Consider the following 144,179-nt stretch of genomic DNA (forward strand, 5'->3'; position numbering starts at 1 on the left):
CACATTCCAAGCCTCTTCTTCCCTCCATTTGCCAAACCCCTTGTCACACCCATGAAACAACTCTATCTTCACTGCAGTTCCTTTGGGGGTTGGTTGACCCCAAAATAGCCTGACTGAATTCATTCACACAAATACACAAATGGTTGCTGGTTCCCTGAAGCTCACCAACTCCCTCAATGGCACAGAGGCATTTTAAAAGGAAGATGTTTGCTAACTCCAAGGAATCTCCGATTTCAGGCAGTTCAGCAAAGTAGACAATTCAAGACAAATACCAGCTTTGTCCAGGGGTACAACTCAGAAAAGTCCCCGAATATAAACTTCACACATGCCCCCTCAATGTCCCCATTTCTAATCCATAAATTCTAAAATTGCTTCAGAGGGTTTATTTTTTTCTTTTTTAACAATAGTGCCCACGGTGGCAACAGCCATGGTGGGTCACTGGTAAACCTGAAAACATCTTCAACACTTTCATTAGCTTCATGTAGGACACAAAACAGAAATATACCAATTACATGTGACTAAGAGTAAGAAAAATATACAACTATATTTAAAACACTTAAATTAACAAGATAGTACTTTTCCATTCTAACAAAGTATCATACACTCAGTTTAAACAAGAGTTAATACACAGACACACTTTTCCAAAATACCATATGCTAGTTGAAAATGAGTGACCGTGAGATTTTTCCAAGAGGTTTCTAATTAGCAAAATGTGTACAGTTTTGAAGACCTGTCCATTCTTTTCTGGAAGATAGTCACTGAACAGGTTAAAATGCAAACTGATGTCTCTCTCATAAACCTAAGTATGCTTGCTTCATTTTTCTGAATGAGACTTTGGCTGTCAGCAAGTCTTATAGCTTCTTTTCCCTTAAAGACAATAATATACAACATCAACAATGACACCCCTCACAAATAACCATAAACTTCTTTCTGTGTAGTAAGCCCTATCTAAATGTTTTCATGTGTTTCTGTACTAACTGAGAGCTACACTGATTGTTATGCAAACGGAGTTAAACAAGTGTAACAGGCCTACATTTATACCTCTGCTTTCAAAGAACATCAGATGCTGCCCACATGTTATTTCAAGGTCAAGGCTGCTACAGGTACACATGTGGTTTATATAGCTTGAAAAATCGGAACAAAACTGTTTTCTCTACTGGCTTTTTCAGGTGAAGAGGCTGGACCAAAACCCAACACATCTGTGTCAGCGGCCGCCAATTGTAGTTCCACCCTCAAAACGAACAATGGCCCAGTTCTCTGTAATGATCATACCATTCCTAGCCAAGGCTCTGCTTTAGAGAGTGTGTCTCTGTGTTCTGACTCTTAAGGAAGCAAAAAAAAAAAAAAGTGGGGGCAGGGGGCAGACTCTCCCCATTTCTCTCCTTTGGCCGCCACAAGTCAGCATCTGATCTAAGATTCTCTGGATTTATTCCCACCCAATGACTTCAAAATTCCAAGAAGTGCAATATACAACTTTCCCTAAAAAAAGACTCACTAAATTGCAAAAGATCGCTACATAATACTGTGGATGAAAATCAGAACAAGATTGCCAACGGAGGAAACAAGGCACTTGGTAGCAGTAGTCCGGGAGGCCCCAGGGAGAGCACGGGGCTCAGTGAGTCAACAGTTTCAGGCGAGTCAACCAGCTGACCAGCAGGGACGGTTCTGGAGACGAGGACTTGGCGGCCGAGGAGCCGGCTTTCTTTTTGGTCCCTTCTTCCGGGAACGGAATCGTGGCGCTGCTGTGGAGATCCGAACTAATGTAGCACCTGCTGCCTCGGATGTAGTCTGCCCCTCTGACCAGCTGCCTCTCGGTCGCGGGCCTTGAGAAGCGGTACGTGGGCGAGGAGCTTTCTTCGAGGATGGGAGGGATACGCTCGTTACTGAAATACCGGCAGAGGGCATCCTCACCTGTTATCGGATAAAGCCCACAAGCGGTCCATTAAAATACCCATCATCCGCACACCCGCTGCTCAGACTTGCCCTGCTTCTGAACGAGGCACCACACCCTGCCTTCCACTCAGGGATGGGCTACCAGGTCCCCCAGGCGGCCGGCAGGGCTTTGAGAAAGCAGAAATGGAAGACATCCACACTTCAGGCTGCTTTTCTATCTGAGAGGTAACACGGGGGCAGAGAAGAATCAGCAAGCCTGCCCTTTTTAATCAGTGTAGGATTTTCATAATTTCACTTGAAATCAAAAAGCAAAGAAAACCTTGTAATGCTGTCACTCCTTCCACATCTGTGCTTGTTCAGTGCCTGCAACCCTGGAACACCGGCCCTTGGAACCACGGTTCTTACCCAGGAGCATCCCTCAGGGGCATTCAGGAAGGTGGGGTGCCTTTACTTGTCACCCTGACTACAGGGCAGGCACTCTCCACCTTTAATGGGTGGGGTTCAAAGATTCTACTGCTCTGCAAGGCTTGGGACATTTCTGGAGAAGGAAGAATGATCCTACCCTAAAAGTCAGGCCCCTGGGATGGGGAGCAGGGTGGGGGAGGTAAGAAAGAGAAATGTAAAATACAGGGCACCCTGGCAGCCTTCTTTTGATCAAGAAATTCCACTTCTAAAAATATACGAAGACTGGGACTTCCCTGGTAGTCCAGTGGTTAAGACTCTGCTCTTCCACTGCAGGGGTCACAGGTTCAATCCTTAGTTGGGGAACTAAGATCCCACATGCAGTGAGGTTTGGCAAAAAAAAAAAAAAAGCATAGGAAGATCTATGTACAAGGTGTTTCTTGAAACATTATTTACAATTGAGAGGGAAAAACAGAAATAACCTAAATGTCCAACCATAGCAGACTGAATAAGTGGTTCGGATGGTAAAGAATCTGCCTGCAGTGCAGGAGACGCAAGTTCGATCCCTGCGTCAGGAGGATCCCCTGGAGAGGGAACTGGTAACCCACTCCAGTATTCTTGCCTGGGAAATCCCATGGACAGAGGAGACTGGTGGGCTACAGTCCATGGAGTCATAGAAGAGTTGCACAGGACCTTGCAAATAAACCAGCACCATTGCCATAAGACAGATGACTAACGCAACTATTACAAAAAATGCACGTGTTCCTATTACATAGTATTTCTGAACATCTATCTATTCCATTCTGCATATTTTTCCTAAGTGTATAATATGTAAATATAGGGACAATTAGAAGACATACAAAACACTCAGATTGATTATTTCTAGGTTGGGGAAGCAGATTACAGATAAGTTTTCTTATATTTTCTATTTGTTTTGCTTTTGTAATCAAAGGGGGAAAAAGTTACTTTTAAAAAGTGCCCATTTCAAGAAGTCCTGTTTTGTAGGAGTCTATTCATATGAAATGCCTTGAGTAGGTAAATCAAGACACAGAAAGTAGATTTTTGGTTGCCAGGAGCTGAAGGAGGTGGGAATGAGGAGTGACTGCTTACAGGGTTTTCTTGTTGAGGTGACAGAATATTCTGGAATTATTACACCTCTATGAATATACTGAAACCCACTGAACTGTACATTTTAACAGGGTGAGCTTTATGGTATGTGAGTTGTATCTCCAAAAAAAGGTAGTGTTTTGTTTTGTTTTTTTCCTGAAGTGTCCATTATTTTATGCAGATAACTTTCCTTCTAAAATGATAATACCAGGAAAATGTGGAAAGTGGGACAGAGGTCAAGTATCTTTCCGTTTTCCCAACCTCACACTCTCCACCCCTACACCCTGTATCTCAAATATTAAAAGACTACATCTGGGGCTTCAAAGGCTAAAAAGACTGGCAACGAGGCTGTGGCCATTTCAGATATAAACAAAGGACTGCCCTGCCCCCTGCTGTCTGCTGCACAGATTTTTCACATCAGCTAAGGGTGTCTTGGACCTTAGATGGCGTCTTCTCCCTTTTTCCAATTTAGTATCATCCAGGCGATTCAGCTACTTAGGTGACAAACTTTACTAAGTCCCAGGGAAATGTCAGGGGTTGAGAACTTTGGCAGTTGAGGCACCAGAATTTATACCTTCTTCCTTTTACTATCTAAGACCTACTGCTGTCTAACTTTTCAACAGCTCTCTGTTTCAGCCCTGCAAAATCAATGTTAGGATGTCTTGACAATGAAATGTAATCTGGGTCAACATTTACCTCAAGACAAGCATCATCATCATCAGTAACTTTGATTAGAGAGTAAATTAAACACAAGTTTCTTTTCCAATAGTAATTATTCTCTAATACAAGGACGGGGAAGAAAAAAAGCTACGCCTGTCCATCAAAAATCAGACTCCAATAATGAAAAGCTCAAAACTGAGGATGGGATTGTTTAATGAAGAAGGTACTTCTACTTGCTTAGAAATTGGACCATCGACGTCTACAGCCTGTATAAAGCACAGGATACTAATTAGGAGATTTACAAGCACTAACTAGGATTCACTGACTCAATGGACATGAGACCATGAAGGACAGGGAAGCCTGGCATGCTGCTGTCCGTGGGGTTGCAGAGAGTCAGACATGACTGCACGACTGAACAACACAGACATAGGTAGAACCTTAGAGGCCCTCAGCAGCCCTGATGTTGTAGATGTGATGAATTTTTGTGGTCATTGAGCACACTTAGGAAGAGGCCCGAGAAGAAGGCCTGGGCTTTACGTTTGGTGCTTTTCCGTTTGCTTAAACTTACTTTTTCTCCCATGACCTCGAGGTCTAGCAAAAGGGTCCACGATGCCCATCCAGCTCGCATCTGCAGGCATCGACAGAGGCCGGGGCTTGCCTTCAAAGGGGAAGAAAAGGGAGAAGTTGAGAGTTTCTGGACTTCAGAGAACCTTTTATTTAGAACTAGACCATCCCCCACCCCAATACCACACTCCCTGCAGTGTAAGCAAAACCTACTTTAAAATAAGGAAAAAGTGTTTTAAAGCGTTGGGTTTCCTCAGCATGCCATGAGGACAGAGGTGTGCTGAACTTGAGTCTGTGGGTCCCTGGAGCAAAGCAACTGCAAGTTGAAATGCAGGCACTGAAAGTTAAAACTGTAACATGATCTCACCCCACTGGGCTTGGATGCCAGGCGGCGTGATGACTCAACCAGCCTTGGCTTTGGAGAGATGAATAAAGGTCTCATACTTAGAATTTCATTGAGGTTTATGTTTTCCTCAGATTACCCCTCAAGTCTGCCAAATTCATCCAACAGTTCCAAAAAAGGAAGGGGGAGGGGAGGAGAAACGAACACCCAGCAGCGTACCGTAAGATGGCGTTTTCTCTCTCATTTTTGCGGGCAGGATATTGGTTTCCACGGAATAGCCAGGCAGCTGATCAGAATCCGCGATGGTGAATCTCCGTCTCCGGCTTTCCTGGTCCAGGAAGGAATTGGGGGACTCGGAACCCTTAGGACCAGGCTGTGGCTGTTTACATTTACTGAATCCATAAACAGAACCCCCATTCTCTTCCCTGCAGGATGGAAGGCAATAATTAAGTTGCTTACAAAGATCCTCTCAAACAAAAGAATTATAAGAGACGTACTATTGCCAGCACACGGAAGACAACTTAAATTCTCCTTTTCCTCTGGAGGAAAAAGCAATACTTTTTCAAGCACAGCTGCTCCTCAAATACATAGAGTTCCTAATTAAATAAAAGTAAATATCATGATCCTACTAAATAAGGGGAAATGAGACTTTTTCATATATACAGTTTAAAGGATACAAATATACCTTTGGAAAGCTAGCTTTGGTTTCCCTGTACACCTATCCTATAGTAGAACTGAATCTACTTACTACAGACACTACTACAGACACACTACGTTTTTTCTCATGCCAAGATTAGTATCTTTGCCAAGATCAAGCAAAGAAGACACCTGAAGTATAATGGCAGTTGTTAGATTTGAAAATGATGTCAAAAAATACAAAGGGGCCTTACAGTGACCAATGGAAACTGCCTATTTGCTGAACTAAGTACAGAAACCAGCAAAAATTGGACCACCACCTGCAACTTAATTCTTTCTGAATGTCAGCTTATACTAAGACTTATAAAATTAATTTTAGTTGAGTCCAGGTTACCAGCTGGTTAACTTTTTGCATTTAGTAAATTCCGTTAGGGGATCATTGCAAAACTACTAAGTCCAAACAGTCTAAAGATCAGCCTGGCCTACTGGTATTCCCAGTGAGTCTGCTACCTTTACCTCCCCCCTCCACTGCCTCCATGAATCTGTCTCCTTCTGTACTTTTAAACCTGGCATATAGCATCCCCATTCGCAACGCTTTCCATGCTCACCACTTGTTCTCTGTGACCATTTGCATGTTTCATTCCTAATAAAATATACTTTATTAATGGTGTCTTTCTGTATGGATGTGTCCCCACATGTCTTCCTCCAAATACATTAAGAGCCCCAGTTCCCATTTGCCCTTACTATGTGCATACTCTTTTTCTTGCCATGGCTCTTGTGACCCCTTCACTGAGACTCAGGCAAGAATATTCAGGATTGGGGGTGTCGGGGGTGATCCTCCCTACAGTTTCTGATAGGACAGTCTACATGCTGGTCATCAGTGAAACCCTCTGCTTTCCACATGCAGAAGCAACAAACAGCTCCTTATAGTTTTAAACACACTTAAGATCCCAAAACCACAGGAGCTCTGGCCTGTGAATACGGGGAAGGGTCTTATCTACCAGCCTGAATGCCCTGATCACTGAGGTCACTGCTCCACCTGCTGTAATAAGTTCTGAGCAAACCAAGACTCAAGGAGGAAGAAAACGATGTTACTTTTTTTGTGTGCCCAGGAAAGAAACACAGTGGATGCAAAGAGGTCAGCTTAAAACAAAAACAAATGAAAAACTCCAATATAAAGTGAAACATCACTACAAGTTCAGTTCAAACTTTTATCTTATGAAATATTACAGCATGATTACGAATTTCTCAATTTATTCTTGAACAGTTGACTAAGACACTGGCAGTTCTCTAGGGGCAAGAATTACATCTGTTTTGCATAAGACGGTAAATCAGGCCCAACTCTCAGGAAATGTATGTTGAATAAATAAGCCAGATTCTCTAGTTTTACTAGCATATGTAAATATGTCAGATGGTATAAATAAGCCTGTATTTCATACCTCAATCACCCCCTATATAACATCTAGCATGACCATCCTCACTTCACCATAAACATTTTAACTAGCCATTAAGAAAGCAATGATCTTTAAGAATTCATAATAGATATATACACATAAACACATATGGATGCACAAATACAGCCCATTCACACCTGTTTTCACGTTTTTTAACTCCTATGAAGAACACGTATCTAAGATAAAACTAACTTTGATCTCGCAGAAATATTTATTATCTTCCTCCCCAGAGATAAGTTTACCATGTAGTTAATGAAACCTCAGCTTCGGGGAACCCCCAAATAACCCATTCCACTGCCCAGTGAAGAACGAAAATGACATGACCCCAGAGCACATGCTTTAAGGAGCCCCCTCCTCCTCATCAAACTGTCTGGCTTCAAGGTCCATAAACCTGTATCTATCCCTACATTTCCCCGTTAAGAATTACACTTCCTTCCCCCAGTTTTACTGAGATATAATTGACATATAATGTCGTATTCATTTCAGATGTGCAATGTAATGATTTATATATATACTGCAAAATGATCACAACAATAAGCTTAGGTAACATCCATCACCCCACACAGTGACTAATTCCTTCCTTCTCCTGATAAGAACTTTTGAGATCTAGTCCCTTTGCAACTTTGAATATACACAACACGGTATTGTTAACAACAGTCACCACGCTGTTGACCCCAACGCCCATTCCCAGGACTCAGTCTGGAACTGGAAGTCTGTAATTTTCTGAACCCCTTCACGCATTCCTGACCCCCACACAGTGGATTCGAGCCCCAGCCTCCTCTTGAGATGCTCGTGGTCTTCCCACCACCAGCAGCATCCCCAGGCCCAGGAGACGAGCACACCAAGAAAATGGGCACGGACTTACCGGGGGGAGTAGGGAACAGCTGGTGGAGGAGGAATATAAAGATCCAGGATGGCTGGCTTCTCCTTCTTCAGCGAGGCATCCATCGTGCTGTCCGGGGACTGGGTGGTTGTGGTGGGAGGCGAGGTCTGAAAGGGAGCAAGTGTAAAAGCGTGGAGGTTAACTCAGAGATCGTTCTCTGCAAAACCAACCCCAGCCTCTGGGTAAACAGGGCCCCGGATTATTTGCATGTTTGCAGCGACTAGCAACATTCAACATATGTTCTTCTTTGAGACACTCACAATGTCTTTGTTTTTTAATATGGTTGATTTACAACGTTGTCTTAGTTTCAGGTGGACAGCAAAGTGATTCAGTTATACACATGTATATATGTGTAACTGAATATTTTTTTTTTGGCTGCTTTTCCATTATAGGCTATTACAAGATATTGAATGTCACTCCCTGTGCTACACAGTAGGTCCTTGTCAGTTATTTTATGTATATTAGTGTGTATATGTTTAATCCCAAGTTACTAATTTATCCCTCCTGCCCTTCCCCCTTTGGTGACCATAAATTCATTTTCTGCCTGTGAGTTTATGTTCTGTAAATAAGTTCATCTGTATCATTTTTTAGACTCCAGGTTTAAGTGATATCCTATGATATGTGTCTGACTTACTTCACTGAGTATGATCATCTCTAGGTCCATCCACGTTGCTACAAATGACATTAGTTTATTCTTTTCTATGACTAATATTCCATGGTATGTATAAACCATTTACCAAGAGTTTTGAAAGGCTAGATGCATTGTGAGAATCAGAGACCTGGGAGTCAGGTGACCAGGAGGTTAGAATTCTAGCTCTGAGCAAAGCACCTAAACTCCCAATCCCCAGCTTCCTCCTCTGAAAAGCAATCATATTGACTGCCTCTCCTGGAGGGCTGCAGTGAGGACAGAATGAGTTAGCTCACACTAATGACTAACAGCATGGCCACTAACTAGGAGTGTGGCCTCAGAACTCAGACTCTGGGTGCAATCCTGGCTATACCTCGGATTCACTGTGTGTCTCCAGGCAAATCACGCAACTTCTCTGTGCCTTATCTACAGAATGGGAATAAACGGGAACAAGCATAAAACTCCCATGGACAGAGGAGACTGGCAGGCTACAGTCCACAGGGTCACAAAGAGTCGGACACGACTCAGTGACAGTGTGCACGCGCGTACACACACACACACACACACACGACTCAGTGACAGTGTGCACGCGCGTACACACACACACACACACACACACGACTCAGTGACAGTGTGCACGCGCGTACACACACACACACACACACACACACTAGCAACACCAGCTGTGAGAATTAAGTGAAGTTACACAAGTAACGGGCTCAGCACAGGCTCATCACATAGTAAATACACAACCTTATGCTGTTTGAGTATTCACGAGCTAATTTTTTAAATTTAAAATATGCATGGCCTTATTTTAATCATATGATTGGTCTCACGGTACCTATTTATTTTTAAATCTGTGAGACCTTCAATCCTATCTCTCCTATAGTCTAACAGCGACAATCAGCCCTTTCTGGTTGGTAAAAGAACAGTGAGAAGGACATGGCAACCCACTCCAAAATTTTTGCCTGGGAAATCCATGGACAGAGGAGCCTGACGGGCTACAGTTCATGAAGTTACAAAGAGTCGGACAGGACTTAGCAACTAAACAACAATAACAAAAGGAACAGCAGCAAGGAAATCTGAGTCAAGGCACGAAGATATCTGGGGAAGGCCAGGGGGAAGCATCATGTGAGGACTGTGCTCGGCCCTGGGGAGACAGAAACACTAAAGCCCTGTCTGGCCCAGGTGGTGACTGCTGGAGACCCTCCCGGAAGTGAGAGTGTGAAATGGAGTCTGAGGCTTGGCAGCATGGGAGCAGCAGTGCTCACAGAGCGACGGCCCCATCTGGGGGAGGATGCTGAGGCTCAGGGAAACAGACTCCCTAAGCATATCTATGTCGGTACCTAAGACACAGCCTGTGAGCTCTCTGCACCAAGGAATGGATCCACTTCTCAGCCTGACCATCTTGAACAACATCTGAAGACACATGGCCCGGGAGCCAGGCTCTCCACAAAGAGAAGTAGAAGGAAACTGGGGCATTTCCACAGAGCAGGTATTTCCCTAAACTCCAACACTGATCGTTACTTCTAAATCAATAACCTTCATTTACCAGGGTGGTGGCCTAAAAACAGAGCGATGAATACCTTTCTAGTAACAACATTAATGATATGGACGAGAACTAGAGATGCTCCCTCCCAGCAGAGGTGGGCACCCAGGCATATAGGCCCCTGAAGACCAGGGGTCAAAGCCCAGGATGGGGGCTGAGAAAGTGTACGGAGTACTGGTCTACCAGAGTTCTTGTTCTGAGAAAATCCTGGACTCAGCGCCAGGATACCAAGCTGAGAAACGGCCTCTGAATTTTGTTTTTGGCTGCATCAAGTCTTAGCCGAGGCACAAGGGATCTTTGCTGCAGTGTGCGGGCTTCTCTCTAGTTGTGCTCACAGACACACAGGCTCCAGAGTGTGTGGGTTCTGTACTTTGTGATACATAGGCTCTTGAGTTGGGAGAAGGAAATGGCAATCCACTCTGGTATTCTTGCCTGGGAAATCCCACGGACAGAGGGGCCCAGGGGGCTATGGTCCATGGGGTTCCAAAAAGTTAGACATGACTTAGCGATTAAACTGGAGAAGGAAATGGCAAAACACTCCAGTATTTTTGCCTGGAGAATCCTGTAGGCAGAGGAGCCTGGTGGGCTGCCATCGATGGGGTCGCACAAAGTCGGACACGACTGAAGCAACTTAGCAGCAGCAGCAGCAGGCTCTTGAGTTGGGGGCTTGATTTTCCCGTGGCATGTGGGATCTTAGTTCCCCAACCAGGGATCAAACCCGGGTCCCCTGTGTTGGAAGGCAGATTCTCAACCCCTGGACCACCAGGGAAGTCCCCAGCCTCTGCATTTTGATGGCTCTTCTCTAGCTGGGTTGGAAGTGAAGCTACATGTTTCATTCCTCACCTTCACCTCTTCCCCCAAACTGCACAGTGAGTGGAACTTGACAGGAAGGTAGACAAAGGAAAAAGGAAGCATGTCCCTTTTTAAGTGAATTTCCAGAGGTCAAGGAACTAACTCTAGCCTATACTTAAAAATAATGTTCACTTTCCTTCTGAACACATCCACCTAATTTTTCCTCTGTCATTTCAAACTCAGTGATGATCAGAAGACCTGCCATCTCTGCCTCCTAGATGTTTCTCTTCTGACTGTCTGATTTCTGTCACTGGTATCACCAGGCAAGGTCACTGCCACATTTCACATCTGCTTCTCACTTTCCCTGTCTGCCGACCCCTAACCCAAAGACTTTTCTAAAGGTCACTATGAATAATTAGAATTGAGATTTAGAAATACTACTTGTCTGAGGTCTCACAGCTAAGATGAGGCAGAGATTGGATCTGAATGCAAGGAGCTCAGTTCTGGAGCCCCTTCCTCTGCTCTGTGAATCCTCTTGATACTTCTTCCAAAAGATCTCTTGAGTTAGTCTTTCACAGAATCGCCCCTGTCCCAGCCTCACCCAGAACCCGGGAGGCTCAGTGGTAAAGAGCTTCCTATCAGTGCAGGAGATGAAAGTTCAATTCCTGGGTCAGGAAGAAACCTGGAGAAGGAGATTGTAACACCCTCCGGTATTCTGGAGAAGGCGATGGCACCCCACTCCAGTACTCTGGCCTGGAAAATCCCATGGACGGAGGAGCCTGGTAGGCTGCAGTCCATGGGGTCGCGAAGAGTAGGACACGACTGAGCTACTTCACTTTCACTTTCCACTTTGATGCACTGGAGAAGGAAATGGCAACCCACTCCAGTGTTCTTGCCTGGAGAATCCCAGGGACAGGGGAGCCTGGTGGGCTGCCGTCTATGGGGTCGCACAGAGTCGGACACGACTGAAGCGACTTAGCGGTAGCAGCCAGTATTCTTGCTTGGGAAATCCATGGACAGAGGAGCCTGGTGGGCTACAGTCCACGGGGGTCACAAAAGAGTCAGACATGACTTAGTGACTGAAAAACAAAAACAAAAGGCATGTAATACCTCCCACCTGCTGTTTCAAGTTTAGATAGTGTCATGGGCTAAACTGTGTCCCCTGAACCCCCAGTAGCTCAGAATGTGACTGTACTTGCAGTCTTTAAAGATATGCTTAATTTAAAGTAAGGTCACATGAGTGGGCCCTAATCCAGTCTGACTGGTATCCCTGTAAGAAGAAGTGATTAGGACACAGACATACAGAGCAAGCTCCAATACTCTGGCCACTCAATGCGAAGAGCCAACTCATTGGAAATGATCCTGATGCTGGGAAAGACTGAGGGCAGGAGGAGAAGGGGGCAACAGAGGATGAGCTGGTTGGATGGCATCATCGACTCAATGGACATGAGTTTGAGCCAACTCTGGGAGACAGTAAAGGACAGGGAAGCCTGGAGTGCTGTAGTCCATGGGGTCGCAAAGAGTCAGGCATGACTTAGCGACTGAACAATAATAACATACAGAGCAAAGACCACGTGAAGACACAAGGAGAAGATGGCCATCTGCAAGTCAAGGAAAGAGACATCACAGGAAGCAAACCTTGCTCTCAGAGTGCCAGCCCCCAGACTTCTGAAGGAATACACTTTCATTTCAGTGACCTAGTCGCTGATACTTTGTTATGACAGCCCTAGCAAACCAACCCAGACATTAGTGTAAAAACCAACTGTCAACCTGTTGACATTACCTGCGGGATGAGGTCCGTGCTCCTTAGCCTAGAACTCTATACCTACCTGTCCAGCACAGCCCGCTGGTCCAGCTCTCTCTCCCACCCTCTGCCTGAGAGTCTGGTCTACTTATTCGTGCCAGAGAGCTGCAATGTTCACCCAGAGACCCTCTGGTTAGCCAGTGAACCCAGCTGCTGCGAGCACCTATTGCTAACAGCTCACGGTCACCCCCTGCTCCGTAGAATTGCCCTCAGCCAACAGCAGACATCCCTGAGTACAGCCGCCAGAACCTGTGTTGTGTGGTCACACCTGGGTAACAGCCCGAGACTAGACTCCACCTGAGACAGAACCTTGCAGTCTGCCTCCCTCCCTCCCTGCCAAGTTTTACGGGAAGTACATGCCCTAAATCATTTCACAAGAATGTCTGCCACACTCTCTGCCTCCAGGAAATCCTACTTGGGCACCACCTGCCCTGACGGCAGTGTATCCTCCCTTGGTGGCTGTATGAACAGCGTTCATCTACTCCAAGAGCCTCCCATCTGCCTACGAAATCCCACCGAGTTTTCCAGGCTCCCACCTCCTCGGTAAGAGGTGCTTTCGCTCACCTGTCCATGCCCACCGCCCCTTCCTCAGAACCCAACATTCACCCCCCTGCACCAAGGAGCTGGCAGAACTGGCTGGCGGGAAGCTCTCCATCAACTATCGATGGTAAAGTCAGACCTCTTCTGTGTTAAGTAACATATTCTGAGAATTCCAGAAGTATTGAAAAATGGTGCCCTGTATACTGAGTGATGCAAACAGAACAACAGGGAAGGCTGGCGTGCTGCAGTCCATGGGGTTGCAAAGAGTCAGACACAACTGAGCAACTGAACTGAACCGAAGCAAACAGAAGCTGCTGGAGTGTGATTGATATGTTCCCTTTTTATTTAAGAAGTGGCTTTAATTATGTGCCCCTCCTGGCTCCACTGTCCACATCCTGTTCTTTATTTTCATGGGTCCCCCGCCCCCCTAAGGTATACACGCAGACAGATTTCCAGTGCTCTGTGCATCACGAAACATCCATCAATAGCGTAGATGGACAATAAAATCACAGAGAGTTACACATAAGTGGCAATCTCAATCTTATAAAAGAGTTTTAAAGTGTGCTGCTTTTCTTTCATGGTTTGGAAATTAAACACAAAGAACCGATGATATAAGGAGAGTGTTGGTGGGGTGCATGTCCACCAAGTGTAAGCAGTAAGGAGTGTATTGTCTGCAGAGAATTCAAATAATAAAACTAAAAGCCAGCATGCTTTTTATTATCATCCAAGACTACTAAATCTAAACAAAGGTGGGTTGGTCTCACAGTCCCTACGCCTGCCTTGATAAACGGCTGTTGAGGACTCTACCCCAGGCGGTCTCTCTCAGATCAGTGTTCAAACTGGATTCCTTTATGGGAGTGTGTGGTTGAAACGAGCGAGGAGAAGGGCCAGAAGGAACCATCTGCAGTGATGACAGACACTCGCCGCAAGTGGCTACCCAGCACCTGAAATGTGGCTGGTGAGACAGAGGAACTGAAGCTTTCATTTTAATTACTGAAACAGTCACAGGTGGCTAGTGGCTGCCATATTAGTCAGCGCAAATCCAGCAAGTCTGTTCTCATGTAAGTAGAATTATTGGATGGGCTTCCCAGGTGGCGCAGTGGTAAAGAATCTACTTGCCAATGCAGGAGATGAGGGTTCGGTCCCTGGGTCAGAAGATCCCCTGGAGTAGAAAATGGCAACCTGCTCCAGTATTCCTGCCTGGGAAATCCAATTGACAGAGAAGACTGGCAGGTTACAGTCTATGGAGTCGCAAAGAGCTGGACATGACTGAGCGACTGAGCACCTGTACGTACGGGATTACAGAGTAACCATCCGTACACAGATAATCCACACACTCCCGGAAACTATCAAACTGTAATCTTTTCTTTTAGACAACTCAGATATTATACATTGTTCCTGCACCAAAGTCAAAGGAAGGCTTTCAACCAATAACAGTACCTGCACCAGGGGCGGCTTCCACCGTAGGTTTTTCAGGGGGGCAGGAGTGAAGTGGAAGGAACTCGTGGGGCGCTTCTTAAGCAGTAACACAACTCCAGTAGGATTCTCTCTCAACTTTCTCACCAGATTTTTCAGCTGCCATCCCACCTTCAAAGAAAGACAATGAGGAGAGGGGACTTACTCATGAATAATGAAAACTCAAGCCTATTTGAGTTCAAGGAATTCAAATTTCCTTGAATTCATCTCAAGGAAATCAGCTATGAGCAAATAGGCAGATACAAATCTGTTCATTCTAGCACTGCTTAAAATTATGGAAAGCTGGATATAGACTGCAAGCTTTTAAAATGCAAGCAAAATGGTTTAGAAGTCCTAGAAGGGGAAGATTAAGTCTGAAGCTTCAACGAACAAACTCACCACAGTTTGCTGATTAACCTGAATGACTTCATCACCAGCATGAATCTTCTGAGATCTGTCTGCAGGAGACTGTTAGACACAAACAGAGAGAGACCTGTCTCATTCTTTAAGCCTCCTATTTCTTTCTGCTTCTATTTCATCTCCCTTCTTTCTTCTACACAAAACAAGCAATGGGAGTACAATTTTCTCAAGAACGGTTACACAGTGTGCTTGAGTTTCCTGAAACTACACAGCCTGCAGAACTTGGCATGTGAATACGCGTGTTATCTCCAGTGGTTTGTTACGACAGGTAATCTGTCAGTAGGAACAGCCAAGATTCATCTAACCTACCATCCAGAGTGGGACACCCTGTCCACAAAACAGGCTGATCAAAGCCACTGATTCATCTAAAAAGTACCTTCCTTATATTCCTGTCAAAATTAATCTTGTAAAAGCTGACCAACTGCTTAACATGTAAAGATGGTCACTGTAACTCTCTCATATAAATGGTTTTTATGTGATTATTAAAACTAAATCTTTCTTTTACTCAAACTTCTTGCACGTTATCATCACACTGCTAAAATAAAAAGATAGTTAAAACAGAAGATATTTAGAGAAAATTTAATTTTTTTTTGTCTTCAGGTTGAATTCTAAATGGATGTGTTTTCACAGTATCAAAACAAAATCCAGACTTTGCATGCTTCAAACAATAGTTTGCTACAAACTTGCAAATGTCTGTATAGATATATATACATCAACATATGTGTTCAGTTCAGTTCAGTCGCTCAGTGGTGTCTGACTCTTTGCAACCCTATGAATCTCAGCACACCAGGCCTCCCTGTCCATCACCAACTCCCAGAGTTCACTCAAACTCACGTCCATCGAGTCAGTGATGCCATCCAGTCATCTCATCCTCTGTCGTCCCCTTCTCCTCCTGCCCCCAATCCCTCCCAGCATCAGGCTCTTTTCCAGTGAGTCAACTCTTCGCATGAGGTGGCCAAAGTATTGGAGTTTCAGCCTCAACATCATTCCTTCCAATGAACACCCAGGACTGGTCTCCTTTAGGATGGACTGGTTGGAGCTCCTTGCAGTCCAAGGGACTCTCAAGAGTCTTCTCCAACACCACAGTTCAGAAGCATCAATTCTTCAGCACTCAGCTTTCTTCACAGTCCAACTCTCACATTCATACATGACCACGGGAAAAACCATAGCCTTGACTAGACGGACTTTGGTTGGCAAAGTAATGTCTCTGCTTTTTAACCTGCTATCCAGGTTGGTCATAACTTTCCTTCCAAGGAGTAAGCATCTTTTAATTTCATGGCTACAATCACCATATGCAGTGATTTTGGAGCGCCAAAAAATAAAGTCTGACACTGTTTGCACTGTTTCCCCATCTATTTCCCATGAAGTGACGGGACCAGATGCCATGATCTTTGTTTTCTGAATGTTGAGTTCAAGCCAACCTTTTCACTCTCCTCTTTCACTTTCATCAAGAGGCTTTTGAGTTCCTCTTCACTTTCTGCTATAAGGGTGGTGTCATCTGCATATCTGAGGTTATTGATATTTCTCCTGGCAATCTTGATTCCAGCCTGTGCTCCAGCCCAGCATTCCTCGTGATGTACTCTGCATAGAAGTTAAATAAGCAGGGTGACAATATACAGCCTTGATGTACTCCTTTTCCTATTTGGAACCAGTCTGTTGTTCCATGTACAGTTCTAACTGTTGCTTCCTGAACTGCATACAGGTTTCTCAAGAGGCAGGTCAGGTGGTCTGCTATTCCCATCTCTTTCAGAATTTTCCACAGTTTATTGTGATCCACACAGTCAAAGGCTTTGGCATAGTCAATGAAGCAGAAATAGATGTTTTTCTGGAACTCTCTTGCTTTCTCCATGATCCAGCGGATGTTGGCAATTTGATCTCTGGTGCCTCTGCCTTTTCTAAAACCTGCTTGAACATCTGGAAGTTCACGGTTCATGTACTGCTGAAGCCTGGCTTGGAGAACTTTGAGCATGACTTTACTAGCGTGTGAGATGAGTGCAATTGTGGGGTAGTTTGAGCATTCTTTGGCATTGCCTTTCTTTGGGATTGGAATGAAGACTGACCTTTTCCAGTCCTGTGGCCACTGCTGAGTTTTCCAAATTTGCTAGCATAGTGAGTGCAGCACTTTCACAGCATCATCTTTCAGGATTTGAAATAGCTCAACTAGAATTCCATCACCTCCACTAGCTTTGTTCTTTCTGATGCTAAGGCCCACTTGACTTCACATTCCAAGATGTCTGGCTCTAGGTCAGTGATCACACCATCGTGATTATCTTGATCGTGAAGATCTTTTTTGTACAGTTCTTCTGTGTATTCTTGCCATCTCTTAATATTTTCTGCTTCTGTTAGGTCCACACCATTTCTGTCCTTTATCGAGCCCATCTTTGCATGAAATGTTGCCTTGGTATCTCTAATTTTCTTGAAGAGATCTCTTGTCTTTCCTATTCTGTTGCTTTCCTCTATTTCTTTGCATTGATCGCTGAAGAAGGGTTTCTTATCTCTCCTTGCTATTCTTTGGAACTCTGCATTCAAATGGGTATATCTTTCCTTTTCTCCTTTGCTTTTCGCTTCTCTTCTTTTCACAGCTATTTGTAAGGCCTCCTCAGACAGCCATTTTGCTTTTTTGCATTTCTTTTCCATAGGGATGGACTTGGTCCCTGTCTCCTGTACAATATCACGAACCTCTGTCCAGAGTTCATCAGGCACTCTATCAGATCTCATTAGGCTTATTTTATTGAGTGTTGAGGAAATTGACATTCAGTGGTAAATAACTCAGTTATGGACACACAGTAAGTGAAAGATGCAGAATATAACTTTATGCTTATTAGGTGGTTTTTAACATGAAAGTAATACCTTAAAAATTTTCCCCTGATAAATTGTAACTATAGGTAGAAGTATTATTTACACTTAAAGGGAACCTGTGCCATAATTTCTTCTCAACTTTTTTTCTCTCATTAATACATTTTACAGACTAAACATTTTGACAAAGAATTTGAAAAGTATTTTAGGATAAGTGTAATGTCTAATCCTACCGAGAAATATAGGTTTATTATCATTATTTAATTGCAAAAACAATTAATTCATGGAATAAAATAAAACAGAATTATGCAAAAAAAAAGATACTTGATATGATCAAAAGAGAAGGAAAGAATGAAACTTTGATTTCAAATTCTAATCAACTGTTATCGAAGCCAGAATGTTTTATTTTGTGACTTATATAACTGAATCTTCACACAATTTACAACCATCCTTTATAAATAGCACCTTTGAACACAGCGACGGCGGGAGCAACTAAACTCAAGACACCCTTGCTGAGCTTTCTCACCCCGCTGTTGTGATAGGCTCAACAAGAAATGAGCAAGGGAAAAAAAAATGAGCGAGTAGCATTAAACTGTAGAAACAATCTCTTGGATTCACCTGGGCCAACACAAGGCACAGGTAACTATGCCAGCTACTTTTGAAAACATTTAACTTTCCACCATAACTACCAGCTGTGCCTCACCTGTGAGACCAGCATCGTGGGTACCACAGGGAGATGGTCTGTCTCCAATCCCCTGCTCCTGAGGCACTTCTTAAACAAACAAATGTGCCAATGCTCCTTTCTTGCCCCTGGTGTCAGATGTCGAACCCATGGTTGCAGGTCAACTTTGGCAAGCCTGATCATAATCAGTCCAGTTCCAATTAATCTTCCCGGGCTGGGGAGTCATCTAAAGTAAGCTTCACTTTCTAAAAGATAGCCTTGAAGCCAGAAAGTCCCTGTTTACAGATAAGCAATCTTGGAAAAATAAAAAAGTCCCAGTGTCCTGAACTGACTTCCATTCCCAAGGATCTTCACATATTCATTTCTCCAATGTCCTACCGAGTGATTAAGCATTGTGCTTGGCAGAACACTGGTAAAGAGAGAGCCTGATACCAAAATTCCTCCTTGGGCAGTCACTCTTGATGATCTTCACCATGTGCTGGACTACTGAAAAATGATGCTTGATCTGGCCTACTGCAGAAAAGTGATGCCCTGGAGAAGAATGTATCCATTCTTCAGAGGCTCATCTGTTTCCCAGCTCATGTCAGGGGTAGGGAAGAGGAGTAGGGCTAAGATCCCATCAAGACTTCTCTCAAGGTCTTGAGCAACATCAAAAAAAGAAGATAGAGAATCACTAGATCCTGTTTGTCTGATCTTGGAATGATCCTGACTTCTCAGGTAACCTCAAAAAAAAAAAAAAAGGGACTAAAGGCCTGAGATGACCTGCTGGCATCACGTCAACTGGAGTCCAAGATAGAGGAGTGTGGAGACAATTCACATGAGAAAGAAGTTGGTGAATTCTGTCCAGTCTAACCCTCCAACAGTAGGCTTTTATAAAAACATTCTGACTCTAAAGTCATAACAACCTTCAGTGATACACAGAAAGCTGTTCTGGAGCTGGCATTTTCTACTGGCATTTAACATTTAAGTGTAAAATATCCAGCATTAAGTATAAAATATTTAGATCAAGTCCTTGAGAAGTGGGCTCTTACCTAACTTCCCACTGTCATCGACAAGAATTACAGAATACGTAGCATGTTCCAGACAATGAACATAAGGTGACTGCAAGAATGAGGGATATTTTCCAGCAGATTAGCAGACGAAATAAGACCAGTTTCCCCTTCTTTGACCTTGAACAAGAAGGAAACCATCTCTCTCAAGGATGACTTAGGTACCATCTTGTGTGGAAGCAGTAGGACCGACCACATCCAGGTAAATCCTGACTCTCTCACCCAGTCCTAAGAGTCTGGGAGGAATTCTCCAGAATGTATCAGTTGACATTTGATTTGATTCAAAGGCGGTTTTCTTTAGCTTACAGTGTGTAGGGGGAAGCAGGTCAGGGATGATGTAGACAGTGAAAGGAAGTAATATTAGAGTGTTCTATATGTGTTTACCCAAGATTGAAATTGGTTCAAAGACCTGATTGAGTCTGGAACTGCACAGGTCTGGGTTGTTAATGCAATCACCAAATTACTAGATGCAAAACTTCAACTGTTTAAAAGCTAAAATAGGATTTTCCTGGTGGCGCAGCAAATAAAAATCTGCCTGCCAATACAAGGGACATGGGTGCGATTCCTGGTCTGGGAAGATTCCACCGCTAAGCCCAAGTGCTACAACTACTGAAGCCGGCATGCCGAGAGCCCCGCTCTGCAACAAGAGAAGCCAGCGAACTGAGAAGCCGGGGCAGCCAGTGAAGAGTAGCCCCGCTCACCACAACTAGAGAAAGCCCGTGCAACGCAGCAAAGACCCAGTGCAGCCAAAAATAGAATAAATAAACGTGAAAACTGAAATAACGTTCACCATCCCTCTGAATCTATCCAACTTGAGAACAATGTACCGAGTGGTACATGAGTATGTACGTGTCACGGTGCAGCTGAATACACACAGTCTCTGATAAGGATAAGGGAGGAACATTTGTTGTGATTTTTTTTTTTTTTTTTTTTTTGCACTGCCCTCAGCCTCAAAGGAGAGGATCCTGTGCCATTTTTGCCTCTCGGGTGCCATGGTATAAAAATTCCCCGTGGTCTGAGTGCTCTCACTCTAGCTCAACAAACAATGCTTAAAGACACTACCAGCTTCCACCCATTTGTCTGCCAGAACCACACAACTTATTTGTAATTCACTGAATGCCTTAGGCAGTGTCATTTTCTTACTTATTATAAAAAGCAAATGTGTCACAAACCCTCATCAAAGATCATGCCATTTTATTTTATCAACAGACCTAGCAGCTGAAGCTCAAACTTCAACACATATTTCCACCAGATCAGAAAAGTATTTCACTGGGGCTCAGTGGTAAAGAATCTGCCTGCCAGGGCAGGAGACCCAGGTTCAATCCCGAGGTCAGGAAGATCCCATGGAGACAGAAACGGCAACCCACTCCAGTATTCTTGCCTGGAGAATCCCATGGACAGAGGAGCCTAGGGGGCTACAGTCCATGGGTTCGCAGAGAGTCCGACATGACTCAGTGACTAAAACAACGACAAAGAAAAGTAGTCACCAAGTTTCTTGTGTCTTGAATTACATCCTCTTGTCTTATTTGATTAAATAGCAATTAATCCCATAGACACACGCTACTTTTACACAGATGCAGAGAAGTTTTTCAGACATTTCAAGCTCTGTATCAACGTCATTCAAAAGCTAGCCGTATTGTAGGTTGCATAAAGAAAGCATTCAATTAGCTCTGCTTTTCACAAATTCAAAAATGTTTGAGGGACTAAGGAAAAACCTTTTATGTAGCAGAATTTTCTAAAGGATGATAACAGAGTACAAGTTCCTCACAACAGAAATGGCCCTGCTTTTTCTATTCAAATGATTAAAGGGGGAATAAAACTAAATTTCAGTATCATGCAAATATTATGAACTACAGCTCTATAAAAAGAAACTTCGTCATGCAAAAACCCGAAAATAGTTGCTCTGGTGACACATATAAATTCCACTTTTTAAAAAAACACTATATTTAACACATATGGTCACCAATTCCAGCTCTTATAAGAATGATTCTCAACAATGAAGAGATCACTGCTTTTGTATTTATGGGTTAACACTTCCAAGAGCGCAAAAAAAATAACACAGGATGGCAAAAGCTGGGCAAGGTGTGTAAATGAGCGCAATAAAGGACAATTTAAATAATACATTGATGCCAGCTGGTGATGAGCGGCACACTAGCAACAGAAATAAACAAAATAGGCGCCCACACTCCCTACAGAAAATAGAACGACATACACAGGTTTAAATGAAAAGAATAGGGACACCGTCAAATCTGCGTGAAGGTACGATAGCTTTCACATTAAATGGATATGCACTTACATTTTCTGTGGTCCCAGTAATCACGTGCAATCCATCATAGGTCGATTTGATGTACATACCCTAGAGTGAGTCACAAACATATTAACTCATTACTCCAATGTTTAGAAACAGAGCCACAGTGAGACTTAGACTTAACAAAAGGTTAAAGGCAGTCATTTCTGAACACCCCTCATTCTTCAGTCTCCTGAAACCCTGTAAAACAAGATCCAAAGAGCGGTGAAGGGGAACGAACCGAATACTGGTGAAAGAAATCAGAAACGAGATCTCTTTGATATTATAATTTGTGAACCAGGCACACAGAATTTTGCTCTATGTCTGAGGACTCAGAAGGAACGTTCTTAGATCTGCTGAATGAATGAGGCAGTTCAAACAAGGCCGGGCCTCTCCCGACCATCTCTCTGTGTAGTGACACAACATATCCACTTAATTTGGTCTCAGCAGTCACTGCAGGGTGACTCATTCAAGCCACGAACAACCAAACCAGGATGTAAGAGCAGAGACTGCTCAGGAACACAATATAAGAAATGAATTAGAAACAGGCATTCCTGCATTTTAAGGGAGGCATAAATATTAATACACTCCATCCTCAAATGCCCAATGGGCAAACTCAGAGGTGAATGCATAGCCTGGAAGAAATGTCTCTGCAGTCTGAGGCACTATGTATTATTTTTAAAAATGTTTATTAAACTTTTATAAGATGGGGAAAGAGCGAAAGGTAGAGAGAGCAAAGAGTAGTTGCTCACCCTGGTACCAATGCTGTAACAACACAGAACCTCCTCAGAAGTCATTTTGACCGTGAACTTGCCCTGCTCAGCAATCCACAGACCTCTGGGGATGAGTATCTCATCCAACACTGACCCCTTCATGCTTCTGCCCAGGCTCTCTGTTCCTACTACTTTCACCATCAGAGTAATCAGCTTCTCCCTCCACATGGTATTCCTCTTCACGGTGCTTTGCTTGGGTAACTTCACCATTTGGAACGGCAACTCCATTTCTGCCCACTCGGGCACGTCTCCACTTCAGTATGTGGATAAGCCCACCTCCAGGAAGGCTTCCATGTTTACTTCAGTATAAGCCATCATTTACTTTGAACTGGAGCGGTCTCACTATGTACATTTCTCCTTACCGAGAATCTGGACCTAGGTGCTGATCTAGGTATCTACCTGTAGGTACTCTCGGGGCCTGTTATTACAGAGCTCATACATTACGTCTAAAACATTTCTGAACTTTTTTAAAAGAATCATTTCTTTCAACCTGTCTCTTCTCACATAAAGCCTAAATGCTAATAGAGACTTCACGGCAGATGTTGTTTCCTACCCAGAGACCATCTTTCCTTTGTGGAAATGTGCTCTATCTCCTTGTATTGCTAAGACCTAAAAATAAAACTGTGAAGACGATTCTTCAAGATACGAGTTTACAGTTTTAAAACTGTATTTATTTTTATACTTTGAAGACGCTTTGATATAAAACATATCAACAGTTCAAGACGGCAAATTCTTAACTACACAATGGAAATCAGTCTAATTCTACTATTCAGAATTCTAGTGAAAGCAATATGGAATTATTGTTTTTTAAAAAAAAACACAGCAACTTTAATAAAACGATGATGCTATCCGAAAATAAACAGATGCTGTTAGAAGTCTTACCAAACCTTCCCCAGGTTTAATGTTTGGTAGGTGAACTTCTTCCAGACACGCACACTGGCTCATTACAGGATCCGTGGTAGATCGGATGGTCTTGTCACAGATGCCATTTAAAACCTTGACCTAGAGTTGGAGAGGCAAATAGAGACGGTCAATCATTAACCAAGTTTATCTCCGACTGAATTTTTTTTTTTTAAATGCACTTCTGATCATCCTTAGCTCTGGTCATAACACTGTGATAAAACCACCCAGTGAACACGTGGCACGTGGCTTCCATATTTGCAATGTGTAGAATAGCGCCATTATTCCAGCTTTGCTTTAAAAGTGCAGCTTTTAGATTAACTTATTTACAGCCACTGAAGTGCACAGGCTGGGCGGAAACCCCCTTTCAGCAGCTAAAGAGAACCACATATTCCCAGCCACCTCTGTGGTTTTTTAAGAATGGCTCACATTCTCTGCATGCCAAATACTGACAACATAAAAAAATCATCATTTTGTCCTGCACCTTTTTTTAAAAAATGCGTTTCACATTTTAAAATAGTTTTCGGGACTTCCCTGGTGGTCCACTGATTAAGACTCTGTGCTTCCAATGTGGGGGCTGTGGGTTCGATCCCTGGTCAGGAACTAAGATCCCACTGGAGTGGTACAGCCAAAATATTAAATAAGTAAATAAGTAAAATTAAAGCTGTTTTCATTTTAGAGAAAAAATAAGCAGAAATTACAGAGTTGCATCTGTTTTCTTTTCCATCTCAACAGTTTCTAACACAAATTATTATAATGGTTAATAAGAAGATACTATTAACATCTTGCATTAGTATGGTACATTTGTTACAACTGGTCAACCAATAGTGACACATTATTGTTAACTAAGTTCCATAGTTTACATTAGAATTCACTCTTTAGGGTGTACAGTTCTACAGGTTTTGATAAATGCACAATGTCGTATATTCACCATCACAGTGTCATAGAGAATAGCTTCACTGCCCTAAAAATTCCCTCAGTTCCACCCATCTATCTGTCCCTCCTCCCCAACTACGAACTCCTAGCAATTACTGATCTTTTTATTTTCTCCATAGTTTTGCTTTTTCCAAAATCTCATACGGTTAGAGTGATATAGTATATCGATTTTGGATTTTCAGACTGGTTTCTTTCACTTAGTCATATGCATTTGAGGGCCCTCCATATCTTCTCATGGCTTGATAGCTCATTTCTTTTTATTGCTGAATAACATTCCATTGTCTGGATGCACCAGGTTGTTTATCCAGTCACATACTGAAGGACACCTTGGCTACCTCCTAGTTTGGGCAGTTATGATTAAAGTGGCTATAATATTCCATGCTGTGAGAGTTGGACTGTGAAGAAAGTTGATCCCCGAAGAATTGATGCTTTTGAACTGTGGTGCTGGAGAAGACTCTTGAGAGTCCCTTGGACTGCAAGGAGATTCAACCAGTCCATTCTAAAGGAGATCAGTCCTGGATGTTCATTGGAAGGACTGATGCTAAAGCTGAAACTCCAATACTTTGGCCACCTCATGCGAAGAGTTGATTCACTGGAAAAGACTGATGCTGGGAGGGATTGGGGGCAGGAGGAGAAGGGGACGACAGAGAATGAGATGGCTGGATAGCATCACCGACTCGATGGACATGAGTTTGAGTGAACTCCGGGAGTTGGTGATGGACAGGGAGGCCTGGCGTGCTGTGATTCACGGGGTCACAAAGAGTCAGACACGACTGAGTGACTAAACTGAACTGAACTGAATATTCCATGCAGCTTTTGGTGAATATAAGTTTCTTTCATTTGGGTAAACAACTAGGTGGATAACTGCTGGTTTGCAGGGTAAGAGTATGTTTAGTTTTGTAAGGAAACAAACTGCCACAACGTCTTCCAGTGTGGCTGCACCATTTTGCATTCCCACCAGCAATGAACAGAAGTTCCTACTGCTCTACACTTGGTGTCATCATGTGTTAGACTTTAGATATCCTATCGAGTGTGTAGTGGTACCTCATTGTTATTTTAATTTGAAATTCCTTAATGAAATATGATGCTGAATATTGTTTCATATACTCACCTGCCAACTGTTTATCTTTTATCGTGAGGTGTTTGTTCGGATCTTTCACCTGCTTTTTAATTAGGTTGTTTGCTTTCTTATTACTGAGTTTTTAAGAGTTCTTTGTGCATTTTGAATATAAGTTCTTTATCTGACATGTGTTCTCCCAGTCTGTACCTTGTCTTTTCGTTCTCTTAACAGTGCATTGATGGAGCAGAGATATTAATTTTAATGTAGTCTACCTTACCCACTTTTCTCTCACAGATCACACTTTTTTATTTTTTCACTCCTGAGTTTCCCAGTGGACTCAAGCATCCAGATGTGCTCTCTAGCTGGGATTGGCTCCATCCTTCATTAGTAAAAAGAATCAACAAGTTGATCTAGCCACAATCCAAGGCATTCTTTTTTTTTTTTTTCAAGCAGACTATTCTAATCTTATTTGCTTTTATTTATTTATTCATTTATTTATATTTTGGTTGTGCTGAGTCTTTGCTGCTGCATGAGCTGGCCCTTTCTCTAGTTGCAGTGAGAGGGGGCCGCTCTCTAGTCTCATTGCGAAGGCTTCTAATTGTGATTTCTCTTGTTGCAGAGCATGGGCTCTGGGGTATGCGGGCTTCAGTACTTGCAGCGCATGGGCTCAGCAGTTTCCGTTTCTGGACTCTAGAGCACAGGCTCAGTAGTGTGGTGTGTGGGCTTACTTGCTCTGTGGCATGTGGAATCTTCTCGGATAAGTGATAGATCCCAAATCCCCTGTGTTGCCAAGTGGATTCTTATTCACTGCGCCACCAGGGAAGCCCATGGATCACACTTTTCACGTCATATCTAAAAACTCATCGTCAAACCCAAGGTCAGCAAGCTTTTCTCCTGTTATTTCTAGGCATTTTATAGTTTCGCATTTTACATTTAGGTCTGTGAGCTTTACAAGGACACTCACATTCTCTGAACACCAAACACTGACCAGATAAAATTACTGTAGAGACATGAGGATCCCTACTAAGTGGTCTCCGTGTAGAAATCATAGTGGCTACGTGTGGTTATTTCTCCCAATCCCAGATTCATCTAACCTTTCAAAATTAAACAACCAAAGAAATCAGGAAATTCTAAAGAGTGATTTTTTTCTTCTAAGGGGGAAGAATCCAAGAAGTGACACTTTTTGCATGCCTCCAATGTGTTTAACCTCCCTATTTATGGAAAATATATTTATAGCGGTTTCATTGCAAAATTCCTCAACATCAGTAGGAGGAAGGCCTTATCAAAAGAGCACAGGCTGGCTTATGTCAAAAGGAGGAAGTGATGATGAATAGTTACAAAATGCTCTCTAAACAGTCACAGTACATCCCCCTTCCATCATAAGATTTTTGCCAAGATTTTTTTTTAATTAAAAAAAAAGTGAAATTTGCACATCAGTTTAACCCTGAGAGCTGAGAGTTAGCTATCTAAATATACCTTGAAGAAGTGTTGGGGGGAGCAAAACAGAGACCCCAGTATACCCAATTTAGTTGGTCTTATTGTTAAATAACTTGTATTCTTGCCTTTCTACCTAAATTAAGAGATTCATATCCCAAAAGTCAGTATTTCCAAGCATATCCTGAAATACCTAGCCACAATACATTTATTTAATTAATGAGATTCCCACTGTTTTGGGAAAAGAAATTTTATAGTAACTTTTAGAAGGTGTACTTACTACAGCCAAAACTTTATCCTCCATTTCTGCTACAAGGCAATCCTAAAAGAAGAAAGAAGAAAATTAAAGCTATAAGAGATAAAAACTTTCAGATATAATTGGCTTAGCTTGCTACCTATTTCCTGGGACCCAAGGAGGTCCCTGACACACACACCCCCGACCCTGCAGCCTGCAGTCCTGGACTACAAGGATGAGAAGATATCGAAAAGAGGGCAGACATTAGACTCCTCCTAAGACTCTACTGTCTCCAGATCCAGGATACTAATCATCTAAGGAACCCATCTGACCAATTATTTAATCAGAAAGCCTACAGAAATCACCTAAACTCTACCCACTGTCCACACTGTACAGAGAGTAGGAAGCCAGAAGTCAGAGTCCAAGAAAAGTTGATAATGGTTCTCAAACCTGACCCCAGGCTGAGCTAGCACTGTGCCAACAAGCCAGGAGTCTTTAGTTCTGGGCCTGCCCATAAGAATAGCTTTCAAATAATGGTTTGAGTAAACTTAGCCACAAAGTTTATTTTAAGCACCACTGAGATATTTCAGTCCTTAACGGATGAAAGGGGTTCAACAAAACGTTCATTAACACACTGCCAAAAAAGTGGTCTTGAAGTATGCTATTGATGACATTAAATAAATGGGCCAGGATGCAAAGCATTGTTTACTCAGCTTAAGAACAAAAGACTCAGAACCCTATGAACCCAGTTAGCTGATTATAGGAATCACCATTGTCCTGACTGAAAGCAGCCAAAGTGAAACTGACAATGTGAAACTCTCAGTTAACCTTCTAGAACAGTATCTACAGCAGAAGAGTTCAAGCTACACAGCACTGTGCATTCCAAAGAAGAGGGAGACCAATTAGACTCCTGAGAGTTTATCTGGCACCACTGCCCGCCAGTGCAGGAGACAAGAGATGGTGGTTCACTCCCTAGGTCCGGATGATCCCCTGGAGAAGGAAATGGCAACCCACTCCAGTATTCTTGCCCCATGGACAGGGGAGCCTGGCAGGTTACAGTCCATGGAGTTGCAAAGAGTCAGACACAACTAAAGCAGTTTAGCACACAGCATGCACTAAGTATAATCCCAAACTGGGGCACCCTAAGGAAAATTCAAAGTATTTCACGTACAGGAAGGATACTCATCAACTCTGTTGGAATGATCAAAGATTTTTGCTTCAGTCAAAATGTCATTTTAGGTCATTTTTTCTGCCACTGGGGATAGGGGTTAAAATGTATGGCGTTCTACCCTATGATTTTATAATCAGATTTTAGTGCTTTCTGAAAAATTTTTTAAATTTTCTCTACTAGATAAAAATGTGGGAAATAACAGTCACTCTACTGCTCCCAAAATTTACACTGACTCTCAGGCAAAGAGCAGCCTAGTGAGAAAATACTTTAAAAAAGAAATTTAGGAGTATGTTTTTGCACATGTGAGTCTGATGTAAATTCAAACTCCAGGAGCAACTTCTGAAAAATATGAGTGATGACAGCCCAAAAAAGTACTTTTCCTCCTCCATCTTGTGCATGAAACTAAACCATCAAATACCATGACGACCCCTCCCCTAATTCAAACCAGCTGAAGGACAGAAGTGTTAAGTAAATGTCAACTTGAGCAAAACAGAATATTTATAAGTTCTTGCTCCGGAAATAAAACTAATGGTTTGTGTCTATGATTTTTCATTTTGTATATGTGTGTGCGCAGTCGTGTCTGACTCTTTGCGACTCTATTGACTGTAGCCCACCAGGCTCTTCTGTCCCTGGGATTCTCCAGTCAAGAACACTGGAGTGGGTAGCTTCTTGAGGGGATCTTCCCGACCCAGGGATCGAACCCGCAAGTCTTACATCTCCTGCGCTGGCAGGCGGGTTCTTTACCACAAGCACCACGTGGGTAGCCCAGCATTACAAATCCCCAAATAACAGGAGGACTGTCATTCTGGTGAGGCAGAGAGCTCCTCTCCATACACTGGGGCCCAGACGTCAAGGTGCATGTGTGACCTCGTGGCTCCTCACACTTGATTCTTTGATGGAACCAAGGAGCCACTAAGAAAGAAAACGGACTCCTTGCGGTGATGGAGACAAGTTGGGTGAGGGGTGCTCCTGCCTTCCTGAACTATCCAAGGCAGTGTGTGAAAGGGCGCGCTTTTTACCTTCCGCCCTCATGAACGTGGGTTCCCACACCCATTCCTACCGGGAGGAAGCAGCTGCAGGCCTGACTTCATGCTGTTTGGCCTGAAGGCAACAGAATGGAAAAAAGAAGCGCTGGAACCAAGTCAGGCCCTCGGGCTCCGACAGCAGGGCTGAGGTCTGTCACATCCCTTGGTCACGTGGATGAGCCGAACCCCAGTCAAGGACAGCATCCGCTCCCCTCCCTCCTTATTCTCCCTTCTTACTTACTGAAGAGCCTTGGAAGATGGGTTTAGCCTCTCCACTACTGAGCCTCCTCCTCTGCAAAGCCAGGAGGAGAACAGCTACCTCAGAGAACTGTTGAGAATTAAATGTGCTAACACACATCAAGCAGGTAGTCCACAGCGGAGACTCAACCAATAAATGGCCCCCTAAATGGTCCCCTGGCTCTCCCTTCTCTGGGAATGGTCCCTCTCTCCTTCTCCGTTTCCTGGGCTCTCTAGGACTTCCCCGGAGGCTCACATGGTAAAGCGTCTGCCTACAATGCGGGAGACCCAGGTTCAATCCCTGGGTTGTGAAGATCTCCTGGAGAAGGAAATGGCAACCCACTCCAGTATTCTTGAAAATCCTATGGATGGAGGAGCCTGGTGGGCTACAGTCCATGGGGTCACAGAGAGTCGGACAGGACTGAGCAACTTCACTTTCTAGGGCTCATTCCCCCCATTTCGTTCCACACTGGGACCCAGCGTCTGCCACTGCCGTCTTGTCCCTCGCCAGCACAGCACGTTTTCATGTCATCGCAAAGAGGAGAGAATGAAGTCAGAGGTCAGAAGGCCTTCCCACCACAGGAGGCTTCCCCTGAAATACAGCCTGAAAACTGGATGGAAGGTCTATCCGTGGACTCAGGTGGGGCGGCTGGGGACTCCAGCCCAAGCAGGCTCAAAAGAAGTGTGCAACAGAACTGAATCACTTTGCTGCACACCTGAAACTAACATGACATGATAAATCAACTGCACTTCAATTAAAAAAAGAAGAGGAAAAAATTAATGAATACACACACAAAAGAAGTGTGCCGTTTCCTTGCAGGGGGAAACAAACAACAACTCTCTATCCTTCCAATCAGGAGAGACACACATGGTCATCAGAGGGAAGAATGCAGAGAAAGTTACAAGAAAGACGTCAGGAAAGGGGCAGCATGTGGAACAGAGGAACAAGAAAAGGGACAAACAAACGCCTCTCTTCACAGACGGAACAGCAAAATAAAGACTCCAGGAGAACGTGCTCCTTGTCACTAGAAATAATAGGTACCTAGATTTTACTCCTTCAATTCCCCACAAAAAAAAAAAGCAATAAATGGAAAAGGCAGGCTTCTTCCTAAAGAGTCAAAAGATTCTCTGCCAAGAAGCTCTGAGAAAAACTGCACGTCCCCCAGTTGTGAGAGGGTGTGAAATCCCTGGCAAGGTGAGCCTTGCGGCTGCCATGACACCTCCCAAAGAAAAAGACAGTCCACACATCCTTCAACTGTGCATGCAAATTTTACCACTTGCCAAAGCACCTATGCGCTCTAATCTCTACAGAAAACACATGTTCCTCACGAACTTAACATGTTTTTTTTCAACCCAAGTTCATAAAATGGCATTCCCATATATATTTTATACATTTCCAGTCTTAATCCATAACAATTATTCAAATTTAAATAAGCTAGAAAATACCAGAAATACTAACGTATGTGTTAACTTCGTCTCCTTCTTAAGCCAACAAGTTTGGTTCCAGAAAACTGGTACCAGAAAAGACTTTTATATTTCCTACTATAGGTTATTATTTCTTGAGTAGGCACTGTGCTTTTCATATATCTTCTTTAATCTTCATAATCTTTTTGAGGTAGGTTTACTATGTTTTAAATATTTTATATTTCTCTTCTAGATCCATTCTTACATGAATAAATAAACATGATCACATACATGCTTTTTTGTAAATGACAAAATGTTTTCTTTTCTTTAGCTTGACTCATACATTCTCTCCCCACTTTTCTCCCTGCCAAAGTAAACCCAACTTTTCTTTCAAATTTCCCACTGTATTTAGATATTTCTTTGTATATAGGTTTTCAGATGTGTCTGTGTATTACAAATACACATATATTTTAAAATGTGTCTTCATATTACACTTTCTTCCTCCTTTTTTCTTATTCCACAATAAATTGTAGAAATTGAAGCAAATCATCTGCTAAGGTAATTGTTAGTATTCCCAATTAACAGATGGGAAAATTGAGGCTCATAAGTTTTAAGTGAATTGTCCAAAGTCCCAGGGCATTTGAACCTGCAGCTGTCTGTCTCTGAAGCATATGCTCAATGAGTACCAATGGGAAAACAAAAAATAAACACAAAAACAATACCTCTTATGTTCCTTAAATCTGGGTTAAATTTTCCCTGATAAGAAGTAAATTCTCATCAGCTTATTTGTCAAAAGCATTATTTCATTCATTTCAACACACATTTAGAAAGCACCAATAATCATAGACCAAGCGGCACATGGCCCCAGTAAACAAGGGCAAACGCGATGAGTGGGTACCTTTCTGAACAGGATCTGTACCCCTGGGGCACCCTCCACCAGAAATGCCAGGACGTGATGGCTACATAATGAATACAGCAAGACTGGTATCAGACTTTTTGTCAAAATTACTTTATACACCATAAAGAAAGAGCTGAAACTCAGCATCTCTCTATTGCTCTGGGCACTTTTCTAAAAACATGGCCTCAAAAGCATATGATGAAGTCACACATGCCTGAAGTTCAAGGGCCTCTCAGGACTGACCTGAAACAACAGCCAAACTTCACTCTTCATGTTCCAGGAACAGACTGAAAGCACATGGCTTTTCAGAACTGCATCTATTTTATGGCATGGTTAGAACTGAGGAAAGGATGTTCTTTACTCTGCCAAATCAGCAGTGGAAACAAACGTGCAATCTCAGAATATTTGAACCAAGTGGGACATGAAAAAAGAACAAGCTCTTCCTTATATTTTTATGGCTTCAATTCAATTCAAGAATAATTTTACAAGAGTCTGCTACGTGCCAGTTAATATCTTCCTGGCCTTCACTAAGATTTGAAAGTCTGCCCAATGAGTGGTGCATGAAACTGATGTGTCACTTCCAAATCAGAACATCTGTCAGTGTGAAAATCACCCAGGTTCTCTGTCCCTCTGTCTTGGGGAAAAACAACATGAGATTCTGTCAGCCTACATCCTGAAGTGAGGAGAGCTGAAGCAGATCTCCCAGCTGACCCATCTACACGTAGATAATCCAGGAATAAGTTGCTGAGGTTTGAGGAATGTTTATTACTGCATCATCACTGAGCTCATCCTGACTGGTAAATCCAACTACCAGTCGTCAAAACGAAAAGAAAATTAAGAAGCAGAGACAATAACATACCCAGAACAAAGATTATGGTGAAGTGCAGTTACTCCAGAATTTCTATTTTTTTTTAATTTAGTGTTCTAACTTTTTAGAGAAAGCACAGTATTATTAGGTCAACTATTTGAAACAAAAGAAGGCAATCTTTATAACACATCTAATTTAAAGTCTTTCATCTCTCCCTAGCTCTGACGCGGCAGTGGGGGGCGGGGGTGGAGAAGGAGAGAAAGACAGACCGGTACTTCATACCTGAATGTAAATCCTTTGAAGAAAAGGGAAAAGGAAAAAACTTTTAGAAAACAACAGTGATGCACTGACCTTCTGGACTGTAGTGGTCAGGTCCAAGCAAAGCTGAATAATTTTATTCTTCGTCACTGAGAAATCAGTGATCCCTGTAAATGGAGCCCTAGAAAGCAATAAAAATTCTCTTTAAGAAAAAAAAGAAAGTGAAGATGCTGAAGCCACCAGGATCCCACACTGTGTATTAACAAGCACAATATACAACAAGTCAGTTTAAATTGTTATGTAAGTTTCCTCTTAAGTAACACACAAAATAGGAATCTGAATAGAAAAGAGACAGAGAAGTTCTAGATTAAAACACAACCAAAAATGAGCCAAGGGAATGAACATCCCTTCAAAAGTCAACGAACAGCCTTCATGTAACCAGATAATCAGTAATGTTTGACCTCAGTAAAGCACAAGTCTTCTCTAAGCTGAGGTTAATCTGTTCCTGCTATTCACCTTCTCTAGAACTTCCAAAGGGACCCTAAAATGGACCACTGACCCCGAACTCCTCAACTATGGCAAGGGCAATGGTTCATTTTCCTCAGGTAAAGTACAGACTTCCATGTGTCTCAGACCTCCTTTCATAGAACAGTAAAGCACACCCATCACTTACCTGTCTAGCCAAGCTAACAAGGCCTTGGCAGCACCTATGAGCTCCACTACAGAAGTCAGGAACTCATTGGGGGGCTTGTGGGAGGTGTTCCCATCATAAGTTGGACTTTTCCTCCTGCTACTTATATAATTCTGCAAATTGTGGGAGGATGCTCGTAGTTTCAAAACCAAGTTCTTCATATTGTCAGTTTCAAGGCCATAATTCTGGAAAACAAAATCAAAGGGAAAAATTCAAAACAATCAACAATGTCCAAACTCGCACAATAACTCAAAACCCACTGAGTCACTTGAACAATTCCTATGTCAGACAAAACCCTATATGATTTACCCACAGTATTGATCTTACCCACATGAGCCACACCAACCTTCCCTCCATTCCTTCCATAGCCTACTCTTGCCTCAGGGACTTTATTCTCGATAGTTTCTCTTCCCAAAATGCTTCTCCCACAAATTTTGGCATAGACAACTCTTTCTTATCACTTTCATCTTGTGTGTTCAGTTGCTTAGTCATGTCCAATTCTTTGTAACCCCATGGACTGTAGCCCGCCAGGTTCCTCTATCCATGGGATTCCCAGGCAAGAAAACTGGAGTGAGTTGTCATTTCCTTCTCCAGGGAATCTTCCAGACCCAGAGATCAAACCTAATCTCCCAAGCATCTCCTGCACTGCAGGCGAATTCTTTACCACTGAGTCACCAGGGAAGGCCATTTACATCCTAATTAGCCCAGATATGCCCTCCTCTTCAAAGCTTTCAGGACCATCCAGAGCAGGTTCTCAACTCGGACCCTACTGACATTTAAAATCTAATAATTCTGTTTGGATAGACTAAGATGGGATTCCTATAGCCATAGAATGTTTAGCTGGCTTCCACTTGTTAAAATCAGTAGTATCCCTTCCCCATTTGTGACAAACAAAAATGTCTCCAGACATTGCCAAGTTCCTCCTGAGGTCACTCTCTAGTCCATCACCTCCCCATCATCTCTGGACCACCTTGCTCGCTGTCTTCCTCACTCAGATGCATGGTCCGCCAGAGCTCAGCTCTGCATACATCCCTCAGAATTGCACTTCCAGGACAGCGCACGTAAAGCAGTCATTGAACAGATAAATTTCCATCAAATGAAATTCACGCAGAAACAGAGCAGCACTGTCTAAACACCAGTTCACCTGAAAGGTCATTTCTGTCCCGTGAACTTCTAATCTCTGTTCTTTTTGAACAATGTTCAACCTATGTGGGTGCTTTTAAAAAATTCATTTGATATGACACTATTGCCCTAGACCACTCCTTTCCCTGCAAGGAGATCAAACCAGTCCATCCTAAAGGAATCAACCCTGACTATTCATTGGAAGGACTGTCGCTGAAACTGAAGCTCCAATACTTTGGGCCATATGATGCAAAGAAACAACTCATTGGAATCTGATGCTGGGAAAGATCGAAGGCAAAAGGAGAAGGGCACGGCAGAGAATGAGATGGTTGGATGGCATCACCGACTCGATGGACATGAATCTGAGCAAACTCCTGGAGACAGTAATGGACAGGAAAGCCTGGCATGCTGTAGTCCATGGAGTCGCAAAGAATCGGATAAGACTTAGTGACTGAACAACTCCCTTCCAGATAAAGAACAAATCCCAAGAAACAACATGAAATTTCAGACAACTTTAGGGGGAGGGATGAACTTCAGTATTCCATGTACATGTCCTAAATTGGTGTTCCATCACTTTTTAACAAAAATAAATAAATATCTCTGGGGTATATTAAACTATGTCAATAGCATCCCAAAGCAAGAATGTGGTACCATGTAAAATTTGGTCATAATATATGGCCAACACTATTGAACATGTTATGCCAGAAACTGGGCTAAGTACTTGGCAAACATTATCACAGGCAAACAGCTTATGAAGGTGGAAGTGGTATTATCTATATTCTGCAGGTAAGCAGACTGTGGCACAGGGACGTTAAATAAATTCTCCAAAGTTCCACAGCTAATCCGTGGAGGCAGTAGATCTAACCAAGGCAATCTGCATCAAGCGGTACAAGCTCTGCATCCCAAAGCCATATAACCCCCCTTCCACAACCCCTGTCCAAGAAAGGGCAAAGTGATGAGACAGAAAACAGGATGGATACTGGGCAAGGAAAAAGAAGAGTGGCCAGTCATCCTGGATCCAGCCCAAACTTAACCCCTCTAAGTTCTCCCCTGACCCGTGCTCCATTCCCTCTGCTGTGTTAGAAGCTTCCTTCACCGGCTGCAGCCATCCGGAACCTCACCCTTCTGGAACCTCACCCTTCTGGAAGGCCAGCAGACTTTCTTTGGATCTAATCACTGCTTTTTGTCCCCACTGCATCTAGCCTGTCCCTTGGCCCCTCCTCTGTTACAGCCTTCATTTCTTTTTTATTTCCTTTTTTAAATTATGAAAGCATGATGACATTTACAGGAGACTTGGAAAACACAGAACAAAGTTACATATAGTTCCTCTATATATTATGATTGTATTTTAAATAGTAAAATAAGATTTTTTTAGTTGGAGTTTCAATTTCAAACTCAAAAATTAATAGAACGAATATACAGAAAAGTAGAAGGATATAGTAGAGCTGAAAGGCACCATGAACCAATTCAACATAATTAAGATTTATACAGTTTTCACACAACAGTAGGATACAAATTCTATTCTAGTTCCCATAGGCTATAAACCAGCAGACAGACACTGGAACATATCCAGGGACATAAAACAAGGTACAAAAATTTCATGGTCTAAAGGTATCGAAATTATACAGGCTTTTTCTCTTACAGCCCCCATTTCTAATGTCTCAGGGAAGGGTGAGCAATGTCCCCAAGTCAAGATACATAAAGTATAAATATACCAGGGAGTCTGTGAGAACGTTTTCTTTTGGCAAAATGAACAATGGTAAATAGTAACAATAACAACAAAAGACAATACCCTGAATGAAAACATTTCTAACTTTAATTAGATTTTATGTGAAGTTTAAATTCATGTGGCATCTTATTTCTCAGTAAAATTTTTTAAAAAAATTTTAATTTAGATAGAGAGGATTCCCTGGTGGTCCAGTAATTAGGACTACATGCTCCCACTATAGGGGGAGCATGGGCTCAATCCCAGGTCAAGGAACTAAGATAAGATTCTGCATGCCACACAGCGCAGCCAAAAAAAAATAAAAGAATTTAGATAGGAAAAAATTAAGAACAAATATAAAGACAAAAACTCTTCAGCTGCATTAACTGAAAACTCTTTGCAAGTTTTTACAAAAATCTGAATTTCATACCAAAAATGAGTCTTTTGTATCAACAGGAATGTTCCATCTAAACCTTACATTCACCCATTGTTTTTTTTCACTGTCATTTTCTGGAAACCAAAACATGGCATTGTCCTTTAATAGAGAAGACAGAAATAAAAAGATGGATTTTCACCATGGCTTTTTAAATTCAGAGAATCAAAGACACAACTGGATGGATAAACAGCCGCTTGACGCAGCCTGTTTGAAGGACTTGTGACTATGATTAAAAGGAACTGTCCCCTTATTCAGTTAATCACTCAGCCTGCCAACTTATGGCAGAAGTTCTGAACTAAGAGCAGGAAGCTCAGCTTTCTATAGCCGGTGTCACCATGAATTACTTGGAACTTTTATTACTGTACAGCATTTATTTCTTTAATTCAAAGAGGATTAAATGCACTTTAGTGTTACAGGAAATTTTAAACCTCAATCTTCTACAAAGCAACCACTTTTAATATTAAAATAAAGGAGGAATGTAGCTTGTTAACTGGTTCTTTTCATTTCCACTAAGATGAAATTTTTTTTCATTTCCCACAAATCATGGGACTAGAAGGATGAACAGATGTAGCTATGACAGATTACAATTCTGTTTTTAAGGTACGTTAGAGATTTTAATAGGCTTTATTAAGGTGCACTTTATGATCCATAATATTTACTAATCTTAATGCATAACACAGTCACTTTTAACAAATGTATGTTGTCACATAAGCACCATCACAATGACAATTATAGAACACTTGCGTCACCCTCAAGCATCCTTCATACCACTTCACAGTCACTTTCCCTAACCCCTCGTCCCCAACAACTTCTGATATTCTTCCTGTCACTATAGTTTTGCTTTTTCCACATAGATTATGATTTTAAGAAGCAGTAAAGAAGGAACAAAGGAAGAAAGGAAAATTCCTTCCCCTTCCACCCCATTCCACAATAAGAAAACAAGAAACTGATTATATTAGTTCCAAAGAACTACTATAGAAACATAATCAGGAAAGGATTATTGACTTAAGTGCCCCACAATGAAAGAGAGTAAATGAATAATTTCCCAGACCAGATTTGATCATTTTCACTAATCTTTTCCCTAACGTCTGTCTCCTTCAGAAACTGCTGAATTGAAGATAAGGTATCAAGAAGGTACAAACTAAGAAATGAAATGAATCTCCAAAAATGTAGACATGAACTAAAAACTTTCCACCAAGATCCCACTCATTAGAAGTTAGCTATCAGGGGTCATTTCATGGTCTGGCCAAAGAAACAATAGATGAGATGGGGAAGGAGGCAGTCCGCTCTTCTGGTGTCATTAATTGCACACATTTTAGCTAAGGGCAAATCTTATACATCTCTGCTAATTTCTTTTCCCATTCATAAGCAAGACCAAGGTAAACACAAATGGCCAGAGAAGATTCCTCTTCTTGCATGATTTCTCCCACAAAAAGGATAATATTTGGTGCGCGGGGGTGGGGGGGGCAGGCGGTAATTCTCTGGTGGTCCAGTGGTTAAGAATCCGCTTTGCAATGCAGAGGATGTGGGTTCAATCCCTGGTTGGGGAACTAGCCTCCCACATGTCTCAGAGCAATTAATTAAGCCCACTCGCCACAACTAGAGTCCATGCACCCCAGTGAAAGATCCCACATGACACAAGGATCCTGCATGCCGCAACTAAGACCCCACACACCAAATAAATGAACACATATTGAAACTTCAAAAAATTGTTTTAAACTGTTTTGCTGAATGGTAAATGATGAATAATGGGTCATCTCTGGGGTACACAAGTGCACAGAAGCACCCTGGGCAGGTAGACACATCACAGGTATTTCGTTTTAAGCACATATGGAGATGGCATCACTTGATACGTGTATGAATTCCAACTCTGTTCACTTTCCTCTGCCTACTCCAACCTTAAAAATACATCTGTTCCTCTCTTGGTCTCCAGGAAACTAGGGTCTGGTTGATCCGGCAAAGAAAATGGGTTTTACACTTAGAGAATGAGATGGCTGGATGGCATCACCGACTCTGTGGACATGAGTTTGAGTGTACTCCGGGAGTTGGTGATGGACAGGGAGGCCTGGCGTGTTGTGATTCATGGGGTCGCGGAGAGTCGGACACGACTGAGTGACTGAACTGAACTGAACTAGTACCTTTTTACTCTCCATCCCACCCTAGAGACGAATGCTGTCCAACAGAACCTTCTGCAATGATGAAAATGTTCTCTGAGCACTTGGAATGTAGCTGTGCGACTGTGGAACTGAACTTTACTCTTTCATTTTAATTCATTTCCATTTAAACGGTCACAGGTAGCAGCTACTGGAAAAAAGCAGTTCTACAGCCTGTCCCAGTCACCCCCTGCCCCAGACAGAGGGAGAAAAACCGGATTCTACTCAGTCCTGAAAAGTGGTCTTGGTTCTGCCTTAGAAAACAAGTCTCTCTCCTAAGCCACTCTAGCCAGCCAAGGCCACTGTTCCCAAAAGGGAGTGCTCCTTGTTCTGTATCCAGAACCAGAACCAGTGGCCCATCTGCTCGCTGGTGTCAGGATTTTAATAGCGGTTCCTTATTTTAGGTTCCTATAGATTCTATCTGCCCTTTTCTTTCCAAAACTTTCCAGTGGTTTTGTTTTTTCCTCCCTCTCTTGCTTCTAATTCTACTCATTTCCTGTCCATCATAAAATCAACATCCACTAAACTGTTTACATAGAAATGTCTCTCATAATAGCAGGGACAACTGCAAATACATATTAACCGTCCAGGGGATGGACTGTTCGAGGCAAAGAAGTTATTTAAATATACACTTATTAAATATATACTTGTTTAAATATACAAAGATCTGTATGGTGTAAATGGATTAAACATGGTATTGATATAATAAACAGATGAATTATAATAAGAATATTTTAAAAAGAGATTATAGCCAGGCTAAAGATATTTAACTGAATGCTCGAAAACCCTCCCCGACTCAAAAAAGGCACATTCATTTAAGACCCTTCCATGACCCTCCTGTCAAATGCATTCACTGGCACTCTGCTACACGAAACATGCCCAGAAAGAGTCTGAGGTCAAAACTTTGTCTACAAAGGAAATTAGAAGGAAATTGTAGGAGATAAAACACAGCTTTAGGTTCTGGCATTTCTCCAGCTTTGTTCACTTTAGTCTAATATTTTAAGAGGTAAAGAAGGGAGGGGAAGCAGAGAGGCAGCTGTTATGTTAATTATCCCGCTTGACATCCACAACATGCCTGCAGTCCATCCTTCCTCCTCCCCTTCCATCTTGTGGATTTCAAAGTAATCTACCTGCCCTCCAAGCCCTACCGCAAAGCCAAAGAGATGATCTGAAACAGCAGAAAAAGACCAAAAAGCAATGTTCCCAGAAAGCGCAACACGAGTAAACTCAAACATGTCTTACTGTATGAAACACGCAAGTTTTAATCATAAACAGGACTAGGACATCTTCTGGGCAGCCCAAAACACTTAGGTGTCAGTACACAGCTAAATGCTGGTTCTGCTGCCTTACTCCGCGAGGCAGGGAGGAAGTTTCCCCGACCCTGAACTCCCGCCCCCATCAATCTGACCTCTCTTTGCCCAGATACACATGATCCTGTGTGACGGGCAGCTGTGTCTAAAAGCTCGCACCAGGCTCTAGAGAAGCAAACTGGCACGCTGGTAGGGAGGATAGACACCCTGATCGAGCTGCTCAGTGCTGTCCTAGGGCCGTGGCAGCTTCCAAAACCAAGCCAGAAGGCCATGTAGCAGCTGGACCCATCCAGGAAGAACGAGGCTACTTTCCCCAGGGATTGAAGTCAAAGACAATCTCCCTGCTACTCCTGACGCAGCCCCATGCATGAAGCCCCCAAGGTGTGAGGACCGCAGGGGGCCCCACCTTGGGGTCAATTGACTCCCTGATTGATGGATGCTGGACGGGTCTCCAGCTGAAGGAGGGAGGCTGGGGCCCATCTCCTACTGAGGCTCCGAACGGGAAATTGATCACCCCTGTCCCATATGCCCTCAGCAAAAACCTCCTCACTCTGCTGCTACAGAGTGTAGGCTTTCACATCTAGGGGAGTGTCACTGCACAAATGGGGAAAACAGACACCACGGTCTCCCTGGAGGTCACAGAGCCAAGAGTGCAACAGAGCCTGGATTAAAATGCAAAACCCTGCCTCCCAGGCCAGCGCTCACACCACTTGGCCATAGCGTGTCCCTGGTGGCAGTTCATTCATCAACCACAATTTCCCCCGTTACTTTCCTAAACAAGAGTAGGGCATCTCAGAGGAGAAGACAAGGCTGTGTCCATTTTAAGAAGAACATGCACAATGCAGCAAGTGTTATGTAATCAACGGGGCGCAGACCGCCAATGGCAAGCAGTCGGGAGCACATTTTTTCCCACCATTCTCGGTGATGTAATTGTATATGCCCTTGGCTCCGGTTCACAGCAGAGCAGTCTGAATGCTGCCGACTTTGTCCAAAGCAAGACAGTTAAGGAAACGGCATCCTTTGCATGGCACCACAATTGACGTGGATCTCACCCTATGCCAACCTGTTTATAAACACAATGCCCTTGGAGGTGGTTTTAGCCCACAACTAAAAGAGCTATCAGTGCTCCCCACACCACAGATGCAGTGAAGAGTCAGAACCTGGCCAGATTTAACTCACTCAGGTTCAAGCCAAAACTCAAGTCAACTGCGAAATATAACTAAGTTCACATTTTATTTTCCCCATCCAGCTGCCATTTCATAGGCTGAATATTTCAAGCACCAGCATCAGTTATTAAACTATCACAAATATCTGTAAAATATAAAAATGACTTTTACGTAACAAAAACAGACCAAAAAAATCAAAACCCATTTGTCATTTCAATGGAGAAGATGACATGTTCATTCAGGACCATCTTCATCGTTTTATTCTTTATAAAAGGAAAATAAAATGAATACAGAATTTTTTCCATAAAAGGAAAACTTTTTCTGTAAAGGCCAAGAGAGCAAATATTTTCAGCTTTAAGGGGGTACACTGTCCCTGAAACAACTACCCAACTCTGCCACACTAACATAAAAGTCGTCACGGATAACACTTAAATGAATGGGCATGGCTGTGTTCCAATAAAACTTTATTTACAAAAATAGACAGCAGGCCAGACTGTAGGTGCAGACTATTGTTTACCAGCTCTTCCTAGAAAATTATTTCTTTTCTTCCCTTCTGATATTATCTTCAGCTCATGCTCTACTTCAGTGGATCATTGAGAAAATGATGACAAGCAAGACAACAAAATCAAGGAGATTTGAAAGGTGAGGTTCTTAAAAAACCATCATCACAGTACAGGTCACCTTTTCCTGAACTAACCAGGGCACAGAGAAGGTCGACAGCCTCCAGCACAAGTTCCTGGTGTCCAATGCGTGTGACACCCAGCTCCTCTAGATCCTGGTGGGAAATCTGTAGCAGCTGCTCTCCGTTAATCTTCTCTCGTTCAAACTTGTGGACATACTGCTGAAGGCAATCATCTAACCCTGCCAAGAAAGCAAAAGAGTCCATTATTGTCATTTTGTTCCCTTACTCCAAAAAATGTCCACGTTTAAGTCAACCTCAGGAATCACTAATTATGCTCCACTATTTGACGGTCCACACAATCAAGTGTGTTCTCGTCTTCTTAAACGAGTTTTAAATCTAAATTTTAAATTTAAATCACAGCTTAAATTTTCAGATGGATCCCACAATTTTGACAGCTATCTTTCCATTCCCTTTCGGCTAGAAGAATAAACACTAACCCCTGGTGGTTTGAAATGCTAGTTATCTGTTCTACACATACATTTGTCTGTTGGCTAAGCAGTCTTTCTCTGGAACATCAGCCCTCTCCCAGCCCACGTGATTCCAGCGGACATGCCAATGAAGATGCTCTGCCACAGTGATTGGCCACACTATTCTATCCACCAGCCAGTGATAGGTTCAGGGATGAACATGTGATTCAAGCAGAACCAATCAAAATCTCCCCTGATATTTGATATGTGAACAAAGGAAGACAAAGTCTCCTTCTCCTTTTCCAATTAGAAGTCATAAAGATACAGTCTTAGGGATTCTGGGAGTCATGTTTCTGATTTGTTTTTTTAAATAAATCCATTTGAGACAAAGAAGATGACCCTGTAATATCCTACGTGTCCCTGGATCTAATCCTGTTTAAAGATACTTCTAACCCCAGAATATTTTTACTTACATCAAAATAAATTCCCGTTTTAAATAAGTATTGAATTTTTGTCCCTTGCTACTGAAAAGTTCTGATAAATACAGAATCCAGAGGAGACAGTATCAGGAGTAGAGCCAGACAAAGACAATGTTCAATGGGTTCGCTTATGGGAATTTTTCCAGGTCAAACATTACTGCCAACAGTGCTGTATTTTAATATTCTTATACAATGATTAAAATAGGTAAGCCTAATAGAGCTTGGGATTCTTTATTCCTGTATAGAGAACTCTCTGGTCAACATGTTTTAATGGTTTTACTAGAAGATTTCACACTAAATCAGTTTATCTATTTAAGCCTAAGAATAAAAGCCACCTGAGTGTTTTAAAAGAATAGATTTATATAAATTCAATCCCACACAAAGGATGAAAACTCAATTTAACTAGAACAAAGTATGTGGAAGGCATGCTGCTGTCCCCTCCCCACCTAAACACACAAACACGCACACACACACACTTTATTTACCCCTCCCGAAAGCTCTCTATGTGGGTATTCTGAACCAGGAAAGTAGACATAGGTCTGGCATTTACTTTTGGAAATACTAGAGTCCATGGATCTCAAAATCTAAAGTCCATTTAGCACTCAAAATGTGTTAAGTGATATCTCTGCCCCACTATTTTGAAAGTTTTGAAAGTGGCAAAAACTTTCACCATTTGCCTCCTGATAAGATGTAGAAAGAGAAACAGAGTCCTAATAACCATTTGGGACTATCAAATACCTAAAGAAGAGATTAAGAAAAATTAATTTTATGGTAACAAATAACTAGTCAGCACTAATCCACCCTCCCTGAAGAAACATCTGTCTAACAGAGGGGTTCTGTCACACAGCAGCGAGGTTGTGGCAACTATATAAACCCACCTCCACTTTGATGGCCTCGAGCCACAGGTGGCCTCCATCGCATGTGAGTCAAGCAGGCAGTGGAGGCCACACCAGCCAGCAGATATGGAGGGTAACCATCCAGGGTATCCAGGGCGGTCTGCAAGGGGGCAGAGTCTATCTGCAGGACACAACAGTGGTAGTCCAAGAGACAAGGAGAGTCTCCTTACAACTCTATTCCCATTTCATGGATGACTCAATCAAGGCAGGTGGAAGTTCTGTAACTTGTCCACAGTAACACAGTTACATAGCTGGTACAATGCCAAGAGAACAATTTTGTTGGCCATTTTCTTCAGCCCAATATAGAAGAAAAGAGCTCAAATTCAAATCAAGGTTTGTTAACACAAGCCCCGATCCTTTTGCATTCTACCCAGCAAACATGGAACTATAAAAATTCCTCTCCAAGCTTGCTCCTAAATAAGGAGTAAAGTCTAATTACAGCTATTACAACAGAATCATGGAAACCTAGGGGTCCTGAGAAGGTACTTCACATTTCATTGACCCCCAAAACTGGGAAAGTACAAACAAAAGACTAATCACTGTGAATTTTACCCTAAATTACTTAGCCAGTTTTAAGCCAGATTGATACAATATCTTCCACTCTCCCCTCCTTCAGAGTGTTCTCTGTCCTTGCCTGCTCTTAAGCTTTAAAAGGAATTTTTGGTCTAATTTGTCATAAATGTTTAGGACAATTATATTAAACAATTAAACCCTGTTACAGCTGAATCAATCTTCCCAAGATACATATGTTGAAGTTCTAATCGGCAGTACCTCAGAACATTACTGAATTTGGAGGTAATGTTTTTAAAGAGTTGATTAAGTCAAACAAGGTCATATGGGTGACCCAATATGAAGGAGGAAATGGAAACCGACTCCAGTATTCTTGCCTGGAAAATCCCACGAACAGAGGAGCCTGGTGGGCTACAGTTCAAGAGGCACAAAGAGTCGGACACGACGGAGTGACTGAGCACACTAACCCAGTACGACCGATGTTCTTACGAGAGAAGCAGACACACACACCCAGAGAAGAGCACGTGAGGACATACAGGGGGAGGGCTCTACAAGCCAGGAAGAGAGGCCTCAGAAGAAACCATCTCTGCGAATACTACGATCTCAGACTTCTGGCTTCTAGAATTTGGAGACATTAAATTCCTGTTGTTTCAGCCACGCAGTCTGTGGGGCTTTGTTACGACAGCTCTAACAAACCAACACAAACCTAACAACACTTCATGTTCATCCACATGTGATAAACTTTTCCCTAAAATAAACAAGGCCCAATGACCAACAGAATTACGATTCATGTTTACCGTGCCAAGCAAGTTCTTTGCTCAAAATACGAGAAGAAAACCGGCTCACATTACTTCTCATGTGCAGAATAAACTAGTCCATTACATTTAAAGTGAAGGACCCATGCACCCTAGGTGTCCATAAAACTTCATCCTTTAATAATAAGTAGAAATAAAGATGAGGCCAGATTTCTCTTTTAACTGTGAAAAGTTCCACTGAAGAAACAGGATTTCAGAAATAGCTTCAGAGCATTAAGGAAATATTTTGGATACAAAGAAGAAGGCTAATATGGGAGATATAAAGATGTTTCTGGATAGGACGAGAAAGAAGTGAAGAAAACAGCAGAACATTTGCCTGTGAAAGGTCCAGAATCTCCTTGAGGATTCAGAGGACTAGAAATGATTTGACCTCAGCTAATCAAAAGATCCCCAAGATGTAGTAGAATTACCAAGTAGAAACACCACGTGGTTACCTACCCAAATACAGAATCTAGAGCGCTTGAGAGTCCCTTGGACTGCAAGGAGATCCAACCAGTCCATTCTAAAGGAGATCAGTCCTGGGTGTTCATTGGAAGGACTGATGCTAAAGCTGAAACTCCAATACTTTGGCCACCTCATGCGAAGAGCTGACTCACTGGAAAAGACTCTGATGCTGGGAGGGATTGAGGGCAGGAGGAGAAGGGGACAACAGAGAATGAGATGGCTGGATGTCATCACCAACTCGATGGAGGTGGGTTTGAGTGAACTCCGGGAGTTGGTGATGGACAGGGAGGCCTGGCATGCTGTGATTCATGGGGTCACAAAGAGTTGGACACAACTGAGCAACTGAACTGAACTGAAAGACTCCCCACTGTGGAAGTAATCTAAATGCCCATCAAAAGACAAATGGATAAAGATATGATACATGCACATACACACACAAACACACACACACAATGGAATATTACTCAGCCATAAAAAAGAATGAAATAATGTCATTTGCAGCAACATGGATGAACTTAGAGATACTAAGTGAAGTAAGTCAGACAAATAAATGATATCACTTATATGTGGAATCAAAAAAAAATGATACAATGAACTTTGAAACAGACTCATGAAGAAAACAAACTTATAGTTACCAAAGGGGAAGGGATAAATTAAGAATTTGGGATTAATAGCTACACAGTACTATAAATAAATAACCAAGAAGGACCTACTGTATAGCACAGGGAACTATATTCAATATCTTATAATAACTTACAATGGAAAAGACTCTGGAAAGGAATAGAAATATACATATATATGTATAACTGAATCACTTTCCTGTACACTCGAGACTAACACACCATTGTAAATCAACTATACTTCAATAAAAAATTTTAAAAATAAAAAGACTTTCCCCTCAAGGGACACATATATTGAATATGCTATGTTTTAAATAGTACTGTCTCCAGTTTTATTATTCCAATACACCATGGCCTATTGTTCAGTTATCCTATTGTTTAGAATACAATTAAACATTCATAAACAGCCAAATCAAACTAGTATGCCATCCCAGAAAATTGGGGAAAATCCCCAATTTAAAATAAACCGGTTTTAGAATTTGTAACACACCTTGCACTTTAACTTGTCAAATGTATCTATTTACCAGTTCTTTGCTTCAAGGAACTTACAGAAAGTCTAGCAGGGCTGAGAGAAAGACATAATTACACAAAATTAGATTAAAGACATTCCATTTATACAAATTAAATTAAACACACAATTCAATGTGAAAAGAACCACCAAGGAAAAGGATAGGGTTCCCACAGAATGGACGCTGCAGGGAGAGACACCCAGACTCCCTCCCCTATCCTTAAACCTGAAAATAATCCTACACTCTCAAAGAAATCCCAAAGGCAAAAAGGAAGAAAACAAACATCTCATGATTTTTAAAAATACTATTCTCCAATTTATATCAGAAAGCCAAGAGGGCAGCGGTTAAGAGCCTGAGTCCAATCTCTGTCCACTTCCTGCTAACTGGGTACCTGGGGCAAGTTAGCCGGTTAGCTCACTTGTAAAAGAGATAATAACACTACCTACCACCCAACTCTATCCTTCTGGAATAACTGTTCTTTGTCACCCCCTTTTGTCAAGGTCTGTTGGCCTTAATTTTAAAGCTAGTTGATACAAGTGCTTTAGGTACAGCAGTCCAAGTTTCGGCAGTAACACCATGTTAGAAACACAGGGTGCACTAAATTTTAGCTCATTTAAAGGATTGAGGAATACGTTTTGCTTTATCAGACAAGCCCTTGACCCACTGGCCTTTCTTAATGAGTCAAAAGAACTACCAGTGTCTCTAAGAAGGAGAAATGGAGGTGATTCTGTTGCTGACCACGGTGTTTGGCCTCCTTAATCAATAGAAATTGATAAGAGATCAGACAAGAAATGCAGGAAAGGCTTTATTGGGGCCCCTGTTGCAGCAAGGGGAGCAAAAACAGGTAATAGGTCCCCTGCTCCCTCCCCAAGGCGGGCAAGCTGGTTCCTTATATGGAGTGAGGGTAGGGGCAGGTCCAAGGGTGGTTTGGAGGGGAGGCTTAGGTGGTGCCCACCACTTTGGTGCTGCTGTGTGCTGGGGGCAAGTGCAATACTCTGTTTTGCTCCCAGCTCTTCAGAAGTGGCAGATGGGAGTTTTTGGTCTTTCTGTATCTTATTGTTCATAACTTGCCCCAATGGGGCATGCACATGGTTATTTTTGTCCCTTATCGTTTCTTTGTATTTTGTTGCTCCAGGAGATGTTTGTCCAAGCACTGCAGCAAAGGGTCCCCAGTCCCAGCCTGTCTCAGCCCCAGGGACAGCCTGAGACAAAAGGGCACAGCCAGCCTTTGCACCTGCCGAGGCCTCTGATGGAAGCCCAGCTCCTCCCTCTCAACGGGGAAGAAGCCAGTTTCCTCCCAAGCCACCCTCTTTCCCCCCTTTCAGAATATCCTGTATTCAATTTGGGCCATGACTTCCCTTTCTCGCCTCAAGATCTTCTGTCTTCCCCTACTGATCTGAAAAGGATGAAAAGCATAATGAACTGTACACTGAAGGTAACACAAGCATAAGCTAACTGTTACAAGGGGTGACCTGATGCTTTTAATCTAATAATGACCAAATCTAAGAGAAATACAGTATCACATCCCATGTTAAAGAATAATCACACATTAAACAGGTATTTGCTTTGTGATTTTTTAAAAAAATCTTTCTTACCCCTTTCAGTTCAGTTCAGTCACTCAGTCGTGTCCAACTCTCCGCGACCCCATGAATCGCAGCACGCCAGGCCTCCCTGTCCATCACCAACTCCCGGAGTACACTCAAATTCATGTCCACAGAGTCGGTGATGCCATCCAGCCATCTCATTCTCTGTCGTCCCCTTCTCCTCCTGCCCCAAACCTTTCCCAGCATCAGAGTCTTTTCCAGTGAGTCAACTCGTCGCATGAGGTGGCCAAAGTACTGCAGTTTCAGCCTTACCCCTTTAGAAATGCCTATTTCTTATATTGGGGCTTCCCAGGTGGTACTAGTGGTAAAGAATCCACCTGCCAATGCGGGAGACGAGGGTTCCATCCCTGCGTCAGGAAGATGCCCTGGAGGATGGCATGGTAACCCACTCCAGATTTTAAGCCTGGAGAAGTCCCATGGACAGAGGAGCCTGATGGGCTACAGTCCATAGGGTCACAAAGAGTTGGATACGAATGAAGCAACTCAGCACATTTCTTATACTGAAGGCAAAAGGAGAAGGAGGCGGGAAAGGATGAGGTGGTTAGATAGCATCAGTGACTCAATGGACATGAATCTGAGCCAACTCCAGGAGATAGTGGAGGACGGAGGGGCTGGCGTGCTGCAGTCCATGTGGCCACAGAGAGTCGGACACAACTTAGCAACTGGACAATAAATTTCTATATTAGGTTTCATAATATGCACGCTAGTCCAGTAGAATGTGTACATTACTTGTAGTTAAGTGACCATGTATTGTTGATGTGTGACCTGGGAAAGCACCATCAAAAATATGAAAGCTACAGGGGCTTTCCAGGAGGGCCCGCGGTGCTTTCACTGCAGGGGGCACAGGTCAATTCCTGGCTGGAGAACCTAAGACCCTGCATGCTGTCCATTGCGATAAAAAAGAAAAAACAAAAAATCTGAAAGCTACAGAGCTCTACAATAATGACTCCCAAATTCTTTTAACTAATCTAAAACCCAACACAATTCACCTGAACTCATCTTTCTCATCAAGCCTGTCTCCCCCACTTTCATCATTTTGGTCAATGACTCCAAGACTTACAGAGTTGTCCAAGCTAGAAAGTGGGAGCCAGGCCCCTCCTCCTCCTCCAGATTCTTCATCCCCAGGACTTCCAGTCTTCAGGCCTTTGAGTTCTCGCCATCTCAATGTTGAGTGCCCCTCCACTGGAGCCCCTCCATCTTATCTTATGTCACAGCTGCTTTGGTTTCTGCACTCATCTAGAAACTGGTTGCCACGTGCATTCCCTTCTTCCCCTTAGGTCAGCCTCCACAATCCCACCTGAGCAAAAACCACCCTCTGCTTAACAGATCCAAATCCGTGAGCTTAGCAGGGCATTCCAAGACTTTCAGGAACTGTCCTCTTCCAAACACCCCTACAACCCCACTTTTCTATAACGTTCCTCCTTCTGCTGATGATGGAGAAAATACCCTGAGTTTCTCTGAAAGGAACAAACGTGTAACTCAAAGACTGGCAAATAAAACTGATGGGCAAAATCCAGCCCACTGCCCACTTTGGGAGGTAAAGTTTCATGGGAACACAGCCACGCTCCTTTGTTTACATACTGTCTCTGGCTGCTTTCAAGATAGAATAACAGAACTGAGCAGTTGAGACAGAAACCAAATGCCTCCAAGGCCTAAAATGTTTACTATCTGGCCCTTGACAGAAAAGGTGCGCCCATCCTTGGGATAACCAACAGCCGCAACGAGTAGTTCAGAGGGATGATAAACCTGCCAACTGGGAATGAGACAAGACTGGGAATGAGGCGACTCTGATTCTTTTCTTTTTGTACTTTGAGAAGAATCACCTGATATAATTACACCAAATTAAAAAGCAGGAAAAAAAATATTATCTCCCTTCCTCTCACCCCAAAAAAGTCCTGAACATGTTTTAGGAGACACTTTACAATTTTTTTAAAAATAATTTTATTTTTATTCATTTATCTGGCTGCACCAGATCTTAGTTGTGGCACGGGAAATCTTCAGTCTTCACTGCAGTGTATGGGATCTAGCTCCCTGACCTAGAAATCAGGAACCCCTGCATTGAGAGCATGAAGTATTAACCACTGGACCACCAGGGAAGTCCAGACCTCTTACAATTTCTATCCACTTTATATACAACAAAATTCACCCCTTTCCAGTTTACAAGTCAATGAATTTTGACAAATACAGCCATGTCATGATACCTCAATCACGATGTGAACATTTCTATCACCCCAAACAGTTGTCTTGGGCCCTTCTGCTGGGCCAGTTCTTTCTCCGTGGCCCCTGGTAACCAATGCCTTGCTTTCTAATGAAGGGAACCTGATTTCTCAGCCTGGCTTTGGTCCCGGTCCTGCGATGCACAACACTAGCAAAATCACTTATTTCCAGTTCTTGAGCCCCTCGTGTGAACTAACAGACTTCCATTAAGACTGACACCCACTTTTTACTCACTTTTTTACCCACTGACACACACTTTTTACTCACTTCTTTGACTTTCTCAGTCATCCTACCAGGCTTCTGGTTAAATATAATTTGAAGAAAGAGGACCAGAGCTAAACATAATGTCTGAAAAGAACTCTCAGGGGTGGGAGGGAGGTTCAAGTAGAAAGGGATATATGTATACATATGGCTGATTCACCGTGTCGTACAGCAGAAACCAATACAACATTGTAAACCAATTATCCTCCAATTAAAAATAAACTAAAAAAAACAATAAATTTTTAAAAAATCTCTCTCAGTACTTTTCAGATCTAAAAGTCTACACTTCTCCACTTAGTACTGATACCTCTACTTAAGTTGCAGAGTATAAAGAAGGAAATAAATTGCTCAGAAACTGGAATCCCAAACCTCCTTAAAGCCAAAGACAATCATCAAAATGAATGAATCTGGTCTTGAGAAAAACTCCATCAGGGCTTCTGCCCTCATTAGAGCTGTGAGTATACGAAGTCATGCCCAAGGCTGTTGCCGCCTTGGAAACAAAAACTGTTTGAAACCCAAACACATCCAAAGATGCAGCCACAGGGATACTAGAAGCTCAACTGCAAAACAACAAAGTCTCTCCACTATGTTCATGGGATGGAGCAGCTTATTTTGAGGAGGAGGGCCACTCTGCTGACTATCTGGGGTGGGGAGGAGGTGGGCAGGTACCTAGCTGAAAAAATAGAAATACTGAAGACAAAATAAAAGTCTATGCTTTTCTGTTTACAATAGCTAGGGCATGGAAGCAACCTAGATGTCCATCGGCAGACAAATGGATAAGAAAGTTGTGGTACATATACACAATGGAATATTACTCAGCTATCAAAAAGAACGCATTTGAGTCAGTCCTAATGAGGGGGATAAAACTGGAGCCTATTATACAGAGTGAAGTAAGTCAGTAAGAAAAACACCAGTACAGTATACTAATGCACATATATGGAATTTAGAAAGATGGTAACGAAGACCCTATATGCAAGACAGCAAAAGAGACACAGATGTAAAGAACAGACTTTTGGACTCTGTTGGAACTCTTGGACTTCTCTGTGGGAGAAGGCGAGGGTGTGATGATTTGAGAGAATAGCATTGAAACATGTATACTACAGTATGAAACAGATCACCCGTTCAAGTTCAATGCATGAAACAGGGCACTCAAAGCCAGTGCACTGGGACAACCCAGAGGCAGTCTGTGCTTTTAAATATTTAGGAGAGGCTGGTCCACACATCATGGAAGAGCTGCAAAAGAATGTAGCTTTGGTGTCTTAGGGAGAAGCAACTAAAATAAGTACTTTGTTTCTAAAGCAAACTCAACTTTCTTGCTAGTAACCAACGTTTTCTAAGACTTACATCACTCTGAGGACATCAGAAGATGGAACCAAAAAGCCAGCCAACTCCCTCGGTTTTACTATATACATGGAGGATTTATGACTGAAACAAAACTTGGAAATAGCAAATATATCCATGCTAGGATAATTTAAGAAAGTGAAAATAGGAGTTCAAGGATTCAAGTTACCCAGAAAACAACAGTCAGATGAGCTGCCCTCATTTGAGGTTTATGAACTAGGAAGGAATGCAACTCAACTGAAGATTTTCACCAGGAAACTCTGGCTTCCAAGATGCAGGTCTGGCAACTCCTCCCCTGCCCCAACCCCTACACAGACTCTGCACAACTTCTGATGCTATGAAAGGGCAGCCTGCTATGCCCCCAGCATCCTGAGTCCAGTCTCAAAGGGGAGACCAGACTGGGGATAGGGGAAAGTTACTGTTGTCTGAAACCATCATTTCGGGAAGGTCTTTATACTGCTCTAAATCACTGAAAAAGCACTGACATGCGAATCAGAATCAACCAAAGAACTGATGGTCTACAGGGATGATGAAAATCCAGAATATAATAACAGCTCTGATGGCTCAGCATTGCAATCCCCTTCCCTTGTCCCCAACCCCCAAAAGTATGACAAACTTGAAAGATAGCACCGAGGGCAGGGAAGAAATTCAACAGTGATGCAGAAGTCTGCAACTGTGTGTTTATGAACACATACATATAACCGCTGTTACTAAATAAAGATGGCAAGCCAAGTTCTCAGATGCTAAAAACAAAAACAAAATTGTGAAGATGAACACAAAGCAAGCCACAATCCTCTGGGGTAAAAGAAATGTGAACTTTCCAAGGCTGGTGTTGTAATTCAGTAACCAAACCACTGTATCCAATTCTGGAACCGTGGACCAAGAGGGGAGGGAAGGGGACACCACGTGAACGATGAGAAAAGAATTTACTGTCCTTTGCCCAGTAATCATACTCTCCACCACCCCCAGCACGTTTATTTTTCCAAAACTATAAATTAGATTCGGTCTAAAAACCAAACATTGGTTAAAAACCATTGTCACTGGCAAGCTTACGCTAAACCCAGGGAGGAGTTAACCAGTTTCCTGGGCGCACAGCAAGTTTAAGTTCATGGAACTACAGACGACCCCCTCCGGAGTGTGGACCAGGTGGTGGCCACAGTAGCAACCTGGAAGCTTCACGCACTGCTTGAGTGTCAGTACCGCCCAGGAGCAAGTTCCACCATGAGGAGATGACACAATCACCTCTGGTTTGCCTGAGTCCATTGAGATTTCCGTGAAAAAACTATTGTCTATCCAACCCTCTGGGCTTCCCAGGTGGTGCAGTGGTAAAGTAATCTGCCCGCCAATGCAGGAGACACAGGAGACATGGGTTCGATCCCTGGTTCAGGAAGATCCCCCGGAGGAGGAAATGGCAACCCACTCCAGTATTCTTGCCTGGAGAGTCCCATGGACAGAGGAGCCTGGTGGACTACAGCCCATAGGGCCGCAAAGAATTGGACCCGGCTGAGCAACTGAGCACATGGACACACACATACACACACTCACACTCACACACACACGAGCCATGTGAAAGAGCAGTACTGAAGCCTGTATGAGATTGGAAGACCTGAAGGTTTGGTTACCCTCCAGAGTTTTTGGCCTCCTTAATCAACAGAAACTGATCAGAGGCCAGGCAAGAAATTCAGGCAAGGCTTTATCAGGCCCCCCTGAGAACGAGCAACAGGGTGAGGCTAGGGGTGTGTCCAGGGGTCAGGCTGGAAGGATGACAGGTGGCTTGACCATCCCTTAGGTGGTGTTGAGGGCGGGGGACATGTGCAGTATCTCCTTTTGTCCCTGACCGCCTACTTTCACTCTGGGCTCTTCAAAAGGGGCAGTTGGGTTTCTTGGTCTCTTTGTATCTTCTTGTCCATAATTTGGCCCAGTTGCTCAAGCATGTAGTTATTTTTAGTCCCAGACAGTTTCTTTGTATTTTGTGCTGGACGAGAGGTGTATCCAGATGCAAACACTGCAGCAAGGGGTCCCAGGTCCCAGCCTGTCTCAGTTTGATGCAAGAAGCTAACGATATCAGCGGCTGATGATATAAACAGCTGATGAAAGGGATGTTCACATGCAAGGAGAGTGAAGAAAGGCCCGCACAGCTGCGAAGTTGGTGACAGATGCCTAGGACAATGGAGCAGGTCTGTCAGGCAGCATCAATCTTTTTTTAATTTTTTTAATAACAGCTTTATTGAACTATGAAGTGCAGAACCTACAATTCACCTACAATTCACCTATTTAGAGTGTACAATTCAATGAGTTCTGGTATATTCTGCAACCATAATCACAACCAAATTTACATTTTCAATCCTACCCCCCAAAAAAAAAAACTCAGGACCCCTAAAGTAGCCACTGCCCATTTCACCACCCCACCCCCACCAGGAGGCCAAATGAACCTACTTTCTGTCTCTCTGGGTCTGCCTGGCTATGTCACATAATGGAGTCTAGACACTGCACATAAATCAGGTCATATATGTTTTTTGGTAATTGACGCCTTTCACGTAGACTAACATTCTCAAGACTCACTAAAACCTTCTCAACACACAGTTTAAATGTTACTCCCTTGCTCCAAGTCCTGCTGGCTCCAGGGCACCTGGGGTAAAGCCCGGAGCCAGCAAAGTCCAGACTGGGCTGTCGGGTCCTGCCCGCCTCTCCAACTTCATGTCCTGTCACGTCCTCCCCAGACCACCATGCTCTACACGGAGGATATCTGGTCCTTTCCACCTCAACACCTGCCGCCATGATGCTCCTTTAACCTGGAATGCTGATTCCTCCTCACCCCTCATCTCAGTTCAGGTATCAGAACCCAGAAGACTCTGAGGGAAAGGAGCCCCATCACCACTGTTCATCACTGCATGTCCTGTTCGCTTCCTTCCTAGGACTTAGCGAGCCTGTGAGCATCTCTGTGTTCATTAGTCTGCATTTGCCTCTCTCTCTAAAACACAGGGCCCGGGCATGCCTCTGTTGATGACCCACCTCAGATACTGGCTGGATAAAAGAGAAAAAAAGAAAAGAAATCCTGGCTGAGGTTGAAGACCCCAACTCCGAAGGGGTGACTGGTGAAGGCGGTAGGACCCCACCTCCCTCCATCTGCCATACTCCTCAGAGGGACCCCGTCTGGTTCTCATCTCCTCATCCTTCTTTCTGGAACCCCCTCAGACCACAGCTGTGGATATTCCTGATATTCCTGATGGCAAAACCCATATAGAAGGTCCTACCCACTCCAGTACTCTTGCCTGGAGAATCCCAGGGACAGCAGAGCCTGGTGGGCTGCCATCTATGGGGTTGCACAGAGTCGGACACGACTGAAGCGACTCAGCAGCAGCAGCAGCCCTTGCAGCTGTGGTGTGGCAGAGGAAGAATCTTCTGGGTTCTTTCACACAAAATCCCCACAAGTTTTCCATAATCGTGGCTTGGGGAAATGTCCATTCTGTTTTCCTGAAGGATTAAAGTGACACTTTCTCCTTATTCTCCAGAAAAATCCCAATTTTTACTACTCTCTGGTAAAACATGAAATGTCCCACGTCCTGTGCTACTGAGTGACACTGATCTCGTAAGTCGTCAGCTTGCAAAGTCACTTTTATGTCATGCAGAGTGAAGAGCATGCAGGCCTGTGGCTCCAGTTCTTAGGAGCTGTGTGACCTCAGGCAGATCATGTCACCCATCCTTCAGCGTGCAAAGGCAGGGGCTGGAAAGCTGACCCTATGGTCAGAAAAGCACTACATTTCTATGAATCTGTAGTCTTTTGTTTTTGTCCTCAGTGCATGGCTTACAGGATCTTAGTTCCCCAACCCGGGATTAAACCCAAGCCCACAGCAATGTAAACACCAAGTTCTAACCACTGAACTTCCAGAGAATCCCCATACAATTCTGTAATCTTGGGGCTTTCCTGGTGGCTCAGACAGTGAGGAATCTGCCTGCAGTGCAGAGGACCCAGGTTTGATCCCTGGGTCAGGAAGATCCCTTGGAGAAGGTAGTGGCAACCCATTCCAGTATTCTTGCCTGGAGAATCCCATGGACAGAGGAGCCTGGCAGGCTAAACTACATGGAGTCCCATGGATCTTAGGTCACCAGCTTCTTCTTTCCATCCTCAAATTAGTAAAACACCACCATCATCCAACCCCCTGTTAAAAGAAAAGGCAAGGACTCAAATACCAAAGCCAGTCAGTCAGTCAGTTCGGTCGCTCAGTCGTGTCCGACTGTTTGTGACCCCATGGACTGCAGCACGCCAGGCCTCCCTGTCCATCACCAACTCCCAGAGTTTGCGCAAATTCATGTCCATTGAGTTGGTGATGCCATACAACCATATCATCCTCTGTCGTCCCCTTCTCCTCCTGCCTTCAATCTTTCCCAGCATCAGGGTCTTTTCAAAGGAGTCAGCTCTTTGCATCAGGTGGCCAGAGTACTGGAGTTTCAGCTTCAACATCAGTCCTTCCAATGAACATTCAGGACTGATTTCCTTTAAGATGGACTGGTTGGACCTCCTTGCTGTCCAAGGGACTCTCAAGAGTCTTCTCCAACACCACAGTTCAAAAGCATCAATTCTTCAGTGCTCAACTTTCTTTATAGTCCAACTCTTGCATCCATACATGGCTACTGGGAAAACCATAGCCTTGACTAGATGGAATATTACTCAACCATAAAAAAGAACAAAATAATGCCATTTACAGCAACATGGATGGATGTAGCAAATGTCACACTAAGTGAAGTAAATCAGACAGAGCAACACAAATATCGTATGATATCACTTAAAGTGATGCAGAGCACCGGGCTGAGGCCCCTGTGCTTGCTACACAGCAACTTCCCGTCACCCATTATTTTACATATGAAAATGTGTATGTTTCAGCGCTACTCTCTCCGTCCCCCACTGTGTCCAAAGTCCGCTGTCTATGTCTGCTTCTCTATTCCTGCCCTGCACGTAGGTTCATCAGCACCACTTTTCTAGATTCCACCGTGACACCCTAGAGCAGTGGGGTGGGGTGGGGGGTGGGGGGAAGGTTCAAGAAGAGGGGGACATACAGATACTTAAGGCTGATTCACACTGTTGTACGGCAGAAGCCAACACAATAAGGTAAAGCAATTATTCTCCAATTAAAAATAATTTTTTAAGTGATACAAATGAACTGATTTACAAAACAGAAATAGACTCACGGACATAAAAATCAAATTTACAGTTACCGAGGGGGCAAGGCGGGTGGGGAGGGATAAATTAGTTCAGGATTAACAGATACACAAAACTATGTATAAAACAGATAAACAGCAAAGACCTACTGTATAGCATAGAGAACTATATTCAGTTTCTTGTAATAACCAATCATGGGAAAGAATTTGAAAAAGAATAGGAGTATATTTATATATGTATAACCGAATCATTCTCTGCACACCTGAAACTGACACAACATCGTAAATTGACTATACTCCAATTTAAAAAATCAGCCAAGCAAACCACAGGGGCAGGGAGCAGGGGGAGCCTGTGTATGTTGCGCTTTCTAAGCAGAGAACAGCTCACTTCACTGGGCTCCTGTATGGACTTGCATCTACCACAGAAACAAAACAAAAAGAAGCACCTGCCCTCCAGAAGCACGGGCAAGCATGAGCAAGGATGGTGCAAAAACTGGGGAATAGCACAAAACTGGAGGGCTCTACCGCAGTCTAGGACCCAGGCTCTGCTCTCAGGGCAAAACTGGAGAACTTCCAGGAAGAAGCCCCAGTGGGGGAAGAAGAGGAAGAGGGAGAAAGATGTCTTGAGCTGTTGTCCTGCACTTGTATTTTCTTACACCAAGAAAATATAGGGGTGCTGCTCTGTGAACAAGGGTTAACTGTAAAGAGAACAAGCAGGACAGGGAGGCATGCAGGCAGGTTCAGTGAGTTCCCTCCATACAAACGAGTTCCACTCTTAAGAGCACATTCGTAAGCCCAACAGAGTTAGCCTAGGAATCCAACTTAACACTATCATGTCTACACAGTACTGCACTGTAACAGGTTTATAGTACTTTTCACCTAAATAATACATAAGGAACCAACAACCAGAAAAAAATAAAGACGACATTTTTAATCTTACAGTCCAGCACCCTGAAGAGAACAGCAGTTCAGCACAACAGCTGGCATACAGGGGCTGGCATGGAGTGAACAGGCAAGAAGAGTTACTGCCCAGAGGAGAGACAGGAGGCGGGAGGTGGTAGAGCGGAAGGATGGTCAGCGACGGACAGCAAGTTGCATTTCACTCATGCCTGGCAGTGATGGCATAGGTCCTGGTTCCCTGCTGGATTCAATTCTATCCACCCCCTTGAAAACACGATCAGGTGATGTCTGGGTAGCCCTGTACTCTATCCAGTCACCGCTGTCATGGTTGTACTGTACAATAAAGTACACAAAAGCACAACCACCTGCAGAGGATGTACACGTGTGACTGTTTGCCAGACACGTGACCTAACTTACACGACTGAACATGCAAATGCACGTTCGCATCTTTGACAGTTTGCAACTTGAAGGTGCACATACAGGGCACTTGGGCTTTCCTGGTGGCTCAAACGGTAAAGAATTCGCCTGCAGTGTGGGAGACCTGGATTCGATCCCTGGGTTGGGAAGATCTCCTGGAGGAGGGCATGGCAACCCACTCCAGTATTCAGTATTCTTGCCTGGAGAATCCCCAGGGACAGAGGTACCTGGCAGGCCACCGTCCATGGGGTCGCAAAGAGTTAGACACGACTGGGAAACGAAGCGCGCACGCGCGCACACACACACACGCGCGCGCTCTTAGGGGACATACTGTCCTGGAAAGTAAAGACAGAGGTGAAGCTTTGAGAAAGAGGAACTGCAGATTTGATGGCTACTGTTTCCACTGAGAGCCCCCAAAAAGCCTTGACAATCATCATGGAGACCAGACCTTAAAGACAACAAGGGCCACTGAAACCCTTTTCAGGGGACCCTCCTACCTCAGCCTCCCCAAATCCACCGCACCACCACCACCCGCTTCCCGGAAGCTCACAGTATTTGACTCCAATCACCTCTATCCTTTCATCAGCCTGTTTCTTATTTTAGAAAAGCATGGTACTACCAACAAAACACGGGCTTCCCTGGTGGCTCAGATGGTAAAGAATCTGCCTGCAATACAGGAGACCCGGGTTTGATGCCTGGGTCGGGAAGATACCCTGGAGAAGGGAATGGCACCCCACTCCAGTATTCCTGCCTGGAGAATTTCATGAACAGAAGTGCCTCATGGGCTGAGATCACAAAGAGTTGGATACGACTGAGTGACTAACACACATACACACCAACAAAACATAAGCTTTCTGCTCGCAAGTCCCGAAAGAGTGATATTTTCCTCAGAACAATGAGTTCATTCTATCTGAGCCAACTTCGATCTATTCATTTAGCATCAACTATTCACTGCCTGGGGCTTCCCTGGTGGCTCAGGTGGTAAAGAATCTCCCTGAAATGTGGGAGACCTGGGTTCAATCCCTGGGTTGGGAAGATCCCCTGGAAGAGGACATGGCAACCCACTCCAGTATTCTTGCCTGGAGAATCCCCATGGACAGAGGCGCCTGGAGGGCCACAGTTCATGGGGTTGCAGAGTTGGACACAGCTGAGCGACTAAGCACAGCATAGCACATTCACTAGCGCTGATGTGTGGAGGGTGTGCAAATGCCTTCAGCGTGCAGGGGTTTCGGGGCTGGGGGGTAGTCTCATGAAATATATGGTCAACAGGTGGTCCTGATGAGGGCCAACAACTGGAGACGCCACCTTCTTCCACAGTCATCATGACAACTGTTCAGTCACCCAAGCAAAACCATGGGTCAGATTCCTAAGAGGGAACCGCTTCAAAAGATTTCATAAAAGGCTTATGCCTGATGGGAAAATCACATCTCCAGATTGTCTTTCTATTGAAAACATATTTAATTTGAAATTGATTTTTATAATTGTTCATTATTTATTCATTTATACTATACAACATACCATGTGTGTATATCTATAGCTACATATGTAGATACATACACGTAAGTGACATTATATATATAGATATACACACATGCATATATATATATGTGTGCATGCTCAGGCACTTCAGCCATGCATGACTCTTCATGAGTTTGTATGTATGTGTATACTTCTGTCATTTTCTACTTTTTGACAGTATAGGTATACACACAGTATATCTGGCAGTACAGATATATCCAGAAGACCAGAACAGTGGTCTGTCTCAGAACAGTGGCTTAAGTCTCAGAATTTGGTTCCTAGAAAAGCACAAGAAATCTGAGGGTCTACACTACACTGGATGTTCTATAGTCTTCTGCCAGATTTTTACCCAGTTGACTTTCTCAGGTCTTTCTGGTCTCAACTTGATGTCACCTTTCAGAGAGGTCCTCCCTGACCACCTAATCTTTAAAAGTCCAGAGACGACATGTCCCAGTCACGTCTATCTTACCATCTTATTTTCTTCTGAAGACATCACTCTGAAAGTGCCTGCTTTACTAGCTAATGGCCTCCTGTCAGTCTCCTCTCTCTAAACCATCTAAAGCATAAGAGTTGGAGTCCTTATCTATCTTGTCACCTGTATGACTCCACCTCCGAGAACACTTTTGCTCCTACGAGGCACTCGGTAACTGTCAAATGAACGAAGAATGCGTGGATCCACACGCTCCAAACAAAACATGAGGAAAGAACAGAGACAAAACACAGCAGGCATAGAGTCAGACAACCTGGCTGAAAATCCAGCTTGACTCTGCTCCGTGTCCAGGGCCAATTATTTAACGTTTAGACTTCAGTTTCTTTAGCTTTGAACTAATACAACAAGAAGTATTGAGCTTGAGAGCACTTTGTAAATTAGGAATTATTCTATCATTGTTATGAAAGACACCTTGAGTGAATATCTATAGTGGCACCAATGAAAAGGTTCAAGAGAATACACCTGTAAATGAGTTAATCTGGCAAGAGCAAACTTTTCTCATCTTCTGAATTAATCATATTTAATAAAAAATTTTTAAAGTGTAAAATTCTGTGATACTTAGTCTATTCAAAAGGTTGTGTGACCACCATCTAATTTGAGAACATTTCCATCACCCAAAAAGAAAATTCCATACACACTGGCAACCACTCTCCACCCTCCCTCTACCCAAATCCTGCAGTCACTAATCTATACTCTGCCTCTATGGATGTGCCTTTTCTGGACAGTTCTTATAAATAGAACCCTACAAGATGTAGCCTTCTGTGTCTGGCTTATTTCACTTAGCACGTTTCCAAGGTTCATCCATGTTGCAGCATGCATCAATACTTCATTCCTTTTTACAGCTGAATAATAACCCATGGTATAGATATGCTATATATTTACCTTTAATTGATTCAGCAGTTGATGGACGTATGGGTTGTTTCTACTTCTTGACCATAATGAATTATTCTGTCGTGAGCATTTATGCACAGGTGTCTACTTGAACATATGCTTTCAAATCTCTTGAGTATATACCTAGGAGTGCAATTATTGAGCCATACCATGACTCTACATTTTAACTTTTTGAGAAATTGCCAAAATATGTCCCGAAGGAATTGCACCATTTTTCATTCTTACTCTGAATTTATGAGGGTTTTAGTTTCTCCATATCTTCACCAACACTTACTATTATCCATCTTGTTTTAGAGTCATACTAGTCGGGTGGTTTAATATTTTATTGTGTTATCAGATTTTAACATCCAAATTATTAATAGGTCCTCCAAAATAGAATACAAATGCCAGATAGCAGGAAAGAGCCCAGATGATACCAAGGCAGCGTTCCCTAACTTCAGTCATTCAAGAACCACCTTAAAGATTTTCTCAACCCTGGGTGCCATTTCTACTATTACATACTTCATTTCTTTAAAATCAGTTCACTTTTCACTTTACTTTGAAAAAGTCTGTAAATCACTACTATAAATTAGTGTCACTTGCATTAACCAGAAAGTATCATAAACATTATAATGAAAACAAAAGCAAAGTTAGCTAGCTATTAACCTCCGAGGGCTTGCTTCATGTTAAAAGAGTACTTGCAAGGAACGGGTGTTGAAGAAAGGTTAGCTACAAAGACAGTTCTCTTGACCTGTCAGACTAAAATCACCGCTAAGACTATCATGGGCTCCTCACTTTGGAACAGTCTACTGCAACTTTTCAGGAAATACCTTTCCTGAAAGAGGTCAGGAAATGAGTCCCATCACGATGATTAGATTGCAGGGGTGTTCAAGGACTGCTCCGTAACAGCTGTCATATTTCAGTAGCCTGTTACACTTGGTTGAGGGATGTCCCTTCTCTGTGTTAACGAACTCCATTCAGATTTCCAATAAGTTGGCCTGTACTCCAGCTGCAAGCACCTGGCCCTCCAAGTTTTAACAAAAACAACTTTCCGAGCAAATAGACGTAATGCGAATTAAACTAAAGAGCATCTGCCCCTGGGCAGACAAGTCCAGACAGAGCGACCCGTAATGTGACAAAGTGCCTGGAAGAGCCTGACTGACGGCGCTGGCCCCGAGTGCAATGAAAACACAACGCCTGATTGTGCTCAGGTACACTCAGCCTCCCTCTCCTGGCCTGACACATGCACTATTTATGCACAAGTGAGATAATAACAGTCAGTGACAGCATATTCAGGCACCTCCAGGTTTGAACACTAATTATCATCCATCATCATCCAAGCTTCCCAGAACACTAAACTGGATCTTACTTTAAGGAAAAGAAGGAGTACTCCATCTGAAGGTTTCCTTTGCCTCTTTGGGTACTCTGATCCACCCCTCAGATCTCAGTTCAAACATCTCTTCCAGTGGGAATATTTTCTTGGCCCTCAATACTGAATCCTCTTAGCACACATCTCCCAGCACCTTCGCTTTATCATTTAATATGTGCACACTGGTGTCTGTCTCCCCAGCAGGATGAGCTCCAGGAGGACAGGAAGCAGGTTGGTTTTGTCCATCATTATTCCTGCAACAGTTTGGCCAGTTCTTGGCACAAAGGAGGTGTTCAAGGATTATTTGCTGAATGAATGAGTTCAAACAATGTCAAAATTTTGTTATACAGTATAAGGCTTGCCTATGTTTACAAATAGAAGGGGGAAAAGTGAATAGAATAGAAGCAGTGATAGATTTTATTTTCTTCGGTTCCCAAATCACTGCAGACAGTGAATGCAGCCATGAAATTAAGACACTTACTCCCTGGAAGGAAAGTTAGGACAAAGCTTGACCGTGTATTAAAAACCAGAAACATCACTGCCGACAAAGGCACGTAAAGTCAAAGCAATGGCTTTTCCATTAGTCATGTATGGATATGAGAGTTGGACTATAAAGAAAGCTGAGCACTAAAGAATTGATACTTTTGAACTGTGGTGCTGGTGAAGACTCTTGAGAATCCCTTGGACTGCAAGGAGATCCAACCAGTCAATCCTAAAGGAAATAAGACCTGAATATTCATTAGAAGGACTGATGCTGAAGCTGAAGCTCAATACTTGGGCCAACTGATGCGAAGAGTTGACTTACTGGAAAAGACACTGATGCTTGGAAAGACTGAAGGCAAAAGGATAAGAGGGTGGCAGAGGATGAGATGGTTAGATGGCATCACTGACTCAATGGACATGAGTTTGAGCAAACTCTGGGAGATACTGCCTGACAGAGAAGCCTGGTGGGCTGTAGTCCATGGGATCGCAAAGAGTTGGACGCAACTTAGTGACTGAACAACAACGTTTACAATGACCATCAAAACTATGTTTCAAAAAGACCAAAGGGCACAGGACAGACGTTCTTCAACTTTCTAGCATTTCCTGCTACTGGACTGCAATCCAGTTCTTTCCATACAATAGAAGCCTCTCTTTCTTTCAGGTAACTTCCAAACAATGAAATTAGGACTTGAGTCTATCAGTGAGCATTTATGGGGACCTACTGGTCAGTGGTGGAGAAGCTGGCGACCAGGGAGGCAAAAAAAAGGCACGAAAAACTAAAATTTACGGAATGTTTACAATGTGTCACATACTCTTTCTCTAATCCAAAAAGAAAAGTCCTTTTTATCACGAGACAACTGAGACTCGTAAAATGCAGAAACTCACACGCAGCTAATAAATGGTCAAAAAGAAGTACGTGTCTGGTTCTCTGAGAGCTGAAGAAGTTACGTAAGTGCCAGATAGATGATGCAAGCTGTGTGTGTGCTCAGTCGCTCAGTCGTGTCTGACTCTTTGAGACCCCGAGGACTGTAGCCCACCAGACCCTTCTGTCCATGGGATTTTCCGGGCAAGAATACTGGAGTGAGCTGCCATTTCCTCCAGGCGATCTTCCCGATCCAAGGACTGAACCCACGTCTTCTGCATCTCCTGCATTGGCAGGCAGATTCTTGACCACTGCACCACCTGGGAAGCCCAATGCAAGCTAAAAAAGGCCTAAAAGAACAGACAAAAATGAGCTGAAAGAGGCAGAGGAGGACATTATAATACAACTGCTTATAAGAGCTAATATATATGGACCCTTTTCCATGTGCCAGGCACAGAACTAAAGTATCTGACACACATTACTTCACTGGTTCATCATATCAGCTTTATGCAGTGGCATTACTATTATTCCCCTTTTATGGAGTACAACTGTGGCTTCAGAGAAGTGACCCGACCAAGGTGAGACAGCGGGTAAAATGTCTGAGAGCTGAATCTGGTTGTACGAGTTCGTGTCAGAGCACTAACCCCTTCCTGAACCTACCATGATACTGGGAGAGAACGGTGTGAACTAAGGCCCAGTGGAGGAAGGAGGAAGTTATGCAGGGAGTGCATTCAGTGGTGTCTACTATTTATCAGGACACAGCACGGAGCATAGTGAGCAGAGATAAATCGCATGGATCCTGCTCCCTAGGAGTTTATACGGAAGGAAGACAGCAAAGACAGGCAGGTCTTAAAAGTGTAGGGTCTGAAGCCAAGTTGCCTGGGTTCAAACACTGACTAAGTTGTGCAAAGTTGGGGGCTGAAATAAAGAAAATGGTCTAAGTCCTTAATACATACCTAGCTCACATGCAGCATAAATCAGTGTGAGCTATTATTACTCTAAGAGCTAATGAAAAGCAAAATTGGAAAAGGCATGGCTACACCAAAGGACTGTGGAAAGACGGAGGTGTTCAGTGGAATCTAAAGGATGCAAGCTCGACAGACTGACCAAAGTCAGAAAGCTTCTGAGGAATCCATTCGTGACCCGATGTGAGCCCGGTGAAGATGGAGACGGTAACATCACAAGAGAAAGATGTTAACTTCACTATAAATGTCACATGAGGGGGCTTTACCTGGTGGTCCAGTGGCTAAGACGCCCATGCTCCCAATGCAGGGGGCCTGGGTTCAATCCCTGGTTGGGCGTCTAGATCCCACATGCTGCAATTTAAAAAGTTCATGAGCTGCAACTAAGAACCAATGCAGCCAAATAAATAAAGAAGAAATGCCACATGAAAGGCAAAAATTAACCAAAGATGACACCAAGGGTTTGAGCTGGGTTAACTTGTAAGAACTCAAACTCTAAGGAGAAGGGGATGACAGAGGACAAGATGGTTGGCTGGCATCACCAACTCAATGGACATGAGCTTGAGCAAACTCTGGGAGACTGTGAAGGACAGGGAAGCCTGGCATGCTGCCGTCCACGAGGTCACAAAGAGTTGGCCACGACTGAGCGACTGAACAAGCAGATTAAAAAAAGAAAAAAAAATCCCAGCCACAGAAAAGGGCAAATCGGAAAGATCTGATATGAGAGAGGAGACATTTAGAAGATGATGTAATGCATTCTGTCCGCACCTACTGAGTTGATTGCACCTACAAGGGAGTCAGCAAGTGGATACAGCCTGTGGGCATCAGGAAGCCGCAGCGCAGGGCCCCGAGGAAGGGCTAGCCCAAGGAAACGACCAATGACTAAGCACATACTGTGTTTCTGTGATGCACGGTCAAATATAAGGCTCGTACTCTTCTGAAGAGTCCACAGATCAATCTTATTACCTCCCTTCCTCTTACAGGGAGACTGATATTACAGGGATGAAGAAAACTGCTGCAGGGGACACAGCTGGAGAGTGGTAGAACTGGTCTTGGGACCAGCTCATCCAACTCCAGAACCCATTGTCTTTCCACTGGGAGGCTCAAGGAGAGAAGCCTTCTTCTTGAGCAGAACAGAGTCATGACACACACCTGGCCCTTCGGCACCTCTCCCCTCCCCATCCTAGCCCTCGCCTCCTCGTGGCCAGCCCTCCCGCTCCTGTGATTCAGCAATGGCACTCAAACCATCAAGATCCAGCAGTAACCCTCCCGGGAGAACGGATGCATGTATATGTGTACCTTCACTGCCCACCTCAAATTATCACAAGGTTGTAATCATCAATGTCGTTGTTCAGTCGCTAAGTCGTGTCCAACTCTTTGTGACCCCATGAACTGCAGCACACCAGGCCTCCCTGTCTTTCACTGTCTCCTGGAGTTTTCTATACTTCTATATAAAATAAAAAGTAGAAAAAAAAAAACAAAACCCTCCCACTCCATGCAGGTTTCATGAACCACTCCCCGCCGCCGCCCACCACGTGAACATGATCACCTCCCTCTGACTCCCATGGCTCTTGCTGTTAACGCCACCCTCCAGGCACATGGAGACAAGCTTTAATTAGGTATGCTGACCTGGTTACTATGCACCACCATGCTGATGGACACGGCCGATTGGCTGCCGAGCCTTATTCGGGGCTCTTCCTTCCCCTCGGCTCCATCTGAGTTGTCTTGTCAACCTTCTGGAGACACGTCTCCTGTTCAGCCCTGGTCTTTCTAGGGGTACACCCCACTGCTGCGTCCCCTTTCAACGCCCAAGCACTGCACTTGTTTCTTCTCCACTACTTGCTCTTCCAAACTAGGATTTAAATTTCTACGAAGAAGGCACTTCCTGTGTTGTGTTGTTCGCAGTGCCGTTAAGTATCGGTAGATGCCCAGAAAGTCATCAGAGATGACGACAACCTTTAGTATAGAAACACTTCCAGCGACCTCATCTCACACACCTTCGACCTAAAGGAAGCAATGGGTTCTCTGGACAAACACTGTAAGAGGCTTAGGGATTTTTCTTTCCCTTTGCAAACCCAGTGTCAATACAGTGGAAGAGATAATATTATAATCTTTTTTTTTTTTCAGATACAGATTATTTGTTAGGAAAACGTGAAGAATAAAAAACGAGTCCTCTTTCTTTGAAATGTTAAAGCTATGATAAAGTCAGGGCTTCCCTGGCTGTCCAGTGGTTAAAACTCAGCGTTTTCCAAAGCAGGGGGCATAGGTTCAATCCCCAGTCGGGGAACTAAGATTCCACATGCTTTGTGGCATGGCCAAAAAAATAAAAATAAATGAATAAAATAAAATAGATAAGCAACAAGGATTTAGTGTATATCGTGCTGTGATTCATGGGGTCGCGGAGAGTCGGACACAACTGAGCGACTGAACTGAACTGAACTGACAGCTATATTTTTTTAAGGATATGAGAAAGTCTGTGCGTTAAAATCCACTCACTTGACCTATCCAGGTTTTCTCAGACAGAGCCCCAACCACAGCCTATTCACTCATTTTACAAAGCAAATAAGCTATCTTGTTTCCCAGGCTTTAAGAGGAAAGTTGAACTAATTCAAGAAAGGCACACAAGGGTATGCTGCTGGGAGCACCCACTACCTAAAAACCAAGGACAGTAACTTTGACAACCTGGCATTCTGGAGTCGTTTGTCAGGACAGTCACAAGGGGCCAATACACTGTTGTTTTTCAGTCACCAAGTCATGTCTGACTCTTTGCAACCGCATGGACTGTGGTATGCAGGCACTTCTGTCCCTCACTATCTCCCAGAATTTGCCCAAATTCATGTCCATCGAGTTGGTGATGCCACCCAACCATCTCATCCTCTGTCATCCCCTTCTCCTCCTGCCTTCAATCTTTCCCAGCATCAGGGTCTTTTCCAATGAGTCAGTTCTTCACATCAGTTGGCCAAAGTATTGGAGCTTCAGCTCCAGCATCAGTCCTTCCAATGAATATTCAGCCAATCAATTACCATTACAGTAATCATGTGCCTCAATCATTGTGCAAAATTCTTTCTTTCCCAGGAAAGGAATGTTGAATACACTCTGCTTATGAACACAAGAAAGTAAGTAATTTTAGGAAAATTTTCATCCAAAGTTGAAGAAAAAAAATATCCAGGTCTTAAAGTGGTGATGAAGTTCTATTACCAGGAAAAGTTATATATGGGGAACTGTTCACTCTTTCCTCAAGTCCAGTCAACAGGATGATACATTAATGCTCTCAGGAGAACTGCAGAATGTCCTCTTTCTTATCTTGCTTTTTTAACTTTCCAGACAATCTAACTGCAAGACACAAATAGCTATGAGGTCAGCTGTCTTGAAACTATTAAACCTATTTTTACATAAAGAATCCATTTCATATTAAAGCATTCAAGGCATTTCAAAGAAAGATAATTCATTAAGATTTCTCAAATCTATCATGGAAGTATAAATAAATAAAATAAGTGATCATCATATTCTGACATCAACCTATTTTTATTTTTATTTATTTACTTGGCTGCCCCAGGGTCTTAGTTGTGGCATGCATGATCTAGTTCCCTGACGAGGCTCCCCCTGCATTGGGAGACTGAAGTCTTAGTCACTGGACCACCAGGGAAGCCCTCAAACCTATTTTTACATAAAGAATTCATTTCATATCAAAGCATTCAATGCATTTCAAAGAAAGATAATTCATTGAAGTAGCAATAAAGAAAGTGATTACCATACTACTGTGATTATTATATTATTGTGATTCAAGTGATTATCATTATCATATTGTAACATCAGGACATCTATTGGAATGTTCAGGCAGCTACTGGGTTATAAAGGAGGGAAAATAAAATTCTTGGAGCTTCTCTGTAACGTTTAGTAAAGTTTCAAAACATCTGCTATAGAATGAGATCAATATTGTGGGTGCTAAGTCGCTTCAGTTGCATCCAACTCTTTGTGACCCCAGGGACTGTAGCCTGCCAGGCTCCTCTGTCCATGGGTTCTCCAGGCAAGAATACTGGAGTGGGTTGCCATTTCCTCCTTCAGGGGATCTTCCTGACTCAGGGATCGAACCTACGTCTCTTAGGTTTCCTACACTGGCAGGCGAGTTCTTTACCACTAGCGCCACCAATTGATAAATAACCAGGGCAACAAAGTTGGGCCCCATCCAAGGTAGCCGAGGAGCAGGATCACGGCTTCCTTCCCTTGCCCTCCGTATGCACCAAGGCGCTTCCTTCCTCACCTGTCATCAGCTGGACGTGATATTCACACTGCTCTTCCCAACACCCCAGTGTACTCATGTGACCCCACCCCACTCAGTTAGCACCTTCAACGGTTCTCCAGCACTCAGAGGATGAAGTCTAAACTCTGTCCAAACTCACTGGTGTCCGGCACTGGGGACACCGCCATCCACACAGAAGGAAGCCCCTGCTCTCCTGGGGTCTCCAATCGAACAATGGGGCACAGGCAACAAACACTCCAGCCTATGACAGGTCAGGGGTAAGAGCTGGGAAGAAGGCAGGGAAAGGAAATCAGAATGGTACTAATCAGGGAAGGCCTCTCACGTGAGGGGAGCAAAGTCCAGAAGGCAACAGCAGGACCCTGTGACCTACAAAGGCCTCTGGAAGTAAGCCCCCAGGCTTCCTGACCGCCCCTCCCCTGCCTGCTGCCTCCTGCATCCGGCAGCTCAGGCCTCCCAGAACTGGGGTTCCTTCTCCTAACACACCCTGCTGCTTCAGACGTTCACGCCTTCACATTTGCTCTCCTTCTGACTGCAATGCCGCCCACACTCCTATCTGATCTGGCAAATTCTTCCCGATCTTCTGAGATTCACCTGAAGCTTCCCTTCCTTTATGAGGTCGTCTCTGGACACCAGCCACCCACCACCTCCCACCCCAGTAGAGTTCATCACTCCTAACTTCCTGCCATTTGGACAAGGTATTCTGACTCAAGCCTCTGACTCCTGAGTAAAAGGGGCTTCCCTGATGGCTCAGTTGGTAAAGAATCCTCCTGCAATTCAGGAGGCGTGGGTTCGATCCCTGAGTGGGGAAGATCCCCTGGAGAAGGGAATGGTAACCTGCTCCAGTATTCTTGCCTGGAGAATCCCACGGACAGAGGAGCCTGGCAGGCTACAGTCCATGGGGTTACAAGAGTCAGACGCAAACTTAGCAACAAAACTGCCACCACCACCAATTAAAGGCCGAAATGACACTCATCCTTACACTTCCAGCACCTGGCCCTTGGAGACAGCAGTACCTTAGGGACTCAGTGAATGAATGAATGAAACGCATGACCCCCTTTAACACTGTCATCTCTAAAAGGTCTGCCCATGAGCAAAGCACAAACCCACCAACCCTTTTATTTAAAACTGTCTTTGTAAAACTGACTTATTTTTTCCCCTGAAAGCTGCATGTTTTAAAAGTCTTTGGGGGGTTTTCCTCCCATAAAATGATCTTGACACCTAGCCATGCGTCATGGCACATGAAGCAGTTATAAATCTGCAGTTGGAAAAACAGTCTGCTGTGAAGGAAGCGTCCCTATTTGCCAAGACACTTTACAAGGATTGCTAACGATGCAATGAGAATGCGGTGTTGGACCCAATGAAAGCAGCTAATCCTTTCTTTCATAGCCTGGAATCCTTCTCACAAAACTTTCTTTTTCAGGAGGATCAAAACACACTCTTTTTCTGGTGTTTTCTCTTTGTACAACTAAACTCTGGACCCATAACAACTCAGCCTACACCTTCCCCATACTCATAGTACCCAAGCAGTTGAAGGAGAAAGAAAAAAAAAAAAAAACAGCAGAGACCAAGACACAAGACATATGGGTCTTGATAAAGAAGACAGATTTCAAGGTAAAAAAACTTCTTCCATCAGTTCAGATTTCTCTACCACTATTTTAACTTCCACTCTGTTTTCAGGGTTGGGCACATCAGAGTTTTAGAAAGGAGGGCCTCCTGTTTTGGGGTAAGGATGCTGGATCCAAGGTCAGATCACACGAAGACCAGCCTAAGCCACACTGCCAGCTGTCCTGCTCAAGCCCAGACTGGAATTCTGAAACTGAAGACCCTTTAAAAATAACAATGGAAAACAACTCAGCGACTCTATCCCAACTCAAGCACAGAAGAAAGAGGGAGGAGAAATCGTTTCCATATTTCACATAAACACAGATCTTACTGCGGCCGCGAGGAATGCATGAGTCAAACCAGGGCTGACAGTGATCACCACACAAATCGAGCCCCCTGCGAAAGTTTAATAGGAAGATGTGCAATTCAGAACTGCGATGGCTTTGTGAAATGGTCGTGTTCACGTATTGCAAAATGGCTTCTTAAATAACCAAGTATCTTTTTTTCTGTGGAATTCTATCGTCTTTGGTCTAGAGGAAGCACCTGGAAGAGACTTACAAATGTAAAATTTGTGCCAAAGTCATAATTTGAGATTGTGTGCTTGCAACTTAGTGTAACTCTATATGGTAGGTTCCCCCAGCCCCCACATGCCTTCACACTGTGTTAAAATTAGTTCTTCCCTTGAACAGACCTGGGGTTTACTGCACTGCAGTGGTCAGGCTGGGGGAGGGACAGGGGGAGACAGATGGCAGGATGGCTGCAACTCCAGGAGGGTGGTTTTTAAAGAAGCGAACTTTCTTTTTGTTGACTGTAAATCACAGAGAGTTATCCCTGATGAATGAGAACCAAGCACCAGAATGTCCAGGGCTGGGGCCATCTCATTTAAGGACAGGGGGAGTATGAAAGACAAAGAAAGAAATCACAAGTTCCATTTCTGGATCTTTCAGTATTCTGTAACATGAGCTAGACACTCCCAGGATCTGATTAATGCTCAGAAGAACCCTATGATGTATTATTATCTCCATTTTTTTTCTGCTCTTTTTTTAATTGGAGGAAAGTTGCTTTACAATGTTGTGTTGGTTTCTGCCGTACTACAAATCAGTCACAGTCATAATCATACACATAATCAGTTATAAATATATATATATATATATCTCCTCTCCCTTTTGGTCCTCTCCCCCTCCCCCACCCCACCCCTCCATCATAGAGCAACCTAGATGTCCATCCACAGATGAATGGACAAAGATGTGACATATATGCAATGGAACGTTGCAGGCGTACACGTTCAGTTGCTTCAGTTGTGTCCAACTCTGCGACCCTATGGACCATAGCCTGCCAGGCTCCTCTGTCCATGCGATTCTCCAGGCAAGAGTGCTGGAGTGAGTTCCATGCCCTCCTCCAGAGGAATCTTCCCAACCCAGGGATCGAAACTGCATCTCCTGCGGCTCCTGTATTGCAAGCAGATTCTTTACTGCTGAGCCACCATGGAAGCCCCACAACGGAATGCTGCTGCTGCTGCTGCTGCCGCTAAGTCACTTCAGTCGTGTCCGACTCTGTGTGACCCCATAGACGGCAGCCCACCAGGCTCCCCCGTCCCTGGGATTCTCCAGCAAGAACACTGGAGTGGGTTGCCATTTCCTTCTCCAATGTGTGAAAGTGAAAAGTGAAAGTGAAGTCACTCAGTCATGTCTGACTCCTAGCGACCTCATGGACTGCAGCCTACCAGGCTCCTCCGTCCATGGGATTTTCTAGGCAAGAGTACTGGAGTGGCTTGCCATTGCCTTCTCAGCCACAAAAAGGAGTGAATTTGAGGCAGTTATAGTGAGGTGGATGAACCTAGAGCCTCTACTATAGAGAGAAGTAAGTCAGAAAGAGAAAAACAAATATATATTGAACGCATATATATGGAATCTAGAAAAATGGTGCTGATGAACCTAGTTTCAGGGAAGCAATGGAGATGCAGATGAAGAGAACGGACTTATTATCCTCATTAAAAATATATATATTTATTTATTTAATTTTGGCTGCATCAGATCTTAGTTGCCATGTGCGGGCTTCTTTCTGGTTGAGACTCCCAGGCTCAGTGGCTTAGTCATTCCGAGACAGGTGGGATCCTAGCTCCCTGACCAGGGATCGAACCTGTGTCCCCTGCAGTGGAAGACGGATTCTTAACCACTGGACCACCAGGGAAGTTCTTATTAGCCCCATTGGCAGATGAGGAAGCACGCTCTGAAGGGCTCCATGTGTAAGGTTATCCCCCCAGGAAGCACCGGAGTGAGAACTCCACACAGGATTTTCTGTTCCACCCAACGTTGGCTCTGCCTTCTCCCTCCCTCCCTGCGGTGTGACCTTCCCAGGCAAGTACTGCCCTCAAGTGTGGGAGGATCACAAGAGCAGGATGGATCCAGGGAAACAGAGCTGTCTCCCTGATTGGTCCTTCATGTGATCAAACTGGCTGATGCTTCATTAAGCAAAGGAAGGCAGCGGGTGACAAAGAACAACACGCGAACCTGTCCCTCTCATCCACTGTGACATGACACCACAGAGCTGTAAAGGCAATTTCACAGCCGACGGAATACCACGTTCCTAACCGCTTTATCTCCCACCAACCCCAATTTCCTTGAAAGCCAGAGTAAAATAGTTAACTGTGCATGTGCCATTACAGCTGGAAATTAAGATTTCTTTATAAAGCCACCACATGGGCCTACATGGTCAAGACATGTGAAGGTCACTGCAGTGTTTATTGGATAATAGCTAATTCCAGTAAAAGATCTAAGTAACTTTCCCATGAAAGTCCATCTCTCCTCTAGAATGTCCCCTTTACGGCAGCAACTGGCCACATGAAATATGAGAGGCTGATGCCATCAAGAAAACAGATGAGGAAAACAGGCACCCATCGCCATGTGTCCTCCGTAATACCTCAGCGTCTTGGACTTTGTGATTTTACGCATGCCCATGTTATTTTTACAAGAGGCCTGATGACCATGTTCTGGTCACTTTCAAAGCACTAAAGAAAGAGAATGACAGCAGGTGGCTGGCAAACTGTCAAGCTGAGAAGGCGTCTTCCCCCTTTGTCTAAACAACATGCACAGAGGTCATAAAGACAGCATTCCAACAGCTCCTGGGACAATTGCTGCTGTACTTTGGGGAACAGCCACAAATGCCCGCAGTCTGTTTGGGTTTGGCAAGCTCAAATGGACAGTTTTAGCAAGAGGTCATCAACTGCTTCCCATGACGTCAGCAGCCCGTGAATGTATCACACGGGCTGGTCCCATCTCCCCTTCCAGAGGTTTCCCTCTCATCAATTCTGGGTCCCAGTCCTCTGGGTTATAATTCAAAGTTCCCTCGTCCCTTGGGTCAACTTCTCTCAAATAAGCTCTGCAGAATTATGAAGCACCCTCTGAGCAAAGAGTCAAGTCCCACATTCTCTTGATGAAGTCAGAGATCTCAAAGACTGTATATCGGCCATCTCTCACCTTAATATGATTCCGGCAAGAAAAGACTAACTGTGTGCTTGAAACCAAGCTGGTGTCACAGTAATAAACTCTCACAGCAGGAGATCAGTTCTCCCGTCAGGCTGACCCAAGATATTTTGCCAGGTGTCAGCCCATCTGCCATAAAACATCCTGAATCCTTGTTAGGCACCAATATATAAGCCACCACAACCTCCCATTCCTAAGAGACACCCAGATCTCTATACAGCCATTCCCAAATTCCTGACAAAGTTAATTAAGTTTGATTGTATAAAAAAATTACCTCTAAAATGGGTTATCTAAACAGAGTGATAGACCTTTAAGACAGTATGAAATGTGGGAAAAAAAGAAAGAAAACTTGGATCAGATTCAAACTATATGTAAATCCATTTATATAAATGAAAATAATTATACATGAACCTGTATAAACATGTATGTAAATGTCTAGGAAGGATTCTAGAAGGTGCTCACACCCAACTCTGACAAAGGAAAAGGGTTTAGCACAAAGGTGGAAATTAGATATACTTTTTAATTATCTAGTGTGTGAGCGTATTCGCTCAGTCGTGTCCGACTCTTTGCAAACCCCTGCACTGTAGCCTGCCAGGCTCCTCTGTCCATGGGATTTCCCAAGCAAGAATACTGGAGTGGGTAGCCATTCCCTTCTCCAGGGGATCTTCCCAACCCAGGGATGGAACCCAGGTCTCCTACATTGCAGGTAGATTCTTTACCATCCAAGCCACCAGGGAAACCCTAATTATGGAGAGTTAGCTTGCTTAAATTTTTTTACAAGGAAACATTTCTGTGTTATTGGACGAATAAAAATAAAAGCTGCAGGCAACAGAAAGACAATGGGGGGAGGGGGGTAAATAGACGAAAACAAGCCACATTCCACAGCTCCCAGTGTTTAATCAGAGAGGACTTCGCATGAATATTCTCGTGATGACCACGCTGCTCCATGAGGTTGCATTTCTGGCTGCCACGTTAGGAGCAGCTGTTTCCTATCATTCGTTATCTGTTTCCTCCAAAGCCATGAAAACTGAAAGCCAGTGGTGTCTGGTTCCAGAAGCTGAACATGTAAACCTGTATCCACACCTTCACCCAACGGCATCCTGGAGGAAGGGCAGGAAGGCTCCGGACAGAACCTGCTGCCTTTCTGAGTCCAAAGCCAAGCACTATTCCTGAACCTTCTTCCCTGACGACACCTGAGCCACAGGGCCCCCAGGGACCTGGCAGTCCACACTCGTCGCCGCCTCTCCTGGTCACACCAACCGTCCTATTCAAAGACACTTCATGTTCTTTGGCCCAAAAGGAAACTGAGAGTCACTGATGAACTTCCCATCTCTCTCTCCATTCTGAAACAGACTGGAGGAAGGGAACAATGTGAGTACCACCTAGGGACGTCTGCAGGCGGTGTGATCCCACCCCCAGTTCATCCTCCAGCGCCGTGATGGACTGCGGTTTAGTTTCCCAAAATCTTCACCTAGAAGACTCCACCCTCAACCTGCATCTGGCCGGCAAACTCCCCTTCATCCTTTAAAACCGTCACAAACAACTGCCCGCTAAACACATGCGTGCACACACACACACAATGCTCCTCTGTACAGCTTCTGTCCATCACTGAATGCACCGCACCCTGTGGGATACTAATCAGTATCGCCACCTCCCTGCTAGACAGAAAGCTCCTCCCCACTGGACCCCCGTAAGTCCACACTCAGTCTGCATCACAGAAGGTTGGGCTCACTGCCCTCGACTGCAGTACAGACGGGCAAGTGACGTTCCACATCGCTGCTGGTGGGTGGGACCTACAGCGCTATCAATTTTATAGGATTTGTGGGTAGAGGGCAATTAGGGTAAGGTTGCGGAAATACTATAATCAGAAACATCCAAAACTGGGAATCCAGAGAATTCCCTTTCTAGTCTAGGCCCTGACGTTACATCTTAGCCATGGGACTCTCTGGGCCACAGTTTCTTTAGCTTTAAAATGAAACAATTTATTTATTCAAAAGAACATGTATTTGGACTGCATGACCAACAGTTATTGCCAACCCTCAAGATTAGACAGCAGTGGGGAAAAAAAGAAACATGAAAATCAGAGTGCTGGAACCACGCTAGTACATGTATGTGCTAGGTCACTTCAGTTGAGTCAACTCTTTGCAATTCTATGAACTGTAGCCTTCCAGCCTCCTCTGTCCATGGGATTTCCCAGGCAAAAAAATACTGGACTGGGATGCCATGCCCTCCTCCAGGGGATCGTCCTGACCCAGGGATCAAACCTGCGTCTTCTGTGGCTCCAACACTGCAGGCAGATTCTTTACTGTTAAGCCACCAGAGAAGCCAGCTGGAACCATAGCCTCAGGGGAAAAAAAAAATACCCTTTATATTCCCAGCTTTCCTGGTGGCTCAGGAGTAAAGAATCCACCTGCCAATGCAGGAGACACAGAAGAAGCAGGTTCAGTCCCTGGGTTGGAAAGATACCCTAGAGAAGAAAATGGCAACCCACCCCAGTATTCTTGCCTGGAAAAATTCCGCAGACAGAGGCGCCTTGAGAGCTACAGCCCATGGAGTTGAAAAATCAGACACGATTGAGCGACTGAACACACACGTTCTCAAGAGGGAAAGGGCCTGATATAGATTTATCCGGTTTTAACAGAACTTGTCTACAGTCATCACTGCTGAAACCCTGTTCTGGAAGCAGGCACACATGGATGAAAACAAAAAAAACACTCCCTCCGTCCACTCAAAGATACCTTACAGAAAGTGCTCTACCCATAGACAGGCAAGTCAGGTCAACTCCAAGCCTTCTCTTTAGCCCCGCTATGCCTTCCTAAGAAACATCAGGGATGGGACTTGCCCATAAGTCCAGGTCTGCTCCAGCACGGTCCACCTCACTCCAGGTACCTACCTGCAAAAATGCCTCTTTGAGGTCCATGGGGACCATTCTTTCTTCCTCTGCACGGGTAACCCTAAAAATCCTTCAAAAAGTTTGCAATTTTCTGTGGTTCTCAGACTGAAGGAATCAACCCTGGGGACTAAAGAACACAAGTAATCACCATGCTGACAGCTATTCCCACAGTGCTTACAGGAGCACATCTTACGAAATAATTCCTTGGCTCCCAAGAAGAAACCGGGCTGGTTTCCTTAATTGGGGCTTGGCGAGACAGAGCACCTTCCATGTGGGGCTAATGGACGGTAGTTGATGACAGAAGACGATTAGTCAGTGGAATACACACCACAGCAGGGACCCACCCAGGGATGACTGTCACACCCACCGGTTATCAAAGGCCACAGCAGAGCAGGAAATGGAGTAAGTCGCGGACTTTAATTGTGATAAAACAGAAAATAGAAACCAAAAGGGCCTGTCACCGGCGACAGCCTTTCTTCTGACTTTTGTGACTGTACCCTACGGATTGCTACTGGAAGCTCTTAAGCCTCCCAACACAACGTTAGTGGAATAACTAGGGAGAAAGATCCAGAAATCGCCCTATCGTAAAGTTTCAGAGGCAGAGCTGGCATCTCCCATCATCAGTGCCACCTGCTATCGACACACTCCCCAGAGGGCACGTGGGCCATTTTCTCTCTTCACCAGTCTCCTCTCTGAGCTGCAATTCACCATTTGTTAAAGGCAGAATATGTGTTCGTGCACGCATGCTAAGTCGCTTCAGTCATGTCCGACTCTTTGCAACCCCATGGACTGTAGCCCACCAGGCTCCTCTGTCCATGGAATTCTCCAATCAAGAATACTGGAGTGGGTTGCTATTTCCTCCTCCGGGGGATCTTCCCAATCCAGGGATTGACCCTGAGTCTCCTGTGACTCCTGCATTGCAGGTGGATTCTTTACCACTGAGCCGTGGGGGAATTCTCTCAAAAATGTGAAAAATGTTTTCTCCAGGATATCCCTGTAATGTATGTAACAGAACAAGGGCGAGAGTTTTTTTAAGCACTGACTATATACCATATATTTTACCATTTATTGTGGGGAATACTTTACCAGCATTATCTCACTGAATCCTCAACATAAACCCTAAGAGTTTACTAACAGCGTGATCCCAAATTTAAAAATAAGTTAGTTAAAGGACTTCCCAGGCGGTCCCAGCGGTGAAGATTCCGAGCTCCCAATGCAAGGGATGTGGGCTCGATGCTGGTCTGGGAACTAATAAGATTCTACATGCCACGTGGCATGGCCTTGAAAACTAAAACAAATTAAAAACTTAAAAAAGTAAAAGCAAGCGAGCTGACTAAACAAGGCATAGAAACTGATGAACATCACACATCTCGTAAGTGACTGGCAGAGGATCCAGACGCAAGCAGCCCTCCCTGGTCTTAACCACTGTGTACTACTGAAGCGGCCACAAGTGTTTTTAGGATGAGAAATGGCCCAAACACAAACATGCAAATTTAGACAATCATAACAGTAAGAAAAGAGGGAGGCTGTGAATGGATACACGAATACATTTTCTCTGCAGGCAAACTCCTTAAAACAGTTATTCCTCTACCGCAGGCAATTAACTACAGAGTAAACACATTCCATCGACAGCCATGCTCTTTAAAAGCTGACTCCAACTTTGTTAGGTTTTACCTTCTCCCCCACCCCCGCCATCAAGTGCTGACCAAAGAGCTTTATTGCACAGGCAGGCCCTCATTTGAGTAGGAAAAACACTATGCCTGACCACCTCAAGTGCAAATGTTAATCCTGTCATGGGGCTTTGGAATGAAACTGTGTTGTTATTTTTTAAAAGAGAAAAAGAATATTAACTGCATGTAACAAAAAGCAAACCTACTCTACTCTTTACATCTCACTGCAACAATGTCACTTTCATTATACTTTTGGATCTATAAAAAGCAAACAAAACCAACAATTATAACAACAAGATCTATGAATGAAGTCTGCTTTTACAAGAAAAAGAGCCTAGCAATGTTTCTATAATATTATAGTTATCACCTATCCCTTCTCCATCAGATCTTCCCAATCCAGGAATCGAACCAGGGTCTCCTGCATTGCAGACAGATTTTTTTTTTACCAACTGAGCTATTAGGGAAGTACAGTTATCAGCAAGGATGATAATTACCTTCATGGCGATGGTTTAGTCACTAACTCACGTCCAACTCTTTGCCACCCGATGGAGCCCACCAGGCTCCTCTGTCCATGGGATTTCCCAGGCAAGAATACTGGAGTGGATTGCCATTTCCTTCTCCAGAGGATCTTCCTGACCCAGGGGTTGAACTCGCATCTCCTACACTGCTGGCAGATTCTTTACAGCTGAGACACCTGGGAAGCCCAATTACCTTCCTTAACCCATAAAATTGTTTTTAGATATTCTGATGACAATTATGTCATTACAAACAATTGATTTCACTGTATTTACCATTTCCAGGAAGCCTACCACAGCTACTTTTAATAAGATAGCTTTTTCTTAGTTCCTTTGCGTTCTCCCTGAATTGCTATGGTTGCTTCTCGGCGTTTGTATTTTCTTTTCTTTTGTCGTTAGTTAGTCATAAATGTTCCTTTTCTCCTTGATTCATTATAACACGATTTTAGCAGCTGGAATTTCTATAGAAGAACTGGAACATTACACACCTATCTCAAGGTAACTAGTTTTAAAACAGAAAATAGGGGAAAGGCACCAATACACATGCTACCTTAATACTTTTTAACTTTTATTTTATATTGAAGCGTAAGTGATTAACAATGTTGTGTTAGTTTCAGGTGTTTAACAAAGTGATTAAGTTATGCATATACAAGTATCTGTTCATTTTCAAATTCTTTTCCCATTTAGGTTATTACAAAATATTGACCAGAGTTCCAGTGCTATACAGTGGCTAACAAAATACTTTAGCAACATCCATTCTAAGGCTTTTTTTTTTAAAGATGAAGGAGAAACAGGAACACCTTCTGTGATACAAAAAGAACTGATATTACAGAACTTCCAATTGCTAAAACATATAGAGAACGACATGAAATCGATCACAGTAAAAGCTATTAAGATCTTCCAAGAGATCCCATACTCAGAAATCACAAGGAAGCAGGCAGGGAGGATACAAGCAGAAAAACTGGCTGGGGTTTTTAAGTGGTAACTATTAAAAACTAAAATTTTACGTTGTTAAATTATTTTTAAAACCACATTCCACTGAGTGATCACCGTGGACTGTTGAAGATGGAAGCTTTCCCAGAACCGGGTATATGTTTAACCCTGGGAATGATGTGGCAACGTCCAACACCCAGAACAATCTGGGAAACAATGCAGAGCAAGAGGAAAGGCAGCCACGCCCTGCAGAGGTGGGTCCCCATTTGTTGTTTTTCATCCTACCATAATCAAGTTCCATTAGTTTTAAGTATAATCTGCGTGTTCTTCCAGAGTTCAGGACCTCAGAAATGAATACCCATGCAGCCACTTCTGGTAGAGCCAGTGTGATTCATCTGGGCTTGCGTCTGAAATGTTCGTAGTATGTACTGTTAAGATTTCAGTGATCAACTGCACCAAACTAACACTGGAAATGGGAGTAGGGGACAGCATTTCTTACACGTTCCAGCATACTTCTGGGTTGCAGGGATGGGGAGACTTGGAAACCCTTGGAAGATATTTATGACCACTTCTTTCTTAAAAAAAAAAAAAAACTTTTTATTTTATATTGGACTATCATCAAAAAACAGTGTAATAGTTTCAGGAGTGTGTGTGTATGCTAAGTCACTTAAGTCGTATCCGACTCTTTGTGACCCCATGGACTGTAGCCCGCCAGGCTCCTCTGTCCATAGGATTCTCCGGGCAAGAATACTGGAGCGGGTCGCATGCCTTCCTCCAGGGGATCCTCCTGACCCAGGGATTGAACCCACGTCTCTTACATCTTCTGCATTGGCAGGCAGGTTTTTTACTACTAGTGCCACTTGGGAAGCCCCAAGTTTCAGCTGCACAGCACGCAAGTCATCCATGCACACACAAGTATCCAGTTTCTCCAAACTCCCCTCCCATCCACTCTATGACCACTTCTAGAGCATAAATTCCTACAAATAACTCCGCTATTGCTTTAGCTCACCCACTAGAGTGAAAACTCTGACTCACATAAAGACTACATTATACTCAGAGCTAGGACAGATCATTAATCATTAATCAGCCACGGGCAGCAGACCGCAGGTGATAACACACTGAACACCCACAGCTCAAGGTGTGACCTCCAGGACACACCCCCTTAGCCTCACTTCCTCTGGCTCCCCGGCCCCCTCCTCCTCCTCAGATGCCTTTCCCCTCCAATCCTCACCACCTCCTCCCCTCTCCCACTGCCTGGCAGCCCAACTCCTATCTCTTTTTTCAATCAAGTCAATGTTTTAATAACTTCTTTTTTTTTTTAATGAAGAGTTATGTTCCCTTGTGCTATAAAAGTCTGGTCAATTTCACATTTACAGATCAAAGGAAATAAATACCCAAGAAGTCAAGTTAATTTTTGCACAAAGGCTTTAACTGCTATTTCTCTTTGAGATTCAAGGGTTTCCCATACATTTCATGTGTGCTCAGTCATGTCCAACTCTTTGCGACCCCACGGACTGCAGCACGCCAGGCTTCCCTGTCCTTCATCATCTCTCGGAACTGACTCAAACTCATGTCCATCGAGTCGGTGATGCCACCCAACAATCTCATCCTCTGTCGTCCCCTTCTCCTGCCTTCAATCTTTCACAGTATCAGGTCTTTTCCAATGAGTTGACTCTTCGCATCAAGTGGCCAAACAATTGGAGCTTCAGTTTCAGCAACAGTCCTTCCAAAGAATATTCAGGATTGATTTCCTTTAGGATTGACTGTTTGATCTCCGTGCAGTCCAAGGGACTCTCAAGAGTCTTCTCCAGCAGCACAGTTTGAAAGCATCAATTCTTTGCCACTCAGCTTTCTTTATGGTTCAACTCTCTCATCCATGCATGACCTGGTAAAAACCATAGCTTTGACTAGACAGACCTTTGTTGGCAAAGTAACCTCTCTGCTTTCTAATATGCTCTCTAGGTTTGCCATAGTTTTTCTTTCAAGGAGCAAGCGGCATTTAATTTCATGGCTGCAGTCACCATCTGCAGTGATTTGGACCCCAAGAAAATAAACTCTGTCACAGTTTCCATTGTTTCCCCATCTACTTGACACACTTCCTCCCAAAGGAAGGCCACTCCAAGACATAAAGTCCTCCGTTGACTTCCACCTGCTCAAAAGCATAAACAGGTCCCTGGTGACGCAGCCCACTCCACACACACCACTCCTCCAGGCTCATCTCTCTCCACACCACCTCTGGACAGACCCAGCATAATTAAGTTCTTCAGTTGCGAGTAAATGCCATGTCTCTCTGGTCACCCAGTTTTCTTCCAAGTCTTCTCTTTCCCCTCCTCCCTCCTCTAGGGCTGGCTACCTTCTGCTCACCCTACAGGTCTGGACTTGGATATGGTTTCCTCCAAGAACCCCCATTCCGTGCCCATTCAAACACCCGATTACTCCTCTGCACTCCTAGGATGCCCTGGAGCTGACGTGCCTATGGGCTTGCCTGTAAACTCCACTCGATAGAACGTGCCAAAGACACAGGGACCCCATCACTGCACCTGCGAGAGCCAAAGGATAGGTGCTTGATGAATGTCTGATGATTTACATTTAAAGTAGACTGGTTATCTCTATTTGCACCAGTTTTCCTGCTAACAAATGGCTTCCACCTCTGGGCTATAATACACGTCATTTATACATGACTTTGGGACTTCCCTAGTGGCTCAGACAGTAAAGCATCTGCCTACAACGCAGGAGACCCGGGTTCAATTCCTGGTTCAGGAAGATCTCCTGGAGAAGCAAATGGCAACCCACTCCAGCACTCTTGCCTGGAGAATCCCATGGAGGGAGGAGCCCAGTAGGCTACAGTCTACGGGGTCACAAAGAGTCGGACATGGCTGAGCAATTTCTTCTTCTTTCTTCTTCTATAACAAATATTTTCTACCTAAGTGGGTAAACTATGAAATAACACAAAACCCATATATATATATATATATATGGAAAAACATGGAGCAGAGAGGGATTCCCAGGGAGTATAGTGGTAAAGAATCCACCTGTCAATCTGTCAATGCAGGTGATACAAGAGACATGGGTTCCATCCCCAGAGAGAAGATCCCCTGGAGGAGGAAATGGCTACCCACTCCAGTCTTCTTGTCTGGAAAATTCCATAGACAGAAGCCTGGCAGGCTACAGACCATGGGGCCACAAAGAGTCGGACACAACTGAGCACGCGTGCATGAAGCAGTTTCTGTGGAATAGCTCTTCTCTATAGAAGCCACTGGTCCATAGTCATTCAGTGAATGAATAGCTTCTTTAGTATTAAAAGTTAAGAGAGACTCCATAATCTACGGTGTTCTGTTACCCAGTTCAGGGAGGGCGAAACATGTCTTAATTCATCAAATATCCAGTTACCAAGCAGTCGTCTACTCCAAAAGATGGTTACAGATTTTAAACAATTAAAATGCATTCAGCCCTTAAGTCATACTGAGACTAAAACAGTACCGCGTTCATTCGGGAAGCCGCTTTAACACTGCGTGGTCTCTCAGGACATCAATGCCTCTTCTCCCATTTGCTCTTGAGTTTATTCAGACTTCTGCATCCATCAACCCAGCAAAACTGTCAAGTTCACCAATATCTTCCACACACTAAATACTCTGGTCAACTTTCAGCCTCTCCTTACTGGCCCACCAGCAGTACTGGGATCAGCTGATCACTCTTTCTTGTACATCACCCCCCTACACACAAATGTCCTTCTATTTACCGGCAGCGACTTGCTGGTTGCTCAACTCCTCCAGACTTGTAAAGGTGGGGATACCCCAGATTTCTTCTCTTCTTGTCTCCCTCTGCCCGATCACTGGGTGAGATCATCCATCCTCAGAGATTTTAATACCACATCATTAGCTGCTGCTACTGCTAAGTCACTTCAGTCATGTCCAATTCTGTGCGACCCCATAGACGGCAGCCCACCAGGCTCCTCTGTCCACAAGATTCTCTAGGCAAGAACACTGGAGTGGGTTGCCATTTCCTTCTCCGACATATACCCCAGTGGCCATCAAATGTCTTTCTAGTCCCAAGCTCCCCCATTAATGCACACACACACATCCAACCACCGGCTTCATTCAGCAAACCAGTAAGCACTGGATATTTCAAATCCGGATATTCCCTTAACCACCTCCTCCCACACTCTCCCACCTCTCCGTGGATGGCAACTCTGTCCTTCGAACTCCCCAGACCAAAAACATCATGGGTATTCTCTCATACCACCACTCGATTTCTTGGTAAACCCAATGGCCTTTCAGAACACCCTGGAACACCCAGAACATGGCCACCTCTTGGAACACCTGGGACACCCAGAACATGGCCACCTCTTGCAGAGGGGCCACAGCTACCACCGGGTCCCAACATCATCTTTCAGATGATTATTGCCCCAGTGTCTTTTGTTAGTATTATTGTTTTGGGGCCATGTTAGGTCTTTGTTGCTGCACGGGCTTTTCTCTGGTTGCAGAGAGCAGGGGCTACTCCCTGGTTGCAGTGAGAGGGCCTTTCATTGCAGCGGCATCTCTTGTTGCAGAGCACGGGCTCCAGGGTGCACGGGCTTCAGGAGTTGTGGCTCCTGGGCTCTAGAGCACATGCTCCATAGTTGCGGTGCATGGGCTTGGTTGCTCCACGGCATGTGGGATCTTCCCAGACCAGGGATGGAACCCGCATCTCCTGTAATGGCAGGCGGATTCTTTATCACTGATCCACTAGGGAAGCCCACCACAGTGTTTTAACTAGCTCCCTGATCCCCGCCACTTGCTCACTTCTGTCGACTCAACACAGCAACCACTGTAACCTTAAAACGTACATCTGATACCACTTTTTGGCTTCAAACCCTCCAAAGGCTCCTCAAACACAAAATTAAAGCCAAAGCATACACAACGATCCCTATGGCTCTGCACGATGTGGGCCCCCTTCTCCTCTGACCTCATCTCCTGCTGCTCTCCTCCTGGCTCCCTATGCTCGAGACACCCTGACCTCCCTGCTCCCTCCACATGCCAGGACCTGGCCCGTCTCAGAGCATCTTCCCTCTGCCAAGAACATTCTTTCACCTGTTTAGCCGAGGTGCCCACCAAAAGCATTCCCCTGGTCATCCCAGCGAACGCTGTATCCCCAACTTCCCTCTGCATCCACCTATGGGCCTGGCCAGCAGCATGTACCACACCCGTGTGCTATGAGTTTTACTAACTGTCTGACTGCCCCATTAGAACATCCGCTCCAGAAAGAGGGGAACTACACTCTCTTCTTTTCACTGCTGGACCCTCAGCTCTCAAAACAGTGCCTGTACAGGGTAGGCACTTGACACTAATCTGCTGAATGACTGCCTGGTGACTAGCTACCCTCACCAAGCCTGGTGCCAGCTAACAGGGCACTCGAGTTAACAGATGGAAAAGTTAAATGCAAAAGAGTTAGGGTTGTATTTCTCTTAACATGGCCTAGTGACACTACTTCATCCAAAACTTCATTTCCAGAGCTACACTTAATGTAAAAGACACGTGGCATCATTTCAGAATACCAGGTAGGGCAGTTAGTATTTAAAAGTCACAGTTGAGAAGTGGGCAGATTTTAAGGGAAATGTCAGGCGTGCAGAATACCAGGCAAGATGTTGTAAGAAAGATCTCCTATCATTTTATGGTGATGTTAGTCGCTCAGCTGTGTTCTACTCTTGATGATCCCATGGACTGTAACCCACTAAGCTTCTCTGGCCAGAAGGATTCTCCAGGCAAGAATACTGGAGTGGGTTGCCATTCCCTTCTCCAGGAGATCTTCCCAACCCAGGAATAGAACCTGGGTCTCCCACACTGCAGGCAGATTCTTTACTGTCTGAGCCACCAGGGAAGCCCCATCGTATTACAATGGTTCCTGTTAAGTAAAGAATCTATTAGCTTTACCTGAAACTCACAGAAAAGATCATATCTATTTCTAAGGGTTGGTAAAGCCAATGATGAATAAGAAAACAGGTCATGTCACGCCTGTGGACAGACCTGTCATCCCCTTGAGTGCCAGGCCCTGGACAAGACCTACACACCCTTGGCGCTCTTCCAGCCGCTGTAATGCAAAGGAGCCACTAATCTCAGGGAACCGGCTCCTCAACCCACACAGGAATGGCAACCAGAAACGCTGATCTCACTAAGCATTGAACAAAACTGAAGGGATTACTCTAAGATGCACTTTTTGCGCTGAGCACTGATTGTGCATCTCCACTGACATGCTGTCCTGCAGGACTCTAATCTTCTCTACTTCACTTCGTGTGCCATGTCTTAGACTGTGCCGTACCGAAATAATTCAGGGTGTCAAAATTCATGTGTATTGCATCATTTCACACTCAAGGTGGAGGACCTAAATTTCCGCTAACACTCTCCTATTTTAACACATTCCGTGTGCCAATCTGCATGATATTTACACCTCATTAAAACATGAGATGATCAGAGTGCCGCCGTGAGAGAGGGCACTGTGTTTTCTGGAGTGTTTGAATCGTGCAAGATGCTGGTCCCGTGCAAAAGATGTCTCCTCTACAAACCGGAACGGTTTTTGAGGGTGGTACCTGTAAGGTGCACTCACTCCCAAACCCGCAAAGCAGCTCTTCCCAGAATTCCACAGACCCCAGGGTGGCACTGCCATGCTAAGGCAGGGAGACACAAAGGGTCCCCTTCTCTCCGCCCCCACAAGCAACCTTGCCAAGGCTTCAGGACCACTCGTGGGCCATGCCTCTCAGCAGACCTTCCTCCCGCCCCCCTCAAGACCCCTGCTCTTACACAGGCCTCTTCAACTCTCTCCAAGAGGCCAGATCAAACGCCTCCTGGAGCAGACTCCAACCAATCCTCCGTCCAAAGCCCACCCCTCCCCAACATCCCACAGTTCACCAGCAATAGGCCTCCTTTCAAACCCCTGCATTGCTTCTCCATTATCCACTGAATTAAGAACAAACTTCCTAAAGGCCAGTGGCTCTCAAACTGTCGTTTATAACTGGTCTTTCTGTTGCTTGCACGAAGCAGAGGAACTGATACCAAAAAGGAAATCTATATATTTTTTTCATTTTAAATTTTCAAAAAGAATAAATAGTAGAAATAAACACTTAATGAAAGTTTAACAAAAGATGATCCATAATGAATATGTTTATGTATTTATATAAATACAGCCTGTATACTTACATTTATGTGGGTGTGTTTATACACACATATATATGCTATTCATTTACAAATGGACTGTTTATTTACAAAGCAAGCTGGAACGCTGAAATATCCTGAAATCTTTGTCATGAGGTTTTGTGGACTGCATTTTGGGGTGAGTGCTACCCCAGCTGAAGCACTAACCCTCCTGCTTTTCCTGTTTGTCTCCCAATTCAGAACACCGGGAAGATAGAAGACCTTGAGTAAACTGCCAACTTTTCAAATACGACCACAAAAGCCAGGAGAGAAGTTAGGAGCCAATGCCTTATTTCAGGGCATATGTTTAATTTTATACGTAAAATCTTCCTGTCAGGCACCAATACCACAAACCCAGTGGCAAAGTAAACTCAATCAAGAGAAGCCAAATTCCTATTTTCACACTGAAGAGTAATTACTCAGTGGTCTGCTGGGTTCATCAAGGCATTGGTATTCCTGGCTTAATAATACTTGTAGGGAATTACAATACTAAAATAAGAGAATTAGTTAAGTAGCAAAATGAAATTAAAGATAACAGATTTGCTAAATAATTAATGGACTGCTATGTAGCTAAGCGTATTCACATCTTATACATCTTTTTCTCACTAAGACGATTAACATCTGACCACAACTGTCCACAGGCTTCCCAGATGGCTCAGCGGTAAAGAATCCACCTGCCAATGGAGGAGACATGGGTTCAGTCCCTGGGTAGGGAAGGTCTCCTGGAGTAGGAAAAGGCAACCCACCTCGGTATTCTTGTGTGGAAAGTTCCATAGACAGAGGAGCCTGGAGGGCTATAGTCCATGGGGTCACAAAAGAGTTGGACACAACTGAGTGACTGAGTATGCAAACACAGCTGTCTACAGGAGAATCAACACTCGAGCCCATAGCCCATACCAGAAAAAACAACTGTTGACAGATTCCTAAAAACTGGAAAATGACACAAATAAAGCCAGACAGCCAGCTTCATTCGAAAACAACAAGAACAACAAAAAATCAGAAGATTCTGGAAACTGTAGGTTCATGGTCAGCAGAGACTGAGTAGCACACGTATCTTGGGGTTTACCACAGTCTCCACCACTCCCTATTACTCACTTGCCCCCATATTTCAATCTCTGACATTGCATCCAGGCCCCTGGGGGCATCTAAGTCTGCAACTCTTGTTGCAAGTCTCAGCACCACCCCTGGTCGTCAGGGTTCACTTCTGTAGCAGCTTTTTACTTCTAGATTCTCTTGGCCTTTGTCAACTGCAGGAGGGGGCTCTCAAACTCCATCTGCACTGATTCCTGTCCATGGACTAAAACAAAACAGCTTTTCACCTTGGACTGCAACATGTTTGCCACTGTTTTCTGCTTTTTCTTTCCCTCCCTGTCCTTTACAACTGCATGGCTTGTTCAAAGCCAGTGCACTCAATGAAAAAGAAAAACTATCTTCTCTCCCTCAAAGTGGAATGTGGGAGGAGGTGTCACATTCTGCTCCTGCCTGAGAACCCGGCCTGGAAATCCCACACAAAAACCTGAACAGGTGTTGCCTGACTGTAAAACATTCCCCTCATTCCGGGTTTTCCTGGGGCTGAACACTCACCTGGGTGAGGTACACAACCACAGGGTCCCCTAGGCTTGGGGTGGTGCAACTGGCTAGGAGCCCAGAGGTGCAAAGGCTTTAACCCTTCCCTGCCCACTCTGTGGAAAGGACACTTACAGACCTCGTTGCCTTGACGCACCCACTGAAATACGTAACGACTGTCCCTACTAGAAAAGTTCTCTTTCCTAATCAACCGTTATGCACTAGCCGAAAACCAACTGGAGACAAGAATTACGGAGGATGGTCTGACATACGTCATTTATGGTTCCACACAAGTGGCACACATTGGTGGTTCTCAAATTTTAGCTGGCACCAGAATCACTGACAGATTGGTTAAAACAGAGCTCCCTGCACTCCACACCCAGAGTTTCTGAATCTGTGGGTCTCTGATACGGCCTGAGAATTTACATGTCTAAGCTCTGATGTTGAAAAGGGAAGGCGAACGGATAAGCAACCAGGCCCTACTATATAGCACTGGAAATTATACTCAGTATCCTGTGATAAACCTGAATGGAAAAGAATATGAAAAAATGTGTATATACATATACCTGAGTCACTCTGTTGTACAGCAGAAATTAAATACAACATTGCAAATCAACTATACCTCACTGAATTTTTTTTTTAAACTTTACACTTAATTAAATTAAAACAGGATCCAGCTTTTAAATATATACACTTGTTTAAAACAAAAAGTAGATTGCCGTTTGGAAACACTAAAAAAAAAAAAAAAAAGAAAGTTCAAGAGCAGTGGTGACAAGACATTGAGCCACATTATGCTTACTTCTTGTAAATGTCAGGAAACAGGGACAATTGTCACAGATTTACAGGTGCTCATTAAGTATCCCAACTAAGTGGCGCAATGGTAAAGACTCTGCCGGCCAAGCAGGAGACCCAGGTTCGATCCCTGGGTTAGGAAAATGCCCTGGAGTGGTAAATGGAAACTCACTCCAGTATTCTTGCCTTGGCAATCCCATGGACAGAGAAGCCTGGTGGGCAACAGTCCACGGGGTCCCAAAGAATTGGACATGACTGAGTGACTAAGCACCAGTAAGAATTAGTGTTTCTCCACCTCCAAAAAAGAGTCTTTCTTTGCATATCAGCTTTAGCTGAGATTCTTAAACCTGGCTGAGGGGTTCAGTTCAGTCACTCAGTCAAGTCTGACTCTTTGTGACCCCATGGGCCACAGCACGCCAGGCCTCCCTGTCCATCACCAACTCCTGCAGTTTACTCAAACTCATGTCCATAGAGTCGGTGAAGCCATCCAACCAGCTTATCCTCTGTCATCCCCTTCTCCTCCAGCCTTCAATCTTTCCCAGCATCAGGTGGCCAAAGTATTGTAGTTGCAGCTTCAACATCAGTCCTTCCAATGAATATTCAGGACTGATTTCCTTTAGGATAGACTGGTTACATCTCCTTGCAGTCCAAGGGACTCACAAGAGTCTTCTCCAACACCACAGTTCAAAAGCATCAGTTCTTTGGTGCTCAGCTTTCAGTCCAACTCTCACATCCATACATGACTACTGGAAAAACCATAGCTTTGACTAGATGGACCGCTGTTGGCAAAGCAATGTCTCTGTTTTTAATATGCTGTCTAGGTTGGTCATAACTTTTCTTCCAAGGAGTAAGCATCTTTTAATTTCATGGCTGCAGTCACCATCTGCCGTGATTTTGGAGCCCAAAAAAATAAAGTCTGACACTGTTTCAACTGTTTCCCCATCTATTTGCCATGAAGTGATGGAATCAGATGCTATGATCTTAGTTTTCTCAATGTTGAGTTTTAAGCCAACTTTTTCACTCTCCTTTCACTTTTATCAAGAGGCTCTTTAGTTCCTCTTCACTTTCTGCCCTAAGGGTGGTGTCATCTGCATATCTGAGGTTACTGATATTTCTCCCAGCAATCTTGATTCCAGCTTGTGCTTCATCCAGCCCAGTATGTACTCTGCATATAAGTTAAATAAGCAGGGTGACAATATACAGCCTTGACGTATTCCTTTCCCTATTTGAAACCAGTCTGTTGTTATGTGTCCAGGTTGCTTCCTGACCTGCATACAGATTTCTCAAGAGGCAGGTCAGGTGGTCTGATATTCCCATCTCTTTCAGAATTTTCCAGTTCACTGTGATCCACACAAAGGCTTTGGCATATTCAATAAAGCAGAAATAGATATTTTTCTGGAACTCTCTTGCTTTTTCGATGATCCAGCAGATGTTGGCAATTTGATCTCCGGTTCCTCTGCCTTTTCTAAATCCAGCTTGAACATCTGGAAGTTCACAGTTCACGTACTGTTGAAGTCTGGCTTGGAGAATTTTGAGCATGACTTTACTAGCCTGTGAGATGAGTGCAATTGTGCGGTAGATTGAACAACAGTATGAAAATACCTAGGGGTGCTTGTAACCAAATCACTTCATACCATCTACCTCTGGATGTCTTACTAGCAAGGAGTATTTGTGTTTTTTATTTAATACTTATTACCAACAATTTTAGCTTCTGGTGGAGATAGTCATTTTCATAAACTCTACTCACAGCTATGTCATCTGCTCACAGAGAGTTTAAGACTCCAGTTGGAATCCAGGCTACGATGGTGCTGACGATATCAATGATGCTTCATGAAGTCTGGTCCCACTCTACACAGTAAGCTAGTTTTCCTGTTTCAAAGGTCATATTCCTGGTAGACTTTTGACCTGATTCTCTCCAAGACATGGTAATATAAAATTACTCTGAGAACACAAAAGTCTGTTCAGTTAACATAGGTTAAAGTTAGAAACTCATAAACACACACTCACTCACGAACACACACATCCACTCCTAAACCCCAAACTTCTGAATTTCCCCTCTGCTGCAAATCTCTGAAAATAGGAAATAGAATATTTCCTTTCACTGAAAGGTCTTCCTCAGGAAGGCATGATTCATATGGTCATGCTCACTGCCTTTTCTGACTGATGACACATAGGGGGGTTTCCTCTAAAAGCCTGAGAGATACCCTCCTTAAAGGGGTGGGGCTGACATCAGGTGTGTGAGGTAAAGCTTCTAGGTTATTCTAATATAAACCTGTGCTGCTGTGCTAAGTCATTTCAGTCAGGTCCAACTCATTGCAATGCTATGGACCATAGCCCACCAGGCTCCTCTGTCCATGGAATTCTCCAGGCAAGAATACTGGAGTGGGTTGCCATTCCCTTCTCCAGAGGATCTCCCCAACACAGCGAGCGAACCCACGTCTCTCATGTCTCCTGCACTGGCAGGTGGATTCTTTACCATTAATGCCAGCTGGGGAGCCCCAGTATAAACGTGTGCTGTGCTGTGCTTAGTCGCTCAGTCGAGTCCAATTCTGTGTGACCCCCATGGACTATAACCCACCAGGCTCCTCTGTCCATGGGATTCTCCAGGCAAGAATACTGGAGTGGGTTGCTGTGCCCTTCTCCAGAGGATCTTCCCAGGGATCAAACCCGGATCTCCTGCATTACAGGTGGATTCTTTACCATCTAAGCCACCAGGGAAGCCCATGAATATTGGAGTGGGTAGCCTATCCCTTGTCCAGGAGATCTTCCTGACCCAGGGATCGAACTGGGGTCTCCTGCATTGCAGGCGGATTCTTTACCAGCTGAGCCACCAGGGAAGCCTCAGTATAAACCTACTGACCTTCAATTCTCTCCCACTCACTCCTTCCCTGTTGATAAGTGATGCATTGCGTTTTTTTTAAAAAATGTGTTCAACTCTCACCTGTTGAAAATGTCTCAAAATACGATCTGCTCAATCAAAAATACGGTGACTCAATTTCCTAAAGTAAAATTATGATAGTCTTTTAATGGAGCAAAATATTTTTCATTAGATCTATCGACTGGTTCCTTTGACTCAACTATTTTCAAGTTTTCATACAAAAAGCTTTCTGATTTTTACAACCTACTGAATTCTAAGGAACTGTTTTGCTCCAGTAAACACAACTGCCTCTGCCCTCCTGATCCCAGGTTAAAAACTGTTCAATCAGTCATTTGATGTCAAAGAAAACAAACTAGGCTAAGTCCACTTTCACAAAAACCCTATTCATAGATGAATAAACAGCCTCGAAACTGTAGCTCCCAGCAAAATGTGCCAGAAGAGAACAATGACGTGAACAAAGCTTGTGAACGCAGAGAGAAGGGCTGCACCCTCTCTTTTAAATGACAAGAGAGTAATCAGGATGAGGGGCGGGGAAGGGGAGCTCTTAACCCTGGTAGAGAAGGGGGAAAAAAAGAGTCTACGGCCCAGCTTCAAAGATAATTTTTAAATTATCCAGATGTGATGTTACCAGTGAACCAACTATACCTAGAACTTGGCTTCTCAGATGCTGGAGTCACCAATACCTTCACCCAAGATAGTAATAACATTATCTCCAGAAGATCGCAGTGCCTTCCAGCAGGGCTCACTGAACTCACTTCTGCCTTGAGAATCCAGATCAGATCATGTCACTCCCCTGCCTTCCATAGTAACTAGAAAATATCGCAAATGCCTAAGACCTGTAAGGCCCTCCGTGATCTGACCGCTGTGTCTCTCTCTCGCCCCAACCCCATCCAGCACAGCCCCACTGTCCTTGCTCTTCATGACTTCACTGTGCTTCTGCTCCTCAAGCTCATTTGCACCTCAGGGCCTCTGCATGGCTGTTCCTTGGCCTACAATGGTCCTCCCCCTAATTTTCCAGTGACTGGTTCCTTCTTGCCTTTCATACCCAAGGATCATCTTCTCAGAGGAAGACACCATCCAAAGAAGCCTACCAACCAGTCATGCTCCTTCACTTCTCTGCTTCTCTCTCTCCTCGGCGTGCATTACGACTGGATATTTTCCTGTTCATCTGCTTTGTTTTGGTGCTGGCTTTGTTATTGCTGTTTGTCATCCCTACTTCTACCACATTAAAGCGGGCACCCAGCTGGATCCCTGCACCTAAAACACAGATGGATCTCCAGCACCTTGGAACAGGAGGTGCTAAGTTCCACAATGCCTGGAACTCAGTAGGTCCTCAGCAATCAGCTATTGAGTGAGCGAAATTCTCTTTTTGCTCAGCATGGAATTTGACATCAAGGAAAGTGTTCTTCCTGAGCCCTCTCCAAGAGAGCCACGACTAAACCTTTCCATGGAACCACCTTCCTACAGGACATGCTCAATTATTCAGTCATGACCAACTCTGAAACCCCTTGGATTTCAGCCCACCAGGCTCATCTGTCCACGGGATTTTCCAGACAAGAATACTGGAGTGGGTCGCCACTTCCTCCTCCAAGGGATCTTCCCAACCCAGGGATCAAACCCGCGCCTCCTGCGTCCCTGTGTTGGCAGGTAGATTCTTTACCATTAAGCCACCTGGGAAGCCCCCTACAGGACACACAAGGTCCCCAAAGGAAGTGAGAGAAAAGTGCCCAAGGAATTAATGAGGAGAAGTCAGAGAATGAAGCTAACTCCCCACCTATCTATCAACACAGAGGAGGATGGAACTGTCATAAATTATTAGTAAACGTGAAAGATGACGATCAGTCACAACAGAATAAAATATTTAAGCAATGGGCTTCCCTGTGGCTCAGATGGTAAAGCGTCTGCCCGCAATGGGGGAGACCCGGGTTCGATCCCTAGGTCAGGAAGATCCCCTAGAGAAGGAAATGGCAACCTACTCCAGTACTCTTGCCTGAAAAACTCCATGGACTGTCTGCTGAGGAGCCTGGTAGCCAACAGTCTACGGAGTCGCAAAGAGTCAGACACAACTGAACAACTTTCACTTCACTAACCCAATTATAGTACATATTAACCTGGGGGCTCAGACGGTAAAAGCACCTGCGTACAATGCGGGAGACCTGGATTCAATCCCTGGGTCCGGAAGATCCCCTGGAGAAGGAAATGGCAACCCACTCCAGTATTCTTGCCTGGAAAATCCCATGGACGGATGGAAGAGCCTGTTAGGCTACAGTCCATGAGGTGGCAGAGTCAGAGAGGACTGAGTGACTTCACTTTCACTATTATGAATGAATCAGTAACAAGTTTGTGAACACAAATATGCCATGCATTATGCAAAATGCCTTCTTCACATTACCTCTTTTAATTCTAACAAAAACGTTGTGAGTTAATTAGCAGTCCCATTACACAGATAAGAAAACTCAGGCAAGCTTCAGGAAGATAAGATACTCAGCCAAGCTTTTAAGTCAGTTACTGTCAAATACAGAATCTGAATCCAGCTCTATTTTATTCCAAACCATGCATATTATTCACCAGGCCTGATCTCTCCCATAGCAGTTACAATGAAAAAGCTGTGGAGAATCAAAGGCAAGCAGGAAATGAAGCCATAAAAATCACAGGTGCTGCTGAAGAAAGTTAAATGTATGGCTGGATGGATGGATGCGGCCCATCAAATAAAAATGTTAATTGTAGCAGACCAAAAAAAACCTAACGTATGACACTCAAAATAAAATAAAAATCAGACTAAGAGAGTCAAAAAGTGAAATGATTCATCCCATTACGGAGCTGCATTCTGAAACAATACAACACAGTCAACAAACTGCAATAAAAATAAGTCCCTGGCAAGAAGTGCCTGAAACACTAAAAGGTCAGGCCCAAAATATGTAGGGTTCTGCTCAAGCTGTGAAATAAAAAAAGAAAGAAGGAAAGAGAAAGAAAAGGAATGTATCCCATGAGTGGAAACCCTAAAGGGATCCTCAGGAAATACAAAAGTCCACAGTTCTTTGAAGTTGCCCCTCCCACCACTTGTTGATGGAGAGAGAATGAAAAGCACCATCCTGGCCAGAGGAGGTGCAGGGGCTGCACAGAACAATAGAACATGAAGTCTGCGGGGCCTGGCCTTCTGACCTGGGACAACTCATTTCACATCCGAAGCCTCTCTCCTCATCTATGGTAGAGGGATACCTTCACTGTGCCCCTCTGGGGCTTGTGAAAATGTCAGAGGAGCACAAATATGGAAGAGCTCATCTAAATAAAGTCTGCTTTAAAGCCGAGCTAATGGCTAAGCCTGGAGAAGGAAGTGGCAACCCACTCCAGTACTCTTACCTAGAGAATCCCGCGGACAGAGGAGCCTGGTAGGCTGCCGTCCATGGGGCTGCACAGAGTCGGACACGACTGAAGCGACTTAGCATGCATGCATGCATTGGAGAAGGAAATGGCCACCCACTCCAGTGTTCTTGCCTGGAGAATCCCAGGGACATAGGAGCCTGGTGGGCTGCCATCTATGGGGTCCCACAGAGTCGGACACGACTGAAGCGACTTAGCAGCAGCAGCAGCAATGGCTAAGCCAGGGCTTAAAACCCCAGAAACCTCACAAAACGAAAGCAAAGAGGAAAAGGAGGTGAGAACACAGACGTCCCGGAGCTGGAACACAGCAGGCTAGGAATGGACAAACGTCGAGGTGGTGACACGGAAGCAGCGAGACCGAAGAGAAGCGCCCGCAGCTTTCTGCAATGACGTGAAGCAAAAGGGAGGTGAGCAGGTGCAGCGTGAACAATCTCCAACGACACAGAGCTCAGACACCTGGCCTCCATGTGCTTCCAAATTCTGAGACCTGCCCTGAAATGACATTCAGTGTCATTTTCCAGCAACAAAGAAGTCTCCCTTCAAAATCATCTAAGTTTGGTGAACCTGGTGCAGTCGCAGACGGTACGGCCCAGTGATTGGCCAAAAGGCCATCTTATCTCCGAGTCCACCTGAGGATCTTAAGAGCACACTTCAAGCATACACACCCACAGTCACCCCTGGACACCCTTCCTACTACTTATTTTTTAAAAAATAATAATTAGGAAAAAAATGTTGTTATGAGAAAGCTTCACGTCCCAGGAAATATGGAAGAAAGCTCAAGAGAAATGTCTCATTCAGTTTGCAGAGAAGCACCTGATGCTGTTGCTAGGTGGCGCTTATAAACATAAACACACACTCTAAGATTGCTTTTCTGCTTTAACTAGTGGCCAAGTCAAGCACCTTGAAGTTAAGTGTCATCCCTAGGGAACTTAAATAAAACAGATGGAGCCCAAGTCCGATCAGACAGCGGTACCTACCAGTGAAGGGAGAAAAAGCGTTTGCAGTGGCTGCTAGAACAGAGCTTTCCAGCCGCACTGAGCACACGGATCACCAGGGCCTCTTGTTAAAATGCAGATTCTGAGTCAGCAGGCTTGTAGCTTCTGCATCTCTAACAAGCTCCCGGGTGATGCGGGTGCCACGAGTCTTGGACTAGGCGCCAGACAGGGGTCCAGAGTCCAAAGCAAGAGCCAGTCCTAACACCATGGTCACTGGAAGTCCAGTTACTACAAGAAAACAGTTGAGAAAATACGGTTGGAACTTGTTTACCCAAAGAGGGCGCATGACATTGGCAAGAAGCACCTATTATCACACGGCAAACTAAGAATCTTCCCCTGATTAGTGATGTTGAGCATCTTTTCATATACTTGCTGGACATCTGTGTGAGTTTTGTCACTTTTTATTATTTCTGATTTTAGTATTTTTAAAAGAAATTTGCCTAAGATGAATTAATAGTCTTTCATATGCTTTTTTCTAATATTTTTAAGTTTACTCTTCTTAATTAAGCTTTAGTACACCTAGAATTTACTTTGCACATAGGATGCAACAGTACTGTTATGAGTATAATATGTAGAGAATTTAATATAATATCAACTTAGAAAAAGCCAGTGGGGGAGGGGGCAGGAAACAAGAACCTTCTTAACCAGCTACAAGTCGCACCCTGGGTCCTCTGCATGCTCGGCAGAGAAATCTCCATGACACCGACTGGTGTCCCTGAATGGTAAGAATCAACCTTTTGACAGACAAGGTTGCTCAGAGAGAACAATTTATGTCCTGGAGCTATAGGATAAAAGAGGAGAGGAAGCAATAAAAACAGTGAGTAGTAATATAAGAGCTTACATAAGCTCATACAGGCAGAGGAGATACAAACCCAGAGTCTGATTCCACAGCCCCTACTCTCTAAGTTCCAATACCTGGCATAAGCCACAGAAGTGATGCAATAATGGAGCAGAGAAAGGCGTTTAGAGCATCACCGCCTATCAGCATGGGACCAAACACTCCATCTCTCTGCTTTAGTTTCCTTGTCTTTACTATGGGCTAATAATAGTTCATACACCTCTCTGGGTCTTCTGAGGATGAAATGAGGAAGTCTAAATGAAATACGTGGCCCACTGTCTGATATATAATAAATGCTTCAAGGAATGTTTTTCTATTATTATGATTAAGAACACTCTATGGCTGGAGTCCAGGAGAGAGAACTGGCAAGAAATTGGAATAAAGCAAAAAGTTCTTGACCCATGGCCAAATGGTAGACCTACAGCTGCCAAAAGAAAAGGACCTTCCTTTTTCAGTGACCCTAGAAGCTAAAGGAAGAAGACCCAGCTAACTGGAACCAGGATGATAAAGAGCCTGGGATCCTGATGGCACCACAAAGCCCCCATGAGTCCTAAATTCCCTATCCCCAGACTTCTTTTACAAGGAAAAACCAAAACTCATTTGGTTAGTCCACCAAAAACTGGGTTTTGTGTTACACACAGCTGACCTTTTGCTTGCCTGATACGTGTTATTATAAAAGCTCATTTGCTTTGCAAAATCCTTTACCAAATCATCTGGAAGGCATGGTGCCATGAAACGATGAATTGGTATGACTTACAAATAACTTTCCTGATACACACAGAATAGGCAGAATAAGACACGCCCAGCAGGTGAGTCTCCCGCAGGAACACATGATAGAGAACTCATGGTGGGGCTTCTGACATTCCCCTCCTCAGTATGGCAAAGATGCTGCCAGTCCTCCACGGGTGACCCTGGGAAGAACCTCCTGAGAAGATGGAAGGAAACAAGGCCAACCCGTCTGTGGTCAAACACTTCTCAGCTGTGTGCCAATGGTCAGGGTACTTAACTTGCCTGTGCCTTGGTGTTCTCAATTGCAAAATGGAAATGACAGCTCCTGCCTCAAAAGGTGCTTACGTATTTAAGTGAGCTAACACATGTACAATGCTTAGACCTGCGCTAACACTCACTGAGGATCTGCTGACATTATGGTACAGTTTCCCTGGTGGCTCAGATGTTAAAGAATCTGCCTGCAATGCGGAAGACCCAGGTTCGATCCCTGGATTGGGAAGATCCCCTGGAGAAGGGAATGGTAACCCACTCCAGTACTCTTGCCTGGAGAACTCCATGGACAGAGGAGCCTGGGGGACTACAGTCCATGGATGTGCAAAGAGTCAGACACGACTGAGCGACTAACACTTTCGGTTCATTTCACTTCACTACTAATATTGCAACACTGCTGGTGGTAGTGCTGCTGCTGCTGCTGCTAAGTCACTTCAGTCGTGTCCGACTCTGTGTGACCCCATAGATGGAAGCCCACCAGGCTCCCCTGTCCCTGGGATTCTCCAGGCAAGAACACTGGAGTGGGTTGCCATTTCCTTCTCCAATGTGCGAAAGTGAAAAGTGAAAGTGAAATCACTCAGTCGTGTCCGACCCTTAGCAACCCCACGGACTGCAGCCCACCAGGCTCCTCCATCCACGGGATTTTCTAGGCAAGAGTACTGGAGTGGCTTGCCATTTTAACAAATAAAAATAGTAACAATAATAAAAACCAGATGAAACGCTTCATTCTGTAGACATCAACCTTTTTCCTAATGTATGCATCTGCCTAATAACATCAGCATGAAAGCAAGCGGGAGATTGTGGTTGGACTTAAGTTTTAAATTTAAGGCTTTCCCCAGTGCTCACCATCACCGCTGCCACACTCATGCGATGCCAAGAGTGGTAAAGTCTACACGAAGAGCTGCTTATCAGTAGGATGTATTTATAAAATGGGGGTTGGGTAGAAAGGTTAACAAAGACAGCTAAAAATAGTCCTATAAGCAAACAAGTTTGCATAAGGCAACAGTTCATTAAAAAGTCAATACTTTCACATCATGACTCTTGAGAAATATTCAAGTAATGTGTCACACAACTTGGGAAAATGTAGCCTGTTGTCTAAGAGTTGGCTACACACTTGCTCTTTTTATCTTTTCTAGATTCTAACACAGAAAGTATCCGGGTCACTCTATGGGGCTGCACTTAAGGGTCTAAAGGGCACAAGCATTTTGTATAAAGTTGCCATGTAGTCACCACAGGTATGTACCCTAATCAGCACCCAGTGCTCCAGACATCAAGACACTGAAAACGGAACCACCCATAACTGCTCTTGCGGGCCAATAGGAAACTTTCCCTTAGTGAAAGCAGTCTCAACTAAGTCACATCAAGGCAGCAGGATCCCAAAAGCAGTTTAATCTGCTCTGCCTTTTAAACAAGCATAACAGACTGTGAATTTACACTTCTCTCCCAATCCCAAGAGGGACCAAAAAAAAAAAAAAGACAAAAATCTTGAGGGTGTGAAGACCTCACTCCAAAAGCCCCGTGTGCCTGTTACTGCTTTTCTGGTTGTACATTATCAGGTAGGCTGGCAACTGCTCAGGAAAGCCAAAGAGTAGTAAGTTTAACCCTTTCTTTCAATCCGGCACAATACTGTCCAAGGAAATATAATGGGAGCTGCACGAGTCAGCCGCTTGTGTAACTTTACATTTCCCAGGAGCCACCTTTCAGAAGTTAAAAATACACAGGTGAAATTAACTTCAGTAATAAACTTCATTTACCCCCAATGTCAAAATACTATCATTTCAACATGTAATGAGTATAAGAAAAACTAGTAATGAGATAGCTTATATGCTGTTTTTCACCCTAGTGTGTATTTCACACTTACAGCACAGGGCAATTCCGACCAGCCATACGTCAAGGGCCCAAGGCCCATGAGTGACTACTGGCTACCATATTAGACAGAGCAGCTCTCCAGATCAAAAACTGATGTCATCAATGTTCTAGGTTGCTTCTCTGATGGACACAATAGTAAAATAGATCAACCAACTCAGACCAGGCAAGTCGCTAGACAAGGGACCTAGTAGTATCTTGGATTGGGGAACACATCCCATTTCAAATAGCATCTGGGTCTCTACAGATTTTATGTTTTATATCAAGCACGGACATTGGTCCCTGGACAAACCTCTTCTCAGGACAGAATGTATCCTGTCCCTTCTCCCAGAATGAATGGTCAGACATGCCCCCCACTGACATCCCGCATCTCCCACACGTCTGGGACACCCCACTGCACGTGATCTGTGTGTACTTGGCAGGCGGCAGAAATGAGATGCGGATGACCGGTGTTGGAGATGCTGCAGCCATGGGTGAGACAGAAAGATGACCTGATCTTACCCGCGTTACCTACCTCTCGGGCTTACGGATGACCAAGGGCAATAAGAGAGACAGCTCTTAGCCAGCTGTAAAGCGCTACACAATTCTAGTTATTATTACTGAGAAAGGACACCGTTCCTCGCCTGAAAGAGCAGACAGAAGAAAGAAAACAAAACAGTAACTTGACACAGAGAGAGGCTGAGCTGGTGGGGGGTGTTGAACCCACGAAAACACGGGTTGCTCTTGGCGGACCCATTCTCTTGAAAGGGTTCATAGAGGCTTGAGGAACTCTATCACTTTTGTTCGAAATCGTGGGAGGCACTTAACAGTAAGAGTGACAGCTCAGAGTCCAAGTCCCCAGCCTTGGTCCAGCACTCGCGGCCTCTCCAACTCTGGGCCTGTCCTCGTCCCCAAAGACGGCGTAACTCGGGATAATGGTTCCAAACAGACTTCTTCCCAGGGTTTAAATGTGGCCTAAGACTGCGGCGCCAGCGGGGGGTACTGGCGCCTTCCCGGAGCAAAAGTCACCGAGTCCCGGGGAGTCTGGCTCCAGGCTTCTCGCCGGCGCGAATGCCTCAGTGTTGGCTCTGGTGCTGCCTTGTCTCCTCCAACAAAAACAGAGGCTCGCCGGGTCGCGGGAGTCTCCCTGTACCTGTCCAACCGCCTCATCACGCTGCGAACTGCTCTGGGCAGGCGGCGTTTTTACGAGGTCCGAGGGGAGTCGCCCACACAAAGGCGCCTTGTGCTTCTGCGCTCCCGGGTGGGCGGCCGGGCCGCCGGGCACCGCACCCCGACAGGGCAGGACCGGCGCCCCGGCCCGACATCCGCGCCCCCAACCCTCACCCTCCATTCAAAGGCCGCCCGTACCCCCCGGGTTTAAAGATGAGGCTGCCCTCGGCTGGCTACAACCCGCACCCCCGAAAGCGGGCACCAGAGCGACAGGCGCAGAGAAGTTTGCAGGCTCACCGCGCTGCGCTCTCAAAAGCTTCTCGCCGGCAGAAGGGGCTGAGCGCCACCCCCGACCCGATCCCTGCTTCCCGCCGTACCGATCCCCCGGGCTGGAGACGCCGGGGGACCCCCAGGCTCGCTCACCTCTAGTCCAGTCCACCACTTGTTTGGGGCTCCACTTGGTCACGGGTTCCATGGTGGAGGGCCGGGCACCCAGCGGGGCTGGAGTCGGCGGTGAAGTCCTGCTGTCCGCTCGCGCTGTCCCCTCCCGGGAGGGCGCGCCCCGCGGCCGGTCCCCGCGCCCGAGCGCCCTGTCAAGGCTGCATGGCCGCCGCCGTCAGCTGGGCATCCCAGCGCGGCGCGGCCCGGGCGGCGCGGCCCGCTCCCCGGCGCACCGGACAGCGGCGCGGCTCCTCCTCCGGCTGCCCCGGTCCAGCTGCAGCTCCTCCTCCTCGTCCCCCGCGGCCGGGACCCCAGACACAGCTGCCGCTCCTAGGCGACGGCCGCTGCGGGAACGCGGGGCAGGGAGTCCAGATTCCCCCGGCCTCGGCTCCGAGCGCGGGACCTTTCCGCCGCCCGCTCTGCGCCCCCCGGGCTCGCACCGCTGCCTCCGGTTCCCGGGCCGCGCGCTCGGCTCCCGGGCCAGCTCCTCCTCTAGGCGGCTGAGCTCTCCGGGGTCCCCGATCCTCGTGCGCCGGCGTCCGGAGCCTTCCCGCCCGCAGGTCCCTCCTCCTGCGCCTCCCGGGAGGGCCGCACCGGGGCGGGGAGGAGCGCAGAGACCGCGCGCTCGGGTTACAAAGTTCCAGCTCCCGGCGGCGAGCGCCGAATAACAGAGGGGGCGGGGCCGGACACCCGGCGAACCGCGCCGGAGGGGCGGGGCCGCCCGGGTCGGCGACTCCGGTTACTTTCGCCCTGGAAACCTGCGTTCGCTCACCCGGAGTGGTCCCCGGTGACTTTCCTTTTCAGGGGGCGCACTGTAGACGCGCGTGCATCCTGGAGAGCCCGTTGGACTTGGGGGAGGCCAGGGTCCTATTTAGTACCAGTTCAGTTTGTCTGGCTGTGAGCAGCAGTACAATGAAAAATAATAAAGTCAAAAACTAAAGTTCAGATCTCCGAGTTTAGGTGTTCTGCGTCAATATTGCTCAGCGATCCAGACCTCCTCCTTTTACATTTCTTTAGGGAAAATTATTTTATTTATATCTTGGATGGCAGTTTAACTCACTGCTCTTCTATAAATTTATTGAAGTATGGTTGATCTACCATGTATTAATTTCTGTTGTGTGGTGCCATGGTAAAGAACGTGCCTGTCAATACAGGAGACACAGGACACTCTGGTTCGATTCCTGGGTGGGGAAGATTCTCTGGAGGAGTAAATGGCAACCCACTCCAGTATTCTTGCCTGAAAAATAATGGACAGAGGAGCTTCGCTGGGTACAGCCCATGGGGTTGCAAAAAGTCGGACATTACTGAGCACACACATGCAAGCAGTTTCTACTGTACAGCAAAGTGATTCAGTTGTACATGTATGTACATTCTTTTTCATATTCTTTTCCACTGTAGTTAATCCCAGGACGTTGAACATAGTTCCCTGTGCTATACGGACGGTAGGCTCTTGCTTACCCATTCTGCGTATAATAGTTTGCATCTGCTGATCCCAAGCGCCCAATCTATTCCTCTTCCACCTCCTCACACCTGGGCAACCACAAGTCTGTGTCTGTAACTCACTCCTCTTTCAACGCTGTTGCAATATCTCAACTTCGAAACTAAAATGAATCATAAAAACTGGTTGCGTTTAGCGTTCTGTATTGCTGTATTGTAATACTCATATTTGCGGAGAGAGCTAATGCACATTTGAATTAGTCATCAATCGTGAAGGGAAAGTTCTTAGCCAGCTCTTTAAAAAAAAAAAAAAAAAAGGCCTGTGCACAGTGTCAGGGGCTGACAGAGCGCCCTTTCACTTTCACGGACTCCGTCTGAGGCCAGAGTTAACCCGGAATAGGGAGGAAATCCTAAATTCGAATATCTACCTCTCCTCCCTCAAGTCCCACTGCACCGCCCCCCACCCCACCCCAGCCCCTGTGTTCTCCACCTCCCACTCACAGAGATTCTTTGGCACTTAGTGATTCTTACCTTCAATTGCATTATTCATTTACATCTTCCCCTTGGAGACTGGTAACTCCTGGGGTGGGGGGGCAGAACTTACCTGATGTAGAGCTTTTCTCCTCTCCCTCTTCCTACCACTTGGCTGGCAGCACCTAGCAGGAGTCAAAGGTGTGGCTGGTGTTTATCCATTCACTTAATATGTATCTGTGGATGCCTCCTGAGTGCCAACCAGCCACCGAATTCATGAACTATCTGTTGAATTGATGATATGCACTATTTATACAGGTCTGCTTGAATGCACATGTTGGAAGGATAGCTAACAGAAGGCCTATGCTTCTGTTGTATGGTATGATGACCTGGCGTGCCCAAGAAGAAAAAACATATTTGGAAAAGTGAAACATCAGGCCCACCTTCCATGCAACTTACCTATAGGACAGAGAAGCCATAACAACACAGATATGCAGTTATCAAATATAGTGATTTTTGTTGTTTGAGCAAGAGTTACTGGTAGACCAGGAAACTTGGTAAAGGCAATGACAAAATTCCAGATGGAGTAGTTGTCTTTCAAAAAAAATGACTTTTTAAAATTAATAACATCAATTGTTAACCATCTTTTCTTTATGGCAACAGATAGGGAGGCTTTCAACGTTTGTAACTGAGTTCAATAGAAAATTTAACCAATCTTATCCACAGTTTTATTTACAGTAATCACTGAATTTTGTGACTTCTTTTAGTCATGATTAGCATGACCACACAATTTATCTCCAAGCCAAGATATTCCAGAATCTGAAAGGGGATTTATCAGTACTTAAGATGGAATAACATGAATTAACTGAGCCATATGGTCCCTGTAATTATGAAGAAAACGTCAAAAGATTTTACCATTGCGTTCTACTTGATGTTTTCACAGTGTTTTCAAACTCATTTGCATTCGTCACTACCAGAGAGTTAAAAGCTAAACTTCTGAGAGTCAAACAAGAGTTTGCAAAATTTCATCCCACTGAGTCAACACATTATCTGTGTGTTGATGATAAATACATCATCGCTGAAAAGGAAGGCCATGTGAAGATCTCTAACACGGAAGACCAATTAACTACCTAAATGAATTAGCGTTCTGTTTACACTTCAAGTCCTGAAGGCTAATTACTATTTAAATAAGGCCTTCTACCTTAATTACAGTTGTTAGCATGTGAAAGTTTGAGGGAGGCCTGCCTTCCTATCTGAAATTCAGACTTGAAGATGTCCACTCACTAATGGCAGATAATAAAAGCAGAATCTTGGAAATTAGAGTGAATACAAAACAATCATTTATAAATGTGCCAATTTTTCTTCTTTGCTTGCTATAATCTTCACCATTCTATTACATGGAACTTGCATGCACATTACCAAACAGCAGCCAGGATAGATTCTTAAGAAGTAGAATTTCTCACTGGCAGCTTGATGTTTACCACAATCCCTGACACAGAACAAAGAGCTAAATAAATCTTTTTTTTAATTGAATTTGTAGAACTGATACTAGAGCCCAGGCTTCCTAGATTTCTCTTTTCAGCACCTTTATTTTTCTGCCTTGGGGTCTCCTTACACACATAGGTCATTTATTCAGTCAATGAGATATTTACTCTGTATTAGCAAAGCACAAAACTAGGCACAGAAATAAATGCCAAGTAGCCTTTATCAGTTCAGTTCAGTGGCTCAGTCGTGTCCAACTCTTTGCGACCCCATAGATTGCAGCATGCCAGGCTTCCCTGTCCATCACCAACTCCCGGACCTTACTCAAACTCATGTACACTGAGTCTGTGATGCCATCCAACCATCTCATCCTCTGTTGTCCCCTTCTCCTTCTACCTTCAATCTTTCCCAGCATCAGGGTCTTTTCCAATGAGTCAGTTCTTCACAGCCTTTGTAGAATAAAGATATCATGTGATTTTCAGAGGGGGGAGTTTCTTCTCTAATCTTTAATCAGAGGAAAGTACCCTACTTGACCCAAAGAGTTCTAAGGATCAATACGATATGAACATTTTTGAGCCAGTCCATACTTTATTAATTTTTTGAGAACTAGAGATGAAACAATTTGTAGTTATTACCATAATGTAGTTGATAAACATGAGAGAAGCAAAATAAGCAAACCTGTAAGCAAATTAATCTGTAAAGACCCAGGCCCCTCCCCCAATCCAAAGCGATGCTTTCCAGAATGAGAGAAAAAAAGTAATAAAGTGAGCTTCTCCAGTCTCCTTTATCTCACAATTTATGATCCTTCTTTTGATTATCATTTTTTCCTATCACATTAAGTTTTTTTATTCTTTTCAGAACATTCAAAATTACTTAATATTCTCTGCACATATAATTGTCTCATGCATATCTCTTATGCTATCTTTCATCTTGAGAGATCCCAAACCATTCTTCAAAAGACTGCCTGGGAAGTATTCTACTTGGTTTGCATTAAGCATGCTTATCTGTGGCATGACCTCACTGCAAAGTCATTGGTTAAGTAAATTATCCAAGCTGCTGATGATCTTGTCTGTCAGTCAATTCCATTTGGTCTGAACTTCGCACCACAGTCATGCAGTTACCCTCCTAAATATGCTGAGTTTCGTATCAGGTATTTCAAGTAGGAAAGTCCTCCAACTTTTTTTGTTTTGTCTTTTTAATTCTCACAAGGGTTGCCCTACTTATCCATATTCTTCTGATCAGTTACATTAACTTCTCCTACAGTAGGAAAGTTGGTATTTGGCTTTCTTTTACTGAGCCCTATTGAACTCCGGGAGTTGGTGATGGACAGGGAGGCCTGGCGTGCTGTGATTCATGGGGTCGCGGAGAGTCGGACACGACTGAGCGACTGAACTGAACTGAACTGAACTGAATCTGTAACTCAGATCAATTTTGATTAGATAAATGTTCAGAAACCTCATCTTTTGAAATCAGAATTGCAGAAATTGGTGACACTTTTCTAGCACAAAAGAGAAGTGTTGACACTGTTAAATCCTCTTTTCCAGGACTTAGAGCTGTATTTTGAAAGAACTGTTAGATGAGGCCATACTCAGAAAAAAAGTTCTTTATGTGCAACTATTAAATTAGCCATTAAGGGGAGCTTTCTATAAACCAAGAAGAAACACTCAATCCTACACATTCCCCCATGAAATTTATGCAACTTTTCCTTCCAGCTCTCAAGCTGCCAAAAGTCGAGAAAGGAACCAAATGCCATTTGTACTAGTTGCTCTTACAGTTTCCACTTAACTTTGTGAGACTCATCATCTCTGAACATGAAAATACAATGTCAAGAGTTTCAGATCCAATGATTTCTGTTTCAAACATAAGTTCCATCTCGATGATAACAGACAAAAGCTTAGGGTGAAAAAATACTTTTGTTTGTCATAATAAAACTTAAAAATAAAACTATAATTAAACGAACCAAGTAAAAGCCATTTCTTTATATTTTTTAAATTGAGGTATAGTTGATTTACAATGTTTCAGGTATACAGCAAAGTGATTCAATTGTGTGCACATATATATGTATCTGTATATTCTTTTTCAGATTCTTTTCCATTTTAGCTTATTATAAGATATTGCATATAATCCCCTGTGCTATACAGTTGGTCCTTATTGTTTCATATATAGTAGCAGTGTGTATACTATGTACAATGTGTATACTATATACTACATATGTGTAGTAGACTCGTGTATAGCAGCAGTGTGTATACTATGTACAATGTGTATACTATATACTACATATGTGTAGTAGACACGTGTATAGCAGCGGTGTGTATACTATGTACAATGTGTATACTATATACTACATATGTGTAGTAGACTCGTGTATAGTATGAGTCTCTATTAATCTATTCCTAATTTATGCCTCTCTCCACCCCTCCTTCCCTTTGGATAACCATGGTTTGTTTACCATGTCTCTGAGTCTCTTCTCTTTTGTAAATAAGTTAATTTCTGTTATTCTTTTAGATTCCACATGTTAGTGATATCATGTGGTATGTTTCTTTCTCTGTCTGATTTATTTCACTTAGTATGATAATCTCTAGGTTTGTCCATCTTGCTGTAAATGGCATTATTTCATTCTTTTTTACAGCTGTGCAATATTTATTATACGTATATACCACATCTTCTTTGTCTATTCATCTGTCAATGGACATTTATGTGGCTTCTGTGTCTTGGCTCTCATAGATACTGCTGCTAAGAACACTTGGGTTCATATATCTTTCCTATTAATGTTTTTGTCTTTTCTGGATATATGCCCAGGAATGGGATTGCTGGATCCCACTGGTAACTCTATTTTAGTTTTTCAGGGACCCTCCATATTGTTCTCCATAGCAAACCAAGTAAACTTTTAACATTAGAAATAAAACACAGATTTGAGAATCATAAACACACTGCGCCACAATTTCACAAAAATCTCTAAAGTGTTAACAGGAAGGACATAAAAGTAATTGTTTACTTACTATTTTATGTTTTCCTACTTTGACTTTGGCAAAACAGAGATATTTTATAATGTCATTTTACATCAAATAGAAATATAAATCCAAGTGTTCAGACTATAATTAACTTTGAGTTCATTAAAGAAACTTGCTCTTTCATTACTGAAAGAGCTACAATTGGACACCAAAGAAGAAAACTTCTTCTAGTTGTAACCTATCAGAATATTTAAATTCTTCAACCTCTGCTATTCAGCACACCCAGATTTTCACTAAAGGCACATTTATGCCTTCCATTTGGGATCCTTTTTGAGGATCTGTACATCTGAGCCTGTAACAGGACCCTATTCCTTAATTTTCCACAACCAGGCCTTGTATTTGGAAATACTGTAGTCATTGGGGATGAAGGAAAAGTAGAAAGAAAAGAAACATATTAGAAAAGCAGGAAGTGTTTCAGTCTGCTTCAGCATCAAAAAGGAAAGGATGAAAATTAATACCAATCAGTGTTTTCCTGGAGGGAATCAGATGATTCCATAGGATTTTAAGAGCACTCCCAAAGGTCTAATTGAACGGGAAAACTCACACTTGCTGCCAAAAAGTCAGCAAAATGGTTGTTAAACCCACAACCAGCTCACAGATGCTAGCAACAGTAATTGTTTTACAGTAATCATTTTACGGTATGCATGCCACTCTGGGGGAAAAAATAAAGAACCTCCCAGATCAAATCTCTTTTTCCATTTGAGTTCCATATAAGTTTTGCTTTGAGTTACAAAGGAATGGGGTTGTATTTGTTCATTTTTCATGGTCTTTCCCTTCTCCTGGGTTTAGTCCCAGTGAAAGAGCTGTGGGGTGGGGGTGGGGACTGATTTCAGAAGCTAAAGAAACCTCAGTTTAAGGGCCAACAGAAAGCCCTTTGCTGGTCGAGCTTGTGATGCCTGGGTCCTAGGAAATCCTTGGTGCTGGCAGGAAAGAAACAAAGGAAGGACCCGCATAACACCAGAGAGGACTCACCTCTGTCCTGCTCCAAACAATGTCCCCTGTGGACACCAGCCAGGTGGAGCAAGAGATAAGAACAGGAGAAATACGATGCTGGCCTCATCTGCGAGGACCCAGGCAACACGGTCAGGAGGCCGGGTTTGCCATCTGCATCGCCTCTGCTTCCAAGGCCACCTCCTCCCACCGTGTGCCCATGTCCTGTGGATAAAATAACCTCCTATCTACTAAGGTTCTGGCCCAGGAAGGTCTTATTCTTAGAGAATCCATATCTTGAAGGGAAATTCTTTGAGATCCTAACTGACTTGATCACCCCAGTCCTGAAGCAGTCTATAAGCCACCCTGTAACCTTGAGCAAGCCAGCTTCTTTGGGCTTATACATTGAAGATTTAGGTCTAAGGGAATTTTGGGAATCCTTCTAGCTTCTAAATTCTCTTTTCTCGGACTTCCCTGGTGGCCCGGTGGTGAAGATTCCACATTCCCATGCGGGGAACCCAGGTTTGATCCCTGGTCTGGGAACTAAGATCCCACTTGTTGTGGGGCAACTAAACCCATGCACCACGACAGAGAAGCTTCCACGCCACACTGAAGATCCAGCACAAATAAAGAGGTGAGAGGGACCCCTGGACCGACCAATGCCCGCGTGCCCCTGTGTGCCCAGGTGCAGCACCTACGTCCCGCCACCATCACCACCGTGCCCAAGAGAAAGGCTGAAAGCAATGCTACAGGAAATTAAAGCCAAGGTGAAAGACAGACCGCAGAGAAGATCTGCAAGGTTATCTGCTAAACCTGTTCCTCCAAAGCCAGAACCCAAGCCTGCAAAGGCCCCTGAAAAGGAGGGAGAGACGGGACCCAAAGGGAAAGAGAGGAAAGCTGACACTGGCAGGGATGAGAATAACCCTGCAGAAGATGGAGTTAACAAAACAGACCAGGCCCAGAAGACCGAAGGTGCTGGAGGTGCCAAGCGAAGTGCGTGCATTTTTGTTAACTGTGTACTTCTGGTGACTGTACAGCTGGAAATACTATTTTTTATGAAGTTGTATAAAAATGCAGAATTTTCTTCAGCTCTGTTGTTAGCACAAAGAACACTTCATTGTTGTTTTGGGGGTGTTGGGGGGGAAGGATACATGTCACTCACGGAGCATCTCCAAAGCCGGGTTGACACGGCGGGAGAAACATCTTTCCTGTCTAGCTTTGAGAGACTTCTTCTTGATTCCCAGGAAGGAGGGATTCCCTGATGTTGACACACATTAGCCACCTCGGCACGAAAAGCTAAAGTTAGCTTTTACATCCTCTTCTCCCTCTCTACTTCAGCATAGACTGGACTCCCCTAACCCCAGAGACTTGTCGGAACCTGACCCCCCCAGAATTGGTTGCCCGTTTGTCAGGCAATTTGGACTTTCCAGTGTCAGCACTGAGATGGCATTCCTCGACAGAGCAGCGGTTCCTTTAACAGACTGTGGCTCTCAGATCGATACCTCCCCCATTTTCATTCCCGTTTCCTGAAAGGCAGGGTCAGCTTGTGAAAAGCTGTTAAACAGCATGCGAAACGTGAACTGTCAGCCCTCACTCTAAACTTTCCCTGCTCAGAGCATCGCATGAAGACTTCCCTGGGTTTTATAGTGGCCTTCTGATTTTGGTGGTCCATTGAAAAAGGGAGTATGAAAGTTGTATACTGTTAAAGATTGCCCATGTCCTGCATGAAATACCATGATTGTTTATGAAAAGTATCTTTAACAGAGCTAGATACAGTTTGGCTTGGGAAAAAAAAAGGCCCAGCGCAGACAAAATTTTTTTATTTTGTTTAAATCATCAAAATTCTCTTTCCGAAACTCCAATACTTTGGCCACCTCATGCGAAGAGTTGACTTGCTGGAAAAGACTCTGATGCTGGGAGGGACTGGGGGCAGGAGGAAAAGGGGACGACAGAGGATAAGATGGCTGGATGGCATCACCAACTCGATGGATATGAGTTTGAGTGAACTCCGGGAGTTGGTGATGGACAGGGAGGCCTGCCGTGCTGCGATTCATGGGGTCGCGGAGAGTCGGACATGACTGAGCGACTGAACTGAACTGAACTGAAGGCTGCAATATCGATTAGTTGGGCAGATGAGAGGGAGGGCAGTTCGTCATGAGGAACCTGACACCCTGCTTCCTGGCTTCTATAAATCTGGAGGACTCATTGTGATTGTGTAAACTGACTTGCTGACACTGAGTTTCAAAATAAGATACGGAATAGTGATAAGGGAAGAAACGGAGGAGATTCAGTATTCTGTACATTGCTTATAGATTTTAACTTGGAGTGGAGACATGAAAGTGAAAGAGGAGAGTAAAAAAGTTGGCTTAAAACTCAACATTCAGAAAACTATGATCACGGCATCCAGTCGCATCACTTCATGGCAAATAGAAGGGGAAACAATGGAAACAGTGAGAGACTTTATCTTTGGGGCTCCAAAATCACTGCACATGGTGACGGCAGCCATGAAATTTAAAGACGCTTGTTCCTTGGAAGAAAAGCTATGACCAACCTAGACAGCATATTAAAAAGCAAAGACATTACTTTGCCAACAAAGGTCCATCTAGTCAAGGCTATGGTTTTTCCAGTAGTCATGTATGGATGTGAGAGTTGGACTATAAAGAAAGCTGAGTGCCGAAGAATTGATGCTTTTCTGTGGTGTTGGAGAAGACTCTTGAGAGTCCCTTGGATTGCTAGGAGATCCAACCAGTCCATCCTAAAGGAAATCAGTCCTGAATATTCATTGGAAGGACTGATGCTGAAGCTGAAACTCCAGTACTTTGGCAACCTGATGCGAAGAACTGACTCACTAGAAAAGACCCTGATTCTGGGAAAGATTGAAGGAGGGAGGAGAAGGGTATGACAGCGGAGGAGATGGTTGGATGGCATCACTGACTCAATGGACATGAGTTTGAGTAAGCTTTGGGAACTGGTGATGGACAGGGAAGCCTGGAGTGCTGCAGTCCATGGGGTCACAGAGTCAGACATGACTGAGCAACTGAACTGACTGACTGGAGATATGCCATTTGTCAGGATGAAGTTTGTGAGAAGCTATCAATAATATAATGATACAAATCATGCTTTTCTTGTTCAACCTAGGGCCTCACTTGTGCCAGTATCAAAATAAAATAAATATTAAATGCACCAAAAAGTACTTACTACTATCAGATGCCCACTCTGGCCTCACCTTGGGGGTCGGGCTCCCCATGAAATAAATGTCACCTGTTGTGAAGGGAGGTACCCCAGTTTCATTTAGGACCCAAACCACTAACTTACTTTCTGCCTGTTCACTCTATCTTCTTCCCAGCCCAGGAGGTCCCACAGGCAAACACTGTTTGAATTATGATTTCAATAGAATTTTTTTTTACAACTCCTATTCTATTTAATTCTATGGCTCTTGTTTCTTTTTCTTTCTCCCTCTCAGATGAAAACATATCCACACAATAACTGCTAATTAAATTACTGTTTTATAAAATGTAAAACTCCAAAAATCAGTGGTTTGGTTTCTTCAGAAAAATAGTAACGTACTGGAAGTTTCTAGAACTAGCTCTGACCACATCCCTTCACCAAGTAATGATTCACGAAATCATTCCATCTCTCTGGGGTCAGAATCAAACCCTCTACAAAGTCTCTCCCAGCTCTGGGTCATCATGAATTTAACCATTGCAACACTGGATAACGTTATTTAAAAACAAACATAAGCACTACATCTGAGGATTGCTTCATCTAATTCAAAAGAACCCCTGGATCCAACTATGGCTTTATTCAGCACTTGTTTTTTTTTTTTTTCTTTTTGCCCCTCAAGGAACTATCTAACCTGAGTGAGGGGTCGGGGTTCTTTTTTTTTGGGGGGGGAGCCTGTGCCAAGTCTTGGTTACTCTGCAGGGGTTTTCTCTAGCTGCGGTGGCTTCTCTTGCTGTGGAGCACGGGCTCTAGGCACACAAGCTTCAGTAGTTGTGGCTCGTGGGCTCTAGAGCTCAAGCTCAGCAGTTGAGGCACACAGGCTTGGTTGCTGCACAGCATGTGGGATCTCAGTTCCCTGACCAGGATTCCAGCTGGTGTCCCCTGCATTGCAAGGCAGATTCTTAACTACTGGACCACCCAGGGAGCACCCCCCTCCCCCCGCTAATTATTGTTCTTCACTTTGCTCTCGGGGCTTCCCAGGTGACAAAAGTGGTAAGGAACCCGCCTGCCAATGCAGGAGAGGTCAGAGATGCAGTTTCGATTCCTGGATCGGGAAGACCCCTTGCAAGAGGGCATGGCCACGCACTCCAGTATTCTTGTCTGAAAAATCCCATGGACAGAAGAGCCTGGAGGGCTACAGTCCATAGGGTTGCAAAGAGTTGGACATGACTGAAGTGACTTAGCATGCATGCATGTGTAAACTAGTATGTTTTTCTGAAACAACTAGCTTCCATCCTTCTCTACAATTAGAAATGTCTCAGATATTCAAGACAGTAAACGCCCACCAATAAAGGGGGAGAAAAACTGCCTCTTTTGTTCCCCCTTTCCTCAGCACCTGACTCCATCAGTAGCTTCTTCTATTTGGGGCAGGATCTAGGAGTAGGGATGAAATCTTTACATAAATGATAAGGTCTGAAATTTGATCATCTTTTATTTGTTTTTCTCCTTCTGATGGCACTTGTTTTTGCCATTATTTGTTGTAAAAGTGAGAAGAATTCAAAGAATGGTGCTATTTTCAGTTACTAATTAATCCACTAAGAAACTTAAGAGCATTCTTCCCTTCTGAGAAAAGGAGGCCTTATACAGTTGACAAGAGTCTTTTATCTTTAAAGGTCCAAAGACTAAATCATTGTCTATCTCCAATAGAGCTGCTGTACTTTTAAAGATTCACTAAAGGCTTCCCATGGAAGACTGCCCAAAGGGGAAGTCCAGTCACAGAGAAAAGTTAAGCTTGATGAATTCCAAATTTATCATTTCAAGTCATTAAGAGATAAGCCCTGGAACCGTCGCCATACATGGGTCACAAAGGGGTGCCTCTCATCTGTTCCAATCAAATATACAAATATTATAGCCACGTAGCCAGAGAATTACCCACGTTTCTCTATGTGTAATTTCCATCCTCCGAGCAACCGTACACAATCTATCACCAGGTTTCTAAACTAAAGTGTAACTGACCACAATTTTAAATTGTCATCTCATGGTACAGCATTTATAGTTAGACAAGTTTATGTGGGTTCCATGTAGGAGTTATGTTTCCATAGACTTTATCTTTTTAATTAATTTGTTTATTTGGGGCTGCACTGGGTCTTTGAGACTACATGAGGCCTTTCTCTAGTTGTGGCAATCAGGGGCTACTCTCTTGTTGCAGAGCACGGGCTCTTGAAATTCAGGTTTCAGTAGTTGGGGCAGACCGGTTTAGTTCCTCCGAGGCATGGCATGTGGGATCTTCCCAGACCAGGGATCGAACCTGTGTCCCCTGCACTGACAGGTGGATTCTTATCCACTGTGCTAGGGAACTGTGAAGAAAGCTGATCACCGAAGAATTGATGCTTTTGAACTGTGGTGCTGGAGAAGACTCTTGAGAGTCCCTTGGACTGCAAGGAGGTCCAACCAGTCCATTCTAAAGGAGATCAATCCTGGGTGTTCATTGGAAGGACTGATGCTGAAGCTGAAACTCCAATACTTTGGCCACCTCATGCGACGAGTTGACTCACTGGAAAAGACTCTGATGCTGGGAAGGATTGGGGGTGGGAGGAGATGGGGACGACAGAGAATGAGATGGCTGGATGGCATCACCGACTCGATGGACATGAGTTTGAGTGAACTCCGGGAGTTGGTGATGGACAGGGAGGCCTGGCGTGCTGTGATTCATGGGGTTGCGGAGAGTCGGACACGACTGAGCGACTGAACTGAACTGAACTGAGGGAAGTCCATGTTTCATAGATTTTAGATGCCCCACAAAAAGTAACTTATTTTGAGAATCAAAGGGGATTTTAATTTACTCCTGGGCCATGCAACTCCAGTCTTCCAGTCATTTAGACAAATCATGTTCAGTACAAATGTAGAGTAATATAAATAACCTTAAATTCATCAACTAATTCCAGAAATGAAAAAAAAAAATCTCAAGTATTTTCATCTGTGGAACCCTAGACAGTGTTGACAGCATAGTAAAAAAAAAAAACAGCCAAAACAGTAAGAAAAAGGTAAAGTTCAAGAAACCTAAATTTTCAATGATATTTTTTTGTCTAAAAATGATAGTAATAAACAATTTTTAAAAACCAACAGCTGCAAAATAAGGCACAACAAGGCATTACATACTGGCAATGTATATTTTAAAAGGCACAATTCATTGTGGAATAGCTCTGTAACATATTTAACTTGCTTAATTTGCTCTTCAATGTATCTAAGTAATTATGGTGGTTTTTGAAAAATGTACAAATTCTTAATATTACCCCTTTAAATGGGAGACCATAATTTTCCCTCCTTGAGTAAGTGACTCTCTTCTAACGGAATATGGCAGAGGTGATGATGTGTTATTTTGAGACCATGGCACTTTAAGGACATGTGGCTTCTGCCTCTTCTCTTGGATCAGACTCAGTGAGGGAAGTCAGCCTCTGTGTTGCAACGAACCCCAAGCCCTGCAGAGGGGCCACATGGTCAGGAACTGAGGCCTGCAGTCAAAGACCAGCACCAATTTGCCAGCCCTGGGAGCTTCCTTGGAAGGAGTTCTTCATGCCCAATCCACCTTCTGGATAACTCCAGCCTTGGTCATCATCTTTACCATGACCTCATGGGAGACCCTGGGGTAAACCATTACTTAAGCTAGTCCTGGATCCTGACTCATGGAAAGTGAGTAAGGTAACCTCTAAATTAAGCAAATTTAGGGTTAAGCTCTGTAGCGATAGATAACTAATATAGAATAGTTGAACCATTTCTACATAGACTTCTTTCACATATACAGTATGTCATTATCTCACACATTATTAATTTGCCCATTGTCAAACCCCTCTCAACAGAATATAAGCTGCATGAAAGCAGAAAATTTCTATTTAGTGCTGTGCATTTACCATGAAAAACAGTGCATGGCACAGAGTGGGTACTCAATATATATTTCTTAAGTGCACAGTTCATTTGATGAATTTGTCATAATCTCTATCAGATGAAGAGTGCAGGATTAAAAAAAAATGTTTCCAACTGCTGTTTCATCAGTAGTAAACTTAACTGTGGGCTTCCCAATTTAGTTTGGGAAGGTGGTGCAGTGGTAAAGAATCCGCTTGCCAACGAAGCAGACGCAGGAGACATGGGTTCGATCCCTGGGTCAGGAAGATCCCCTGGAGGAGGGCATGGCAACCCTTTCCAGCATTCTTGTCTGGAAAATTACATGGATAGAGGAACCTGGTGAGGTACAGCCTATGGGGTCTCAAAGAGTCAGACACAACTGAGAGACAGAACACACACACACACACACACACACAAACTAAATATCAGCAAAGGTGCTAAATGGTAATAATATTTATACTAAATATGGAATAACCTTTCTAATGTTCAGATAATTTTTATTTTATAGGCCTAATATCTGTGAAATCTATCTGTTGACAAAAGGAACAGGCTCAACTGGAGATAAACGCTATAATCTTTCCACATAGTGTTAACCAACAAATAAGTATGAGAAGAGAGTTTAATAAAGAAACAAACAAAAACCAAAATAGTAACACACATGCACACCACACCCTAGAATCCAGTGTGGGAGAATGGACTAAAAGTTCTCCAAGTCATGTGATTAACTCTATTGATAACTTGAAAAGGCTGAGGGGCTGTAACATGAGTACAATGTGGTAAGTCTTCTCAGAACCAAAATAAATAGTTCAGTGTTCATGTTCAACAATTACAAAGCAGCTGCTTTCCTGAGTTTACTGCAGACTCAGTAGGTCCATTGGTTTTCTCCATTTCACCAGCTTTCCTATTTGCATCTAAAGATCCATCTAGTCAATCTATTTTCCACTCGTGTCCAACTAAATCTTTCTCTATTAAATTAACTCTTTATTAAAGACAATTTTTCTGTGCTCTTCCAAGGCACTCATTGTTCCATTCTACTTTTTTTTATACTCTCTAGACTGGCAACCCACTCCAGTGTTCTTGCCTGGAGAATCCCAGGGATGGGGGAGCCTGATGGGCTTCCGTCTATGGGGTCACACAGAGTCAGACACAACTGAAGTGACTTAGCAGCAGCAGCAGCAGCAGAAGACATAAAAGAGATGCTTAGTGAATGACTATGCTATATTTTTACCATTCAGGTTAAGACAGCTTTAAAAAGTCTGTGCTTTATCTTGTCATTAATTCATGAAGGAGGTGAGTATCTACCACCAGCCCCTACTGCTCTAAGTAATTTATTAAATGAAATAAGATTTTTTAAGATTAAATAATCTTTTGTAAGAGGAAATAAAACCCACTCCCTGAAATGTTACCGTAATAGGATTATCACACTAGTCTTATGTTAGGCAATTGGAGAAATTGTATATTGATTAATTCAATTTCGTGACTGAATTATGTAACAGAAATGGAAACTATGGAAGCTTGGCAATATCAAAAATACATAAACACCACTTCAGTACTCTTGCCTGGAAAATCCCATGGACAGAGAAGCCTGGTGGGCTACAGTCCATAGGATTGCAAAGAGTCGGACATGAATAAAGCGACTTAGCAAACAGCAAAATGCAAATATAAGTATCTAGAAATCCTCTTTAAGATAAAGAAGTAATATATAGTCATCAGTTTTTAGGGAATCTGGATTTGGCAAAAAGACATGGATTAGCAGTCTGAAGACTGGCGTGTTCGAGTACGGGAGTGACTGGGCTCTGTCCCTAATCAGCTGTGGGACCCTGATAAAACCTTTACCTCGCTGCCTTTATTGACAAACAGGAATCTACCATAAGAGAACCACCCTGATGATCAAACGCTAAAGGTGCTTCGTAAACTATAAAGCACTGCACAAACGTCAGTCATCTCTTGCACGGGAAGCCCCAGAGCCTGGCATGAGACCTGACACAGAGCTAGAACTCAAACTTCACAGAGCTAAACGAGTAACCGATGAGCTGTGTGATCTCAGGCCACAAAAATCTCTCCTCCTCCACTTCCTCCTCCTCCTCCTTTGATACCACTGTCACCCATGTTCACTGGACTACAGTCATACTGTCCTTTTTCCTGTCTTCCAAAACAGCAGGCTGACTCCTGCCTCAGGGCCTTTGCACCTGCTGTTGTCTCTGCCTGGATCACTCTTCCCCAGCTCTTTGCATGGCCATTCCATTTTCATCAGTCAGGTCTTAAGCCAAATGTCATTTCTTCAGAAACTTTCTCTTACCACCCTGACTAATGTTCCTCTCCTATCATTCACCCAATATATATTCCTGCTTTATTTTCTCTACCTATTGACTTACTACACTCTCCTTCATAGAATAAAAAACACTCTACTAGAAAAAAAAAAAAACATTTCAGGAGAAAACTTTAATGCCAGGTCTTGTATGAGTTGTTTGAGCTAAAACCAAATTGTCTTTCACATCTTGAAATAAACAATCTTAGATAATAAAAAGAAAGAGAATGAACAGAGAAATATGATAGCATACAAATCAATTAGTTACATAAAAAGTAACTAAATAGTGAGATTCCTCCTTTAATAGAAAAATAACAATTGATTCTTTATTAATTATTGGTGCCAGAGAAAATAACTAAAATTGTTTTATGATCTTGTGTTGGGAAGAATAGGGAAGGAGGAGGGGTGTGTAGGTAACCAGAGTGGTTCCTGGATGGGTCTGGTCAGGAGACAACCACATTTCTCCGTTGGTCAATTATTTTGGAAATGCAAACACCAATAAACATCATGAGCAAGGTGGAAACAGCTCTCAAATAATCATAATATTAGGGGGAAGGAAAATCATGGTAAAGACAGAATAAGATGATAAAAGGCAACATCATAAGTAATCTGATGTATGGACACTACTATCTATATGTACCTCATGGACAGGAACCTGGTGGGTTACTGTCCACGGGGTTGCAAAAAGCTAGACACAACTGAACGGGCACACATACACACACACTCCATGAAATAGATAACTAATAAGGACCCACTGTATAGCACAGGGAACTCTACTCAATACTCTGTAGTGACCTATATGGAAAAAGACTCTTAACAAAAGTGGATGCATGTATGTGTATAGCTGATTCACTTTGCTATACAGCAGAAACTAACACATTGTAAACCAAATATACTCCAATAATAATTTTTTTTAAAGTAGCCCGAACTTGGCCTCCTCACTTTCCTCCTCCACCCCATGAGTGCTGTCTTTGTCTCTCATCATCCACATTCCCAGAAGGCACTGCTCAGCCTCCTGTGTGCCAGGCCCTGTATTGGCTTGGGCACCCAGCAGTCAACCAAACAAAAATCTCTGTATTCTTGGGGCTTGCTCTTTAATGTGGAGGAAAAAAACTAGATAAAATGCATAGGAAAAAAATATGTCTATATAGAACAATTCAATGTTATTTTTTCACATTAAACAAATCCCTTTCAGTGGCATTTTAAAATAGGGTGCAGGGGAAATCTGTGATATTGACCTACATAATTACTCTTCCCACAGAATTATCCTTCCCAAAGAACTAGGAACTTCAGTGTCTGTGTCCCAGGCATCCTCGTCATGGGTTGAGGGCTGCTCCCCAGGGAGTGTTAGTTCCCTGGCACAGAGCAGGCTCCTTTAGCCAGAGAGAACCTGCCAGCCAAAGGAGGTAGATGCTGGTGGAGGCTCACAGACCCAGCTTGCTCTGGAATGGCAAAGGCCAGAGGAAAAGGTGGGGCAGAGTTTGGTTCAGTTTATAATTACATGTTGGAGAAGGAAATGGCAACCCACTCCGGTACTCTTGCCTGGAAAATCCCATGGACAGAGAAGCCTAGTAGGCTACAGTCTATGGGGTCACAAAGAGTCAGACTGAGTGACTTCACTTGATGATCACATATGCTACATTACAGAGTGCATTGCTCACAGGCACATTACCCACTGGGCCCCTGTGGTCTTCCTCTGTATAGGGGACCTCCTCTGCTAAGAGGACCTGGCCATATGGAACCTATAGACCCCTCTGGGCCATGCTCCACAGAATCCCAGGTTTCCTGTCTGGTAAGGGTAAATCATGTCCTTCAAACAAAAAGCAAGATAGGAGTCCTAGCCCCCAGTACCACAGAGTGTGCTCTTACTTGGAGACTGGGTCTTTACAAAGATGAGTTAAAATGATGTCATTAGATATTTACATGTCTGTTTTATTTGTTTCTCTGGCTGTGCTGTGTGACATGCAGGATCTTAGTTCCCTTGCCAGGGACTGAGCCCATGCCCTTGCAATGGAAGCACCAAGTCTTAGCTAACATACCATCAGGGAAACACCAAAATGATATCCTTAGACTGGACTCTACCCTAATATGACTGGTGCTCTTATTAAAAAAAAAACAAAAAAATCAGGAAACCTGGGTACAGAAGCAAACCCAAGAAGAGCAGAGACGATGCAAAGACACCCAGGGGTGAGATGGCCATCTACAAGTCAGGAGGAGGGGCCTCCCACCCCTCAGAAGGAACCAATTTTGCCGACATCTTGATTCAGACTCCCAGTCTCCAGAACTACGAAGCAATAAGTTTGTGTTGTTTAAGCCACCCAGTACCCAATGTACCCAAAAGGTACTTTGTTATACAGCCTTTTAGTTTGAAATGTGTCTGCCTAAAAGATACTTTGAAGTCCTAACCCGTAGTACCTTGAATGTGACTTTACTTGGGAATGGGGTCTTCGTCGATGTCATCAAGTTAAGATGAGGTCATTTGGGCGGGCTCTAATTCAATATGACTGTTGTCCTTTTAAGGTAAGAAGACACAGAGACAGAGACATACACCAGGAAGAAGATGGTGTAACACTGGAGCTAGAGATTGGAGTGACACAGATAGAAGCTAAGGGACTCGAGGACTGCTGGCAAACATCGGAAGCTAGAAGAGGCAAGGAAGGATTCTCCCCTACAGGTTTCAGAGACAGCATGGCCCTGCCAACACTTTGATATCAGACTTCCAGCTCAAGAGCAAAGTAAGGCAATAAATTTCTATTTTAAGCCACTCAGCGGTTGTGGTGGTTTAGTCACTAAGTCATATCTGACTCTTTGCAACCCTATGGACTGTAGCGTGCCAAGCTCCTCTGTCCATGGGATTTCCCAGGCAGGAATGCTGGAGTGGGTTGCCATTTCCTTCTCCAAGGGATCTTCCCGACCCAAGAATTAAACCCAGGTCTCCTGCATTGCAGGCTGATTCTTTACCCACTGAGCTAGTACTTCGTACTTTTGTCTCAGCAGCCCTAGTAAACTAACAGAAGAATCTTTCGTGGGTCACCATTTTACCTAAAAGGAAATGGCCGGCCAGCGAAATGAAAAGATTTGCCAGAGCTCCCACAGCACAAGCAAGACTAGAACCCAGAGTTTCTGACTCTTTTTCTAGTCTTGCATGAACTTCCTGCCTCCAATTCAAGCATAAGAATTCATTCATTCACTCACTTCACAAATATTTATTAAGCACCTACCAAGTGACAGCCATTAATATAGACCAGGACATACATTGGTCCAGAAAAAGTTTTTTTCCCCATGCCGTGTTTAGAAGCCCTGGGGAAAATAGATGACGATTAATAGGGGTAATAATCATAACAAAAAAACAATTACAAGAAAATGTAGCAAATATATATAAAAATTCCGTATTCTGGTCAGGGAAACAAAAAATGAAAGAATGAAAACAAAAAATTAACAATAATAAAATATTTTCACAAAATGAAAAAATTGAAGAGGGAAATTAAGTCCAATATTCTTGCACCCATTTTGCTGAAAATTAAGTTAGGCTATACAGTTATAAGGAGAAGGCAATGGCAACCCACTCCAGTACTCTTGCCTAGAAAATCCCATGGATGGAGGAGCCTGGTAGTCTGCAGTCCATGGGGTCTCGAAGAGTCGGACACGACTGAGCGACTTCACTTTCACTTTTCACTTTCACATATTGGAGAAGGAAATGGCAACCCACTCCAGTGTTCTTGCCTGGAGAATCCCAGGGACGGGGGAGCCTGATGGGCTGCCGTCTATGGGGTCACACAGAGTCGGACACGACTGAAGTGACTTAGCAGCAGCATACTGTTATAAATTTACAAAGACAAGACCAGCAGTCTTCAACAGGAGGTGATTTTCACCCCTAGAGGACATTTGGCAAAATCCAGAGATTTTTGTCATCATCGTGGCTAAGGGGGTGCTATTGGCATCCAGCAGGTTGGACCAAGGAAGCTGCTAAACACCTGACAACGAACAGAACAGCCCCCAACAACATTGAATTAATTATCCACCCAAAATAATGGTGCTCAGGCTGAGAAACTGACCTAGACTAAAATAAAGGCTATTTTCTTAGCTATAGTCCTTAAGTTTACCACCACCTCTTTATTGAAAAGGACCTAAAGATTGATATCTGAACCCATTATAAATCCATAAAAATTTAAGAAAGGTGTATAGAAAAAGTATATACTTCTCATTTCATCCTCAATAAATCCTTCTGTCTTCCCAATAATTTCATAGCTATTATTTTATACATGTATCTGGACTGGGTGAACTCACAACAGTTGCTACCAAGATTCTGGCAAAATCTAATAAACAGCACCCCTTGTAGGGTGCTGTCCCAACCAAAGCCATCTCTGCTAGGGACACCATGTATTTCACTTGAATCAGGAATCTGCTTCTCACATAAATCCGTGCATTATTGAGACAGGCATGTTCAGATTTGTTAGGCACCAAGAACTAGCAGATGAAGCTTAGACACTTGTGAAGTGACCATCAAGGAGCCAACCCAAAAAATGAGGCATGCAGAAAATAATCATATAGATATTAGGTTACGTAGGAGTGCATTAATGCAGTACAGGAATGAACATACATGGAGGGACTTCCTGGTGGTCCAGTGGTTAAGAATCCACCTTGCAGTGCAAGGAGGCAAGTTCGACGCCTGGTTAGGGAACTAAGATCCTGCGGGCTGCGGAGCAACTAAGCTTGGGCATTGCAACTACTGAGCTTGCTTGCCACAGCTAGAGAGTTTGTGCATCACAACGAAGATTCTACACGCCACAACCAAGACCCAATGCAACCAAATAATACATAATCATTTTTTAAAAATAGAACATATACCGAACCAAAATCAGAGGAGCGGGAACTTACAAATTTAGCCTAGTTGAGCAGAATAATCAGGAAATTAAACGTTTACTAAAAATAGATGGCTCCAAATCCCATACAGGAATGACAGGGCAGAATGAACCACATTCAAGCATAACACAGGCAAAAGGCCAGTTGAGACTGCTTGCCCGAGAGCTAGAGATTCTGCCGCAGAGTTAAGCAACCCTGGACTGATGAGCCAGGCCCAGCTTAAGCATAACCAAGGACAGGAGTGAAACATAAGATGTATGGTTATGGACAAACAGTATTAAGCATAAAGATAAGAAGATGTAGTCAAAATTGATAGAATAATCTAGAATTTTAAAAATAATAATTATTTATTTATTTATTTTGTCTGTGCTGGGTCTTTGTTGCTGGGTAGGCTTTTCTCCAGTTGCAGTGAGTGGGGGCTACTTTCTAGTTGTGGTGTGAGGGCTTCTCTTATTGTGGAGCATGGGATCCAGGGCTCATGGGCTCAGTAGTTGCAGTTCAAGAGCTCCAGAGCACAGACTCAATAGGTGTGACACCCAGGCTTAGCTGCTCTGCAACACACGGGATTTTCTTGGACCTGGGATCAAACCCTAGCTTCCCACATTGACAGGCAGATTCTTTACCACTGAGCCACCAGGGAAGCCCAATCTAGACTTTTTAACAAGTCTTCAAATAGCTGATCATGATTGCAATGACATTATCATATTGTCTAATGAAACTTCAGAATCACCCAATAAAAGGAAAATTAAAGAATGATTAGCAACTTTCAAAATAAGCCTTTGATTCATAAAGTGATGATGATTATGATTAGCAATACGTAAAACATATGCTTCGATGGGCCAAGAATAAGCTATTATTTTTACTTTCTCATTTAATACTCACAGAAGTCTTATGAGGTAGATACTAGCAGTAACTTCAACTTACAGGTTAAAAAACTTGGTAAGAAACAGGTCAAATAATTAGGTCAAAGTTGTGTGGACTTCCTGGTAGCTCAGACGGTTAAGAATCTGCCTGTAATACAGGAGACCAAGGTTTGATCCCTGGGTTAGGAAGATCCCCTGGAGAAGGAGATGGAAACCCACTCCAGTATTCTCGCTTGGAAAATCCCACAGACAGAGGAGCCTGGTGAGCTACTGTCCATGGGATCTCAAACACTCGGATGTGGCTGAGCGACTAACATTTTCACTTTCACACTTTGTGTGGGTAATAAATGGCAGACTAAGGTTCTAAGTTGAAGGAGATCAAAACAGTTAATCCTAAAGTAAATCAGTCCTGAATATTCATTGGAAGGACTGATGCTGAACCTGAAACTCCAATCCTTTGGCCACCTGTTGCCAAGAACTGACTCATTGGAAAAGACCCTGATGCTGGGAAAGATTGAAGGCAGGAGGAGAAGGGGATGACAGAGGATGAGATGGTTGGGTGGCATCACTGACTCGATGAACATGAGTTTGGGCAAGCTCTGGGAGCTGGTGAAGGACAGGGAAGCCTGGTGTGCTTCAGTCCATGGGGTCGCAAATAGTGGGACATGACTGAGTGACTGAACTGAACTGAACTGAAGGTTCTAAGTTAAATCTTATTCTAAAGGTTTTGTTGCAATCAGCATCTTCAGTGATTTTGGAGCCCAAAAATATAAAGTCTGACACTGTTTCCACTGTTTCTCCATCTATTTCCCATGAAGTGATGGGACCAGATGCCATGATCTTTGTTTTCTGAATATTGAGCTTCAAGCCAAACTTTTCACTCTCCTCTTTCACTTTATCAAGAGGCTTTTTAGTTCCTCTTCACTTTCTGCCATAAGTGTGGTGTCATCTGCATATCTGAGGTCATTGATATTTCTCCCAGTAATCTTGATTCCAGCTGGTGCTTCTTCCAGCCCAGCGTTCCTCATGATGTACTCTGCATAGAAGTTAAATAAGCAGGGTGACAATACACAGCCTTGACGTACTCCTTTTCCTATTTGGAACCAGTCTGTTGTTCCATGTACAGTACTGACTGTTGCTTCCTGACCTGCATACAGGTTTCTCAAGAGGCAGGTCAGGTGGTCTTGTATTCCCATCTCTTTCAGAATGTTCCACAGTTTATTATGATCCACACAGTCAAAGGCTTTGGCATAGTCAATGAAGCAGAAATAGATGTTTTTCTGGAACTCTCTTGCTTTCTCCAAGATCCAGCGGATGTTGGCAATTTGATCTCTGGTGCCTCTGCCTTTTCTAAAACCTGCTTGAACATCTGAGAGTTCATGGTTCACATATTGCTGAAGCCTGGCTTGGAGAATTTTGAGCATGACTTTACTAGTGTGTGAGATGAGTGCAATTGTGCGGTAGTTCGAGCATTCTTTGGCATTGCCTTTCTTTGGGATTGGAATGAAGACTAACCTTTTCCAGTCCTATGGCCACTGCTGAGTTTTCCAAATTTGCTGGCATATAGACTGCAGCACTTTCACAGCATCATCTTTCAAGACTTGAAATAGCTCAACTGGAATTCCATCACCTCCACTAGCTTTGTTCGTAGTGATGCTTTCTAAGGCCCACTTGACTTCACATTCCAAGATGTCTGGCTCTAGGTCAGTGATCACATTATTGTGACTATCTTGGTTGTGAAGATCTTTTTTGTACAGTTCTTCTGTGTATTCTTGCCACCTCTTCTTAATATCTTCTGCTTCTGTTAGGTCCATACCATTTCTGTCCTTTATCGAGCCCATCTTTGCATGAAATGTTCCCTTGGAATCTCTAATTTTCTTGAAGAGATCTCTAGTCTTTCCCATTCTGTTGTTTTCCTCTATTTCTTTGCATTGATCACTGAGGAAGGCTTTCTTATCTCTCCTTGCTATTCTCTGGAACTCTGCATTCAGATGTTTATATCTTTCCTTTTCTCCTTTGCTTTTCACTTCTCTTCTTTTCACAGCTATTTGTAAGGCTTCCTCAGACAGCCATTTTGCTTTTTTGCATTTCTTTTCCATGAGGATGGTCTTGGTCCCTGTCTCCTGTACAATGTCACGAACCTCCGTCCAGAGTTCATCAGGCACTCTATCAGATCTAGTCCCTTAAATCTATTTCTCACTTCCACTGTATAATCATAAGGGATTTGATTTAGGTCATATCTGAATGGCCTAGTGGTTTTCCCTACTGTCTTCAATTTCAGTCTGAATTTGGCAATAAGGAGTTCATGATCTGAGCCACAGTCAGCTCCTGGTCTTGTTTTTGCTAACTGTATAGAGCTTCTCCATTTTTGGCTGCAAAGAATATAATCAATCTGATTTCGGTGTTGACCATCTGGTGATGTCCATGTGTAGAGTCTTCTCTTGTGTTGTTGGAAGAGGGTGTTTGCTATGACCAGTGCATTCTCTTGACAAAACTCTATTAGCCTTTGCCCTGCTTCATTCCATGCTCCAAGGCCAAATTTGCCTGTTACTCCAGGTGTTTCTTGACTTCCTACTTTTGCATTCCAGTCCCCTATAATGAAAAAGACATCTTTTTTGGGTGTTAGTTCTAAAAGGTCTTGTAGGTCTTCATAGATCCATTCAACTTCAGCTTCTTCAGCGTTACTGGTTGGGGCACAGGCCTGGATTACTGTAATATTGAATGGTTTGCCTTGGAAACAAACAGAAATCATTCTGTCGTTTTTAAGATTGCAACCAAGTACTGCATTTCGGACTCTTTTGTTGACCATGATGGCTACTCCATTTCTTCTAAGGGATTCCTGCCCACAGTAGTAGACATAATGGTCATCTGAGTTAAATTCACCCATTCCAGTCCATTTTAATTCACTGATTCCTAGAATGTCTATGTTCACTCTTGCCATCTCCTGTTTGACCACTTCCAATTTGCCTTGATTCATGGACCTAACATTACAGGTTCCTATGCAATATTGCTCTTTACAGCACCGGACCTTGCTTCTATCACTGGTCACATCCACAACTGGGTATTGGTTTTGCTTTTGCTCCATCCCTTCATTCCTTCTAGAGTTACTCCTCCACTGATCTCCAGTAGCATACTGGGCACCTACCGACCTGGGGAATTCCTCATTCAGTATCCTATCATTTTGCCCTTTGATACTGTTCATGGGATTCTCAAGGCAAGTATACTGAAGTGGTTTGCCATTCCCTTCTCCAGTGGACCACATTCGGCTGTGGTCCATGTGATCAGATCGACCAGTTTTCTGTGATTATGATTTCAGTGTGTCTGCCCTCTGATGCCCCCTCGCAATACCTACTGTCTTATTTGGGTTTCTCTTACCTTGGGCGTGGAAAATCTCTTCACAGCTGCTCCAAGAAAGCACAGCCGCTGTACCTTACCTTGGATGAGGGGTACCTCCTCAAGGCCGCCCCTCCTGACCTTGAAAGTGGAGTAGCTCCTCTCAGCCCTCCTGCACCCACGCAGCCACCGCCTACTGGACGTGGGACAGCTCCTCTGGGCTGCCGGCCCTGGCCTCAGGCATGGGGTGCAACCATGAAATTAAAAGACGCTTACTCCTTGGAAGGAAAGTTATGACCAACCTTGATTGTATATTAAAAAGCAGAGACATTACTTTGCCAACAAAGGTCCGTCTAGTCAAGGCTATGGTTTTTCCTGTGGTCATGTATGGATGTGAGAGTTGGACTGTGAAGAAAGCTGATCGCCAAAGAATTGATGCTTTTGAACTGTGGTGCTGGAGAAGACTCTTGAGAGTCCCTTGGACTACAAGGAGATCCAACCAGTCCATTCTAAAGGAGATCAATCCTGGGTGTTCATTGGAAGGACTGATGCTAAAGCTGAAACTGCAATACTTTGGCCACCTCGTGCGACGAGTTGACTCACTGGAAAAGACTCTGATGCTGGGAAAAGTTGTGGGCGGGAGGAGAAGGGGACGACAGAGAATGAGATGGCTGGATGGCATCACCGACTCTGTGGACATGAGTTTGAGTGAACTCCGGGAGTTGGTGATGGACAGGGAGGCCTGGCGTGCTGTGATTCATGGGGTCGCGGAGAGTCGGACACGACTGAGCGACTGAACTGAACTGAACTGAACTGAAAGGTTTTGTTGTTTTTTCCTTTTGTTATTAGCTACATCTTTTAATTAAGAAACTATTACATGCATCTGGTTAAAAAATGGTGGGGACTTCCCTGGTGGGCCAGTGGTATAGACTCTGTGCTTCCACTGCAGGGGGCACAGATTCAATCCCTGTTCAGGGAACAAAGATCCCCCCATGCCACGTGGCATGGACAAAAAACAATTTTAATAAAAAAATTAATCATGAACCATAAATGGGAGGGGGGTGTGTGTGTGCGCGTGCGTGCGCGCGCGCACGCGCATGCTCAGTCATGTTCAATCTTTGAAACCGCAGACTGCAGCCTGCGAGGCTGCTCTGTCCATGGAATTTCCCTAGCAAGAATATTGGAGCGTGTCACCATTTGCTACTCCAGGGGATTTTCCTGACCTAGGGATTGAATTTGTGTCTCCTACATTGGCAGGTGGATTCTTTACCGCTGTGCCATCTGCGAAGTCCATAAATGGGAGGTAATCATTCTTTTTTACTCCAAGATTCTGTTCCCTAGTCATCACGCCAAAAAGAACTACTATTCCTAGTTTTTTATATATTCTTCTAGAAAGTCTATAAAAGTATCTCTTCCTCACTCTTTATTTTTAACACAAATGGTAGCACACAGTGTTCCGCACCTTGTAAAGCAATTTTTCTTAACCATTGTAGTATGTTGTTTACTTCCAAGCATTAGGATCTTCTGATAGCATGTAAATCATGAAATTCACCAAAAAAAAAAAAAAGGAAATGAAATGCTCGAATGCAGTCATGGAAAGGCACCCTACAAGGACACCTGTGGATAGCTAACATTTTGGAGGGGTTTAAGGATGGCTGTGCCTATTAGAAATAGCCTCTTCGGTTCTTCTGAACCTTATTATGGTGGTTGAGTGTAGCTGTCATCAAAGTGTGGTTTGGAGACTATCATGGTCCCAAGACCCTCCTGGTGTTCCATAAAGTCAAACCATTTTCATAATAAAACAAAGTTATTTGGGCTTTTTGCAGTGGAATTTTCCAGAGGCTACATGATATGTAATATTGCAACAAATCGAAGCAGAAGCAGATATGAGAATTCAACTGTCTTCTTTTTGTAATTTATTTATTTTTAATTGAAGGATAATTGCTTTACAGTATCAATTGCCTTCTATTAAAGCACATAGTGAAGTCGTTTGCCAGAATGTAAAACAATGCTGTTCTCACAAATTCTTTTGGTCTGGCATATTTTTTTATTAAACAATAATGTTGCTTCAGTTAACATTATCATCACTACTTTAAATGAATTATAAATAAATATATCACAATTTTCTCAGTTTTCATTTCCATTATGGGTAAACATTGGTGATCTTCCTGACTTCCCTGGTGGTCCAGTGGCTAAAATTCCTTGCTCCCAAAGCAGGGAGCCTGGGTTCAATCCCTGGTTGGGAAAATAGATTTCACACGCCACAACAAAGATTGAAGATTCTGTGTACTGCAACTAACACCTAGCATAGCCAAATAAATAAATAAAAATATAATAAACTTATTTTTTAATTGGTAGTTCAGTCAGTTCAGTTCAGTTGTCGCTCAGTCGTGTCCAACTCTCCGCGACCCCATGAATCACAGCAAGCCAGGCCTCCCTGTCCATCACCAACTCCTGGAGCTCACTCAAACTCATGTCCACAGAGTCGGTGATGCCATCCAGCCATCTCATTCTCCGTCGTCCCCTTCTTCTCCCGCCCCCAACCTTTCCCAGCATCAGAGTCTTTTACATCCCATAAAAACCACATAAAAAGATCCTAAGACTAAAAAGCTTGAGAACCACTGATTTGGTCATTTAGAGACCTGCTAGTTGGACTGTGAAGAAAGCTGATCGCTGAAGAATTGATGCTTTCGAACTGTGGTGTTGGAGAAGACTCTTGAGAGTCCCTTGGACTGCAAGGAGATCCATCCAGTCCATTCTAAAGGAGATCAATCCTGGGTGTTCATTGGAAGGACTGATGCTAAAGCTGAAACTGCAATACTTTGGCCACCTCATGCGACAAGTTGACTCACTGGAAAAGACTCTGATGCTGGGAAAGGTTGTGGGCGGGAGGAGAAGGGGACGACAGAGAATGAGATGGCTGGATGGCATCACCGACTCTGAGGACATGAGTTTGAGTGAACTCTGGGAGTTGGTGATGGACAGGGAGGCCTGGCGTGCTGTGATTCATGGGGTCGCGGAGAGTCGGACACGACTGAGCGACTGAACTGAACTGAACTGAACTGAGTACCTTATAAGTAACTTAAACCTCTCTCAACTTACAGAAAAATGATCTGAACATGAAATTCAGAAGGCAAGCATAAAAAGCAAGAGAAAGTCCATAAGAGCAACTATTCCCCAGCTGTGAAGAGTGGGCTGAGAACATTTGCCATCTAAAAGCAACAGATTTTTTAAATCTCATTTAAAAATTAAATGAACTTTTTTTTCTTATTTTAGAATTAGAAAAGAGTAGGATTAGCAGGGAAGCAGTTCAATATTTAATAAGCTATGGTGGGATGTTTTATACATGGAAGAAGGCTTCCAAAGATGACTCATAGATGCAACAGGCCAGATGTCAGCACAGTTGAGGATTTTGACGGTTCCTTCAAATTCAGAAGGATAAACAGAATGTGATAACATGACTTGAATGAAAACTGTAGGAAGCAATTTCCAAAAATAAGGTGGTCTTTTTTTCCTGTTTTCAAACTTGCAGTTAATAATCCTTATGAGATGTAAAGTGGACCCGCCTCCAAGGGCCCAGTGCCCCTTTGTGGCAGCTCTTCACCGACTGCACAGAGATGAAAATGAACTGAGGCCAGGGCAACAAAAGGGGCGGGGGGAAGACAGGAATTCCCTTCTCGGGTCTCCACCTTCCCTTTTCTTTCCTTGCGCCTCACAGCATCTCCTCTAAGCTCCCCACATCATGAGCCAGGCTTCTGGCTCAACCACCAACTAGCTACAGGACAGCTCCTCTCTGAGTCTCAAATGAATTGTTTAAAAATAATTATAATGGAAATTTCTTAAGAGAGTAGCCTTTATTTTCTTGGGCTCCAAAATCACTGTGGACAGTGATTGCAGCCATGAAATTAAAGACGCTTGGCTCCTTGGAAGAAAAGCTATGACAAGTCTTCAGTTAAGTCACTCAGTCACGACCGACTCTTTGCGATCCCATGGACTGCAGCACACCAGGCTTTCCTGTCCATCACCAACTCCCGGAGCTTGCTCATACAAAAGCAGAGACATCGCTTTGCTGGCAAAGGTACATCTCATCAAAGCTATGGTTTTTCCAGGAGTCATATACAGATGTGAGAGCTGGACCATAGAGAAGGCTGAGCGCCAAAGAACTGATGCTTTCAAACTGTGGTGCTAGAGAAGACTACTGAGAGTCCCTTGGACAGCAAAGAGATCAAACCAGTCAATCCGAAAGGAAATCAATCCTGAATGTTCATTGGAAGGACTGATGATAAAGCTGAAGCTCCAACACACTGGACACCTCTTTTGTAAAGAGCTGACTCATTGGAAAAGACCATGATGTTGGGAAAGATTGAGGGCAGGAGGAGAAGGGGGCAACAGAAGATGAGATGATTGGATGGCATCACGGACTCAATGGACATGAGTTTGACCAAAGCCTGGGTGATAGTGAACAGGGAAGCCTGGCCCGCTGCAGTCCACGGAGTCTACTGAACAACAACAACCAAAACAGTAGAACTGAAATGTTCTCACCCAGGAAAAAGAAAGATAAATATGTAAGTGATAGACCTATTAATTAACCAAATGGGGGAATTCTTCCACAATATTATGTTGCTGTTTAATCACTAAGTCGTGTCTGACTCTTTGCAACTCCATGGACCGTAGCCCACCAGGTTTCTCTGTCCATGGGATTTTTCAGGCAAGAATACTGGAATGAGTTGACATTTCCTTCTCCAGGGGCTTTTTCCAACTCAGGGTTTCACTCTGCATCTCCTGCACTGGTAGGCAGATTCTTTACCACTGAGCCACATGTGAAGCCCTCACAATATATAAAAGTATATCAGATTATTGAGGTGTACAGTTTAAATATCTTACAATTTTATATGTCTGTTATACCTCAATAAAGTCGACATTTTAAAAATTATTTTTAAATGGGAACAACAGTTATGCTTACCTGAAAACATTGCTTTTATAGTTCCAGACCCAATTGGCATGTTTTTACTGGGTTGGCCCAAAAAGGTTGTTTGGGTTTTTCCATAACATTCTAGGGGAAAATGGACCAACTTTTTGGCCAACTTGCTGTCATTAACCGCCTTAAATTCAATCCATGTAGAATATTCACACCAGGCAGGCAATGTAGGGGTGTCAGAGACACTCTGTGAGTCCTGATGGGAGCTGGGTGAGAAGTCTGTGGCTTTGGGTCGGGGTGGGGGACGGTGTTGAGCATAGGGTTAATAAGGTGCTTGCGAGGATTCTGGGGATTCAAGGATTCTTGGGAGCCAGGCTTCAATCTCAGTGGGCCCTTTTATTCCTATATGACTGTCCTTGAACTTTGGCTTCCTTCTCTATTATATCAGATTGTTACTTTCTTACTCACCCTTTTATGGTGGATTATTATCTTCTGGCTCACCCACCATAGAGTCCACAGGCCTCGTGCTCACCGCTTGGTTTCAAGGTCAGGAGGCATGGTGTAAGGGCCCCCATAGTAACGGGCAGTGCAGCAGGATGGAGGAGGCTGGGGGAGGGTGTTGGCTGGGGAGACAGAAGGGATGCTGTAGAAGGCAAGGAGTCCCAAGAACCCCGTGAGTAAATGCGGTTGGAGTCAATGCTGATGATGACAAAAAGGAATGGCAGGTTTTACGGAGAACATTCCGGACTGATTACAAATACACCAAAGAAGAAATTAAAAACCTCTGCTTTTGTTTTAAATAAAAATATTATTATTATAGTAATTTATATAAGATGCTAAACATTGCTGCTTAATTACCATGTGTCTCTGTGATGATTATATTTATTCCTAGGCATATGTGAGCTCACCTGTATTGCTTTCTTTGACAATAGAGCTCAGCTGCATTTGGGTGTCCACAGGTCACCATGCGGTGTGGTCATCAGTTCCTGTCCTGAGCCAGACAATAAAGGCCATAAAACACCAAATGAGCCTGCAGGGTGGTCACAGAGGCAGCCGTGTGTGTGTGTGTGTGTGTGTGTGTGTGTGCGCGCGCGCGCACGCGCCCCTTCTTCTCTGTGTCTTCCATCTCTCCCTTTTATTGACCTGCTTTAGTTTGAAGAAGAGAAAAGGCTGGCAAGTCCTGAAGACTTGCCCACAATAACTTTGTCTCGGGTAGTGATTTAAGAGTTCTTTTAAAGGTAGCAGCAAACTAAAACATTCAGACAAAAGGTCTTTGTGTGGTTTTTCAGCTATAAAAGATTGGAGAGACTGTCCTGATTTTATAGTCCTTATTGTTTGGCAATTTTTCGTGCTATTGAAATAAAAGACTAATTGTCACAAAATAAATTTTATTTCTTTTAGGAGGTATATACTTAAAATGACCTTACTATTTTTTATAAATCATCTTCCAGGAAGAAAAAAAATACAGTGATGAGAAATATTCTCCCCCTAATAATTTATTAAACATGTTAAAAGCCAAGGAGAAATGCAAAAATAAATGAAATCTAGCCCTGATTTCAGAAGTATTACAACATAGTACCAGGGTCAAACAGCCGCGGATACTGTAATTGTGATATAAGGAGACATTGTGGCCTTTTCCCATTTAGCAATTCACTAGGAAGCTGCAGAACAAAAAGCTTATATTTTCATTAAAGTTTTAGGTTTAAAAAAAAGGAAGAGGAGGGCAAACAATGCTTAATTACAATATGTGATAAAAATCTGCTGAACAGATTTAGCAAGAATCATGATAATTTTTTAAGCACTAAATCCTATATTAAGAAGCTCATCAGTGAAATGAGACGGTTTTGTTTTGTTTTGTAGTATGTGTCTATTTGCCAATTTGTTTTTAGTTTTTAAGCACTAAATTCCTTCCCCAGCCACACATTCCCTGATGCCATTATCAAGTACAGAGGACTCAGTTTACTAACTATGGCACTTAGATCACAGCAAAAATTGCAAGAGACACAGGTTTGATCCCTGGGTCTGGAATGTCCCCGGAGTAGGAACATACTACTCCAGTATTCTTGCCTAGAGAACGCCATGGACCGAGGAGCCTGATGGGCTACAGTCCACGCAGTCGCAAAGAGTCGGACACGCCTAAGACACACACAGGCAAAGCAGAAGCTGAGGTTTTTGTGATCGAGTCAGGTACAAACCTTGAACATATTGTAAGAGTTTATGGGAAAGCGAACCTGAGACTCAGAATGGTTACAGGGGCCAGAGAGATTCAGGCACATTGGCAAGAAGTGATGATGAGCAGAGCTAAGACTGTACAACCTGTATCCTGGTGGCAGTGAGGACAGGGGTTTGGGAAACTGAGAAATGATGAACTAAACCAAATAGCTTTAGTAAAACTTTCTCCAATTTTTTTCCCATTGCAACTATTCAGGTCTGCACCTCCTAGGATCATACAAGGACCCCAGAGACCAACATTCATAGCTCTGGAGTATGAAGCTAGAAGAGGCTCTGAACTTGTGACTAGAGAACTAGAAAGGGGGGAAACTACTTCTAGGATCTGTTTTGTTATAGAGTAAATTGAATTGATTTAAAAGCTTAGAAAAGGAGGAGAGAAAGAAAGCTCCTAGCTACAGTATATGACAAGAAATGGTCCCTTGAAAGTGAAAGGCGCTCAGTCGTGTCTGACTCTTTGCGACCCCATGGACTATACAGTCCATGGAATTCTCCAGGCCAGAATACTGCAGTGGGTAGCCTTTCCCTTCTCCAGGGGATCTTCCCAACCCAGGAACTGAATTGAGATCTCCTGCATTGCAGGCGGATTCTTTACAAACTGACCTATTAGGGAAGCCCCTATACTCATTATTATTAACATGTTTAAGATGCCACCAAAAACATTTTAATTTAGTGTATTCTTTTCTTTAATTAAATGTAAAAATAGGCACAAGGGACTGTACAGACTACGTGAATTTTCATCACACAAAGGTTGTTACTAATCAGATCTTTGTCTGCTCTGTAAAGAATTAGTTTTGCTTTATGCAGAGAAGCCACGCTGAGCCTCTGCTATAGAGATGGCCAACACTGGCATTCCAGTATTAACCGAACAGTGGTGAAAATGCCTCCACTATTTAAACAGAAAGCAGATTGTTGATACTTGGCGCCTTCACCAAGTATTAGGACTAAAAAAAGAGACTCACATCCCATGTATACATATACATATAATATTTTTTAGGTATGATAGTGACAACTGTAAACCATTAGGTAGACATTGTATGCTTGTAGTAATGTTCTTAACAATAACGACTTTTACTTTAGCTGTTTCCAACAATGCACTTTTGAAAAACTCTGTTGGTTAAAAACCCAGCCACGATTCTTTCACAAAAAGTTCCTAATGTCAGTCTGCTAAGAATAAGAATGTGCCACTTCCCAGCTCTTCTCCCCAGGATTCTCCTCTCTTTTAAGGATGTCGTTGAGACATCTCCTCGTATTTAAACAGCCAGGTTGCGAGCACCCAAACTAGCAGACCTGGCAATGATTCCGTTTGCCTTCATGTTTTGGGAGCGTCTGTAGAGCATCATAATCTTCTGAGAAACTTTGCAAAATGTCCCAACTATAGATCTCCAACTGCAGGGGATCTGCTTAAAAATACGCATGGATTTATTTACTTGGCTGTGCCAGGTCCTAGCTGCAGCACACAGGATGTTCAATCTTCATTGCAGCACATGGGATCTGCTTTTACTTTGTTTCGGCTTATAGGATCTAGTTCCCCGACCAGGGATCAAATCTGGGCCTCCTGCATCGGGATTTTGGAGTTTTAGCCACTGGACCACCAGGGAAGTCCCCAGCTATAAGTGATCTTACAACAGCTGCAGAAGTTTTTGGGTGCTTTTGTGCTGATTAATGTTCCAAGTTTGATTGTTATTGGCTTGAGTCGGTAAATCGGAGGAAAGAATCGATTGGCTTATGGCCCGGTCTCCTATCTCTATTTTGTTTTCCCATAAGGGATTGCATTTCTGAACTGTGAATTCTTTCATATCTTCTGGAACTCTGGCATAAGGGGAACTTTAGATCAAGAAAGGCACAACCTGCTACTATGATCACAACTAACAGAACTAAAAGTATCTACAAGTGAGCCCCAGAGTCAAAGCACCTGCCCAAGCGATCATCAGGGGCAAGGAAAACACTCCCACTGAATCCACTTTAAAGAAGAGGAACGCAAAGCTCTATTTTGGAATGTATGCTGCGCTCAGGGTACTTATTTTCTTTTATTTTTTTGGCCTTACTGTGAGGCTTGTAGGACCTTAATTCCCTGACCAGGGAATGAACCTCAGCCCTCGGCAGTCAAAGTACTGAGTCCTAACCACTCGACCACCAGGGAATTCCCTTCATTGTTTTTAAATGAAGCAAATAGGCCAGGCATAAAATTAAATTTTCTCATGATGGCCACATTGTGTCCACTTGAAATACATAGGAATTAATGTCTCCATATACAATATTTTAGAGAAATAAATTCAGTTCAAAACGACTCTCCTTAATGCCAAAGACTGGGAACAAAGTTAGGCTAAACTAAAGTGTTTGGCTAAGGTTGTGCATTCACTTTACATATTCTCCTCAGGCCTAGGTCTCTTTCTTGGTTTTTAGGGATCTCTTTTCAACTAGGGTGACACTCCCTCATGATCTTGAAACCGGAGACCACATCTTATTCATCCACGGAGATGACACTCATTTTATATGGCACAAAGTGTTATGCAATCAATTCTTAATAACTTTTTATTAAATGAATTTCTTTAGTCACTTTTTAAATGAATCTTATTTATTCTTAATATGTTTTCTTGAGAGCTTGCCAGTCAAAAATCTTTTGTGCTGTTATGATCCCATTTCACAGCTAAGGAAACTGAGGCTCAAAGAGGCTGAGTAATAAAAGCAAGGTCCCACGGGAAGAGTTGGGCCTGAATTCACAGTGATGCAGGGTAACTCCAGAGGCTCTGCTGTTAATAACTTTATGCCTATTTCCTACTGGTTTGCTCAATTAAAACTACATTGAGTTCCTGCCATGTGCCAAACTCTGTCCCAGACGTTACAGACAGAGCAACTAGACAAAGGAGGCCTGGACTGTTATGGAGCTTCCACTCCAGGGAAGAGAGCTTGAAAGAAAGGAAGAGGGAGGGAGAGAGGGAGGTGGGGCTGCCCAGCCACACAGGAACTCCGTGTTTACCCACTTACGGAAGTGCCAGACTGTTTTCCAAAGTGGCTGCATCACTTTGCACCCCTTCAACAAAGTATGTGGGTTCCAATTTCTCTACATCCTCGCCAGCATTTGTTATTATTTGACTTCCAAAAAATAGCCATAATTAACCTCATTTTTAAACTGACATATTTACTTCTGAAATAATATCACAGATAGTGTCACAAACCATCCACATTAGGGGAAAAAATGGGAACTTCCCTGGTGATCCAGTGGTTGAGACGTCACGCTTCCACTACAGGGGGCACAGGTTCAATTCCTAATCGGGAAACTAAGATCCCACATGCTTCGCAGTGCAGCCAAAAAATAGAGAAAAGAAAGGAAGGAAGGAAGGAAAAAAGAAAGAAATTCTTGAATTCCAGAGTCCTAATTAATAGCTTCGCTGTGCTATGTGGGACTACGCTGTCCAGCACTCAGTGTTCGGGAGGCCCACCAGCTATCTGCAGGCAGGTTTCCCAGATGGTCTTTAAAGGATCAGTCAGGCTACTTTTCAACGCAAGACCCTTTATCACACAACTTCCTCCCTGCTGAGTCTGTGAAAAACCAAGTAAAACACTGTCTGTTATACAGCCAACAGAAAGCCAACTGAGAAGCATGGGTTCGTTTTCCTTCTTTCCTTTGCATTTGTATTTTATAAGGGTCATATCTCATTAGGACAAAAGCAGATCAATAGTGTATTCGATCTTTACCAGAAAAAGCAAGTCACCTCTTTTTAAGCGGCTTACATCAGACTTGAGGTTATTTTTAAAGACATAAAAAATAAATTATTTTATACTGGGGGTGTATTTTTACACCTAAAAGTGCAATTTTTACCTTGTAAAAGACATGTTCCAACTCTTGGGAACATTTTAAAAGTTGGCCTAAGAGACAGTGTTTAAACAGTGTGTCCATTTAGCAATTACATTACATATGGTACAAAATGTAATATCTAAAACCTCAGCATAGCAACCTCAGCCAACATATATTCCTGCAAGAAGATGCTGCAATTTGTACTAGGCACAAAAACTTGGTACGCATTTGGACTTCCCCATTTCTCTTTGTTACGATTAAAGAACTGCCAAACTCAATAGAACAACCAAGTACTAAAAGTTGAGAAAGAAGTGAAGTGGGATTAAAACCATGACTTCATGCTCTTTTAACTCAAAAAACATCAATAAAATGTAACTGAAAATTCTTACCCTCAGAATTCTTTAGATAGAAGTTACATAAAATTCTTATTTCCTGGTTTTTCACTTAGTGCTTTGATCTTATAACTGTTTTTTCTTGTCGGGAACTCCCACGGACTCCAATTTAAATAAATAAGGTTTGTTATGAGCTCGGCTTCCTTGGGAAGGCACCACTGAGAAGCGTGTGCTCAGTACCTATAGGACAGTCTGTCCTTCCACTATTTTCTTTTGCCAGTTACATAAAATATCTCACACTCCTTTTCCTACAACATTTGTGACTTTCAAAATAATACTATATTAAAATCATACTGAATATAGCTTGTATCTTTCATTTGAAGACCTCACAAAAGTTCTCATACAAATAAAATATCTCCCTGCCCTTGTTTTCCAAGTGCCATGAATGTATAAACTTCTGTTTGTTTAGAAAGTTAAGGTAAGAAGGTTAAGAATTTTTCATGCAGGATTTATAATGGAAAAGAACCCCAAAAAGAATATATATGTATATATAAAACTGAGTCACTTTGCTATACACTTGAAAGCAAAACAACATTATAAACTAACTATACTTCAATGTAAAAACTGGTTAAAAAGAAGAAAAAAGAAAATGACACTGACTTCAGCAGGGCATTGGGGAGCTTTTTGCCTTGATGGAAAAATCTTAACACCTTGCCTTTGGTGGTGATTACGTGCATGAATACATTTGTCACAGCTCACTATTTCCTTAAGATTCATGCATTTCACTGCATATAAATTATACCTCAATAAAGTTGATTTTTTTAAAAAATAGAATGCTTTTGTGCAGGAAAAGAACTTTATAAGACCCTGATGCTGGGAGGGATTGGGGGCAGGAGGAGAGGGGGACGACAGAGAATGAGATGGATGGATGGCATCACCAACTCGATGGACATGAGTTTGAGTGAACTCCAGGAGTTGGTGATGGACAGGGAGGCCTGGCATGCTGTGACTCATGGTGTCGCAAAGAGTCGGACACAACTGAGCGACTGAACTGAACTGAACTGAACTGAAGCCACTAGTTTTCAAAATGTGGTTCTCAGACAACCTGCAAACCTATCAGAAAGGAAAGTTCTCGTGCCTCACCTGGACCTATCGAATCAGAAGCTTGGGGACTGAGCCTACACAACTGGTTTTGAACACACCCTCCAGCTGATGCATGGTAAAGCTTTGACTCACTGATTTAGGCTAGCGTCCTCCCCTTTTTTTTAACAATTGAGGCATCTAAGCCTAAAATCATTAATGTCAAAATTGGGATTCAATTCCAAATCTCTTGCAGGCTTCAAGGTGTGAAACATAGCAAGGCAAATCTCATCTGCATTTCCCCTTGATAATTGCTTAGTTAGCTCCCTTTGGTTCAGAGTTGTGAGTTCCAAAAAGGCTGGACTCAGCAAAGAGAACACGGTGGCAATTGCTTTTGAAATCCTGCCCAGCCCTCCTTATTTCCCCTACCTCCACGTACATGATTTGTTGGCTAATAAGCAGAATATTGAATCTGGAGGCCTGAGTTCAAACCCCGCTCCATCTCTACCACTAAAAATTAAACACCTTCAGACAAATCACCTCCTTCTGCTTTCATCTTTATAAAAATAGGAGAGTTGTATTAGATCATATTAGAATTAAAGATTCTCCATACCTCAGAAATTTCATGGTCTCTGATCTGGACTTCCAAATTTTCTCCCCATCATCAGCTTGATGGGGGAAAAAAATATCCATTTCCTGGCGACCAGAAAATCTAAATCCCCAAAGCTGTTGTTTCATACTTGCCCTCCATCCTAAGCCTATGTTCTTTAAAATAACAAATATGCTGGGAAATTCCCTGATTGTCCAGTGGTTAGAACTCCATACTTTGATGGCTGGGACATGGGTTCGATCTCTGGTTGGGGAATTCCCACAAGCTGTGTGGTGCAGTCAAAAAATAAAAAAACTAATATGCTGTCATTGTTCAAATGTCAAACTACATTTTGTTGTGATCACTAACGCAGAATTTAAAACCTAAATTATAAAACCATCAAGAGAAAACGATTGCCCAAAAGCAATGGCTATTTTAACTTTTCCAAGAGTGGAAATTTAACTTGCATAGAAATTCAGTCGAATAGAACATTTGCATCATTTCCACTGAGAATTTGACCACAGTCCAAAGACAGCAAGAAAATTTTAAAAATCTTTAAAGCAAATAGTGTTATAATATAAACTAAAGCACTGGTAATTGGCAAAGTCAACTGCTTTTCAGTTTGCTCATATGGTAGCATATGTTTACAGACACAATATTCAGTGCATAGATGCTATTTCTTATATATGTTTAGTCACTCAGTCATGTTTGACTCTTTGTGACCCTTTGGACTGTAACCCACCAGGCTCGTTTATCCAAGCAATTTTCCAGGCAAGAATACTGGAGTGGCTTGCTGTTCCCTTCTCCAGGGGATCTTCCCATCCCACGGATCGAACCTGTGTTTCCTGTATCTCTTGCACTGCAGGTGGATTCTTTACCCACTGAGCCACTGAGGAAGCCAGATTCTATTCTATAGCTACATAAGACAACATACAACTTCAGTTAAATTGAAGAGAAATAGTCCAGAAAGTGGAGCCACCTGGCCTGCCAAAAGGAGTCACAGCACCAGTGGAGGGGTCTGGATGGTCCAAGGATTGCAATTACATTGATCTCTGATCAGATTTTCAAACCAACATCTGAAGTACTGATGTAAATTTCTTAGACTTAATATCAGGGGTACTAAAGCTGAAACTCCAATACTTTGGGCCACCTCATGCGACGAGTTGACTCACTGGAAAAGACTCTGATGCTGGGAGGGACTGGGGGCAGGAGGAGAAGGGAACGACAGAGGATGAGATGGCTGGATGGCATCACCGACTCGATGGACATGAGTTTGAGTGAACTCCGGGAGTTGGTGATGGACAGGGAGGCCTGGCGTGCTGTGATTCATGGGGTCGCGGAGAGTCGGACACGACTGAGCGACTGAACTGAACTGGACTGATTATCAGGGAGCCTCATTAATAAACCCCATGCAGCGTCTTTCCATCTCTTCTCATGACTCTCCTAATAATAGCCATTTAACAGGAAAAGGTCACTTTCTAAGAAAAGTCAAGGACAGTTACTTTTATGAAGATCGTCCTTCTACTGATCAGCAATAGATGTGTGTGTGTGTGTGTTAGTTGTTCAGTCAAATCAAACTCTTTGAGACCCCATAAACTATAGCCCGCCAGGCTCCTCTGTCCATGGGATTCTCCAGACAAGTATACTGGAGTGTGTTGTCTTTTCCTTCCCCAAGGGATCTTCCCAACCCAGGGACTGAAACCAGGTCACCTGCATTGCGGGCAGATTCTTTACTGTCTAGGCCACCAGGTAAGTCCCAGCAATAGGTACTGCTTCCTAACTTAAATGCAAGTCTAAAGCCATAAATATATTCTGGATTTTTAATTTCTGTGTAAGGAAGCTTTTTTAAGGATAAGTACCTTAACAGTTAGCTACCAAAATAAAGATGCTGCAAACTTCCAAACTAAATTTGAAAGTACGTGAGAAAAAGGAAGAGAAAGAAAAATAACAGTACTTCAGGAAATTTCACAGGTTGTTTCATTAAAACAAGCAACAGCAGTTTATAGAAAAGAAACGTGAAATCAGTATCACAAAGGATTAAATTAACTTCTCTTATTAACAGCTACATGAAAATACTTGTATATTTTATTTTTTTATATAAAGGAAACAAGACTTGCAAAAGAGTTTAATTCACCTAGTGACTTCAGAGACAGTGGACATTAGGAAAATAAAAGCATAGTATTTTAATGGTGAAATTACCATTATTTTTTTTGACATTATTTTTGTTGAGCAAGAAGTTTAATTTACCTAAAGACTTCAGAGACAGTGGACATTAGGAAAATAAAGGCACAGTATTTTATTGGTGAAATTACCATTTTTTTTTATTTTTGAAATTATTTTTGTTGAGCAAGGAAAACTAGTTACAAAGAAAAATAGCACAAAGTTTAAGTAATTTTTTAGGATAGGAGTATTATAGACATATTCTATGCTCTCAAATTATGTTTTTAAATGCAAAAAAAAGAATAAGAATGAACTGGGTATTTAAATCCATCAAAATATATCCTAATTGGATCTTGCACCATATAAACTGTATAGCAACACATTACATATCAATGGCTATTCCTCAGGT

General features: G+C 43.6%; 1 protein-coding gene across 1 annotated transcript; it reads right to left on the reverse strand.

Annotated features, from left to right (window-relative positions):
- Nucleotides 1-360: 360 nt before the first annotated feature.
- On the reverse strand, nucleotides 361-103,538 carry CNKSR3 (CNKSR family member 3). The gene is made up of 13 exons (XM_055432845.2): nucleotides 102,886-103,538; nucleotides 42,364-42,527; nucleotides 33,757-33,959; nucleotides 33,177-33,264; nucleotides 27,328-27,369; nucleotides 23,600-23,719; nucleotides 21,954-22,013; nucleotides 15,110-15,178; nucleotides 14,696-14,842; nucleotides 7,925-8,049; nucleotides 5,189-5,394; nucleotides 4,631-4,720; nucleotides 361-1,911 (listed from the first exon to the last, which is right to left on the reverse strand). The coding sequence occupies exons 1-13, from the start codon at nucleotides 102,935-102,937 to the stop codon at nucleotides 1,613-1,615; spliced, it is 1,665 nt and encodes a 554-aa protein (XP_055288820.1). The 5' UTR covers nucleotides 102,938-103,538; the 3' UTR covers nucleotides 361-1,612.
- Between the last annotated feature and the right edge of the window lie 40,641 nt (nucleotides 103,539-144,179).

The sequence above is a fragment of the Moschus berezovskii genome, chromosome 10 (assembly GCF_049115385.1).
Source record: "Moschus berezovskii isolate FMDL1 chromosome 10, NW_MosBer_1.0, whole genome shotgun sequence".
Classification (NCBI taxonomy): domain Eukaryota; kingdom Metazoa; phylum Chordata; class Mammalia; order Artiodactyla; family Moschidae; genus Moschus; species Moschus berezovskii.

Coding starts and splice junctions, on each gene's coding strand:
- CNKSR3 (XM_055432845.2), bottom strand. CDS start 102,937: ATGGAACCCGTGACCAAGTGGAGCCCCAAACAAGTGGTGGACTGGACT. Junction 42,528..102,885: donor AGTGGTGGACTGGACTAGAG/GTGAGCGAGCCT, acceptor CTTTCTTGGCAG/GGTTAGATGATTGCCTTCAG. Junction 22,014..23,599: donor TTAAACCTGGGGAAGGTTTG/GTAAGACTTCTA, acceptor GACTCACTCTAG/GGTATGTACATCAAATCGAC.